The sequence below is a fragment of the Cetorhinus maximus genome, chromosome 21, assembly GCF_964194155.1.
Source record: "Cetorhinus maximus chromosome 21, sCetMax3.hap1.1, whole genome shotgun sequence".
NCBI classification, from domain to species: Eukaryota; Metazoa; Chordata; class Chondrichthyes; order Lamniformes; family Cetorhinidae; genus Cetorhinus; species Cetorhinus maximus.
Window position 1 is genome coordinate 95,879,073 of NC_135899.1, and position 144,179 is coordinate 96,023,251.

Below are 144,179 nucleotides of genomic sequence, written 5' to 3' on the forward strand. Positions count from 1 at the left end.
CCTCAGCCTTCCCTGTTTCAAAGAAAACTCTAACCTATCCAATCTTCCATCTCAACTAAATTCCCAGTCCAGGCAACATCCTTGTAAATCTCCTTTGTATCCTCCCTAGTGCAATAACATCTTATAGTGTGGTGATAACTGCCATGCACAGCTCCAGCTGTGGCCTAACAAGTGTATTATTCAGTTGGAGCATAACATCACAGTTCTTACATTCTATGCCTCAGCTAATAAAGGCAAGTATCCTGTATGCCTTCTTGACTACCTTATCCAACTGTCTAGTCACCTTAACGGATCTGTGGACATGCGCTCCATGGTCCCTCTGTTCCTCTACATTCCAGAGGAACACAAGAATTAGGAGGATTAGGTCATTCAGCCCCTCGAGCCTGCTCTGCCATTCAATAAAATTATGGCTGATCTGATTGTGGCCTTAACTCCACTTTATTGTCTGCCCCCATAACCCTGGACTCCCTTGTCAATCAAAAATCTAACTCAGCTTTGAATATATTCAATGAGTCAACCTCCACAGCTCTCTGGGGAAGAGAATTTCATAGACTAATGACCCTCAGGGAGGGTCAATAGCCTATTATTTGTGTATTCCCTCGGCTTGATAGTCTTCCCCAAATGCATTATTTCTCACTTTCTGGATTGAGCTCCTTTTGCCACTGTTACATCCACTTCAGAAACCCACTGATATCTTCTGATATATACTGCAGTCTAAAGCTTTTTTCATCATAATCAACCATACAATTTTGTATCATTTACAAACTTCTTAATCATACCCCCATGTTCAAATCCAAATTATTGATATATATCACAACAAAGGGATCCAAGTGCAAAGAGTCAAAATCAGAGCACTGTTAAAGTATATGATGTAGTTACATTTCTAAAAGAACAAATTAAATTTGACAAGAATTAAATTGTGGATGTGAAGGGTCATTAAAATCTGGTTTAAAAAATATTACACGCATACACTTTATATTTGGTCACCTGGTGTCAAAACAAATGCAGTTTTTGTGAAAAACGCCCTCACTATTTGGTTTTATTTCAGGAATATTGATATTATGGGGGCAGGAAACTACAGTGTAAAGAATTATCTGCCCTGGGAAGGACATATAAAAGGAATATTTAGAACAGGGCAACATTTACAAATGGAATATTAGAACTCCTAGCTTTTCTAGTCAGTATCTGAAAAAGGAATACACTGTATACAGTTAACGCATTTTCTTCAACAAATTGACACATCAGCAGCCCAATTTTCAAAATATTGTGCGATTTACTTGGATTCTTCAGCATCAACAAATATAATTAGGGCAAAAATGTATCACCAGTAAGTGCCCTTCCAACTCTCATACTTTAGAGGTTTAAAGGAAACTATATTAATCTGTAGTCAGTTGTGATTAATGCACTTCAGAATCAGATTCAGCTATCTCAATTATGTCACAAAAAACCTTACATTGCTTTTTTTTAGGTTGAACAATCTTGTACAGGGAGTATCTCAAAACTTTGAGCTACCATAAGCAGTTTTATGTAACTTCCTTCCTTTTGTTGCCAAAAGCAAGGTGAGGCCATATCAAATTGGGGCAGTTTTGCTTCAATGTTCTAATGATGTGGGTATGGTTTTGTAATGATTCTGGTACACTGGACTAGCAACTCAGCGATGCACAGGTCAAATCCCACCAAGCAAAGTCATTAAAAGTGAATTCAATAAGTCTGGTCATTTGTGATCAACCAAAGGAAAAAAAATGACCACTTAAATTAACCAGTTCACTTAACCACCCTTCCATTCACTCCCAAATAGCTTGTCACCTTTACCAGGGACCTGAATGTGACTCTAATCCAAACTATGTGGTTGATTCCATGCTCTGAATTAGCCAAGCAAGCCCACTCATTGGTTATAATCATCATGTTTAAGGCACATCAGCAGTTCAAAGCAACTAGGGCAGCCAATAAATGAAACCATGTCAACATTGCCCATATGCTGAGAACACAAAATTCAAATTAAAGTGAATGAAAATGCAAAATTTGAATGTCAGGTCAATAACCCTATTGTTGGAGATGTCTCTCTTCTGCAGCAGAGGAGACAATTCACTTTAAGGTCAAGTTAGTTACATGTTCTGCCTGTTTTTTCTATACATTTGTTGAGTGAACAAAAATCTAAGCCAAACTCTGTCACACACCTAGATGCTCAGAAACATTTTCCAAAGATTACTTCAAAAAATCAAAACCATAAATTCTACATTACAGTGCACAGGTTTTTTTTGTTGTCAAGACACTTGTTATTACAGCTGAATATCAGGCAACATCTGAACACTGGGTTTTGGTGTCTCGTGAAAAAGCTCATCAATTAGCAAACGTAGCCAATTCAAAGAGATGCAGTATGACATACGATGGAATGCTACTTAGGTATTCTTGATTTCTACTCTTTTTGGAAGGAACTTCTCAGATAATCAGTACTGCATTTAGCTCATGAAAGGATGATGGGTTGATGAGCCAATGGGTCAAAAAAAAACCTTTTTTCCATACTGTTATACAGTGCAAAGAAACTGGGATGTGCATAATCTAAACACATTATATTCAAGCATCTATTTCACCTTAAGCAAAGTGCATTAGAAACCCATGCCAACATTAGGGGAAAAGTGCTTTGATTATGCATTTATTAATTTATCATAGTCTGAAGCGAAATGGGAGGAGATTAGCACTTATGACCTTAAACTGTTCATCAACAAAAATATTGAAAATAAAGATGTTCAGCATTACTTTTTGGTTCCTGTGAAGATGAAATATTCCAGTTTTATGGCCTGATTTAATGGTATATACACACACTCTGCAGTGATTTCCTCTGCTAGATAATGCACAGGCATAATGTGCTAATGATAGTGATTGGAATGATAGAAAACATCAGTTTTAATGTCACCACCACATTAGCCAAAGTTAGGGTAATCATAACAGTCAAGAAAGTGGATTGTTCAATTGTAATACATGCACAAGGTACAAAACAACTGTGTGATGTATATATATATAAAAATATATACACACAAAAACAGTACCTTACTAAGGATGTAATAAGCATCATGCATTCTTATATTACAATGTTGTGATTGATTCTGATGAAATATAAATTGAATACATGCATAAATATCAGAAAATCTTGGCACTGCAGTCCATTCCATCCACCTCCCGATTTTATAATGTATTACTAAGTCAGTATTTCTTGAATTGCTGTTTCTTACTGAATTTGCTTTTTCATATCATAGCTTCCCATTCACATTATTTTAATTAATTTCCACCATACTTTGAGATGTTTTGTAACATTTTGAACTTATGTTGATATTTGGTGCCGGTCTACAGGCCAAATTGGTAAATACCAAGTACCTTCTTTTTCTCTGTCACTGAAATCCATACTGACCATTAAACTGCATCTTAGAAGCAAGATCTTGAAATGTCCTGAAGGAGTTGGTCTGAAGAAGTAGGTCTTCTCCTTTTCAATCTTTATTTTCCCTAAAGTTTTGGTTTCATTTACCCTTATAAAGGGGAACCTAAAAATGGACATGATTTTCAATGCATTTGTTTCAAAAATGCATTTGAGCAACCATGCTGAATCAAAGTGTTAAAAAGTTGTAATAGCACTACTGTGCTCATCACTAAACTCACAGCTAATTGTTGGGGATCTGCTTTAGAGTATTTTTTACATAGCAGTATTGTCACTGTGGTAGCAGCGACACATTGTTACTCAGCAACCTGTGTCAGTTAAACATCCGCAATTTTGCAGATTAAAACATACTGGCAAAGTTTTATCCTCCCCTTCCCCAGGAAAAGGACAAGTGCACACTGAGAAACACAGGGAAATGGGAAGATTAATTAGTAGCATTTATCACTAAGTGCAAAGTAGTCATTACCCACTGGGAGAAGTTAATTTATATTTGGACAGTAAAGTGAAGGCTCTGGCATCTTCTTTGAGACTCCCTCGAATTTGTGATTTTAAACTGCATCAATCCACAAAGTGTTAAAGGTTGGGACGATATGAAAGTCTCTCAACTCCACAAAATTTACTGACAAATGCATACCCTGAAATTCAACAGCAAATAATCCAACAGTGCAGGTGTGGGAAAGAGGGCTGCCCAAAGACAATTTCAAAAATAATCTCTAAACATTCAGAAATACAGGCTTCAAAAGTTACAGCATTTCTTCAATATAATGAGACAACTCTCATCTTTTGTGGTGTAATAGATCTTGCATCACAATGCTACACAGTTAAGTTACTAGCACTTTGGATGCCAAGTATTATGAAAGGTTTTCTTTGGTAGCCAATATTGTGGTTAATAGGGAAAACCAACTACCTATACTATAGATGAAGGAGGTCCTCAAAAAAGAAACCGTAAAAATCGAGACTTCAGAACAAAGTGAAAATGGCATGTGACAAAGTGCTTGTGACATTTTTATTCAATGCTCACAGGTTTATGAGCATTTGTAGGGCACAAAGGGTATCACCAATCAAGGTCTTTCAAAAAATCAATGTCATAAACACCATATACAATGGTAACAGTCAGTTATAAACTTGGCAGAAAAAAAATCTATATTAAAAGATTCAGCGTGAGATTTTACGTGAGCAATATCTTCAGACAGATGGTCGTAATTTATTTTGTTTGGTCCTTCATCTAAGCAGGATGTTGTATGAAGGAAGTGTATGGAAAGAAGCTTATATGAATGTGGGAAAAAGGACAAATAGAAAGTTTGTTTTTAAAAATAAGTTTGATTTGATTATGCAGCCATTTTAATTCAGCATATGAAGTGGGATTAACAGAGAACATTCCCTCAAACAAAAACAGAAAATGCTGGAAAAACTCAGGTCTAACAGCATCCGTGGAGAGAAAAAAAAGTTAACGTTTCGAGGTTCTTCTTCAGGGCTAAAGAGAAGTAAAAATGTAATGAAGTTTATACTGTTTAAAGGGGTTGGAGTAAGTGAAGCTAGATAGAAGGCCAGTGATAGGTGAAGGCAAAGGAGAGTTGCCAGAGATGTCATGGACAAAAGGGTGTTAATGATATTGGTACTGACTGAAGGTGGTGCTGATGGTGGCATTGATGTCAGAAAGCAGAATGTGATAATAGCAGGACATTCTGCTTTCTGACCTTAATGCCACCATCAGCACCTCCTTTAGCCAGTACCACTATCATTAGCACCCTTTGTCTTTTTGTCCATGACATCTCTGGCAATCTCTCCTTTGCCACCACCTATCACTGGCCTTCTATCTAGCTTCACTTACTCCAACCCCTTTAAACAGTATAAATTTCATTACATTTTTACTTCTCCTTAGGTCTGAAGAGTCGTCATACGGACTCGAAACGTTAACTGTTTTTTTCTCTCCACAGATGCTGTTAGACCTGCTGAGTTTTTCCAGCATTTTCTGTTTTTGTTTCAGATTTCCAGCATCCACAGGATTTTACTTTTAACATTCCCTCAAAGGCTTTTTGACAGTGATATACACAAGTTTACCAGCAATCTAACATTTGAATGACATTGGCCTTCGCATAAAGTATCTTTCTACAGACATGCCCTAAATTATTTATTCTTCAACTTTTTTAGCCTCCCCACTCAAAAATAAATTTTGTAACAGTAGAAACTTGATCTGCTGCAACATTGATGAAAAGCTGTTAAAACACAATGAAGCTGTTGGTGAGTGAGTGGAAAGGCAGATTCAATTTGTACTTTTCCTACTCCCCCTCCACTCTGCCAAGTTTCTTATCTCAACCACTTCATTACTGGAAGGGGAAGACAGATTTTGCCCTGCCACTGTGGCACACCTTCTAACAACTGACTGAATAGCAACACAGTTGAAGCGCGAGCAAGTTACCAGTTAGCTCAACTGTAGGAGGTACACAGGTTAATAAAATCAAGGGAACTGAAGACCAAATGATAAAAAAGTAACAATCAAGTACCTACAGAAATGGGCAAAAAATCATAAATATTGGCTTAAAGAATGTATAAATATACTTCTGAAACTTTCCCAGAAAAATCAAAGACACTTAGTCTGAATTGCCCCTTTTAGGTTATTTTCTTTCATATGGGATCTAATCTTTTCTGAAAGCTTCCTTATTTAATCACAACAACTTTCTTTGCGTATTGCTGAAAAAAAGCACAATGTGCAGGGTACAGACTGTAACCAAGCAGCCTGTGCTTGCAAAACTCAAAACAGTGTCCAACATTAGATGTGATTCCGTGATTGGATAACATTTGCTAAATTATCCTCAATGTGCTAAAAATTATACTGACGACCAATTTAAGATTGTCAGTTGGGCTCGCAATGTGGCGCATCTGCTTGTACTGGAAGCTACACATATTAATGCACAGGGCCCTGTTCTTTGCAGACAGAAAGAACATGTGCACACATTGTGCCTGTTTCAGCCAAACAAAATAAGTGACAACCATTTGCTGACTCATTCCTCAGGGCAATGCCTTGACCAATCAGGTCAAACTGCCTGGTTTAAACTTCAAACAATGCTTGGCAGTTCAATGTCAGTCACCATCAGTGGTGCATTCTCCATGGCAATACCACTGGCCAACCAATCAATACTCCCTTCACATACAGTATAAATACCTTATATTGGTATTCTTGCAAGTGTCCTGATGAGTGCAAGACAAAAAGCTTAGACATGTCTCTTTTTTCAGCAATACTCAAGTTCTGTACTACCAAATGACAACTTTCTTTGCATGCAAGGAATACAAACACATACTACTCATACTTAGAATCCTCATTTATCTAGTAAAATAGAAATTCTGACAATGTCATCAAGCCTTAGAGGGAACTTATTTATCAATTCACTAATGACTAATACTTTCATCCAAAATTTAGTTATCTTAAGCTTTATGAGCCTTAGTTCCTTCAGTTGGTATGTGGCATTTTGGATTACAGCAACATTCAGGTGTACCCTTCTGTTCACACACTCCCAATATGTGCAATAAACTACTCCAAGGAGCTGTTTGATGGTAATAATTCAGACTGAATGCTAGAGGCTTCAATGTGAGATTCCACACGATTGTCTGTAAACATGGGCGACTGTATCTCCTCAGTCACACAGGCACAAACTTCAGTCGAGAGTACAGTCTCTTGGGTAAGGCAATCAGCCTTTGCAGAAACATTGGCAGCGGGATCTTTGCTTTGATTATCTTGTGAAATTTTATTTAAGGATTGTGTATCTTCTTCCTCGCTGTTGCCATATTGTTGGGCTGATTGAACACTCAGGTCGTGAACTTTTTTGTTCAGATCATTCCTTTCAGTCTGAAGAGCACGACACAATTTCTCCAAGCGCTGAATCTTTACCTGAAGATTTTCAAATTCTTTGTCACGGAGGGTTTTCTAGGTTTAATATGAAAAAAGTTAAGTAAATCCACTGTGTTGCTGTGTAAAAAAAGAAAATCAATTTGCACAAGAGGACAGGTTTGCTACTTCTAGCCAGTAAAAGACTTATTCTCACGGAACTCAAATATACTTTATCCCCCACAAACAGGAAAATCTAGAGAAACAACAGCAAACTATTGTATTGTCTACAGGTTAGACTGTCCCACTGTTTTAGGGTCAAGGTCCTACAATGCAACCCAAAAGTGAGGTTTTATACCCAGGGCTCCTCATCATGGGGATGGTAGCAGATATAATGATATAGAATCCAGAGGCAGGGACTAATGTTCCAGAAACACGAATTCAAATCCCAGCACTGCAGCTGGCAGAATTTACATCCAATAAACCTGGAATGAAAAGTTGGTTACAGTAATGGTGACCATGAAATAACAGACTGTCGTAAAAACTCAACTGGTTCACTAATGCACTCTGCCACCCTCAAGACCCACAGCAACTGTCCTCTTGAAAATGACTTAAGTTATTCAGTTGTATCAAACCATTACAGGAAAATCAAAGATGATTAATTCTGGATGGACTAGCCTGCATCGACCTAGACACCGGATAGGACAAAGGCACACCCTGCCCTCTCCTCACTAGTATCTGGGGACTTGTGCAAAAAAAAATGGGAGAGCTGTCACACAGGCTAGTAAAGCAACAGCTTGATATATGTATGCTTATCAAATCATTCATTATAGTCAACATTCCAAACACCTCCATCATCATCCTTGGCTATGTCCTGTCCCATCAACAGGATAGACCAAGCAGAGAGGCTGGCAGTGGATACAACTGGGAGGGAATGGACCCGGGAGTCCTTAACACTGACACTGGACCCCATGAAGTCTTATGGCATATGGTCAAACATGGGCAAGGAAACCTCTTGCTGATTAACACCTACTGCACCCCAATCAGATGATTAATCAGTACTCCTCCATATTGAACACACTGAAAAAAGTACTAAGGGTAAGAAGGGCACAAAATGTACTCTGGTGGGGACTTGACTATCCAAGAGTGTCTCGGTGGCACCACTACAGGCCGAGGTGACTGAGTCCTGAAGAACATTTGTGCCAGAATGGACCAGCAGCAGGTGATGAGAGAACCCGAGGAAAAAACCTACTAAACCTCATCCTCACCAATCTAACTGCCGCAGATCTATCTGTCCATGACAGAACTGGTAGAAGTAACAACTGCACAGTCCTTGTGAAGATGAAGTCCTGTCTTCACATCGAGCATACCTCTATCGTGTTCTGTGGCACTACCATACTGCTAAATGGGACAGATTCAGAAAAGATCTAGCAACTCAAAACTGGGCATCCAAGAGGCACTGTGGGCCATCAGCAACAACAGATTTGTATTCAACCAGACACTGAACCGGACTAGCCATATAAATACTGTGGCTACAAGGGCAGGTCAAAGGCTAGGAATCGTGAGACGAGTAACTCACCTCCTGACTCCCCAAAGCCTGTCCACCATCTACAAGGCACAAGTCAGGAGTGTGATGGAATGCTCCCCACTTGCCTGGATGAGTGCAGCTCCCACAGTGCTCAAGAAGCTTGACACTGTCCAGGACAAAGCAGCCCGCTTGACTGGCACCACATCCACAAACATTCACTCACACCACCACCGAAACACAGTAGTAGCAGTGTGTACCATCTACAAGATGCACTGTAGGAATTCCCCACGGCTCCTTTGACAGCACCTACCAAATCCACGACCACTACCATCTAGAAGGACGAGGGCAGCAGATAGATGGGAATTCCACCACCTGGAGATTCCCCTCCAAGTTACTCACCATCCTGACTTGGAAATATATCGCCATTTCTTCACTGCTGCTAGGTCAAGATCCTGGAACTCCTTTCCTAACAGCACTGTGGGTGTACCTACACCATCTGGACTGCAGCGGTTTAAGAAGGCAGCTCACCACCACCTTCTCAAGGGCAACTAGGGATGGGCAATATATGCTGGCCCAGCCAACAAAGCCCACATCCTATGAATGAATTTAAAAACCACAACCTGCAACCTCATGGCCTGGCATATCCCTTACTCTACCATTACTATCTAGCCAGGGGACCAACCTGGGTTCAAAGATGAATGTAGCAGATCATATTAGGGGCAGCACTTGATATACCTAAAAAATGAGGTGCCAACCTGGTGAAACTACAACACAAGGCTACAATGCTAAACAACAAAAAAAGCATGCTATAGACAGGGCTAAGCGATCACATAACCAAAGGATCAGATAAATGCTCTGCAGTCCTGTCACATCCAGTTGTAAATGGTGGAGTATAATTAAAGAACTAACCGAAGGAGAAGGCTCCATAAATATCCCCATCTGCAATGATGGGGGAGTCTAGCGTATCAGTGCAAGTGACATCAAACAATGACTCTATTGGTGCCGCTTCATGCTCTTATTACGAAAGCCAACTTACCTTCTAATCAAGAGCAGAGGTTGGGAACTCCAAGTCTTAACAGACCACAGAGTTTCTGTGCATTCGCGGAGCAGGAGCAGGTTGTGCTTGTGCAATTCAGCATTTTAGGTTATTTGGGCTGAGGACAGGCCCAGCGTGATTGTGCAAAAAGGGAAAAAACTGTGCCAAAGCCTGGATCATGTGACTGGGAGCAGAGCACCATTACAGATAGAAGTACCAGGCAGGGGTCAGGGAGAGGTTCCTAAAGAAGAGTTCCAGGGACAGGAAGAGATCCCAATTAAGTTAGAAAGAGAGTAGAGGAAGAGGCTCCAAACAGGAAAAGGGCTGCGATTAGCAGACTTGAAGTCCTAAAGATCCAAGAAGGCAGCAGAAGGTTGATGACTCCATGCTGTGGGCCGTTGGGGTGAAGGTGCTCCTTTGAAGCAGTAGTATTCTGCTCGGCGCAGCCAAAGAGCTGAAGCTGTGCTTGAGAGTTGGTCCATGAGTGCAGACTCAGGAATCCAGGTAAACTGAATCTTAGGAGACAAGACTGAAACCCCACAAGGTGGAGCGACTTGTGGAGAGAATTCCAAGGTGAAGTTGCCAAAGGTGAAGACTGGAATCCCTCATAGGACAGACAGAGTTTCAATAAAATTGGTTGACTCAGCGTTTAGTGACATCTGGGTGGATTGTTGAGAAATCAGTGGACTCTGATTTGATCACACCTGCCATTTATTGCGCAGTGTGGTGTGTTTGACCACAGTCTGCATGTTAATTCTCCTGTGCCTCATATTAACCCTGAATATTAGAATATAAGATTGTAATATTGTAAATTGTTTTACCTTTCTGACCTTGTATAGTAAAGTTTATTTTCGTTTGTTTAAAACCTCTGTGGCTTTATTCTCTTAGTAAGTGTATTCTCAAACTTTGTCTACCTTAAACAAAATATTATTGGTCCCGAACTGGATCTTACCAAAAAGATGGGACTATGGTCTAGGATCATAACACTCTTGTGTGGAACTGGAAAAAAATCAATAATTTTGCTTCCAATTTCCACTCCTCTCTCAACTTCACATGGTCCATCTCTGATACTCCCCTTCACTTCTTGGACTTCTATGTCTCCATTTCTGGAGATAGTCTATCTACCAATATTCATTACAAGCCCACTGATTCCCACCAGCTGCCCTGACTACATTTATCCTAATTTTCCACCCCACCAGCCTTGCATTCAAAGGATCATCTTCTGCCAACTGTAGCATGATGCCACCACCAAACACATCACCTTCTCAACAAAAATAAAAATACCTGGAAAAACTCAGCAGGTCTGGCAGCATCTACAGAGAGGAACACAGTTAACGTTTTGAATCCGTATGACTCTTCAATAGAACTAAGTAAAAATAGAGAAGAGGTGAAATATAAGCTGGTTTAAGTGGGGGGGTGGGGGGGGGTGGTGGAAATACATTTAAAAATAATTGAAATAGGTGGGATAAGAAAAATCTATATAAATTATTGAAAAAAAGGGGGGGATTGGAAAGGGGGTGGGGATGGAGGAGAGAGTTCATGATCTAAAATTGTTGAACTCAATATTCAATCCGGAAGGCTGTAAAGTGCCTAGTCAGAAGATGAGGTGCTGTTCCTCCAGTTTGCGTTGAGCTTCACTGGAACAATGCAGCAGGCCAAGGACGGACATGTGGGCATGAGAGCAGGGTGGAGTTTTGAAATGGCAAGAGACAGGGAGGCCTGGGTCATGTCTGCGGACCAAATATTGGATTCAACAATTTTAGATCATGAACTCTGTCCTCCATCCCCACCCCTCTTTTTTTACAATAATTTATATAGATTTTTCTTTTCCCACCTATTTCCATTATTTTTAAATGTATTTCCATCCATTGTTTTATCACTACCTTTTAGCCTATTTTGATCCCTTCCCTTCACCCCACCCCCACTAGGGCTATCTGTACCTTGCTTGTCCTGCTTTCTACCCTTAATTAGCACATTCCTTAGATAATATCACCATCTTCAACATCTCTTTGTCCTTTTGTCTATGACATCTTTTGGTTATCTCCACCTATCACTGGCCCTCTATCCAGCTCTACCTGTCCCATCCCCCCTAAACCAGCTTATATTTCACCTCTTTTCTATTTTTACTTAGTTCTGTTGAAGAGTCATACGGACTTGAAACGTTAACTGTGTTCCTCTCTGCAGATGCTGCCAGACCTGCTGAGTTTTTCCAGGTATTTTTATTTTTGTTTTGGACTTCCAGCATCCGCAGATTTTTGCTTTTATTTTTGCTTACATCATCTTCTCCCCTCCCCTGTCAGCATTCTGAAGGGGCTGCTCCCTTTGTGACACCCTGGCCCACTTCTCAATCATCCCTACACCTCATCCTCTTCCCACAGCACCTACCCATGTAATCGCAGGAGATGCATCACCTGCCCCTTTACCTCCTTCTTGTCCAAGGCCCCAAACACTCCTTTCAGGTGAAGCAGCAATTTGCTTGTACTTCCTTCAATGTGGTCTACTGTATTCGCTGCTCCCAATGTGGTCTTCTCTACATTGGGGAGACTAAATGCAGACTGGGTGACTGCTTTGCAAACACCTTCACTCAATCTGCAAGCATGATCCTGGCCTTTCGGTTGCTTGCCATTTCAATTGGCCATCCTGCTCTCATGCCCACATGTCTGTCCTTGGCCTGCTACAACGTTCCAGTGAAGCCCAACACAAACTGGAGGAACAGCAACTCATCTTCCGATTAGGCACTTTACAGCCTTTCACACCTAACATTGAGTTCAACAACTTCAGGCCACGAACTCTGTCCTCCACTTTGAATTTTTTTCTCTAGTGCCAGCCTGTATCTTGTTCTCATATTCTTGCTTTCAGACAGTGATCTTTATTCTGCTATTAACACCAACGCTTTGTATCTTCTATACTATTACCACTCCCTTTGCCTTGTATCCCATGACATCTTTGTCATTTAATCCCCCTCTAACCCTTCCCTGACCTTCCCTTTTGCTCTATATGCCCCTCCCCCTTTTTCAACAGCATAAAAACCCATCACATTCTCACCTCTCTCCAGTTCAGAAGTCATATTGGGCTCAAAACGTTAACTCTCTCTCTCCACAGATGCTGCCAGACCTGCTGAGTTTTTCCACCACCTTTAGTTTTTAGTACAAAAGACCATCTTTAGCCCGAAGTGTCAAATGGGTAATCCATCTCGGCCTTCTCCTAACATACCCATCATCATTTTTGCCAGTCTTCAGACAATTCAATTTACTCCATGTGATATCAAGAAAGGGCTGCAAGCACTGGAGGGGGGAAAGATGCTGGGGCCTGACAACATCCTGAATGTAGTACTGAAGACTTGTGCTCTGGAACCAGCCATGCCTTTATCCAAGCTGTTCCAGTACAGCTATAATGCTAGTATCTATGGCATGGGGAAAATTACCTAGTTATGCCCTGTCCACAAAAAGGATGAATCCAATCCGTTTAATTACTGCTCCATTAGTATAACTTCCACTCATCAGCAAAGTAATGGAAGGTGTCATCAACAATGCTATCAAACGGCACTTTCAAAGCAATAAGCTCTTCACCGATGCCCAGTTTGGGTCTGTCAGCTCCTGACCTCATTGAAGCCTTGATCCAAACATGAACAAAAGAGCTGCACTCCCAAGGTGAGGTGAGAGTGACTGCCCTTGACATCAAGGCAGCATTTAACTGAGTGTGGCATCAAAGAGCCCTACCAAAACTGGAGTCAATGGGAATCAGGGAAAGCTCCACAGGTTGGTTTCGTACCTCAACAAAGGAAAATGGTTGTGATTGTTGGAGGTCAAACATCTCAGTCCCGTGACATCACTGCAGGAGTTCCTCAGGGTAGTGTCCTAGGCCCTGTCATCTTCACCTGCTTCATCAATGGCCTTCCCTCTGTCATAAAATCAGAAGTGGGGAGTGCACGTTGTTGGCTGCACAGTGTTCAGTATCATTTGCAATGCCTCAAAAACTGAAGCAGTCAGTGCCTGCATGCAGGAAGACAACATTCAGGCTTTGGCTGATAAGCGAGAAGTAAAAGCCATGCCATACAAGTGCCAGGCAATGATCACCTTTAATAAGAGAGAATCTGAACATCTCCCCCTGCCATTCAATGGCATTACCATCGCTGAATACCCCACGATCAACATGATGGGTGTCACCACCGATCAGAAACTCAACTGGACCAGTCATACAAATGCTGTGGCTACAAGAGCAGGTCAGAGGTTGGGAATTCTGTGGCGAGTAACTCATCTGACTCCCCAAAGCCTGTCCACCATCTACAAGGCACAAGTCAGGAGTGTGATGGAATACTCACCATTTGCCTGGATGAGTGCGGCTCCAACAACACTCAAGAAGCATCCAGGACAAAGCAGCCTGCTTGATTGGCACCAATATTCACTACTTTAAACGTTCACTCCTTCCACCACCAACACAGTGGCATTAGTGTGTACCATCTAAAAGATGCACTGCAGCAACGCAGCAAGGTTTCCATGACAGCACCTCCCAAACCTGCAGCCTCCACCACCTAGAAGGACAAGGGCAGCAGATGCTTGGGAGCACCACCACCTGCAAGTTCCCTTCCAGGTCACACAACGTTCTGACTTGCAACTGTATCACCGTTTCCTCTGGAAATGGAATGTAGCAGTTCAAGAAGCAGTTCATCACCACCTTCTCAAGGACAGTTACGGATGGGCAATGGATGCAACTCTTACCAGAGATGTCCACATCCCGACATTTAATTTTTAAAAAACTCTAAAAAAGTAGTCTTGTCTCAAGACATTTTGTCAATTGTCGTAGAGTATTGGAAGATGTTGTTGTATTGAGAAAACCAACATCACTTATGAAATAAAGCATGACCTAGAAACTCGCAGCAAACAATGTTAAGAATCCAATTCATCAAGGCACAGAGGAAAAAAAAGTGGTCAAGTATTCAGCCAAAAAAATACAACATGAAACAGAAAAACAATGGAAACTAGAGAAGAGATTAAAACAGAAAAATTCTCAACATTAAATCCAGATAATTGCCATACAATTTTCTTGCAATTAATGTACAGAATTGAACAAGGAGATCCTACAAAACGTTAAAATCAATTAAAATAACATCCTTCCAATGTGTTTCTAGTCAGCTAGCTCTCAACTGGTAGAACTCGAAATCGAATCAGAAGATTGTGGCTTTAAGTCCCACTCCAGAGAGTTGAGCACAAAACATACAGTGGCACTCCAGTGCAATGCTGAAAGATTGTTGCATGTCAGAGCTGCCATCTTTTAGATGAGATGTTAAAGCGAGGCCCCATCTGTACTCTCAGGTGGGTGTTAAAGATCTCAATACATTATTCCGAATAAATGGGAGTCCTCCTGGTATCCTGGCCAATTTATTTACCCTCAACTAATATAACACAACATCCGTACGGAAACACTTCAGAAGCAGCAATTCTGAAATTAAAAACAGAAAACACTGGAAATACTCAGGTGGTCTGGCAACACTTGTGGAGAGATAAACAGAGGTACCCCCAAGATCTACTATGGACCCCTCGGGAGCCCCAAAGCAAGGGCTCCGCAGGGACTGCCCGGGAAGTTTGATCTTCTGATGGGCAATTCCCCTGCATTCGGAACATTGAATAAGTCTCCAACTCTGAGTTAGCATCGGAGACTTTGGAGGGTTCTGACTTACTTACCTGGATAGTTACCCAGAAAACATTAGACACGAAAAAGCTATATCTAACTCCTGGGTAAATATACAGCTGAACCTCCCAACTGCTGGGTAACTACACTTAGAAACACAGAATAGGAGTAGGTCATTCGGTCCCTCAAGCTTGCTCCCCCATTTAATAGGGTCATGGCTGATCCTCTATCTCAATGCCATACTCCAGCTCTCTCCCCATGCTCCTTGACACCTTGAGTGTCCAGAAATCTATCTATTCTTCAATATATTCAGTGACTTGGCCTCCACAGCATTCTGAGGTAGAGAATTCCACAGGTTCACCACCCTGAGTGAAGAAGTTTCTCCTCATCTCAGTCCTAAACGGCCTACCACATATCCTGAGACTGTGACCCCTTGTTCTAGGCCCCCCCAACCAGAGGAAACATCATCCCTACATCCAGTCTGTCCATCCCTGTCAGAATTTTATATGTTTTAATGAGATCCCCTCTTCATTCTTCTAAACTCCAATGAATACAGGCCTAGTCGGCCCAATCTCTCCTCATAACGACAATCCTGCCACCTCAGGAATCAGTCTGGTGAACCTTCGCTGCACTCCCTCTATGGCAAGTATATCCTTTCTTAGGTAAGGAGACCAAAACTACTCCAAGTGTGGTCTCACCAAGGCCCTGTACAGCTGCAGTAAGACATCCTTGGTCCTGTGCTCAAGTCCTCTCACAATGAAGGCCAACATACCATTTTGGTATACTTGCTGCATCTGCATACTTGCTTTCAGTGATTGGTGTACAAGGACACCCAGGTTGCTTTGTACATCAATATTTCCCAATCTACCACCATTTAAATAATACTCCACCATTCTGTTTTTCCTACCAAAGTGGATAGCTTCACACTTATACTGTATCTGCCACATATTTGCTCACTCTCTCAACTTGTTTAAATCACTTTGAAGCCTCTTAACATCCTCCTCACCACTCACATTCCCACCAAGTTTCTATCGTCAGCAAACTTGGAAAACTACAACTGAGTTTCCCAACTCCTGGGTAACTATATACCTAACCCCCCTCAACTCCCCACTGACCCCCCCATCCCCCTCCCCTACTCCCCACTGACCCCACCATCCCCCTCCCCGACTCCCCACCCATCCCCAACTTGACCACCTCAACCCTCTGGCACCCCCCACCGCCCCCCCCCCCCCACTCGACCTCCCTCCTCCCGATCCGAACCCCCTTGCAATCCACCAACACCACCCTCACCGACCTTCCAACTCCCTCCTGACCTGACCTCACCACCCTAGCCATTGTATCCAGCTGGCACCCTTCCCACCTTTGCCCACTTACCTCATTCACTAGCACACTGAAAAGCTATTTAAATGCCCCAAAGCTTTTCAGTGTGTCAGCGAGTGAAGACTTACCAAAATATGGCACCTAAAACGGGCCTGGCTTGCTTCCAACAACGATCCTGCGCAACAACAGACGACTCTGAGAACAGGTACACGCGCATTTCTGAAGAGGCCCAGTTCGGAAGTCTGGGCCAGAAATGCAGAGCCCCGGTGCAGAGTAAAAAATACGAGTGGAGTGGCAATCTGGCAGTGACTGCCTGCCTCCAGAAGCTTCAGCCCAACGTTTCAGCTCTGATGAAGGGTTAACAACTTTAAATGTTAACTCTGTTTCTCTATTCATAGATGCAGGTGACCTGTTGAGTATGTCTAAACTTCTCCGTATTTATTACTACAACGTTTCTGGTCATCATCATATTGCTGTTTGTGGGACCTTGCTGTATGCAAGCTGGCTACTATATGACAGAGACTACACCTCAAAAGGACCCCACGGATTCTGGAAGGCACTGAGGTTGTGAAAGGTGCAACACAAAATGCAAATTTTTGTCTTTTAGCTCTCAACTGAATGAAATGGCACAAAGAAAAATTAAAAATCTTGTTGAGAAGTGGGAGGGGAGAGACAGAGGGAAAAGTAAGAGACAAGGACATTTAAAGGGAAAAAAATAAAGTAGTATTGTCATTGTAGTGTAAAATTAAGGGCAGTATTGTGCAGTGTAGTGTGCCGATGCCACCAGGCACAGGAATAAGATGACACACATTCATTCAACACAAAGTAACAGATATTTTATCAGTCTTTAATAGATTAAACTGGGTACTAACTATATTGTTCAAGAGGGAATAGGTCATGGGAGGGTATTTAAGACCTGTTGCTTGCAATTCCTGCACCATGTGAAAACTTCAGAACACTTCATGCGACTTGGGTGGCCAGTATATAGGAAGTATCACCAGCTGGTCCAGCTCAAGCTCAGGATTTCCAAGCATAAGGGGCAGTTGGAGTCACTGCGGAGCATCAGGGTGATGATTGGAAAAAGCAAAGATTTAAAAAGGGAGGGAGACAGAAATCAGGAAATTATAGGCCAGTTAGCCTAAAATCTGTCATAGGGAAGATCGTAGAAGCTATTATTAAAGATGTTGTAGTTAGAAAAGCTCGAGGCAATCAGGCAGAGTCAACATGGTTTTGTAAAAGGGAAATCATGTTTAACCAATTTATTGGAGTTCTCTAAAGGAGTCAGATGTGTGGATAAAGGGGAACCTGTAGATGTACTATACTTAGATTTCCAGAAGGGATTTGATAAAGTGCCACATCAAAGTTTATTGCAGGAAATAAAAGCTCATGGTGTAGGGGTAACATATTGGCATGGATAGAAGATTGGTTAGTGAACAGGAAGCAAGGAGTTGGCATAAATGGTCTTTTTCTGGTTGGCAGGATGTGACGAGTGGTGTGCCACAGGGATCAGTGCTGGGGCCTCAACTTTTTACAATTTATATAAATGACTTGGATGAAAGGACCGAAGTGGTGGTTAAATTTACTGATAACAAAAAGATAGAAGGAAAGTAAATTGTGAAGAGGACATAAGGAGGCTACAAGGTGACATAAAAAGGTTAAGTGAGTGGGCAAAGATCTGGCAAATGCAGTACAATGTGGGCAAATGTGAAATCCTTCATTTTGGCAGGAAGAATAAAAAAGCTTATTATCTAAATGACAGATTGATGAGCTGAGATTCAGTGGGATCTGGGTGTCCTAGTAAATGAATCACAAAAGGTTAGTATGCAGGTACAGCAGGTAATTAGGAAAGCTAATAGAATGTTATCATTTATTGTGAGGGCAATTGATTAAACAAGTAGGCAGATTATGCTTCAGTTGTTCAGGGCACTGGTGAGACCACACCTGGAGTAGTGTGTACAATATTGCTCTCCTTATTTAAAGAAAGATGTAAATGCGTTAGCAGTTCAGAGAAAGTTTACTAGACTAATAGCAGGAATGGGCAGGTTCCCACTGGAGTTTAGAAGAGTAAGAGGCAATTTAATAGAATCCTTTAAGATCATGAGGAGTCTTGACAGGGTGGATGTGGAAAGGATGTTTCCTTTTGTGGGAGAATCTAGAACTTGGGGTCACTGTTTAAAAATAAGGGGTCGCTCATTTAAGGCAGAGATGAGGAGAAATTTTTTTCTCTCAGATGGTTGAGGGTCTTTGGCCCATTCTTCCTCAAAAGGTGGTGGAAGCAGTCTTTTTTCAGAAATATTTTTAAGGCAGAGCTAGGCAGTTTCTTGATTAACAAGGGAGTGAAAGGTTATCAGGGGTAGGCAGGAATGTGGGTTGAGGTTATATTCAGATCAGCCATAATCTTACCGAATGGCAGAGCAGGCTCGAGGGGCTGAGTAGCCTACTCCTGCTCCTGCTCCTAATTCTTACGTTCGGATCTACATATGTACATATGAGAAATTCCTGGATTGTACATTCCAGGAGGTGGTCACCCTACAGGTAGTAGTGAGTGGTCAGGATAGATGAGTAGAAGATGCAGGAGCCTGCTGGAGTGTTTTTTTTAATATTCATTCAAGGTGCGTTGGTGTTGCTGGCTGGGCCATCATTTACTGCCCGTACCTAATTGCCTTTGAAAAGGTGGTGGTGAGCTGCCTTCTTGAACCGCTGCAGTCCATGTGGTGTAGGTACACCCACAGTGCTGTTAGGGAGGGAGTGCCAGAATTTTGACCCAGTGACAGTGAAGGAACGGTGATATATTTCCAAGTCAGGATGGTGAGTGACTTGGAGGGGAAATTGCAGGCGGTGGTGTTCAATGCGTCTGCTGCTCTTGTCTTTCTAGGTGGTAGTGGTTGTGGGTCAGGGTTTTTTCCCCTCAGGGGTCTAGATAGGGTAGACAAGAAAGGCCTGTTTCCCCTAGCTGAGGGGTCAATTACCAGGGGGTTATAGATTTAAGGTGATTGGTAGAAGGATTAGAGGGGACATGAGGAAAAACCTTTCCACCCAAAGAGTGGTGGGTGTCTGGAATTCACTGCCTAAATTGGTGATTGAGGCTGAAATGTTTAACTCATTTAAAAGGTACCTGGATCTGCATCTGAAGCGCTGTAACCTGCAAGGCTACGGACCAAGTGCTGGAAAGTGGGATTAAAATGAGCGGCTGCTTTCATTTTTCTTTTTATGGCTGGCGCAGATACAATGGGCTGAATGGCCTCTTTCTGCACAGTAACATCTCTATGGTTTTATGGTTTGGAAGGTGCTGTCTGAGGAGTCTTAGTGAGTTCCTGCAGTGCATCTTGTAAATGATACACACTGCTGCTACTGTGCATCAGTGGTGGAAGGAGTGAATGTTTGTGAATGGGGTGCCAATCAAGTGGGCTGGATGGAATCGAGCTTTTTGAGCGTTTTTGGAGCTGCACTCATCCAGGAAATTGGGGAGTATTCCATCACACTCCTGACTTGTGCCTTGTAGATGGTGGACAGGTTTTGGGAGACGAGGTCAAGTTCCCAGCCCCTGACTTGCTCTTGTAGCTACAGTGTTAATTTTGCAAAACATTGATCAATTTCTGGTCAATGATAACCCTAGGATGTTGATGTGTGTGCCATTCTCAAACAGGTACTCAGTACTGGAGACTGCTGGGATTGAGACTACCCTGAAAGAATGCAGTCCGGTTCATGACACCAATGGGTAAGGGATTGCACAGGAGGGAACAAAGTGTAGAAATGCAGTTGCTATAGGAGATTACGTAGTCAGGGGAACAAAAAGGCATTTCTGTAGCCATCATTGTCAAACCTGGTATGTTGCCTCCCTGGTGCCAGGGTAAAGGACATCATGGAGAATATTCTGCAAGGGGAAGGAAGTGAGCCAGAAGCTGTGGTGCAGGTCAATGCCAACAACAGCGAGAGAGAGCGAGAGAGAGCGAGAGAGAGCGAGAGAGAGCGAGAGAGAGCGAGAGAGAGAGCGAGAGAGAGAGCGAGAGAGAGAGCGAGAGAGAGAGCGAGAGAGAGAGCGAGAGAGAGAGCGAGAGAGAGAGCGAGAGAGAGAGCGAGAGAGAGAGCGAGAGAGAGAGCGAGAGAGAGAGCGAGAGAGAGAGCGAGAGAGAGAGCGAGAGAGAGCCCGAGAGAGAGACCGAGAGAGAGACCGAGAGAGAGACCGAGAGAGACCGAGAGAGACCGAGAGAGACCGAGAGAGACCGAGAGAAAACAGATATTGAAATCCAACAGTCAGATTTTCAGGAGTTAGGGAGGAAGTTAAAAAGTAAGTCCTCAAGATTAGTAACCTCTAGTTCACTCCTCTGCACAAGTAAGGTAGAAATAGGAATATAGCAAGGACCAACGTTTGTCTTGAGGCACGGTGTAAGAGGGAGGGCATTGGAACCAGTTCTGCGACAGGAGGCACCTATTCAAAAGGGACGGGTTGGACCTCAACAGGATAGGGACCAATGTCCTCGCAGGGAGGTTCACTAGTGTGGCTGAGGAGGCTTTAAACTAAATTGGTAGGGGGGTGGCTCCAGCATGTAGGAGTAGAAAAGAGGAATAAAGTGCATTAGAGTGCTGAGGAGTCTTAGAGAAGGGAGTAGTACCATATTAGTTAGGAGCAGACTAAGAAAGTCTATGGGGAATGCAAACACAGGGTTACGATGCATGTATATAAATGCATGATGTGTGGTGAATAAGGTTGAGAGGGCGCAGAAGAGATTTACCAGAATGGTTCCAGGGATGAGGGATTTTAGCTACAAAGTTAGTTTCGAGAAGCTGGGGCAAAGGAGATTGAGGAGAGATTTGATAGAGGTGTAGAAACATAGAATCTAGGAGCAGGAGTCGGCTATTCGAGCCTGCTCCGCCATTCATTATGATCATGGCTGATCATCCAATTCAATAGCCTGCTCCCGCTTTCTCCCCATATCCCTTGATTCCCCTTTGCCCCAAAAGCTATATCTAATTTTGGCCTCAACTACTTTGTGGTAGCAAATTCCACAGGCTCACCACTCTCTGGGTGAAGAAATTTCTCCTCCTCTCAGTCCTAAATACTCTACCCCGTATCCTCAGACTGTGACCCCTGGTTCTGGACTCCCCCTCCATCGGCAGCATCCTTCCTGCATCTACCCTGTCTAGTCCTGTTAGAATTTTATAGGTTTCTATGAGATCCCCCATATTCTTCTGAACTCCAGCGAACATAACCCTAACCGACTCAATCTTTCCTCATATGTAAGTCCCGCCATCCCAGGAATCAGTCGGGTAAACCTTTGCTGCACTCCCTCTACAGCAAGAGCATCCTTCCTAGATAAGGAGACCAAAACTGCACACAATATTCCAGGTGTGGTCTCACCAAGGCCCTGTATAATTGAAGCAAGACATCCCTGTTCCTGTACTCGAATCCTCTGGCTATGAAGGCCAACATACCATTTGCCTTCTTTACCGCCTGCTGCACCTGCATGCTTACCTTCAGCGACTGGTGTACAAGGACACCCAGGTCTCGTTGCACATTCCCCTCTCTCACTTTATAGCCATTCAGATAATAATCTGTCTGTTTTTGCTACCAAAGTGGATAACCTCATTTACCCACATTATACTGCATCTTGCATGCATTTGCCCACCATCTCAGCTTTTCCAAATCACACTTAATTATCTCTGCATCTTCCTCACAGCTCACCCTCCCACCTAGTTTTGTGTCATCAGTAAATTTGGAGATATTACATTTAGTTCCCTCATTTAAATCATTTATATTGTGAATAGCTGGGGTCCCAGCACCGATCCCTGCGGTACCCCATTAGTCACTGCCTGCCATTCAGAAAAAGACCCGTTTATTCCTACTCTTTGCTTCCTGACTGCCAACCCGTTTTCTATCCATCTCAATACACTACCCCCAATCCCATGTGTTTTAATTTTATACTAATCTCTTATGTGGGACTTTGTCGAAAGCCTTCTGAAAGTCCAAATAAACCACATCCACTGGCTCCCCCTAATCAACCCTACTACTTACATTCTTGAAAAATTCCAATAATTTGCCAAGCACGATTTCCCTTTCGTAAATCCATGCTGACTCTGTCCGATTCTGCCACTGTTTTCCAAGTGCTCAGCTATTAAATCTTTTACAATGGACTCTAGGATTTTCCCCACTACCGACGTCAGGCTGACTGGTCTATAATCCCCTGTTTTCTCTCTACCTCCCTTTTTAAATAGTGGGGTTACATTAGCTACCCTCCAATCTGTAGGAACTGATCCAGAGTCTATAGAATCTCAGAAGATGACTACCAATGCATCCACTACTTCTAGGGCCACTTTCTTAAGTACTCTGGGATGTAGATTATCAGTCCCTGGGGAATTATCGGCCTTCAATCCCATCAATTTCCCCAACACCATTTCCCTGTTAATACTGATTTATTTCAGTTCCTCCCTCTCACTAAACCCTGTACAAGAGTACGACAGGTTTGGATAAGGTAGACAAGGAAAAACTGGTTGTGTTAGATAGTACAAGGTCTTGGGGAAGGTGGGGACAGATTTAAGGTTTTGTGAAAGAAATGCAGGGGGAAATGTGAAGAAGAACTTTTTAATACAGCAAGTGGTAATGACCAGGAAACACTCTGCCCGCGAGGCTGGTAGAAGCGATCAATGATAAAAGAAATTGGATGGGCACTTGAAGGAAATAAACTGCAGGGGTATGGGGATTGGGACTGACTGGATTGCTCCACAGAGGCATGGCATGGACTCAAAGGGCCAAATGGCATCCTCCTGTGCCATAAATGACTGACAGTCTGGCTTGTTTCAAGTCTGGTTCCCACAAATGAAAAGGCAGCATCTATTAGTTTGTCTGTAGAATTCGAGTTAATAAGTGATAGTGAATAGCAAACTTAAAAAAAAAACCAAGAATTTACACAAAGTGAATTAACCAGGAGATTAGGTATAAATCTCTTTTGAATCAAGCTGGAACTGTCAAGCTCAAACTGGAAATAACAAACGACCTACCTCCTCTGCCATATCCAGCAGTGCTTTATTACTGCTTTCCCATCTGGTACGATACATATTGGTCTCTTTTTCCAGCTTTTTGATCTTTTTTGTCATCTTATCATAGTAAACCAGAAAAAAGAAGTTTTATAAATGAGAATGCCCACAATTCAATATTTGAAATACTGCATATTAAAATATGTAGCGTTAAGCCGCAAGTGGTGATTTCATGCAAAGCCAAATGCCAAAACATTACAATATCTTGCTCTAACTGGGAGGAGTTATTGTCTTACATGTTTGGTACTACATTGTAGTAATCATAGTAATAAGGGGATAATTTCATCAACAATCACCACCTTGTGTTGCAATTTCTTTTCTTTATGTTAACATGGTGTAAGTAGTTATAAATGCAGACTTAATTGAAAATGTGATGACAAAATTGCTGAAATGACTGAATGCCGAGTTTTTACATTTTCAAGACCATCTCTGTAGTCCGAAAGCAATATTTTAGTGTGAGCTCCCAAAACAATTGAGTGGGTAAATGTAACAAATGGCAGAGTGTGACGAACTGAAAGATTCCGACATTCAAATCAAGTCTGTGCCCAGTCAATGGATCTTAGTTGGGGTGCGATTGGAGGTATTACAATTCATCCAAGTGCTCTCAGGCCAGGAAGAATTGCAAAAACAGTGTTAGTATTTGCATTCTCAAAAAGCGAAGGTCAACAACAACAACTATATAAAGTGCTTTTAACGTAATGAAAAGTCCATAAGTGCTTCTGCGTAATGTAAGTGTTCAGAATTATAAGGAGTTTTGAAAAAGCAAATAACAAAACCAAATCCAATAGTTGGTGATCTAGTAACTAGAAGGTAAAAGATTTTTAAAAATGCAGGCTGTTATATTTTCAGAAAGGACTGGAAAAATAGCACAGACAAGATAGGTCAAATGGCTCGTTATAATATGAAATGTCTAATATACTACAGGCAACTTCAAGGAAGCAAATATTACCTTTTCCATCTCTTGTCTGAAGGTTGTAAAAACTTCGTTACTTTTTGAAAGCGTAGTTTGGAATTCTTCAAACTTCCCAGTGTATAGTGCCAGCTGATTAAAATACATAGCCATGAAAAAAAATTGTATAAACAGTCATTCAAATCAGGTTGCACCATCCCAAGTAGAATTAGTTCTCAGATCCCTCCTCTTTGCATGTGAATATTGAGAATGTCTCAGCATTTCCTCAACAGTAATTTCAATTTATATAAATCTTTCTAAAAACAAACACTCTTAGACATGCACATTTAAAATGCACTGTGCCCAATAACACCTGAAAGAATGGATACAATGGTTTACTCTACTGCAGGTGGTGAGTGGGTGGTTGGAAGAAGTGTGGTGCAAAGAAGAAAGGACAGGAAGAAATTTGGAGAAATGCACCTCATTGGTGCCAGAATAGTTATAGTTTTTTTTTAAAACATTGGCAGGGTGAGGAGGTGTCCAGGTGTGTAGATGAGGGTAGTGCAGTTGATGTAGTTTATATGGATTTCAGCAAAGCCTTTGACAAGGTCCCACATGGGAGACTTATAAAGAAGGCAAATGCACATGGGATACAGGGTAATTTGATAAGGTGGATTCAAAATTGGCTTAGTTGTAGGAGACAGAGGGTGATGACAGAAGGATGCTTTAGTGACTGGAAGCCAGTGTCCAGTGGCTAACCACAAGGATCTGTGCTGGGTCCCCTATTATTTGTCATTTATATAAACGACATAGATGACTATGTGGGGTATAGGATTAGTAAGTTTGCGGATGACACAAACTTTGGCCGGGTGGTTAACAGTGAGGTTGAGTGTCTTGGGCTACAGGAAGATGTAGACGGGATAGTCAAACGGGCAGATAAGTGGCAGATGGAGTTTAACCCTGAAAAGTGCAAGGTGATACACTTTGGAAGGAGTAATTTGACAAGGAAGTATTCAATGAACGGCATGACACTAGGATGTTCTGAGGAACAAAGGGACCTTGGCGTGTGCGTCCATAGGTCTCTGAAGGCAGAGGGGCATGTTAGTGAGGTGGTGAAAAAGGCATATGCGACACTTGCCTTTATCAATCGAGGCATAGATTACAAAAGTGGGGAGGTCATGTTGGAGTTGTATAGAACCTTGGTGAGGCCACAGCCGGAGTAGTGTGTGCAGTTCTGGTCGCCACATTATAGGAAGGATGTGATTGCACTGGAGGGGGTGCAGAGGAGATTCACCAGGATGTTGCCTGAGATGAAACATTTAAGTTATGAAGAGAGGTTGGATAGACTTGGGTTGTTTTCATTGGAGCAGAGAAGACTGAGGTGCATCCTGATCGAGGTGTACAAGATTATGAGGGGCATGGACAGGGTGGATAGGTAGCAGCTGTTCCCCTTAGTTGAAGGGTCAGTCACGAGGGGACATAAGTTCAAGGTGAGGAGCAGGAGGTTTAGGAGGGGATGTGAGGAAAAATTTTTTTACCCAGAGGGTGGTGACGGTCTGGAATGCGCCGCCTGGGAGGGTGGTGAGGCGGGTTGCCTCACATCCTTTAAAAAGTACCTGGATGAGCACTTGGCACATCATAACATTCAAGGCTATGGGCCAAGTGTTGGTAAATGGGATTAGGGAGGTAGGTCAGATGTTTCTCACATGTCGGTGCAGACTCGATGGGCCGAAGGGCCTCTTCTGCACTGTGAGATTCTGTGACTGAGTGTACCTGCACAGAAGCAGAGACCTATGAGTATCACTGTTTTCATTTGAAGGTTGGATCAAGTACCAGTAGGAGAACATTTAGGAAACAATGATCACATTATCATACGGCTTATGTTAGATATGGAAAACAACTAGGGACAATCTAGAGTAAGACTACTTAATTGGAGGAGGGTCATTTTCAGTGTGGTGGGAATGGAATAGGCACAGGTAAATTGAAATTAGTGTTTGGCAGGCACAACTGTAGAGGCAGCCCATTGTACCACTAAAGAGGAGATAGTTTGGGTCCAGTCAAGTTACGTACAATCATTCCCATGAGGGGGAAAGGTAGAACAACCAAAGCCAGAGCTCCCTGGATGAAAAAAAGAGACAGAAAGTAAGATGAAGTAGAAAATGGGGGCATATGACAGATGTCACAAATGAGAACCAGGCCAAATATAGAAAGTTCATAAGGGAAGAAAAAGGAAATAAGGAGGCAAAGGGAGAGTGAGAGAGTCTGGCAGCTAACATAAGAAAGCATTCAGAAGTCTTCTATAATTATAGCAAAAACATAGTGAGAGGAGTGGGACTGATTAGGGACCAAAAAGGGGATCTAGCATGGAGGCAAAAAGCATGGCTGAGGTACTAAATAAGTACCTTGTACCTGTCTTTACCAAGGAAGATGATGCTATCAAAGTCTTAGCAAGAAACAAGATATTTGAGGCACAGGATTGGCTAAAAGTTAATAAAAAGATGGTATTAAAAAGACTAGTTGTACTTAAAGTTGATAAATCATCAGGGCTGGATGGGATGCATCCAAGGATACTGAGAGAAACAAGGATGAAAATTGTGGATGCATTGGCCATATTCTTCCAATCTTTCTTAGATACAGGGGTGGTTCCAGAGGGCTGAGGAGCTTCAAATGTTACACATTTATTCAAAAAAGGCAGTTTTGATACACCCAGCAGCCACAGGCACCAGTTAGTTTGGGCTCTGTAATGGGAAAGTTTTTAGAAATAATAATCTGGGGCAAAATTAGTCACTTGGAAAAGGGTGAATTAATTAAGAAAAACCAGCACAGATTTTTTAAAGGCAAATTGTGCTTCACTAATGTGATTTAGTTTTTTGACGAGGTAACAGATGGTTGATGAGGGTAAGGCGTTTGGTGTAATGTACATGGACTCCCAAAAGGTATTTGGGAAATTGTTACATAATAGGCTTGCCAGCACAGTGGAAGCCTATGAAATAAAAGGGAAACTGGCAGCATGGATTTGAAGTTGGTTGAGGAGCACCTTCTGCAGCAAATGGACAGACTCTCTTATGCCTATAAAGAATTTGGTTTGACTATCAGCATCAGGAAGACAAATCTCTGTCCAGGCCATTGCCATACTATCAATCAGCATTAACAATGTGATGCTGGAGGTTTTTAATAGCTTCACATATCTAGGCTCCATCATCACCAGCAATCTGTCACTTGTGTTGCAATCAACATGTACACTTCAAAAGCTGCAACTGTTATGTCCAAGCTGAGAGTGAGTGCATACAACAATAGCAACCCGACTGAGAATAAAGCCATTACTCTCATTCACCCTGGGCATTCCCCTTCGTCCAGCCCTCATAATCTGCTCTCTTAAGTCCAAGGGACGCAGACTTGAAAAGATATGGTGGACAACTGGTTTAACCATCCATTCCCAAATCTGGTTGCACCACTTGACGCACTATTGGGTCCTGCTCGTCTGCTAAAACTGATTATTCCAGGATCATCCTGAAATTCAAAGATAACTCCCAGTTCTTTTCTCTATTGCAATACATTTCTTAAATCGCTCTGCCCTCCAAGAAATGCATGGAGCTGTTGGACTTCTTTGTCACTAACATTGAGACAATCCAATCAGCTGCCTCTGTTGCTTGACATACTTCCACTAGCCCACCTGGCCAAACTTCCTTTATTGTTACCCCCTGCCCTAGCCCTGAACATGTATCTTTCTCTAGTTTTGCTCCCATCTCCCTTCTTCTATTATGATCAAGCCATCTCCGAACTCATCTTGTCCATGAGATTGACCTCCTGTTCCCTTGATCCTATTCCAACTAAACCTCTGTTCACCCAACTTCCCCTCCTGGCTCCCATGTTAGCCAATATTGTGGATGCTTCTCTCTTCAAGGGGATATAGATAGGTTGAGTGAGTAGGTAAAACCTTGGCAGATGGAGTTTAATGTAGGAAAGTGAGAGGTCATGCACTTTGGTAGGAAGAATCAAAAGGCAGACTATTATTTAAATGCAGAGACTCTCCAAAAAAGTGCAGCACAGAGGGATCTGGGTGTTCTTGTGCATGAAACATAAAAAGTTAGCATGCAGGTGCAGCAAGTAATTAAGGCAAATGGAATTTTAGCCTGTATTGCTAGTACTGTATTTAAAAATAGGGAAGCCTTGTTACAACTGTACAGGGTGTTGGTGAGGCCACACCTGGAGTGTTGTGTGCAGTTTTGGTTCCCGTATTTAAGAAAGGATATACTGGCATTGGAGGTAGTTCAAAAGAGATTCACTAGGCTGATTCCTGGGATGAAGAGGTTGACTTATCAAGAATGGCTAAACAGGTTAGGCCTTTATTCATTAGAGTTTAGAAGAATGAGGGGTGATCTTATTGAAATGTACAAGATTCTGAGGGGGCTTGACAGGGTAGATGTTGAGAAGGTGTTTCCACTAGTGGGGGAATCTCAAACTAGGGGACATAGTTACAGAATAAGGAGGCACTCATTTAAAACTGAGATGAAAAGGAATTTCATCTCTCAGAGGGTAGTGAATGTCTGGAATTCTCTAGCCCTGAGAGTTGTGGAGGCTAGATCACTGAAAGTATTCAAAGAGGAGGTAGATAGATTTTTGAAATATCAGGGATTTGAGGGTTATGAGGAGCTGGCACGAAAGAGGAGTTGAGGCCTGGGGCGGATCAGCCATGATCTTATTGAATGGTGGGGCAGGCTTGAGGGGCCGAATGGCCTACTCCTGCTCCTATTTCTTATGTTCTTCAGGTGTTGTTCCTCTCTCCTTTAAAACTGCTATCACCTCTCCTCAAAAAAACTCTTGACACCACTGTCCCTGCAACCCCCCTTTCATCTTCAAAGACCTTGAACATGCTGTCACCTCCCAAAATTGTTCCCATCTTTCCTGGAACTCCATGTTGAATCCCTCTAATCAGGCTTCCATCCCTACCTCAGTACCAAAACAGCATTTATCAAAGTCACGAACGGCATTCTATGTGACTGCGGCCTTTTTAAACACGGTTGAACACATCATTCTTCTCCAACGCCTCTCCACTGTCTTGGAACTGAGTGGGACTGCTCTCACATTCTTATCTATCTGATCGTAGCCAGAGAATCACTTGCAATGACTTCTCTTGCTGCTCCCGCACCGATATCTCTGCAGTGCCTCAAGGATCACTCCTTGGCCCCCTGCTATTTCTCATCTACAGGCTGCCCCTCGGCAACATCATCCAAAGACACAGCCTTAGCTTTCACATGTAAACTGACGACACCCATCAGAAATTTATTGCAATTAAATATTGTAAAGGCTGAAGCCATTGTTTTCAGTCCCCTCTTCAACCTCTGCTCCCAAGCTACCAATTCCATGCCTTTGCCTGGCAACAGTCTGAGATTAAGCCAGCCTGTTTTCAACTTTGCTGTCACACTTGATCCTGAGATGAGCTTCCAATCTCATATTTGCGCGACCCCTAAGACCGCCAGATTCCACCTCCATAACATCGCTCGACTTCATACTGTCTTAGCTCATTTGCTACTGAAACCCTCATTCAAGCCTTCTTTATCTCTAGACTTGAATAGTCCCATGTACACCTATCTGCACTCTCACATTCTACGCCATGTAAACTTGAGGTCATCCAACACTCTGATGCCCATGTCTTAACCCATAGCAAGTCCTGTTCCCCTATAAGCCCTGTGCTTGTTGACTTGCATTGGCTCTCAGTCAAGCGTGCTTGTTGACTTGCATTGGCTCTCAGTCAAGCAAAGTCTTGCTTTTCAAATTCTCATCCTTGTTTCAAATCCCTCCCAAGCCCTGCCACTCCCGATCTCTGTAATCTCCTCCAACCCAACAACCTTTCAAGATCTCTGTATTCCTCTAATTCTGGTTTCTTGTGCATTCCTAATCATAAACTGCTCCAACATAGGTGGCTATTCCTTTCAGTTGCCTAAACCCCAAGCTCTGGCATTCTTTCCCTACACCTCCCCACCTCACTTTACTCCTTTAAGACACTCCTTAAAGCATATCTCTTTGACCAAGGTCATCTGATGGAATCTCTTATGAGGCTCAGTATCATACTTTACCTTATAATGCTTGCGTGAAGTGCCTTGGGATGTTTAATTACGTTAAAGGCATTATATAAATATAAGTTATTGCTGTTGTTGAGAACACCAAATTGCAAGCCTACCAAGCCTGTATCCTCAGTTCACTCCTCTACAGTAATGAGACCTGGTCATAGTTATGCTAGACAGGAGAAAAGGCTGAACAATACCACCTTTGCTATCTCAAACTTATTCGCGGTGTCTCTTGCCAGGACAAGGTCACCAACTCGGAGGTCCTGGACGCACCAATTCCATCAACACACACTCAGTACTAAGCTAACGACACCTCTGCTGGCTTGGCCACATTCATCGGATGGGTTATGGCAATATACAGAAAGGCCTTCAGTATGGCGAACTGGCCAATGGGTCACAACCTTTTGGACACCACACGTCCAGTACAGTCCTGTAAGCAAGGTATGAAGATGACAGGCATCAAATCAAACAACTGGGAGATGACTGCTGACAGCTGTGACCTCTGAATATTGATTGCTTGGAGGTGCATTGCAGGCGGTGGGGAGAAATGGAATGCAGGCCAAGAGGAGGGCCCAGGGAAAATATAAGCCACCTGCACTTTCTTAGCCAAATGTCTTCATTTGCAGCAAATGTGACAGATGCTGCCAGGCCAAAGTGAGGCTCCTGAGCCACACTTGGCGATGTTTAACACACAGTTGGCTACCAAGGCGCAAACCATCATCTCATGAGACAGAAGGCTGCCAAAGAGGTTTGATGGCCTAGATTATGGGGCACAATTTCAAAATTTTCAGATGACACAAAACTTGGAGGTATTGGGAGTTGTGAGGAGGATAGTGATGGATTTCAAAAGAACATAGATAAGCCATTGAAATGGATGGACACAGAAGCTGAAATTTAATGCAAAGAAGTATGAAGTGATGCATTTTGGTAGGAAAAATGAGGAGGCAAAAGGATACGACCTTGAGGGGAGTGCTGGAACAGAAAGGGGCCTGGGATATAGGTGCACATTGAAGATGGCAGGGCAAGTTGAGAAGGCGATTAAAGGAACCAATTACAGGATCCTGGACTTTTTAAATAGTGGGGTACGGTACGAAGGCATGGAACTATGGTGAGCCTTTATAAAACACTAGTACAGCCTCAACTGGAGTATTCTGTCCAAGCCTGAGCACTACACTTTAGGAATATGAAGGCTTTGGAGGGGGTGCAGAAAAGATCTATGAGAATGGTTCCAAGAATGGGGAACTTGGAGATGCTGGGATTGTTCTCCTCGAAGAGAAGGTTGAGAGGAGATCTGATAGAGGTCTTCAAAATCATAAGGGGTTTAAACAGAGTAGATAGGTAGAAACTGCTCCCATTGGTGGAAGGTTCAAGAACCAGAGGACAGATTGAAAGTGAATGGAAAAGAAACAACCACAACAGGTGGAAAAACCTTTACACGGGCTGTTTAAGATCTGGAATACACTGCCTGAGCGTGTGGTGGAGGCAGATTCAATCGTGGCTTTCAAAAGTGAATAGGATCAGCAGCTAAAGAGAAAAAATTGCAGGCTTACAGGGAAAAGGCAGGGGAGTGGAGCTAGCTGGGCTGCTCTTGCATGGAGCTGGTAAGGACATGATGGGCCCAATGGCCTCCTCCTGTGCTGCAACCATCTTATAATTCTATAGTAGAATGGAGGCCTGCATTTTGTTATAATGCAAGGACAACTCTCAATTAGCTCAAAAAATTGGGTCCTGGGCAGTGTAGTCAAAGAGCACCCCACCCATACCTAGTTCTGCATTTTTCTGCATCCCACCCAAGTTCTGAAGACATCAAGTTATTGAACAACTACATTGCATCAGAGAGCTGCTCCCTTAATACAATCAATTAAAGTTTGCAACCTTGCACATCTGATCTTACATTTTTGCCCTTTCACTTGGGACTTATCTTCCTTCTGCTTTTGTCTATCACAGCATCCACAATAACAGACCAGGACGGTGACTTCATTCTTAAAACAAATAATTTGAATGGCTACAAAATATTACATTATCCATCTTGCTTTATATTGTCAGATACTTTAATTTATTTGAGCTCCACTGGGGGAGTGATTTTTGAACTGGATCTAGGAAGGAGAGGACTTTAAATGCGGTAGGAAGGCACAGAGGAAGGAGAAAGGGGGAAAACGGAAGGATTGGGTTAACTAATATAATAGGGGTTAACTAATATAATAGGTGAGACGTGGTGTAATGGTGATTGTTAATAATTATAATTTACAACACCAAGTGTCATTTTGCTCTATAATTAACCTTAAGCTGAATCCAAAATTGCATTTTATAATTGCCACATTTCAATTACATGAAGTTTAATCGTCATATTGGGACTAGCTTATTTATTACAAAAAGATGACAATTTTAAAAAATTCATTCATGGAATGTGGGCATCGCTGGCTAGACCAGCATTTTTGCCCATCCCTAACTGCCCTTGAGAAGGTGGTGGAAACAGGTCACTGCCATCAATTTGAGCAGCAAAAATCTAGTGATGGGTATTCCTTCCTTTCTCAATCTCAAGTCAAGCAACCGTGATCTAATATCACGTTAATAATTAAGCTGCACAATGGCTTGAAACATTAACCGTTTCCCTCGCCACAGGTGCTGCCTGACCTGAGTATTTCCAGCACTTCTGTTTTATATCAAACTTTCACTTTAATATAGCTTTAGAGCCATAGAAAAGTTGCGCTGCAGAAAGGGGCCATTCAGCCCATCATGTCTGCGCCAGCTCATAAAAAGAGAAAAAAGCTAGCTGCTCATTTTCAATCCCACTTTCCAGCCTTGCAGGTTACAGCACTTCAGGTGCAAATCCAGGTATATAAATGAATTGAGTGTTTCAGCCTCAACCACCAATTTAGGCAGTGAATTCCAGATGCCCACCATCCTCTGAGTGAAAAAGCTTTTCCTCATGTTCTCTCCAATCCTTCTACCAATCACCTTAAATCTATGCCCCTTGGTAACTGGCCCCTCAGCTAAGGGAAATGGGTCTTTCCCATCTATCCTATCTAGGCCCTTCAATTTTATACACCTCAATTAGATTACCCCTCTGCCTCCTCTTAAGGAAAACAACCCTATCTTTTTCAATCTTTCTTCATAGCTGCAATTTTCAAGCCCTGGCAACATTCTTGTAAATCTCCTCTGCACTCTCTCTAGAGCAATTATGTCCCTCCTGTAATGTGATGACCAGAACTGTACCTGCTTCTACTTGTATGGACCAAAGTGTGATGTCACAAGAAAACAGGTAGGTGATTGGTGGGTATCTCTTCCGTGTCTCTTTTGATTGGCCAAGTGATTTTAAATCAGGAGACGTTATTTACAGCTGAAGAGTACAGTTAAGAAATTCACTTTTAAAATATTTAACATCCAAATAATTAATTAAATAGAGGTGGCTGGGCAGGCGATATGTTGCGGCTGTAGTGTGTGGCAGCTGGTGGATGCCAGTGCGATCCACGGTGACCACATGTGCAGCAAGTGTTGGCTGATCGAGGAACTGCGGCTCAAGAGTTTATGAGCTGGAGTCCAAGCTGTGGACACTGCGACACATCAGGGAGGGGGAAGAGTTACCTGGACACAGTGTTTCAGGAGGCACACCACTTAGGTTAATTACATCAAATTTGGTCCGTGGTCAGGGACATGAGGGTGTGACTGTGAGTGCGGCAGGTATGGGGATCCAGGATTTAGCTTTGGAGGAGGCTCAGTCAGTGCCCTTGTCCAATGGGTATGAGGTTCTTGCTCCCGGTGTGGACGAGGGCACAGACTGCAGGGAGGATGTGCGAACTGACCACAGCACCATGGTGCAGGGCGCTATTCAAGTGGGGAGAGAAAAGAGAAATTTAGTAGTAATAGGGGATAACATAGTTAGGGGAATAGATACTGTTCCCTGCAGCAAAGACAAAGTCCCGAAGGTTGTGCTGCCTACCTAGTGCCAAAGTTCTGGGTTGGAGAGGAACTTGGAGTGGGAGGGGAAGGATCCCGTTGTCCTGGTCGAAGTAGGTACCAACGACATAGGTAGGACATGGAAAGACGTTCTGCTGAAATACTACGAGTAGCTCGGGGCTAAATTAAAAACCAGAGCCACAAAGGTAATAATCTCCGGATTACTACTTGAGCCAAGTGCAAATTGGCTTGGATAAATAACATGATAGGGGTAAATGCATGGCTCAAAGATTGGTGTGGAAGAAATGGGTTCCAATTCATGGGACACTAGCATCAGGGAAAGAGAGAGCTGTTCCATTGGGACAGGCTTCATTTGAACCATGCTGGAACCAGTATCCTAGTGAATCGTTAACTAGTATTGCAGATAGGGCTTTAAACTAATTAGTTGGGGGGAGGGTTCAATTGAAGGGAAGTTTAGAAAACTAAAAAGAAACGAGAGAGCAGAGGTGCAGGGTAGTGAAGAGGCAAAAATTAAAGTGTGACAGGAAGGGGCAGAAAATATAAGCAGAAGAGTGCAGCAGAAATCAGAACCAGAATGAGTAATAATGGTAAAAAGGCTCTTTATCTGAATGCGCTCAGCATTTGTAACAAGATAGACGAGTTGACGGCACAAATATAAATAAATGGATATGACTTGATAACTATTACGGAGACATGGTTGCAAGATGACCAAGACTGGGAACTCAATATTCAAGGGTATTCGACGTTCTGGAAAAATAGGCAAAAAGGAAAAGGAGGCGGGATAGCTTTGTTAATAAAGGAAGGTATCAGTGTGGTGATGAGTAGTGATATAGGTACAATAGATTCTGATGTGGAATCAGTTTGGGTGAAAATAAGGAATAGCAAGGGGAAGAAGTCACGGGTGCGAGTTGCCTATAGGCCCCCGAAGAGTTGCCTCACTGTATAACAAAGTATAATTCGGGAAATTATGGAGACGTGTAAAAAGGACGCTGCAATTGTCATGGGTAATTTTAATCTGCATAGTGACCGGACAAATCAGATTGGCAGAGTAACATGGAAGCTAAATTTGTAGAGTGCGTCAGGGATTGTTTCATAGAGCAATACATTGCAAAACCTACCCAGGAACAGGTTATTTTAGATCTAGTAATGTGTAATGAGGTGGAATTAATAAGAGAGCTTGTAAGGATCCTCTAGGGGGATGCGATCACAACATGGTAGAATTTCAAATTCAGTTTGAGAGCGAGCAACTCAGATCTCAAACCAGTGTCCTTAACTTAAATAAGGGCAATTACAGAAGTATGAAGAAAGAGTTGTCTAAAGCAAGCTGGGAAAATAGACTAAGGGGAAGATCACTGGATGAGCAGTGGCAGACATTTAAGCAGATATTTCATAACACTCAGCAAAAAATTTTCCCAGTCAAAAAGAAGTATTCGATGAGAAGGATGAACCACCTGTGGTTAACAAAGGTGGTCAAGGAGAGTATCCAATCAAAAACTAAGTTACACAGAGTGACGAAAGCTAGTAGTAGACCTGAGGATTGGTAATTTTTTTTTTTTAGGAACTAGCAGCGGATGACTAAGAAGCTAATAAAATGGGAGAAAATTGATTATGAAAGTAAATTGGCAAGAAATATAAAAACAAACAGTAAGAGCTTCTACAGGTATATAAAAAGAGTAGCTAAAGTGAGTGTGGGACCCTTGGAGGATGCGACTGGAGAATTGATAACGGGGAACAGGGAGATGGCAGGTGATTTAAACAATATTTTGCATCGGTCTTCACGATGGAGGACACTATAAACATCCCAAAGATATCAAATAAGCAAGGAGCTCATGGGAGGAATGATCTTGTAACAGTCTCTCACAAAGGACAAAGTATTTGAGAAACTAATGGGACAGGACCTGATGGCCTGCATCCAAGGGTTTTAAAGGAAATGGCTGCAGAGATAGCGGACGCATTGGTCGAAATATTCCAGAACTCACTGGATTCCAGGAGGGTCCCAGCGGATGGGAAAACTGCTAATGTGACGCCCCTGTTCAAGAAGGGAGGGAGACAAAAAACAAGAAACTATAGGCTAATCAGCCTAACATCTGTCATTGGGAAAATGCTAGAGTCCATTATTAAGCAAGAAATAGCAGGACATTTAGAAAAGCTTAACGCAATCAAACAGAGTCAACATGGTTTTGTGAAAGGGAAATCATGTTTGACAAATCTGCTGGAGTTCTTTGTGGATATAACAGGCAGAGTGGATAAAGGGGAACTGGTAGATGTAGTGTATTTGGATTTCCAGAAGGCATTCGATAAGGTGCCACATAAAAGGTTATTGCACAAGATTGGAGCTCACGGCTTTGGGGGTAATGTATTAGCATGGATTGAGAATTGGTTAACACACAGAAGACAGAGTGGGGATAAATGGGTCTTTTCAGGTTGGAAAGACCTAACTAGTGGAATGCCACAAGTATCAGTCCTAGGGTCCCAATTATTTACTAACTATATTAATGACTTGGAGGAGGGGGCAGGGTGTAATGTATCCAAATTTGCTGACGATACAAAAATAAATGGGAGAGCATGTTGTGATGAGGACATAAGGAATCTACAAGGGGATACAGACAGGTTGAGTGAGTGGGCAAAAACTTGGCAGATGGAGTTTAATGTAGGGAAGTGTGAGGTCATGCACTTTGGTAGGAAGAATCAAAAAGCAGACAATTATTTAAATGGAGAGAGACTCCGAGAAAGTGCACCTCAGAGAGACCTGGGTATTCTTGTGCATGAAACACAAATTACCATGCAGGTACAGCAAATAATTAAGGCGGCAAATGGAATTTTGGCCTATTGCTATGGGGCTGGAGTTTAAAAATAGGGAAGTCTTGTTACAACTGTACAGGGTGTTGGTGAGGCCGTACCTGGAGTACTGTGTACAGTTTTGGTCCCCGTATTTAAGAAAGGAGAGACTGGCATTGGAGGCGGTTCAAAAGAGATTCACTAGGCTGATTCCTGGGATGAAGGGGTTGACTTATCAAGAACGGCTAAAAAGATTAGGCCTTTATGCATTAGAGTTTAGAAGAAGGGTGATCTTATTGAAACCTACAAGATTCCGAGGGGTCTTGACAGGGTAGATGTTGAGATGATGTTTCCACTAGTGGGGGAATCTCAAGCTAGGGGACAGAGTTACAAAATAAGGGGACACTCATTTAAAACTGAGATGCGAAGGAATGTCTTGTCTCAGAGGGTAGTGAGTGTCTGGAATTCTCTACCTCAGAGTTGTGGAGGCTAGATCATTGAAAGTATTTAAAGAGGAGGTAGATAGATTTTTGAAATATCAGGGAGTTGAGGGCTATGAGGAGCTGGCACGAAAGAGTTGAGGCCTGGGGCAGATCAGCCATGATCTTATTAAATGGTGGGGCAGGCTTGAGGGGCCGAATGGCCTACTCCTGCTCCTATTTCTTATGTTCTTATGTCCACAAAGTTTCAGCTGTGGCCTAACCAACGTATTATGCTGTTCCAGTATTACATCCCTGCTTTTGCATTCAATACATCGGCTAATAAAGGAAAGCATTCCATATGCTTTCTTTTCCACCTGGTCCACCTGTCCTGCCACCTTTAGGGACCTGTGGACATGCACTCCAAGGTCTCTCACTTCCTTAACCTCTCTCAATAACTTCCCATTTATTGAGTATTCCCTTGCTTAATTTGCCCTCCCCAAATGCATTACCTCACACTTCTCTGGATTGAATTCCATTTGCCACTTTTCTGCCCACTCAACCAAACCATTGATATCATTCCGGAGCAACAGCTATCCTCTTCACCATCAACTACAAGGCAGTATAAGCCCCAAAAAAAACTTGTTCTCTTCTCTTTGAACAAAATAAAAAAAAATTTCTTCCATACCAGGTTCCATTCCTTGACCAAAAAGATAGGCTGTTCACCTGTCCTCAACCCCTACCAGCACTCCTCTGAATACACAAACGCAAGAAATAGCAGGAGTAGACCATACGGCCCAGCGAGTCTGCTCCACCATTCAATACAATCATGGCTGACCTTGGGCTTCAACTCCACTTTCCCACCCTTTCCCCATACCCCTTGATTCTCTGAGACACCAAAAATATGTCCATTCCACATTTAAATGTATGCAACGATGGAGCATCCACAACTTTCTGGGGTACAGAATTCCAAAGGTTCAGAATCCTTTGAGTGAAGTAATTTCTCCTCATCTCAGTCCTAAATGATTGGCCCCTTATCCTGAGTGTGCCCCCCGGTGTTTTAGATTCCCCAATCAGCGGAAACAATCTCTTAGCGTCTATCCTATCAAGTCCCTTCAGAATCTTGAATGTTTCAATGAGATTCCCCTCTCATTCTTTTAAACTCCAGAGAATATAAGCCCAATTTATTCAGCCCATCATAGGACAACCCCCTCATCCCAGGGACCAATTTAGTGAACCTTCGCTGTACCGCCTCCAATGCAAGTATATCCTTCCTTAAATATGGAGACCAAAACTGCACACAGCACTCCTAAGTCATACGGACTCGAAACGTTAACTATGTTCCTCTCCGCAGATGCTGTCAGACCTGCTGAGTTTTTGCAGGTATTTTTGTTTTTTGCACAGTATTCCTAATGTGGTCTCACCAAAGCTCTGTACAATGGCAGTAAGACTTTTTTATTCCTGTACTCCAATTGTTTTGTAATAAAAGCCAACATGCCAATTGTCTTCCTAATTGTTTGCTATACCTGTATGCTAACTTTCTGTGTTCCTTATACGAGCATGCCCAAGTCTCTTTTCAACATCAACATTGGCAAGTTTCACACCTTTTAAAAAATATTCTGCCTTTTTATTCTTATGATAAAAATGAATAACTTCACACTTCCCCACATTATACTCCCAAATGCCATCTCTACAAGCAAACAGCAGGAAGATAAAACCAATAGGTGTTAAACACAGATTTCAATTTTCCTATTGCTCCATTACCAATTCAGGCAACCTGAATTTAGCAACTTAGCACAGTATTGTGAAAGCACTAACCCACACTGCATGATTCCATGGTGTACCAAAAATGTTACATCAACCAAGTTACTCACCTCTACTGTGGTGAAAACCAACCATTTCGGGGTTGAGTTTGGGCATTGTGGTCTATTTTTTCCAATCAAGTCATCAATTCAAGACACATTTGTCTTGTGCACAAAATGGTGAAGCAAGTGTCAAAAGTGTGTTTTGAGACTTATGCATCAATTAACAACTAACCAATATGCGGAATACTGACAAAATGCAGTGGGCATATTGTTTTCCATCAGTGCTATAACGGTTGGATGACCAGTTCAGTGGTCCTGTGTGTGGTGCATGGAGTTCTTAACACTTCATAATTATCAGCTGATGGTTCAGAATATATGTTTGGAACTGTGCACATGATCATACTTCTACAACTGTTAATTTTTATCTTTTACATCAGACTTTTACTCATTTGATACAATGGGAGAATTTAATATTTTCTCTGCAGTTTCCCTAGCTTCTGAGTGTGAAAAAACCATATTTAGTCACGTTAAGAAAACTTCACAAGGACCATACCTGCTGTTTCAGATGAACTTCCTGCTGTTTCATGAGCTCACACATCCTCTGGCTTTCCACCGTCTCCTTTAACAACTGAAATCCAGACAAGAGAATAAATCGAAATTAATATCCACATGAACCTTTGATGTTCTCCAGTAAAACCCTTATCATATTCTGGGTTTTTGCATTTGATATAGTTCCCATTTTTGCTCCCTCATGTCCAAGGTATGTAGACTTGAGTGCACACAACATATTCATCACCAAATCTGGTTGGGGTACAAACACTATTGTCCTCCCTTTCTTTTCCCCAAACGGGCTAATACTCCAGGATCTTCAGTGGTAAAAATAACCCTATCTCCTTAAACCCCACTTTCTCACAATACTATGCTTGAATCTCTCCAATCAAGTTTTTGCCTTTGCCACTGCACTGAAACAGTCTGGAACAAAATCTTAAATGACATCTTCTTTGACTGAGTGTCCTGCATTTTCCCGCTCTATCCTCCTTGCAGCCTTGCTGTCAACCATACCAACCTTCTACAAAGCAGCTCCGCTTTTGTCCAATACAGGACTGTTCTCACTTGGTTCCATTCTTACCTTCTTTTTCCAGATGTTACTTCTGGAGTCCCTCAAATATCTAACCTTGGCCCCCCCTCCTCATCTAGATGTTGCCCCCACCATGCCACAAACTCCCCATGTCTCTGATGCTGGTCTTGTTTGCAAATCACCCTCCCTTCACTGCAAGAAGTGGTGTCTGAAACAGTTTCTGCCCCTCGCTCTAGAATTCTCTCTCTAAACCTTTCCAGTTCTAAAGATTCTCCTTTAAACCCTTTTGACCAAGCTTTCAGCCACCCTTTGAAATGTTTTGTTCTGTAGTTTGGTGAGTGGCTTTGTCTGATCACGCCTTGGAATGTTCCCCTACTTTAAAGATGCTGGATAATTGCACAATGTTGCTGAATTAGCATATTCAACCATGGAGTGGAGAATTACAGACTGTGTTAGGGGAGGAGGAAGGCAGGATAAAGATGATCAAACAATTTAAGAACTCACATATTCTTTTTCTTTCTGGTGCCTCTCCTCTGCATCTTTCAGCAACTCCTGTGCTTGCTGGAGTTTGGCATCAATGAGTTGTTGCTGCAGGTCTTTGTGTTTAAATACCTTGTCAATATGCTGTGAACAGGTTGTTTTTTTTCATTAAACATTGAAACCATAGAGATATTAAATCAACTGACAAATTTGCAATATTGCTGAAAAAAAGCGTAATGCTATTAAAGCTTTTCGTCTTGCACTCATCAGGATAGCTCACAAAAAAATTCCAACAGTAACGGGGAACAACAATTTATACTGTATGAAAAGAGTGCTGATTGGTTGAGAAGTGGACTCTGATTGGTGGAGGGGTTGCCATGGAGAATGCAGCATGGAACAGTTAACTGCCCAGCTTTGTTCAAATTCAAACCAGATAGGTAGACTCTGGTCAAGGCATTGCCCCAGGGAATGAACCAGGGGATGACCTTCCCTAAGCTTTTGTTAGTTGAAAATGGCGCAACGTGTGGACATTTTCCTTCTGTCAGCAAAGTACAGGTCCCTGTGTGTCTCAGAATTACACTAAAAAAACGATTTAAGATAGTCAGTCGAGCATGCAGTGTGGTTCACTTCTGCATGCTAGGAGCCACAGGTATTCTCACACAGGGCCCTGTCCTTTGCAAACAGAAGGAACATGTCTACACATTGCGCCTTTTTCAACTGAACAAAAGCTTAGGAACATTTCCAAAGCAATGCCTTGAAAAAACAAAAAAGGAGGGGGAAAATCGGAAAGGGGGTGGGGATGGAGGAGAGAGTTCACGATCTAAAATTTCCCTGTGCTCGATAACTGGCTGTTCTGACTACCTGACCCTTACTCCGCAAGGCTAGCCTTAAAGCAACAATCCCACCCCCTTTCATTCCTTCTTTTACATTCCTTATTTACACAAATTACTTTATACAGGCGAATAGAAAACAATATCAAAAATCTTAGAAATAATTACTCTGGCACAGTGTAATGAATTCAAATTATACACTGATATACATAGGTCCAGTAATCACAAATCAAGTCGTAGAGGGGCTTGCTGTTCCAGGTAGAGCGAAGTAATTCTATAGTCTGAGGCTCTCTTACAGGATCGACACCAACAGGAACTCCAATAACAGGTACCTCTTTTGGCACAAGCAAATTTGATTCAACAGGGACATCAGTTATGTCTATAACAGGTTGATCAGATACTTTGGTGCTTAAGGGTTCAATAACATTCCTTGGTGGCAACATTTCCCTGCTCCTCAGGTGATCCATGTGTTTACGAACGATCCGGACTTCCATGTCTCGGGATGAAAGGGGTTCGGTCTCACAGACAATAATTCCTGGGATCCAACTTGGACTGCTACTAAAGTTTCTTACATATATGGCTTCATCCACTATAAACTTCTGGGCTCTACTATCCAAATTGTGGCTTGTTTTCTGATTACCTTGGTTCTTCTCTACCCTCCCTGACAAAATTTGGAAATATGAGGCTGTCTCGTTCAGAGACAACGCTTCATAAGCGGTTCTGCTGGTGGAACTCCCGTTATTGCATGTGGAATCGTGCGGTAGCTTAGGGGGAAGCATTAGATTTTGGTTTCCAAGGTTCCTCCCGACAATTTTGTTTAGTCCTGACTTGAAAGTTTGGATGGCTGTCTGGGCTAGTCTGTTTGATGCAACGGGGTAAGGTGCCGTTCAGACGTGTTTAGTGCCACTTAGATTGGTGAAGTTCTGAAATTCAGCACTTATAAATACGGCCCCATTGTTTGATACAATGACTTTGGACAATCCGACAGTCAAAAAGCATTGGTGTAACCTTTCGATGGTAGCATGTGTCGTAGGTGATTTCACTTCACAATTCTCCATCCATTTTGACTGATTTGTAAATTATGAGCAAAAACATTGTCCCTCGGAAATGCAGCCACGCAGTCTCTCTGGATCGGCACCCATGGTCGGCCAGGCCATTCCCAAGGGTGTAGTGGGGCTGCAGCTGGCAACTTTTGTTACAGTTGGCACTGTTGACAGTGCTTGACTAACTTCGATACCTAGCATCTATACCAGCTCACCACACACAACTCCTAGCTAGCATTTTCATTTTAGAAATGCCAGGATGAGTGTAGGAGCAGTTCCCTAGCTGGTACAGGAATGACTACTCTTGCTCCCCAGAGCATAATGCCATCCTGGCAGCTCATATTTGCAGGTAAAAAATGGTTTCCTCGGAGGCAGACTTATTTAACTATCCTGTAAGTATCTGGAGTCTCACTTTGGATAGAAGCTGATCTCGATTGGTCCAGTCCCTAATCTACTTGGCGCACACAGACGATGTGTCTAAAAATTTCAATGCAAGGACAATTTCTTGGGGTACAGGAGTACACAAGATGCTTTCTTGCAGGGGTAGGAGGCTAAGGGCGCCCGAGTTAACCATGTGTATCCCAGGTCGGTGCTTGAAAGTGTATTTGTAGGGGGACAGAATTAATGCCCATTGCTGAATTCAGGCTGAGGCTATCGGCGGGATAGCCTTGTCTTCTTTGAAAAAGCCCAGAAGCAGTTTATGATTGGAGGCGATAGTAAGTGCCCTGCCATGTAAGCACGGGTGGAATTTTTAAACTCAGATGATGATTGACAGTCCTTCCTTCTCAATCTGCGAGTAACCTTTCTCGGCCACTGAGAGGGTTCTTGATACATAACCTAATGGCCTCTCAGAGCCGTCGTCCATTTCATGGGACAATACAGCACCAATGCCACATGGAGAGGCGTCGCAGGTCAATATCAATTCTTTAGATGGGTCTAAGGGCACTAACAAGGTTGAGGAGTGAAGCAGTTGTTTTACTCTGTTGAAGGCTGCCTCCTGTGGAGCCTTCCAGGACCAATGATATTTCTTCAGTAGTATGTGTAAGGGGGCCAGTAGAGTCAATAAGCTGGGTAAAAATCACCCATAGTAGTTTACCATCCCCAAAAATGATTTGAGTTCGGTGATATTTGTGGGGTAAGGTGCCTCCTTTAACACCTTAACCTCGTCTTCCACAGGATGTAATCCTTGTGCGTCTACACGATGCCCCAGATAGGTAACCTTGGTGGCTTGGAAAGTGCATTTCTCATTTTTTTAGACAGACTCCAGTTTCCAGAAATCTTTTTAATACTTCCTCTAAATTTGCCAATCAAGGTATACTACAACCCGTGGTAATCCCTGTAGCAAACTCTCCATTGTCCTTTGAAATATTGCACATGCCAAGGACACACCAAAAGGTAGGCATCTATACTGGAATAGGCCTTTGGCCTGTGTGTGTGTTTATTGTGACATACCCCTGGGATGTGTTATCTAACTCGACTTGCTGGTACACGTGGCTCATATCTAATTTGGCATAGGATTGACCTCTTGCCAGTTTTGTGTACAAGTCTTCAATTCTTGGAATTGGATTTTATCCAACCGATTAACTGTTAGCTTATAACCGCCGCAAATGTGGACAGGCTTATCCGGTTTCAGTACGGGGACGATAGGTGCTGCCCATTCCGAAAATTGAACCAGCTGTATGATGTCTAGTTCCTCCAACCTGTTTAACTCAGCTTCCACTTTTTCCCTTAAGGCATACGATACTGGTCTTGCCTTAAAAAAAATTGGGGAGTTGCCGCTGGATCAACATAAGTCTTGGGCCTGCAAGCCTTTTATTTTTCCTAATTTGTTGCAAAAGACGCTGTTGTATTTTTTAAAAAACCATTCTAGCAGTCCTCCTGCCCGCACTTGAAAAATCTCGCACCAATTTAACTTGATTTCTTTTAGATAACCACGGCCCAGAAGGCTTGGTCCTTCCCTAGTCACTATTATTACTGGGAGCTGGGCTGACTGCTGCTCGTAGCTCACAGGTACCATGGCAGTGCCTCTTCCTTCTATGGCTTCTCCCGTGTAAGTCTTCAACCGGGTAGAAGTTCTCTCCAGGCTTAAGGGTGGGGGACTTTCTCTCAGGTACTGAGATGTGCGCTCACCCATCACTGTGGCTGATGTCCCTGTATCCACCTCTATAACTAAAGGCTTCCCGATTACGTGGAGTGTGACAGTGATAGGGTCTGCCTTGACTGCTTTAAGATTAAAAAGAGAGTGAATGTCAGAATCAGTTATTTCAGGCTCTTTCACTTTATGTACTAATATCTTTGCTGGCTGGTTACTTGGCCGTCTGGACTTAGCTCTGCACGGATTCATCAAGTGTCCTCTTTTACGACAGTATAGCACTTGGCCTCCTTAAATCTACATGTTTCAGGTGTGTGGTTACCCCCACATTGGTAACATTTCAATTTCAGGGTCGCTGTCCGATCGTCTCTGGCATATTTTTTTGATTTCTGCGTGATTGGGGATGATTTCTGCTTCGCGGCTGCTTCTGCGGTTTTGGTGCCATACCTGGCTGCAGGTTCCCAGCTTAACTGGTAAACGGCGCCATTTTGCATGCTCTGTAGCTCCTGTGAATCTTTTTCAGCACTTGCCATGGCCAGCGCTATCTCCATTGCTCGTTTAAAATTTATATTGACTTCTGTCAGCAACTGATGAATGGCGTTGTTGCGCATGTCACAAACTAACCGATCCCATATCATGTCAATCAAGGTCAATCCGAAATCACAACACTCTGACAATTGCTTCAACTTAGCAATATAAGTCGCGATCGAGTCGCCTGGGGCCTTCACCCCCGTATTAAATTTGAAACTTTGCATAATGACTGATGGTTTGGGCTGAAAATGGCCCTTCACTAAATCCACGAGCTCACTGAATGATTTGGAGTCAGGTCCGCTTGGAGTTGTGAGACTGCGAATAAGTTGTGGGTTTGACTCCAACAGATGTTCAAGAGAATTGCTTTCCCTCCTCCCCTATTTCACTGGCCTGGAAATAAAACCTGAGGTGCTCAATGCAATGAGCCCAGTCCTCCGTGTACAAGTCAAATGGGTCAACCCTCCCAAGAGAGGCATCCTGGTGAGTATACAGATGTTTCCTTCTTTAAAAAAAGATACTCTCAGTTGCAGGGTGACAGGCAACGCCCGCACCATTTTTCCTCATCACCGGGTGTAGAGATGTATTACCGAGAGGCTTCTATAGTTGAACAACAAATTTTATTTACAGAGCTGCTGGTTTAGCTGCAGGCCTCTAGCAAGGTTACAATACACACTCTAGACTAGGAAAACTCCGCCCCTTATAAATTTCCCCGGGCTCGGTGATGATTGGCTGTTTGTGACCCTTAATCAGTAAGGCTGGCCTTAAAGCAACAATCACCACATCAGAAACATAGGATTGGACTATCTGGATCTGCAAACAATGTAGAATGAACAATTGTTTCTTGGCATTCAATGCTTAAACTCCCAGGTAAGGAATGGCACAGATCATGCACAAGGCAAGGTTTGTTGATCCCAATAATGGCTTAGCAACATATCGCAGTTAATTCCTTTAACTTCAATTATTGAGATGTAACATTGCTAAGTATTAAAATCACATCTGAACAATTAAAGTTACATGCTGATGCTCACTTTATATTGTACTTTCCAGCAGTTGAGGCTTTTATGGTAAGATTTATAGTTCCAGTATTGTTCACTTTCCTTACCTCCTCTCTCAGTTCATACTGCTCTATCAATTTCTTCAGTTTCTCTGCCAGTTCCATGTTCTCCTGGCGCAGTTTGGAATTCCGTTCATTATGTTGTTCCATTTGTGCCTGGATATCATTTAGAGTTACCTGGAAGTGAGAGGTGATCTCTTTACGCTTCTCTTCTTCATCTCTTCCTCGTTGAACACCTTCTTCCTGTGGGAAGATTTCCCAGCTTTGATTAGAATTCTAATATTTCACTTTTCCAGTTAGTGATATAACATGTATGTAATAGTATGGTCGGTTTTACTCAATGCACATTTCATGTTCTATGACATACAGACAGCAAAGTCCAGTCAATGACCCAAGGGCTAAAAGAATTGTTTCTAATATGGAGAACTTCCAATCTCATCTGGACTATCAGAAACAAACTTCATGCAGAGAGAGAAATTTTTCATAGACCTCAGGTAAATATAAGAGCAATTCACCAAAAACATCACTGCTACACAATTAAGTTTGCAGAACACCACTAATTTAGATATAAGCAGAATGGCTCCTGAATCTTTCCCTTGTGGAATTTAAATGACAAAAAGGGGCAGGGGAGCCCAGCTTTGAAGGGGGAATAGGGTAGGGGTAGAGATAGTAAACATAATTAGGATTATCATTGCTGCCACACTTTCCCTGTCATCACTCTCCCATGCCAAAGGAAGGTAAAGTAATAGAAATTTTGTTTTTTTTTAAAAAGGTGATAAGGATGTTGTTGACCTAAACACAACTTCATTTTGGCTAAGGGTAAAGGAATTGAAATCATAAACTTGAATACAATCACTGCCCAAACAACTCCATAATTTGTTTGAAGGAAAACAGTAATGTTGCATCTGTCCAAGAATGAACCGATCACTAACAGGTTTGAAATTTAAGCCATCAAGACTTGAAATCAATACTGGCTAAACTCTGAAGGGAACATTTTGCCATTGAAGTAGATAACCTACTGCAGTAACCATGAGATACGCTGTAACAATATCAGTCTTTCCTAAAACAATCTCTAAAACATTTATTGCACTTACCTTTTATACATTAAATACAAAAGACCTCAAGACAGCATTTGTTTTGCTTTTAAAAGTGGTACTCCACCTCACAATGTCATGGGGCAAATGTCAGAATACCATCAGCCTCAACCTATCATAAAACTATGTCCACTGAAAATGTGAAAGGCATATAAATCCATTATGTACATGTAACCAACCCTTATCTTAGAGCTAACCTTTCTCTTCTGCTCTGCAAAATTTCCATCATTTTTTATTTTTGTTTTTCAAGACACTGTTTACCACTTATTTAGCTAATTCTGTTTTGTTATTCTCATTTAATTTTACTAATCTGACTGGCATGAGGACAGAGGAAAAGAAAGAGAAAACTGATATATTTGTAAATTTTACAAATGATAGTTGAAATACTGTGCAAGGAAACAGAGATGCTAGCTAAAAATAGGTGCTCGACCTAGATTTTAGCATCAATATTGGATTTCCAAGTGGAGGAAACGGTTGAGTAACAACAACCATGATATTATAAGATGCAACTTGATCAGTCATATCAATGCTGCTGAAAATTTAATACCAATGTGATTCCAGTGCTAAATTTGCAAAGATTGGAAGGTTACTGGGGTGGGGTGTGGTGGGAGGGTTCCTGCTAAACAGGAATAATAGCAACATTGACAAAAAAATTGAATCCTTTTAAAATCATTCTTACGTGGAAAGAAGCCGTTTCTTCCATGGGGTTAAAAGGTAAAAGCACTATTAATGAATCTGGAATCAAAAGTTAGTCTCAATAATAGCGACCATGAAACTATCGGTTGCAGTAAAAGCCCACTAAATCCTACCTTTAGGTAAGAAAATCTGCCATCCTTACCTGGTCTGGTCTACATGTGACTTCAGGCCCACAGCTACGTTGCTGGCTCTTAACTGCCCTTTGAAATGGCCTAGCAAGCTACTCAGTTGTGCCAAACCACTACAGAAAAGTCAAAAAGGAATAAGGCGGATGGACCATCAGGTACCAGCCTATGCACCTGAAACAACAGCAGAACACCCAGCCCTGTCTCTTGCAATGTCCTCCTTACTAACAACTGGGGGCTTGCGCTAAAATCGGGAGAGACAGAATCATACTCATCAAATTAAATCTCTCAGCCAATACCCCACATACTACCATCATCCCTGGTTATGTTCTGTCCCACAGGCAGGACAGATCCACAAGAGGTGGTGGCACAGTGATAGACACTCGCGTGGTAGTTGCCCGGGGAGTCCTCAACATTGACTCCGTACCCCATGAAGTCTCAAGGCACCAGGTCAAACATAGGCAAGGAAACCTCCTGCTGGTTACCACATACAACGACCCCCGCCTCTGCTGACGAGTCAGTGCTCCTCTATGTTGAACACCACTATGAAGAAGAACTGAGCATGGCAAGGGCGCAGAATGTACTGAGTGGGGGGCTTCAATGTCCATCACCAAGAGGGGCTCGGTAGCTCGAGTACTGACTGAGCTGGCCAACTCCAAAAGGGCACAACTGCTAGGCTGGGTCCGCAGCAGGTGGTGAGGGAACCAAAAAAGGAAAAACCTACTTGAGCTCTGCATAGTCCTTGCAAAGATAAAGTCCTATCTTCACTGAGGATACATTCCATCATGTTGTGTGGCACTAACACTGTGCTAAATGGGACAGATTCAGGACAGATCTAGGAACACAAGGCTAGGCATCCATGAGACACTGTGGGCCATCAGCAGCAGCAGAATTGTACTCAACCACAATCTGTAACCTCATGGCCCAGCATATCCCCCACTCTACCATTATCATCAAACCAGGGAATCAAACCTTGTTCAATGAAGAGTGCAGGAGGGCATGCCAGGAGAAATGCCAGGCATACCTAAAAATGAGGCGTCAACCTGGTGAAGACACAACACAGGACTACTTGCATGGCGAACAGCAGAAGCAGCATGCGATAGACGGAGCTAAGCAAGCTCACAACCAACGGATCAGATCTTAGCACTGCACTCACAACTGGATGTGGCACGACTGATGGTGGATGATTAAACTAATTCAAAGGAGGCGGCTCCACAAATAAGTCCCACCTTGATGGTGGGGGAGCCCAGCACGTCAGCGCAAAAGATAAGGCAGAAGCATTTGCAACCATCTTCAGCCAGAAAATGATCCACCTCAACCTCCTCCAGAAATCCCCAGCATCAAAAATGCCAATTTGATTCACTCCACGCGATATCAAGAAATGACTGAAGGGATTGGATACTGCAAAGGTTATGGACCCTGACAACTTTCTAGTGATAGTACTGAAGACTTGTGCTCCAGAACCAGCTGCACTCCTAGCCAAACTGTTCCAGGCTGGCATGCACCTGACAATGTGGAAAATTGCCCAGGTATGTTCGGACAACAAAAAGGAGACAAATGCAACCCAGCCAATTACTGCCCTATCAGTCTACTCTCAGTCATCAGCAAAATGTTGGAAGGTGTTGTCCATAGTGTTATTAAGCAGCACTTACACAGCAACAACCTGCTCACTGATGCTCAGTTTTGGTTTTGCCAGGACTACATGGCTCCTGGCCTCATGCTGCCTTGGTCAAAACATGGACAAAAGACCTGAACTCAAGGGGCAAGGGAAGAGTGAATGCCGTTGAAATCAAGGCAGCATTTAACTGAGTGTGGCATCAATGAGCCCCAGCAAAATTAATGCCAATGGGGATAAGGTGATAAATTCTCCACTGTTTGGAGTTGTACCTAACACAGAGGAAGATGATTGTGGTTGGAGGTCAATCATCTCAGTTCCAGGACATCACTGCAAGAGTTCCTCGGGTTAGTGTCCTAAGCCCAACTATCTTCAGCTGTTTCATCAATTACCTTCCCTTCATCAAAAGGTCAAAAGTGCGGTGTTCGCTAATGATTGCACAACATTCAGCATCATACACGACTCCTCAGATACTGAAGCAGTCCATGTCCAAATGCAGCAAGACCTGGACAATATCCAGGTTTGGGCCAACAAGTGGCAAGCAACATTCGTGCCACATAAGTGCCAGGCAATGACCATCTCCAACAAGAGAGAATCTAACCATCGTTCCATGACTTTCAATGGCATTATCATCGCTGAATCCTCCTCTATCAACATTCTGGGGGTTACCATTTACCAGAAGCTGAACTGGACTAGTCATATAAATACTGTGGCTACAAGAGCAGGTCAGAGGCTGGAAATCCTGCGGCAAGTAACCCACCTCCTGACTCCCCAAAGCTTATCCACCATCTACAAGGCGCAAGTCAGGAGTGTGATCGAATACTCCCCACTTGCCTGGATGAGTGCAGCTCCAACAACACTCAAGAAGCTTGACACACAAAGCAGCCCACTCAATTAGCACCCCATCCACAAACATTCACTCCCTCCAGCACCAACACACAATGGCAGCAGTATGCACCATCTACAAGATGCACTGCAGCAACTTGCCAAGCCACCATCAATAGCACCTTCCAGACCATTACCATGTAGAAGGACAAGGGCAGCAGATGCATACACCACCGCCTGCAAGTTCCCCTCCAAGCCACACACCATTCTGACTTGGAAATTTATTGGCGTTCGTTCGCTGTTGCTAGATCAAATTCCTGGAGCTCCCTTCCTAACAGCGGTGTGTGTGTACATACCAGCACCAGATGGACTGCAGTGGTTCAAGAAGGCGGTTCACCATCACCTTCTCAAGGGCAATTCGGCATAGGCAACAAACTGTGACCTTGCTAGCGACACCCAAATCCCATGAAAGAATAAATAAAACAAAATGGCTAACTAATCATGTCCTTAGACAAATCTAATTAAACTTTAATATTTAATAGTGGAGTCCAGAGTAATCAAGGAGTGTTGCGCATCAACATAAAATGGTTACAGAGCAGGAGGCTGCCATTCAGCCCATTGTGAATGGGCTGCTCCCCTGAAGGAGCAATTCACCTAGTGTCACTCCACTGTCCTTCCCCCATAGTCCAGCAACTTTTTGCATAATAATGACCTTCAGGCAGTGCTTTCATTAATGTGAATGCCAATGTGAAGAGTTTCTCCCTACCTACTCTGTCCAGGCCCCTCATGGTTTTGAATGCCTCTATCAAATCTCCTTTGAACCTTCTCCTCCAAAGAGAACAATCCCAACTTCTCCAATTTATCTTCATAACTGAATTTCCTCATCCTTACGACTATTCTTGTGAATCATTTCCATTTATGTTCTAGATTAAGACATTGGAGGAACCATCACCAAATTTAGTTTTGACTCATATTTGAGAACCTTTTGATGAAAGGATGAAGACGCATCAAATTGCAAAGGGAAAATGAAGCCAAATTTATCAGAAATTATTTTTGGACAAGTGTAGAAGAGGCACCTGGGGCTGACAATTTCAGACATGCATATACCATTGATTGCAAAGCTAGGGGTTATAGCAACTGGAGTCATTGAAGATCCATGACCAGTGCTGTGAGGCTTTTGTGAAAGCAAATTGGACATTAGGAAGAATAACTAGGACTGAATATAAAAAAAGTAAATAATTTCCTTGTATAAAGCCCTAGTCTGCTTTCATAGAGGTCTACAGCACAGAAAAAGGCCCTTCGACCCACCGAGTCTGCACCAGACAAACAAGTACCTAACTATTCTAATCTCATTTTCCAGCATCCGGCCCATAGCCTTGTATGCCATGGCATCCCAAGTGCACATCCAAATACTTCTTAAATGTTTTGAGGGTATCTGCCTCTACCACCCTTTCAGGCAGAGAGTTCCAGATTCCCACCACCCTCTGGGTGAAAAAAATTCTTCCTCACATACCCTCTAAACCTCCTGCCCGTTACTTTAAATCTATGCCTCCTGGTTACTGATCCCTCTACCAAGGTGAAAAGTTCCTTCCTGTCTACCCTATCTATGCCCCTCATAATTTTATACACCTCAATCATGTCCCCCTTCAATCTCCTCTGCTCCAAGGAAAATAACCCCAGTCTATCCAATCTCTCCTCATAACTAAAACTCTCCAGCCCAGGCAACATCCTGGTAAATCTCCACTGCACTCTCTCTAGTACAATCACATCCTTCCTATAATGCGGATTCCAGAACTGCACGCAATACCCTGGCTGTGGCCTAACCAACGTTTTATACAGTTCCAGCATAACCTCCCTGCACTTATATTCTATGCCTCGGCTAATAAAAGCAAGTATCCCATATGCCTTCTTAACCACCTTGTCTACCTGTCCCGCTACCTGAAGGGACCGGTGGACATGCACACAAGGTCCCTCTGATCCTTGGTACCTCCCAGGGTCCGACCATTCATCGTGTATTCCCGTGCCTTGTTTGTCCTGCCCAAGTGCATCACCTCACACTTATCCGGATTAAATTCCATTTGCCACTGATTAGCCCATCTGACCAGCCTGTCTATATCCTCCTGTAATCTAAGGCTATCCTCCTCACTATTTACAACCCCACCAATTTTTGTGTCATCCGCGAACTTACTGATCAACCCTCCTACATTCAAGTCTAAATCATTTATGTACATCATAAACAGCAAGGGACTCAACACCAATCCCTGTGAAGCCCCATTGGAGATAGGCATCCAGTCACAAAAACACCCCTCACCACCACCCTCTGCTTCCTGCCACTCAGCCAATTCTGGATCCAATTTGCCAAATTGCCTTGGATCCCATGCGGGACCTTATCAAAAGCCTTGGTGAAGTCCAAGTAGACTACGTCAAATGCATTGCCCTCATCTACACACATCTAGGTTTGGTTCTTTTATGTGGTGGGAAGATCCAAGGGCCCGAGAAAGGTTCAGAGGAGAGTAATTTGAACAATATTTAGTTTAAAGACCCTCAGCTATCAGGAAAAGCAAAGAGAGTTAAGATTTTTTTTTAGAATGGCACAGACTTTGAAGCTGCTTGAATGAGGTCTTCAAGGCAATGGAGGGGGCTAGACTCAGTCTGCATAATTAGGTTATAAGCCACAGGGTTCAAAATATATGGGGTGGCAGGCCAATTTTCCCACAAAAGCCCAAGAAAATTCAATCATGTGGACGACCAATGAGATAAAAGTGGAAGTGACAGAATCTGTGAGGAGCTGCTCCGCCAATCGCAGGCTGTTTCTCTCCCGCGCTCACTGCTGATAGAAACAATTGCATCTCACTAGTGAGCCTATCAGCAACGAGTGCAAGAGAGAAACAGCCTGTGATTGGCGGAGCAGCAGGAAAGTGAGTGGCAGCAATTAAGCCCAAGCACCAGAGAGGCAACGGTGCAAGGGTCAGAGGGGCCACAAGGGTGAGAGAACAGTTTTAAACATGTCAACAAAGGAATATTCAGCTAACTGGGAGCCAAGAAAACTTTAAGTCACTAAGGCAACAAATTCCTTGCGAATGAAAGTCCCTAGCTTAAGGCTGCACAAGTTCAAGGACTACAGTATGAGGCAAAAAACAGAAATATAGAATCAAAGAAAATAGGAGCAGGAGTAGGTCATCCGACCCCTCGAGCCTGCTCTGCCATTCAAGATAATCATGGCTGATCCACTATCTCAATGCCATACTCCTGCGCTCTCCCAATACCCCTTGACATCTTTAGAGTCTAGAAATCAATTTCCTTCTTAAATTTGTTCAGTGACTTGGCCTCCACAGACTTCTGCGGTAGAGAATTCCACAGGTTTACCACCCGGAGTGAAGAAGTTTCTCCTCATCTCAGTCCGAAATAGCCTACCACATATCCTGAGACTGTGACCCCTTGTTCTAGATCCCCAGCTAGAAGAAACATCATCCCTGCATCCAGTCTGTCCATCCCTGTCAGAATTTTATACGTTTCAATGAGATCCTCTCATTCTTCTAAACTCAAGTGAATACAGACCTAGTCGACCCAACTTCTCCTCATATGATAATCCTGCCACCCCAGGAATCAGTCTGGTGAACCTTCACTGCACTCCCTCTATGGCAAGTATATCTTTTATTTAGGTAAGGAGACCAAAACTGCACACACTACTACAGATGTGGTCTCACCAAGGGCCAGTATAGCTGCAGTAAAACATCCTTGCTCCTGTACTCAAGTACTCTCGCAATGAAGGCCAACATATCATTTGCCTTCTTAATTGCTTGCTGCACCTGCATGCTTTCTTTCAGTGACTGGTGTACAAGACACCCAGGTCGCTTTGCACATCAACATTTCCCAATCTATCACCATTTAAATAATACTCTGCCATTCTGTTTTTCCTACCAAATTGGATAACTTCACGCTTATCCACATTATACTGCATCTGCCATGTATATGCACACTCACTCAACCTGTCTAAATCACCTTGAAGCCTCTTAACATGCTCCTCACCATTCACATTCCCACCTAGTTTTGTGTCATCAGCAAACTTGGAAATATTACATTTTGTTCCCTCATCCAAATCATTGATACATATTGTGAATAGCTGGGGCCCAAGCACCGATCCCTGCGGTATCCCACTAGTCACTACCTGCCACTCCGAAAAAGACCTATTTATTCCTCCGTTTCCATGCCAATACATTACCCCAATTCCATGTCCTTTAATTTTACACACTAACCTCGTTTGTGGGACTTCATCAAAAGTTTTCTGAAAATCCAAATACACCACATTCACTGGTTCTCCCTTATCTATTCTGCCACATCCTCAAAATACGCCAGTAAGTTTGTCAACCATGATTTACCTTTCATAAATGTAGTAGGTTCTATTGCAATGATCACTTTTAACTGGATAACTTAATTCTGAACAGTTTTATTTCATAAAAGAGATTCATGTGTCATCACATACTGTGAATTACTTGAAGTGCAGTGACTGTGTTAAGAGACTAACATGCAACTATTCTGCAAAAACCAAGATCACAAACAGTAACGAATGACTTGCATACTTTAGTGCTTTTTGTGACCTTAAGACATCATAAAGTGCTTTATGTTAATTAAATACTTTAAAGTGTAGTCACTCTGTTGTAATAAAGGAAATGTAATTAGGTAAATAATCAATTAATTTAGGGGAGCCTAGGACTAGGGAACATAATCTAAAAATTAGAACCAGATCTTGCAGGATTGAAATTTGTAATGCTTCAATGTACAAAGGGAAGTAGTTTGGAACTTTCTTCCGCAAAACCAATTGATACTAGATCAATTACTAAATTAAATTGAAGATTGAGCTTGGAGATGCACCAAAAATGCCTGATTAAAATCTTCCAGCTTTGCACACATGCGACGAAAACACATTAGCTGTGATCAACCCAGTCTGCAGAAGGTGTGTTTAGGGTGATCGCTTTCTGTATGTACAAGTCTGTCAGTTAGTTTGAAAAAACACTTCTGTTGCTAACTTATGCCTGTTGTTTTCTTGTGCCAATTTAAATATTGTTGTGTCTAGGAAACTAATGCTTTCCCTGAGTGTTATGTTTTGAGGCTTAATCAAAGGGTGCTGATTATTGAGGATATTGATTAATTCTTCTAATTCTGCTTCTGTGCGAGTCCAATTAGCCCATATGTCAACACAAATACAGAAGTTAATGTGACTGCAACACCTAATAAAGGACATAGTGAAAACCAAAAAGTAGTCCCTGAAGAAAATCTCAAGAGCGCTTGAAAAAAAAATATTTTGACCCCTACTAAGTTATAAAAACAGGGGAAACAAGGGTGAGTATCAGGTCAAATTATAAAAGCAGCCTGCTTGATTGGCACCCCATCCACAAAGATTCACTTCCTCCACCACTGAAGCACAGTAGCAGCAGTGCGTACATCTACAAGATGCACTGCAGGAACTCACAAAGCCGCCTCAGACAACACCTTCCAAACCCACGACCTCTACCATCTAGAAGGACAAGGGCAGCAGGCACATGAGAACACCGCCATCTGGAAGTCCCCCTCCAAGTCACTCACCATGACTTGGAAATATATCGTCGTTCTTTCACTGTAACTGGGTCAAAACCCTGGAACTCTCTCCCTAACAGCACTGTGGGTGTACCTACACCACATAGACTGCAGCGGTTCAAGGTGGCAGCTCACCACCACCCTCTCAAGGGCAATTAGGGATGGGCAATAAATGCTGGCCCAGCCAGCAACGCCCACATCCCATGAATGTATTTTAAAAAAAGTGTTAAGACAGATGCGAGGCAGTACTTCTTTTCACAGAGATCAAACCTTGGAGCAAGATGACAGTAATATGTTGAAGGTGAATTCAATACAAGCATTCAAAAGGGAACTGGGTAAGTTCCAGCGAGCAAAAAGCATCTCAAGCTATGGAAATAGACTGGTTAATACAGAACAATGGTACTAGTCACTGTGTTATCTGGAACTTGCTTAATTTTTGCATGGATCAGAGCAGAATTTCAGAGACATTTTCCCCCTAAATTGGTTGAAGATTATCTCCTCTTGTTTTTTTGCTCTTCCTTTGAGATTTTCTGCAGGAAGATGGGATTGATTGGGTTTACTTTTTAAAAAAATTCTCCTTTGTTCTTTCATTGGATGTGGCTGTTTCTGTTAAGGCTGGCATTTGTTGCCCGTCCCTAATTGCCCCTGAATTGAGTAGCTTGCCAGGCCATTTCAGGGGGCAATTAAGAGTCAACCACATTGCTGTGGGCCTGGAGTCATGTGTAGGCCAGACTGGGTAAGGACAGCAGATTTCCCTCCCTAAAGGACATCAGTGAAACATTTGGGTTTTTATGACAATCGATGATAGGTTCATGGTTACCATTATTTAGACTAGTTTTATATTCCAGATTTATTAACTGAGTTCATATTCCACCAGCTGTCGTGGTTGGATCTGAACACATATCCCCAGGGCGTTAGCCTGGGTCTCTGGGTTACTAGCCCAGCGGCATTACCACTACGCCACTGTCTCCACAAACTTGATAGTAGATGGTCTTTTGTCCTTTTTCCATATGTCCTAATCAACTATGCCACACAGTTCCATCCCCACACACTTCGAATTTGTACAGTTACAGATTTGTCTAGTTTTGCATCTGTAAGTTAAGCAAAAAATCAACTACAAGGCTTTATCCACAGGACCTATATGTGAAGTATCTGTAATGGCAGCTAACTGATATCATCTGTACACTAATCTATAGTTACCAGTGATCACTTTACCTTGAGTGTTCGATTGTGGCGTTGCAGCTCACGGCACAAACTTTCTAATTTGCTGCGTGCCAGAATGGCTTTGCTGTGCTCATTGCGGAGGTGATCCTTTTCTTGTATGATTTGAGTTTGTTTCTTCTGTAGCAGTCTCATTTGCTTTTGAGTATTTCTATGCTCTTCGAGCTGCAGAAAGATCAGTTATGTCATTCAGGTAGGTCAAAGCTTTTGATCACCTCAATGGATAGTGACTAATTTTGCACAGCTTAACTTCTGTCAAAATAAGAACCATTTTGCTGAGCATGTGGAATTTCAGCTTTACACACCATAACCCAACATGATCAGGACCAGTGCGGCAATGTTTTACTAAACTAAAGATCATGTAATGCAGTACAGCTGTTATAAATGTGAGGTTTTGTAAGAGGGTCATGATTTAAACTCTCTTTAATTTAAGATAAAAGGGGGTAATGAAGAGTTACGTGATCTGCTATGAACTCATCCTGACAACAAACCTCTGTGGCTTGGTTACCATTGAAACTTTTTGTGAGGGGGGTCAAGCTGTGTGCTGTTGAAATGCACATTGCTAGGTTTAAAACCTCAAAAGTAGATGCTCTTGTTATTGCAGACTTTCTGACTCAGTGGCTCTGAACAGAAACACAGAGGGGGAATCCAGGAGAGAAAGGCAAAGGCAACAACAGCTGTGGGCAGTAGGGAAAAGGCTGCTCTGTGATAACTATCCAGCAGAATGCTGATGGCAGCTGGTCCACTAGTCGAGGAGAGGGAACCACCAGGAATTTAAGAACTCCTGGCATAGTCAGGTGGAAGGAATCATCTGGGTGAGCCGTGCTGTTGGAGGGTAGTTTAGGATTTCTTGGGAGACTGAGGGAAACGTTTTACACTAGACGCTGAACACTTCGGCTTAGCGGAATGAGAAGTAAGCCTGCTGGAAGCTGGGAGTGACTTTGTATTGTTTCCTGAAAAGACAGTTAGATTCTCTTTTGTTGGAGATGCTCATTCGCTGTCAATTGTGTGGCATGAATGTTACTTATCAGCCTGAGCCTGAATGATGTCAAGGTGTTGCTGCATTTGGACATGGACTGCTTCAGTATCTGAGGGGTCACGAATGGTGAACATTGTGCAATCATCCATGAAGATTCGCATTTCTAGCCTCAGGATGGAGGAAAGGTCATTGATGATGCAGCTGAAGGTGGTAGGGCCTAGAACATTACCCAGAGGAACTCCTGTGATGTCCCGGGGCTGAGATGATTGATCTCCGACGACCACAACCGTTGTCCTTTGTGCTAGATATCACTCCAATCAGTGGAGAGTTTCAACCCCTCCCATTCCCATTGGCTCTAGTTTTTCTCGGGCTCCTTGATGCCACACTTGGTCAAATGCTGCTTTGATGTCAAGAGTAGTCACTCTTACCTCACCTCTGGAGTTCAGTTCTTTTGTCCATGTCTGGACCAAGGCTGTAATGAGGTCAGGAACTGAGTAGCCCTGGCGGAACCCAAAGCAATACGTTGAAGAACCAACTAGGGATCCGGCTATTTTAGATTTAGTATTATGTAATGAGAAAGGGCTAATTAATAACCTTGCTGTAAAGAAGCTTTTAGGAAATAGTGACCATAATATGATAGAATTTTACATTAAGTTTGAAAGTGATATAGTTCATTCTGAAATGAAGGTTTTAAATCTGAACAAAGGAAACCATGAAGATATGAGGGGCAAGTTGGCTATGGTGGATGAGGAAAATATACTAAAAATTTTGACAGCAGACAGGCAATGGCTAGTATTTAAACTAAATTTAACAAATATACATTCAACTAAGGCACAAAAACCCAATAGGAAAGGTGAATCAACCATGGCTAACAAGAGAAGATTGCATTAGACCAAAGGAAGTGGCTTATTAGGTTGCCAGAAAACGTGGTAAGCTTGTGGATTGGAAGCAATTTAGAATCTAGCATAGGAGGACCAAGAAACTGATAAAGGGGAGAGAGAAAATGAATGCAAGCTAGTGAGAAACAAAGGCAGACTATAAAACCTTCTCTAGTTATGTGAAAAGGGAAAGGTTAGTAAGGGCAAATGTGGATCCATTACAGGCAGGGACAGGAGAATTTATAATGGAGAGCAGGGAAATGGCAGAGAAACTAAACAACGACTTTGTTTCTGTCTTCACAGATGAAGATACAGAAAATCTCCCAGAAATACTAGGGAACCAAGGGGCTTGTGGAAATGAGGAGCTCAAAGAAATGAGAATTAATAAAGAGGTAGCACTCAAAACAATCAATTGGATTGAAGATTGATAAATCCCCTGGACCTGATGAGCTACATCCCAGAGTATTGGAGGTAGCTATGGAGATAGTGGATGCATTGGTGGCTATCTTTCAAAATTCTAGAAATTCTGGAAAGGTTCCTGGAAATTGGAAAGTAGCAAATGTAACCCCACTATTTAAGAAGGGAGGGAGAGAAAAAACTGAGATCTACTGACCTGTTAGTTTGACCTCAGTATAGGGAAAACGTTAGAAACTATTATAAAAGGATGTGATAACTATACACCTGGACCAAGGCTGTAATGAGGTCAGGAGCTGAGTAGCCCTGGCGGAATCCAAAGCAATACGTTGAAGAACCAACTAGGGATCCGGCAATTTTAGATTTAGTATTATGTAATGAGAAAGGGCTAATTAATAACCAGAGTCAACATGCATTTATGAAAGGGGAGTCATGTTGGACAAACCTGTTGAGTTTTTTTGAGGATGTTACTTTTAGCATAGATAAAGGAGAGCTAGTGGAGGTGGTGTATTTGGATTTTCAGAAGGCTTTTGATAAGGTCACATACAGGAGGTTAGTAAACAAAATTAGAACACATAGGATTGAGGATAATATATTGGATTGAGAATTGGGTAACAGAGAGTAGGAATAAATGGGTCATTCTCAGGATGGCAGGCTATGACTAGTGGGGTACTATAAGGATCAGTGTTGAGGCCACAACTGTTCACTATCTATATCAATGATTTGGGCATGGGGACAAAATGTAATATTTCCAAATTTACTGATGACACAAAACTAGGTGGGAATGTAAGTTGTGAGGAGGATGCAAGGAGTATTCAAGGGGACTTGGACAGGCTAAGTGAATGGGCAAGAACATGGCAGATGGAATGTGTGAATAAGTGTGAAGTTATCCACTTTGGTAGCTAAAATACACAAAGGCAGAGGATTTCTTAAATGGTGAGAAATTGGGAAGTGTTGATGTCCAAAAGGGACCTGGATGTCCTTGTTCATGAGTCACTAAAAGTTAGTATGCCAGTGCAGCAAGCAATTAGGAAGGCAAATGGTATGTTAGCCTTCATCACAAGGGGATTTGAGTACAGGAGTAAAGATGTCTTGCAGCAATTGTATAGAGCCTTTATGAGATCGCATCTGAGTATTGTGCACAGTTTTGGCCTCCTTATCCAAGGAAGGATATACTTGTCATAGAGGGCGTGCACCGGAGGTTCACCAGACTAATCCCTGGGATGGCAGGGCTGCCCTTTGGGGAATGATTGTGGAGACTGGACCTGCATTCGCTAGAATTTCAAAAGAGAGGTGATCTCATTGAAACTTACAAAATTCTTCCAGTGCTCGACAGGGAAGATGTAGATAGGATTTTTCCCCTGGCTGATGAGTCTAGAACCAGGAGACAGAGTCTCAGAATAAGGGACAGGCCATTTAGGACAGAGATGAGGAGGAATTTCTTCACTCAGAGGGTGGTGAATCTTTGGAATTCTCTACCCCAGAGGGCTGTAGAAACTCAATCATTGAACACGTTCAAGACAGAAAGCAATGGATTTCTGGATGACATCAAGGGGTATGGGGATAGCGCAGGAAAGTGGCATTGACAGAGGAGCCAAGGCCAGATTGAATGCTGGAGCATGCTTGACAGGCCAAATGGCCTATTCATGCTCCTATGTTCCGAAACTGAGTGCCAGTGAGCAGGTTATTGCTACGTAAGTGTTGTCTGACAGCACTGTCGACAACTCCTTCCACTACTTTGCTGATGATAGAGAGTAAACTGATGGGGTGGTAATTAGCTGGGTTTGATTTGACCTGCTTTTTTTGGACAAGACATATCTGGACAATTTTCCATATTGCCGATAGACGCCAGATAAGATGAGTTTCTATGAAGCAATAACTTCACAATTAAGGGAAGGTCAACAAAGCAAAGGTGCACTTTTCTCAAGTAATACATATTGGGGGCTAGAAATTTAATGTACACAAAATATTCATTAGTTTTATCAGAATTCAAATGTTTGTTAACCGCCTTTAAAGGTATGCTTTTAAAATTTTGAAATGCAGAACAGAATTTAAGTTTCAGATTAGATAGAAACCTTGCATAAAGCTCATAACTTTTAAGCCTTTTTAACTGACCATGTCTGCATACTTCTTGCAAAGTGCAGCAAGCTTCTCCTCTGGGGTGCTCAAAGTATTCAGTGTCTGCATCAACAATGTAATTTCCTTTCCTGCAAAAAAACACAGACTAGAAGTGTAACACATTTTTCAGGAGCGAATCAATGCAAGACCATACTTTCAAATGTCATCTTTTTCCCTCCCTCATTGTGGTCTCCGTAATATATCGGTTATCAATAGTCTCTTCAGAAGGCTGTGTTAATGCTACTCATAAGCTGTATGGCCATACACCCTATTCATATTTTATCCTTTTGATTGCTACGTAAAATGTCTGCACACCAGATAAAATACAAACTACATTTTCTTTAGTAATTAAAACATAACTGACCAATTGGGAGCAATTTTTCAATATATCGGCACAAAATGCTAAACAGCAAGAGCTAGGACACACCGCTTAACGTGAGAAAAATTGAAAATGAGAAACCTGAAATAAAAGAAACTGCTGTAAACAGTCTGCAGAGATACTGAAAGATTATTTGCACATAAATCTGACTTACTGCAAGAATTCATGTTTTCCCTCAGAAGTATATTAAAAAATGCTTGTATTTAAATCAAAGACATCCTTCCAGAGCCACTTAAAACTGTCCACAAACTGCTTGAGAAACAGGAGTCGAACTTATTATTCCAGTGTATTATTCAATATTTGATACAGTGAAGCAAAGCAGCACAGAGAGTTTGCAGAAATATATTAAAATATTACAAGTTACTACAAAATTTCACAAATTTAGTTTCATTTCATGTATAACAGAATGTGCAAACTAATCGGAATTTGAAACAGTTTTGTTCTGATTCAGTAATAGGCAATTTAACATTTCATTTCAGTAATGATTATAAAAAAAGGTCAAAGTCTGAAGCAACATTGCAGGAAAACTTTTTCAAAATAAAGTTTGTTATTAAAATAAATTAATCTGTTTACTAACTTGTGGCAGCTGAACAATAGAGATTAGTGTAATCTGAGCTTTACTCCTATGACTGTTAAATATTTATAAATCAAACTGAACTGGTATTTTTCTTTTTAATGAGTATCCCACACAAAATTTAATGTCATAGAGATGGGAAAAAGGAAGAAATAACATTTTTCTTCTGCCACTACATTTGCTGCAACTTTCCTATTCTTCACTGCATTAAGTGATATTTTCATATGTCCAACCAATCAAATTGATGCCTTTAGTGGTGGGCTGTACAAGTAATGCAAAACTGTGTCTACCTTTGTGCTTTGATTTGTGCCTTGTAGTAGTTGATTCCACTAAACCACCAAACTCATTCCCTTCTTTGTCCCTTATCCATATTCAAACCCAAAAAATATAAGAAACAGGAGCAAGGAGGCCATTCAGCCCCTTAAGTCTGCTCCACCATTCGAGATTTTGGCTTACTTTTAAGTCCACATGCCCCACGTTCAAAAAATCGATCAATTTCAGCCTTGAATATACTCAACAACTAAGAGAAAGCTTTACAATTGTAACAGTCAACTGTTATTGCGCTATGTGTTAGCTGTAACTTGATTGTGATTTGGTTCCACCTGCTTCCTGCTCAGTATCATTTTAATAGATGATATGTGAAAACGCATGTTCAAAAATCACAAGACTTGGGAGAATTTAAAAACTATCGCGAGTCCACAATCACAAAAGGAGCGAGTAAAAATAAAATGTTTTTAAATCAAAAGATCTATCTGCTTAATGAAACAGAACATCTGACACCTTCCTTGAAGCTTTGCAAATACCAAAATATTTCACTCTGGAATAGGATAGCACACCTCAAATGTTGAATCAATCCACTTAGGAGCTCTGTCAGGGTCAGGCACGATATTGTCACAATTGGCCCGACAAGCATTCAGGCAGTAAGGGAGGTGGAACATTCAGCTTCAAGACTCACCACTGCCATATCAAGATGGGTGGGAGCTGGCAAAGGAAAAAAGAGGCACTGCATGCATGTGTCATTTTTAGTTTAAAAGAAATGAAGTTTGACGAAGTGCTAATGCGTGCGACAGAGTGTAACCTTCGCAAAATGGTTCGTTTAAAAGGAAGCTTTGTTTCTCTTCACCCTCCCTCTGTGCAGTCACTAAACTGACAACTGTTGCAAAGGCAGTCAGAAATGGATTTCGATATGGGTGGAGGACAAAGTGTAATCACAAGGAGAAGATAATCAGTGAAATTGTGCAGGAATCAGCGCTTCAGTCCCTTGTTATCATTTACTTTAATGGCCTTATGCAAACCAATACTAAGCGTTAAGTTTGGAGAGGACGCTAAAATAAGAAATGCAGTTGAGTTTAAATTGCAGGAAAAGATTTAGGTTTGATATACAATCCAGCAGACAAATAACAAATCAATTACCAAGAAAGGAAATAATTTGTCACCTCCAGGTCTGACTATACCAACTGTCTCCTGGCTGACTTCCCATCCACCCTCTCCAACTTCATTCAAAACTCTGCTGCCTGAATCCTGCCCCACTTAAACCCACTGATTCATTAGTCCTGCACTTGCTAAATGCCACAAGCTGAAAACTCTCAACCCCATGTTTCAATGTCTTCAGGGCCTTATCCCTCCCAACTCTGTAACGTTCTCCAGCTCTACAGCCTTCAGAGAATGCTGCATTCTGCTGACTCTAGCTTCCTGTGCACCCCACCATTGGCAGCCATGTCTTTGATCAACTGGATCCCAGCCTCAGGACTTCACAGATACTGAAGCAGTCCACATTCATATGCACCAAGACCTGGACAGCATTCAGGCTGTAAAGTCCAGCGCTTTCACCAAAATTTTTTGCCATCCTTCTTAATATCACATTGATTGCTTAGTATCCACCTTTATCCAACTCTGAAGCATTTTGAGACATTATTCTGGTTGAAGGTACTTTATATAATGTATTTTGCTTTGCTGTGATTGCATATTGGGGAAAGAATGAGCAACACAATACACAAGGAAGGGAACAGGGAGACTCTAAGTGCAAAGTCTGATCTCTGTTATCACATAAATGTGAAGAAGCAATTAAAACATTATTAGAGGCAGGTTGGAGAGGATGAGTGCAAGAGGGAGGACAGAGAGGAGCAGGGGGAAGATGAGAAAGGAGGAACTTGCATTTATATGGGGTACTTCACAATCTCAGTTTCCCAAAGTGCTTTATAGCCAAAGAAATGTTGAAATGGAGGAAACGTGGTTGCCAATTTGCACACAGCAAGCTCCCATGAAGAACAATGTAATAACGACCAGATAATCTGCTTGTGATGTTGATTGAGGGGTAAATATTGGCTCAGGATGTTGGAGCTAACTCCCTGCTCTTCCTTCAGAATAGTACCATGGATCTTTTCCTTGCACCTGAGAGAGCAGACAGGGCAGTTTAACATCTCATGCAAAAGAGAGCACCTTTGACCTTGCAGCTCTGTCTCATTACAGCTCTGGGGTGTCAGCCTGGATTTGTGTTCAATTCTCTGCAGTGGGACTTGATCCCACAACCTTCCAACTCAGACGAGAGTTCTACCTACTGAACCACGGCTGACAATCAATGAGAGGCCAATTGGTCTTACCTCAGCCGTACTATTTTCTCATCCATGTCTCAGGGAAATGGTGCAGAGTTGTGAAATGTTAATTTCACAAAAGGTACTAATACAACTGCAAGTATGAGGTATCATTTGCAGGCCATTTGATTTTAAGCTAAAATGTAGATTTGACTGGGTGAAGTAGTTGAAAAAATAATTATCTGAAGACCTTTCTAAAGATTTAATCAATGGTTTTCCTAGTGAAAAAAGTGCTTGAAGTAATACAGGCCAAAAAGTCCAAGGATTAATTCTTTATTTGTGTCAGTTTTGTGACAGTAATTTTAATTTGTGTCAAGTCAAGAGTCTTTGGAACTCTCTTCCTCAAAAGGTGAAGGAAGCAGAGTCTTTGAATATTTTAAAGGCAGAGGTGAATAGATTCTTAATAAGCAAGGGGTGAAAGGTTATAGGGGGTAGGCAGGACTGTGGAGTTCAGGTTACAATCAGATCAGCTGTGATCTTATTGAATGGCAGAGCAGGCTCGAGGGGCCGAGTGGCCTACTCCTGCTCCTTGTTCATATGTTTGTATTTTGCAGAATTTGGGGTCCCACAATTGGTACTAGTACCTTTAAAGGGAGCTAGATTTTGTGACTATCTATTGCCCCAGAAAAGTATCTCAAAAATGTTCCACTTAGTGAGAATACTTGTAAACTTTCAGTAATTATGTAACCTAGTATGTTTATTCAACACTGAAGTACTAGAATTTGCCCGTGATCAATTTTGTTGTAGTAGCAACAGATTGAGCTACCCCCTGGCATGTGCTGTATATTTAAAGTTGTAATCTATTGAGTTTAGATGGAATTTGTAATATGAGCTTTGTTTGCTGTTTAGCCACAGAGCACAGCAGCAAATGTCTGTTATGGTGGATTTTTAAGAAATTGAACAAATTCTACATTAGTCCTTGAAGTATTAACTTAAAGATTATCAGTTTAAATTTACATTTATATAGAAATTATTTACTAGTTATATTAGCTATAATTTAACTTTAAAGTTATAGTTACTGTTGATTAATTAAATATCAAAATAAGACAGATAGAACACGTAAACACCAAGTTAGATTTACTTGTCTGAACATATTCAAAGCAACAAGTTGATTTTGGAATGATCCTCATTTTGCTTCCCACTGAATGTTAATATTTCAGCTCCCTACAGAATTCCCAAGCCAATCCAGCAATTACAGGTTAAGCAGGAAGCACATGCATCTAATGGGGGGCAGTGTTTCAGATTGGCTCGGAACCAATTCAACACCAAGTGGTCACTGAAAACCACAGCCATCAAAGAGCGCCAAGGCAGTCGTGACCTTCCCTCCAGCCCCCATAATTTCCCTAGCATTACCCTTTCATTTGCATATTTGTTTGGTCATGGAACCAGAAATTATAGCATAGATGGAAGTCTATTGGTCTTCTGGCTTGTCTCAGTACAAGCTCTTCAATGGTGCCACCTACTCCAATCTTATTTCCCGGTCCTTTAATTGTATCATTCAACATTTTCAGCATTATTTAAGAACAGCTTTAACTGCATCACTAAGAAAGCTATAAAATGTGTTAAACTAATTCCAGAAAAAAAATGTTAAAATAAAATCACAATGTGAGCTAAAAGACTAAGGTGTTTAGTGTGAAAGAAGTTAAGCTTACCTAAAGCTTTGGCTTTCTTCTTTTCTGGTGCTTTTTTCTGATCCTTGTTGTTTGGAACATCTCCATTTTCTTTCACATCTTCTACACGAGCCTCTGCCTTCACAACCTTTTCTATCTCTTCATTCATTCCCCCACATTCAATCTCTCGCACACCATTTCTCAAAGGCTCACTGTTAACACATTTCTCTGTTTCTTCCATTTCAGGAGATTCCTCAGGCTGCACAACAGAACTATGCTCAGCCAGGTTGCAGCAATACGTGTTCAATATGTCTTCAAGCTGTCTGCTGAGCTCATCTGAGACATCAGCTGTTGAAGATTCAGGCTGTAGGGTATCCAAGCCATCGACAGTAGAAGTCTCTTGAACAGCTAATGATTCCTCACTGCTATCTCCTGCAGTTGGTCCATTCAGTGTGTCTTCACTGATACTTATATTATCATGGTTTTGAGCAAACCCATTCTGATCATCAGATTTTTTGCAGATTTGATAATTGGTTTCAGGACCAGTAGACTGAGCAACACCCATACATTCCTCTCTCCCAGCAGGGTCTGCCCTCTCTGCTGCTACACCGCCAACCATTGTAGTCTCATGACCATCAGCAGGTGGATTGAACTTACTTTCAGAATCTTGATTCTTCATCGCTTACGTTTTACTTAATAAAAGCCTGCACAGAAACAAAAGGAAAGGTTGTAGAGTTGTCGAATTCAAATACTTAAAAAATTACAAATGAATTCAAATATTCCAGTCAGCCATTTATGGTAACAGTTGAGAAGTAACTTTGTTTGGAGAAATAAATAGTTTGGACATGAATATTCATTCCAGAGTTACCCTGTGTTAAGTAATAATTCTGTACTTGCAAAAATTTGATGGAACTTGCTGCCTATGAGGGTGATGGAAGTGAAGATGATCAACGATTTCAAAAGGAAACTGGCTGGGCACTTCAGGGGAATAAGCTTGCAGGGCCATGGGGATCGAGCGGGGGAATAAGTGATCTGAGGAAACTTGCCATCGTCTTTTCAAAGCCTACACTAATGGATGTGACGTACATGGACTTTCCGAAAACCTTTGAGAAGTTACAATACAGAAGTCATTACAAAATAGCATAAGATGTGGAACTAGGGGGAAGGTAGCAAAATGGATTAAAAATTGATTGATAGGAGTTAAGGGCAATTTTTCAGAGGGATGGAAGTCCCACGGGGTCTATTTATTCTGCACAAATACATGAATATAGGGCGAGAGAAAATGTTGGCCAGATTTTCAGACAAAACTAAAATGAGAGGTATAGCAAGAAACCGAGTACCGAAGAAAGTTGCCAAGGGAATCAGCATCAATCTCAGAGGTAAAAGAAAGCATTCTGAGATTTTAAAAGAATATTTTAAACAAATCATTCCCATAAGTCATCAGCAGCCACCAAGGGGAAAGAAGCTCCAACTCCGACCAATATGATGTATTGCCACACGATGACATCACATCCAGCTCAGTGCTGCAAATCAGAAGTGAGATCCCGGAGGAAGCAGGTTCCTGTAGAGATTCCACGTGGGGGTAAATGGTGAGCTCCTCCTTATGTGGAGGAGCTATCCTGGAGACATGAGGATCTCCTGGAGCACATAGTCACTAAGTGAGATCAGATCAGCAGTCTGGAACAGTTGACATCCCCCCTCCACCAAAGTCCACAAGTCCATCTTCAGCCCAAAGTCAGTAGGTGACTTGTCTCGCTTTTTCAGGCAAAAGGCTAGGTAATTGCATGTAATAGGGGTCTTCCCATCCCAGGGGGTACATTGTTCCAAGTGACCCAAGGAGTCTGGCAGAGGACAAGCCCTCCGTGCTGACCTTGGACCTGCACAAGGGTGCTCAGAGAGGGCTGAGGAGTGCTGCTAAATTGGCACAGAGGGGGACAAATCCACCAGCCCATCCCAGGAGGACACCACTTGCTTTTGCATTTGGGAAAAATAAAACAGGCAGAGCAAACATTCACCAGGAAGTATATATCTTTTTACCTTTTCCACATACATTTAAAAAATTGAAAATATCAAAGAAGATAATGGTTCACTGTTTGCATTAGACTTTAAATTCACTGTTAAATAATTTCTCCTGCATATTGTCCTAAAGTGTCACACACACAACTCGCACGTGTCACTTCAGCCAACGTCTCCTGGAATATGTACAGCCAGAGTTGCCAAAGTACAGTACAGATTCACTGGTATGCTGCCTGGAATCAGCAAATACAAATATAGAACATTACAGGATAACTCCATAGAGCTGTGTAAAGTTATGAAACAATTGGACACAGTAGGTTGAAAAAAAGTTTTGAAAGACATCAGATTTTTCCATATCCCACTTAACGCAAATGTTAAAAAATGACAAACTGAATCTTAAATGACAATCATTCTAAATCTGTGGACTGAGCCATGAGTATTTTTTATTCCTTCACGTGATGTGGGCTTCGCTGGCTGCGCCAGCATTTATTGCCCATCCCTACTTGCCCTTGAGAAGTTGGTGGTGAGCTGCCTTCTTGAACCCCTGCAGTCCATGTGGTGTAGGTACATCCACAGTGCTGTTAGGGAGGGAGTTCCAGGATTTTGACCCAGCGACAGTGAAGGAACAGTGATATATTTCCAAGTCAGGATGGTGAGTGACTTGGAGGGAAACTTCCAGGTGGTGGTGTTCCCATCTATCTGCTGCCCATGTCCTACTAGATGGTAATAGTTATGGGTTTCAAGGTGTTGCCTACGGAGCCTTGGTGAATTCCTGCAGTGTATCTTGTAGATGGTACACGCTGCTGCTATTGTGCGTCAGTGGTGGAGGGAGTGAATATTTGTGGATGTGGTGCCAATCAAGCGGGTTGCTTTGTCCTGGACAACGTCAAGCTTCTTCAGTGTTGTGGGAGCTGCACTCATCCAGGCAAGTGGGGAGTATTCCATCACACTCCTAACTTGCGCCTTGTAGATAGTGGACAGGCTTTGGGGAGTCAGAAGGTGGGCTACTCAACACACAATTCCTAGCCTCTGACCTGCTCTTGTAGCCACAGTATTTATATGGCTAAACCAGTTCCGTTTCTGGTCAATAGTAACCCCCAGGATGTTGGTAGTGCGGGATTTAGTAATGGTAATGCCATTGAACGTCAAGGCGTGATGGTTGGGTTCTCTCTTGTTGGAGGTGGCCAATGCCTGACAGTTGTGTGGCGTAAATGTTACTTGGCACTTGTCAGCCCAAGCCTGGATATTGTCCAGGTCTTGCTACATTTGGGCATGGACTGCTTCAGTATCTGAGGAGTCACGAATGGTGCTGAACATTGTGCAATCATCAGCGAACATCCCCAATTCTGACCTTACGATGGAAGGAAGTCATTGATGAAGCAGCTGAAGATGGTTGGGCCAAGGACACTGCCCCGAGGAACTCCTGCAGTGATGTCCTGGAGCTGAGATGACTGACCTCCAACAGCCACAGCCATCTTCCTTTGTGCAAGGTATGACTCTAATCAGCGGAGAGTTTTCCCCTGATTCCCAATGACTCCAGTTTTGCTCGGGCTCCTTGATACCACACTCAGTCATACACTGCCTTGATGTCAAGGGCAGTCACTCTCACCTCACCTTGGGAGTTCAGCTCTTATGTCCATGTTTGAACCAAGGCTGTAATGAGGTCAGGAGCCGAGTGCCCCTGGCAGAACCAAACTGGGCGTCAGTGAGTAGGTTATTGCTAAGCAAGTGCTGCTGATAGCATTGTTGATGACCCATTCCATTACTTTACCGATGATGGAGAGTAGACTGATGGGGCGGTAATTGGCTGGGTTGAATTTGTCCTGCTTTTTGTGTACAGCACATAACTGGGCAATTTTTCACATAGCCGGGTAGATGCCAGTGTTGTAGCTGTACTGGATCAGCTTGGCTAGGGGAGAGGCAAGTTCTGGAGCACAAGTCTTCAGTACTATTACCAAGATATTGTCAGGGCCCATAGTCTTCGCAGTATCCAGTGCCTTCAGCTGTTTCTTGAGAACATGTGGAATGAATTGAATTGGCTGAAGACTGGCATCTGTGATGCTGGGGACCTCTGGAGGAGGTCGAGATGGATAATCCACTCGGCACTTCTGGCTGAAGATTGTTGCGAATGCTACAGCCTTATCTTTTGCACTGATGTGCTGGGCTCCCCCATCATGAGGATCGGGATATGTGTGGAGCCTCCTCCTCCAGTGAGTTGTTTAATTGTCCACCACCATTCATGACTGGATGTGGTAGGACTGCAGAGCTTAGATCTGATCCGTTGGTTGTGGGATCACTTAGCTCTATCACTTGCTGCTTATGCTGTTTGTCCCACAATTAGCCCTGTGTTATAGCTGCACCAAGTTGACACCTCATTTTTAGGTATGCCTGGTGCTGCTCCTGGCATGCCTTCCTGCACTCTTCATTGAACCAGGGTTGAGACCTGGCTTGATGCAATAGTAGAGTGGGGGATATGCTGGGCCATGAGGTTACAGGTTGTGTTCGAGTACAATTCTGCTGCTGCTGATGGCCCACAACGCCTCATGGATACCCAGTAGAGTTGCTAGATCTGTTCGAAATGTATCCCATTTAGTACGGTGGTAGTGCCACACATGATGGAGGCGTGAAGGCGAGACTTTGTCTCCACAACGACAGTGCAGTGGTTACTCTTACTGATACTGCCATGGACAGATGCATCTGCGGGGGACAGGTTGGTGAGGACGAGGTCAAGTGTGTTTTTCCCTCTTGTTGGTTCCCTCACCACCTGCCACAGACCCAGTCTAGCAGCTATGTCATTTAGGACTCAGCCAGTCCACTCTTGGGGGTGATGGACATTGAAGTCCCCCACCTAGAGTACATTCTGTGTCCTTGCCACCTTCAGTACTTCCTCCAAGTGGTGTTCAACATGAAGGAGCATTGATTCATCAGTTGTGGTAATCAGTTTCCTTGCCCATGTTTGACCTGATGCCATGAGACCTCATGGGGTCTGAAGTCGATGTTGAGGACTCCCAGGGCAACTCCCTCCTGACTGTATACACTGTATACTGCTGGTGGGACAGGACATACCCAGGGATGGTTATGGTGGTGTCAGGGGCATTCCAGGCTGTTGCTTGACTAGTCTGTGACACAGCTCTCCCAACTAGCCCATCTCCCAGATGGTAGTAAGGAGAACTTTGCAGGGTTGAGTTTGCCGTTGTCGTTTCCGGTGCCTAGGTCCATCCGGTTTCATTCCTTTTTTGTGTCTTTAGCGGTTTGTTACAACTGAGTGTCTTGCTCCATTTAAGAGTCTACCACATTGCTGCAGCAATTAGTGAACCAGATGGGTTTTTACATGGTCATCGTTAAACTTGTAATTCCAGACTTTTATTGAATTCAAATTCCACCATCTGCTGTGGGATTCGAACCTGGGTCCCCGGAGGATTACCCTGTGTCTCTGGATTACTAGTTCAGCAACAATACCACTATGCCATCGCCTCCCCTTAATGTTTCAATCCAGAAATAATTTACTGTACATACTCATGTAAAAGTTGACTTATTGAGCCTAAACTTTTTGGCAAAAAACAGGGAGACAACTTATACATGAGTAATTATGTTGAGAAGTTGAAATCCAGGCATGTTCTTGGATATGACGATGCACTTTGGGGTTTTCACTTTACTGATGTTTTGTGCCTGGGCCAACAGAGCGTGAGGCCCAATTGATGCCGGCTGATGCGGGGGGTGGGGGGTGGAGATAGGCGGCAGCGGCCACCGGGGCCAGAGGCGGCAAGAGAGAGTTAGCCTGCAGGGGAGGAAGTGACCAGGGGAGTCAATGGGAGGAAGAGAATCAGCCTGCAGCGGAGACGCCAAGGTGCTGGTAAGCAGGAAGAGTTAGGGTTTTTTGGGCTAAAAGTCAGGAATTGACTTATACACAAGATTGACTAATACGTGAATATATATGATAAATATTCATAAGCAATGTAACCCCAATCTTAACCAAAATTAATGTATTTTGCGGCAATAAAGCAAGCATACTGCTCTTGGAATTGTATGCCAACATAAGCCACCTCCTTCGGAAGACAGATTAAGAGATAAATAAAATAATCGTTTAAAAATTCAGGCAGTAGATAACAACTTTTCAAGATTTGCTTTTGCAGTTCAGGACACTTTCAGAACCTCTTCTCCCCTCCCTATAAGTTATCACTCCCAGCAATCCAGTAATCCATATACTTGTACACCTGTGCAAACACTGAGGAGACAGAAATATAGGAAAAGAAAACCTCAAAGACATTCTGAAAATCCTACTGGGATCTATAAACTCCAAAACCTGAACTGAATATTAAAGGAAATCCCAATCAGAATTAAGTTTTGAAACGACATTTTATCAAACACAAAGATAAAAACAAAAAGCTAAAAGCTACTGCGGATGCTGGAAATCCAAAACAAAATAAAAACAGAATTACCTGGAAAAACTCAGCAAGTCTGGCAGCATCGGCGGAGAAGAAATCAGTCAACGTTTCGAGCCCTCATGGCCCTTCGGCAGAACTGCAGCATAGTTTCAACAAGGTCTTGCGGAGAAATATAAATTGGTTTAAGGTGGGTGGGGGCGGGGGGGCGGGAAGAGACACATTGAGGGTGTGGTGTGAGCAGATAATCAAAAGATGTCACAGACAAAAGGGTCAAAGAGGTGTTGAAGGTGGTGGTCTTTGTCTGAGAAAAGTGCTAATTAAGAATGGAAAACAGGATATTTAAAGTACAGCTCTAGTGGGGGTGGGGTGGAAAGACTAAAGGTTTTAGTTTTAGATTTAAAAATAATGGAAATAGGTGGGGAAAGAAGAATCTATATAAATTATTGAAAAAAAAGCGGGTGGGGGGGGAAAAAGAAATGGGGTGGGGATGGGGGGAGGGGGAGTTTAAGATCTAAAGTTGTTGAATTCAATATTCAGCCCAGAGGGCTGTAAAGTGCCTAGTCGGAAGATGAGGTGCTGTTCCTCCAGTTTGCGTTGGGCTTCACTGGAACAATGCAGCAAGCCAAGGACAGACATGTTGGCAAGAGAACAGGGTGGAGTGTTAAAATGGCAAGCGACAGGGAGGTTTGGGTCATTCTTGCGGACAGACCGCAGGTGTTCCGCAAAACGGTCGCCCAGTTTGCGTTTGGTCTCTCCAATGTAGAGGAGACCGCATTGGGAGCAACGAATGCAGTAGACTAAGTTAGGGGAAATGCAAGTGAAATGCTGCTTCACTTGAAAGGAGTGTTTGGGCCCTTGGACGGTGAGGAGAGAGGAAGTGAAGGGGCAGGTGTTGCATCTTCTGCGTGGGCATGGGGAGGTGCCATAAGTGGGGGTTGAGGAGTAGGGGGTGATGGAGGAGTGGACCAGGGTGTCCCGGAGGGAACGATCCCTACGGAATGCCGTCAAGGGGGGTGAAGGGAAGATGTGTTTGGTGGTGGCATCATGCTGGAGTTGGCGGAAATGGCGGAGGATGATCCTTTGAATGCGGAGGCTGGTGGGGTGATAAGTGAGGACAAGGGGGACCCTATCATGTTTCTGGGAAGGAGGAGAAGGCGTGAGGGAGGATGCGCGGGATATGGGCCGGACACGGTTGAGGGCCCTGTCAACGACCGTGGATGGAAAACTTCGGTTAAGGAAGAAGGAGGACATGTCAGAGGAGCTGTTTTTGAAGGTAGCGTCATCAGAACAGATGCGACGGAGGCGAAGGAACTGAGAGAATGGGATGGAGTCTTTACAGGAAGCGGGGTGTGAGGAGCTGTAGTCGAGGTAGCTGTGGGAGTCGGTAGGCTTGTAATGGATATTGGTGGACAGTCTATCATCAGAAATTGAGACAGAGAGGTCAAGGAAGGGAAGAGAAGTGTCAGAGATGGACCATGTGAAGATGATGGAGGGGTGGAGATTGGAAGCAAAATTAATAAATTTTTCCACCTCCCTCACGCCTTCTCCTCCTTCCCAGAAACATGATAGGGTCCCCCTTGTCCTCACTTATCACCCCACCAGCCTCCGCATTCAAAGGATCATCCTCCGCCATTTCCGCCAACTCCAGCATGATGCCACCACCAAACACATCTTCCCTTCACCCCCCTTGACGGCATTCCGTAGGGATCGTTCCCTCCGGGACACCCTAGTCCACTCCTCCATCACCCCCTACTCCTCAACCCCCACTTATGGCACCTCCTCATGCCCACGCAGAAGATGCAACACCTGCCCCTTCACTTCCTCTCTCCTCACCGTCCAAGGGCCCAAACACTCCTTTCAAGTGAAGCAGCATTTCACTTGCATTTCCCCTAACTTAGTCTACTGCATTCGTTGCTCCCAATGCGGTCTCCTCTACATTGGAGAGACCAAACGCAAACTGGGCGACCGTTTTGCGGAACACCTGCGGTCTGTCCGCAAGAAAGACCCAAACCTCCCTGTCGCTTGCCATTTTAACACTCCACCCTGTTCTCTTGCCAACATGTCTGTCCTTGGCTTGCTGCATTGTTCCAGTGAAGCCCAACGCAAACTGGAGGAACAGCACCTCATCTTCCGACTAGGCACTTTACAGCCCTCTGGGCTGAATATTGAATTCAACAACTTTAGATCTTAAACTCCCCCTCCCCCCATCCCCACCCCGTTTCTTTTTCCCCCCCCACCCGCTTTTTTTTCAATAATTTATATAGATTCTTCTTTCCCCACCTATTTCCATTATTTTTAAATCTAAAACTAAAACCTTTAGTCTTTCCACCCCACCCCCACTAGAGCTGTACTTTAAATATCCTGTTTTCCATTCTTAATTAGCACTTTTCTCAGACAAAGACCACCACCTTCAACACCTCTTTGACCCTTTTGTCTGTGACATCTTTTGATTATCTGCTCACACCACACCCTCAATGTGTCTCTTCCCGCCCCCCCCGCCCCCACCCACCTTAAACCAATTTATATTTCTCCCTTGTTGAAACTATGCTGCAGTTCTGCCGAAGGGCCATGAGGGCTCGAAACGTTGACTGATTTCTTCTCCGCCGATGCTGCCAGACTTGCTGAGTTTTTCCAGGTAATTCTGTTTTTATTTTATCAAACACCTTGGTGTAATAGACAATGGAACTTAGCAAAATTATCTTAACCAAATTGGCAATCAATGATAATTATTGGAATAAAGATTGAAATTATTCAGCTACTCATCATACGTAATGATACCTGTAGACAGACTGGATGCAGGGATGATGTTTCCTCTGGCTGGGGGGTCTAGAATAAAGGGTCACAGTCTAAGGATACAGGGTAGGCCATTTAGGACTGAGATGAGGAGAAACTTCTCCAGTCAGAGGGTGGTGAACCTGTGGAATTCTCTACCACAGAGGCTTGGAGGCCAAATCACTGAATATATTTAAGGAGGAAATAGATTTCCAGACTCTAAAAGCGTCAAGGAGTATGGAGCTGAGATAGAGAATGAGCCATGATCGTATTGAATGGTGGAGCAGGCTCGAAGGGCCGAATGACCTACTCCTGCTTCTATTTTCTATGTCTGATGTTCCTAAAGGAGACAGTGACAAACTAAAAGCAAAATAGTGTGAATGCTGGTGATCTGAAAAAAAAACAAAGTGCTGGAAAAATTCAGCAGGTCTGGCAGCATCTGTGGAGAGGGAAACAGGGTTAACATTTCAAGTCCAATATGGACAAGTTATAAACAACCTGCTGGAAAACAACACATTAATCACATATGACATGACATGTTTTGGAGTGATCCAGGAAATCTTCATCTTGCTGCTGGCCGAAGGGGTAACAGAGAAAAGCTGATGGAGATAACACTGGTAAACTGCAAATTGCAAAGATTTTAACCTTAAACCTCAGCAACATTGACCAGTTAATAAAGAACTCAGGGTCAGGCTGATCTGTACAAACAAACCCCGAGCTCTGGGGATATTAATTAATCATCGAGCTTTCAGGGGGGGAGAAACTCTCACATTCTGGCGACGCCATCGCAGAACAAACATGAATTGAGTTTGATCGGCAACCGGCCCAAAACCGGCCAAACCCGGCCCGACCCAAAACCCGACCCGGCCCAAAACCCGACCCGGCCCAAAACCCGACCCGGCCCAAAACCCGACCCAACCCGACCCGGCCCAAAACCCGACCCGGTCCAAAACCCGACCAAACCCGGCCCGGCCCAAAACCCAACCCGGCACAAAACCCGACCCAACCCGACCCGGCCCAAAACCCGACCCAACCCGACCCGGCCCAAAACCCGACCAAACCCGGCCCGGCCCAAAACCGGCCAAACCCAAAACCCGGCCCGGCCCAAAACCGGCCAAACCCAAAACCCGACCCAACCCGGCCCGGCCCAAAACCCGACCAAACCCGGCCCGGCCCAAAACCCGACCCGGCCCAAAACCGGCCAAACCCGGCCCGACCCAAAACCCGACCCGGCCCAAAACCCGACCCGGCCCAAAACCCGACCCGGCCCAAAACCCGACCCGGCCCAAAACCCGACCAAACCCGGCCCGGCCCAAAACCCGACCCGGCCCAAAACCCGACCCGGCCCAAAACCCGGCCCGGCCCAAAACCCGGCCCGGCCCAAAACCCGACCCGGCCCAAAACCCGACCAAACCCGGCCCGGCCCAAAACCCGACCCGGCCCAAAACCGGCCAAACCCGACCCGGCCCAAAACCCGACCCGGCCCAAAACCGGCCAAACCCGGCCCGGCCCAAAACCCGGCCCGGCCCAAAACCCGACCAAACCCGACCCGGCCCAAAACCGGCCAAACCCGACCCGGCCCAAAACCCGACCCGGCCCAAAATCCGACCAAACCCGGTACAAATCCGGCCCGCGATCCAGGCCCAATAACCCGAGCCGAGTCGGACAACCAAACTGCCGAGGCCGCCGGGCACTCACCCGGGCAGCAGCCACACGGAACACCGCCGATTGCTGTTGTTTCTACCCAGACTCCAGCGACGCGGCCACTCGGTCCCTCTGCTCCTTCCTCGCCCAAAATTCCAACTCCTCTCCCACATTAACCGGAAATGCCTTTACGTCACCCAGTCAGCAGCCTGACGGTCACAATCACAAACTGAACAACCAATCAGCATTGAAGAGAAATGAGGGCTTCCGCTTTGGGACGGATGTTTGCCGCGATTAATTGTGGGTACTGTAGTTCCCCTGAGCCCTCCCAGAATGCTCAGCGAAGAGTGGGCGGGACTCCAGACCATGGGATGTGAGCATCACTGGCTAGGCCAGCATTTATTGCCCATCCCTAACTACCCTCAAGAAAGTGGTGGTAAGCCACCCTCTGAAGTGCTGCTTGGGATCAAGGCAGCATTTAACCAAGTGTGGCATCAAGGAACTCTGGCAAAATTGAAATCAATGGGAATCAGAGAAAAGTCAAACCTAGCACAAAAGACAGGTCATGGAATAAAAGGGACAGTAGCAACGTGGATACAAAATTGGCTGAGGGATAGGAAGCAGAGGGTAATGGTGAATGGATATTTTTCAGGCCGGAGGAAGGTCTGTGGTGGAGTTCCCCAGGGGTCAGTATAGAGACCCTTGCTTTTCCTGATATATGTTAATGATCTAGATATTGGTGTGCAGAGGACAATTTCAAAGTTTGTGGATGATAGGAAACTTGGAAGTATTGTAAACTGTGAGGAGGCAGTACAGAACTTCAAAAGGACATAGACAAGTTGGTGGAGTGGACAGACAGGTGGCAGATGAAGTTCAATGCAAAGAAGTGTGAGGTGGTGCATTTTGGTAGGAAGAACATGGAGAGGCAATATAAAATAAAGGGTACAATTCTTAAGGATGTGCAGGAGCGGAGAAACATGGGTGGTTATGTGCATAGATCATTGAAGGTGGCAGTACAGGCAGAGAGTGCAGTTAATAAAGCATACAGAATCCTGGGCTTTATTAATAGGGACGTATAGTACAAGAGCAGGAAGGTTATGATGAGCTTATATGGATGGAGTATTGTATACAGTTCTGGGTGCCACACTATAGGAAGGATGTGAACACATTGGAGAGAATGCAGAATAGGTTTACAAGAATGGTTTCAGGGATAAGAAATTTGAGTTACAAAGATAGATTGGAGGTTGGGACTATTCTCATTGGAGAGAAGGCAGCTAAAAGGAGATTTGATAGAGGTGTTCAAAATCATGAGAGGGCTGGATAGAGTAGATAGGGAGAAACTGTTCCCACTCATAAAAGGATCAGAAACTAGAGGGCACAGATTTAAAGTGATTTGGAAAGGAAGCAAATGTGATGTGAGAAAAAACTTTTTCAAACAGTGAGTAGTTAGGATCTGGAATGCACTGCCTGGAAGTGTGGTGGAGACAGGTTCAATCGAAGCATTCAAGAGAGCATTAGACGATTATTTAAATAGAAACAATGTACAGGGTTACAGGGAAAAGGCAAAAGAATGGCACTGAGTTAAAATGCTCATTCAGAGATCCAGTGCAGACACGATGGGCCAAATGTCCTCCTTCTGCATCGTAACAATTGTGTGATTCTGTGGTTGCTGGAGGCCAATCATCTCAGTCCCAGGACATCACTGCAGGAATTCCTCAGGGCAGTGTCCAAAGCACAACCATCTTCAGCTGCTTCATCAATGACCTTCCCTCCACCATAAAGTCAGAAGTGGGGATTTTCACCGGTCATTGCACTGTGTTCAGCACCATTCACAACTTATCAGATACTGAAGTAGTCCATGCCAATATGCAACAAGACTTGGACAACATTCAGGCTTGAGCGGATAAGTGGTAAGTAACATTCACACGAAATAAGTGCCATGCAATGACCATCTCCAACAAGAGAAAATCTAACCATCTCCCCTTGACATTCAATGGCATCACTGAATCCCCCGCTGTCAACATCCTGAAGGTTACCATTGACCAGATACTGAACTAGACCAGCAATATAAATACTGTGGCAACTAGTAGAGGCTGGGAACTCTGAAAAAAGTAACTCACCACCTGACACTGCAATGCCTGTCCACCATTTACAAGGCACCAGTCAGGAGTGTGATGGAATACTCCCCACTTGCCTGAATGAGTGCAGCTCCAACAACACTCAAGAAGCCTGACACCATCCACGACAAAGCATCCTGCTTGATTCACTCCTCATCCACAGCCTTAAGCATTCATTCTCTCCACCAACGATGCACAGTGGCAGCAGTGTGAACAATATACAAGATGTACTGCAGCAACTCACCTAGTTTCCCTCAACACCTTCCAAATCCACGACCTCTACCACCTAGAAGGACATGAACAGCAGGCGCTTCAGAAGACCACCGTCTACAAGTTCCCCTCCAAGCCACACACCATCCTGACTTGGAACTGTGACCTTCACTGTCGTTGGGTCAAAATGCTGGAACTCTCCCTCCCCAACAGCACTGTAGGCGTACCTACACATGGACTGCAGTGGTTCAAGAAGACAGCTCACCACCGCCTTCTCAAGGGTAATTAGGGATAGGTAACAAATGCTAGCCTAGCCAGTGATGCCCACATCCCATGAAGGAATAAAAAAAATTCCATGTGGTGTAGTTACACCTATAAATTTCATTAATCCCACCTCCCTGCTCTTTCCCCATAACCCTGCAAATTTCTTTAGTTCCAGGCCTGCAAATCTCAGTTGGTAGCACTCTCGTCTGAGTCACATGTGTCTGAGTCTCATGCCAGGGCCTGAGCATGAAAATCAAGGCTGACACTCTGGTGCAGTCCTGAGAGAGTGCTGCACTTTTTGAGGTGGTGTTTTCTAGATGAGATATTAAACCAAGGCTCCATCTGCCTGCTTGGGTGAATGTAAAAGATCCTTTAGCATTATTTCAAAGAAGAGAAGGAGAGTTTCCCTGTTCTGGCCAATATTTATCCCTCAACCAACATGGCTAAAACAGATTACTTGGGTTTATCATCACACTGCTCTTTATGGGAGTTTGTTGTGTGCCAACTGGGTGCCACATTACCTACATTTCAACAGTAACCATGCCTCAAAAAGTACTTCATTGGCTGTAAAATGTTTTGAGACATCTGGTGATTGTGAAAAACGTTATATAAATGGAAGTTTTTCTTTTTTACCCCAAATTTCCCTCGTTCCAATATCCTGCTCTCTTCCCCATAACCCTGCAAATATTTCTCCTTATGCTATTTCATTTTATTCTGTATAAAATCTTACTAACCTGCAAGCTCCTGTCCTCCTGACCAACACGACGTTTCTTCTGAATCTTGGGTTTCAGTTTCCTTTAACTCTTGTGACATCAGCCACCAATTGCTGAATTTTCCGTTTAAGCCACAGGGGGAACTAAGGAGTTCTCAAAAAGGTCAAATCACTGCCCCGATTATGTTTGCGTTTTTGTATTTCAGGATCAAGTAATTACAACCTTTTAATTTTACATTTGGCAATGGGAAAGTGTATGTGCTGGCTAATTTCCACAAAGATTTAAACGTTAATGTGGAGCGTAAGAACAGTCGATTCTGGAGAATGTGATATATTGGTTAAAACAATCATCAAATTCGAACTTACCTTTCCATCTGCCAATTCAATTTGAAGCCTCTCGACAAATGAAGCTCCCAACACGTCCAGCATCAAAGCTCTGGAGCAGAGGCGGAACCCTGAAGGAGTTGATTGTTCCCCTGCCCTTTCATCCACCCTCTTTCCTTGTAGGTGTATATCTATCTAAAAATTCAGATAATTGTAACACATCCTCAAAGTACAACTGGGATCCCTGCTGCATTGTAACTTGCACATCCATCCCCTCACCTAAGAAGAGTATAATGAGCAACCGCAAATGCACTTGCAGATCTACGACAGATTTATGAAGTATATGTCGTTTCGTTCATAATACAGAATCCATGGTTACGCACCTTATACATATTAGTTGAGCTACATTACTCATAGTTCTGTTCCAAAGAAGCCTACATGACAGCTTGCCATAAAGGCTAGTATCTGCATTCTACTTAATACTTATTCCGCGGCCCTTGCACTCTTTCAGGACGAATGGGAGATAGGTATTAATATATTAAGTTTCAGCGAGGTGTACCACGAAGGGGTGGGGTGAGGGCAGGAGTGAGGCTTGATTTTTGATATAACAGAGCTAGCCAATTGTTATCAGAAATTTGAGCAAACGCAACAGCACAATTTTGCAACTTAGAACGTTAAACCACTTATTCATTGGACAAATAGGAACAGGATGCGGCCTTTTGACACCTCAGTCTGTTCCACCATTGAGATCATGGCTGATAAACGACCCAACTCCACATGGCTGCCTTTGTCCCATATCACTTACATTTTATTAAAAATATTAGCAATCACAGATTTAAAATTAATAATTGATCTACAGATGCAACAAGTGACTAGGAAGGCAAAAGGAATATTGGCATTTATTGCAAAGGGAATGGAATATAAAAGTAGGGAAATTTTCCTGCAGCTGTACAGGATATTGGTGACACTCATATCTGAAATACTGTGTACAATTTTAGTCTCCTTATTTGAAAAAAAGATACAATTGCCTTAATAGTAGAGAAGGTTCACTTGACTCATTCCTGGGATGAAGGGCTTATCCAATAAAGGTTGAACAGGTTGAACTATACCCATTGGAGTTCAGAAGAATGAAGTGATCTTATTGAAACATATAAAATCCTGAATGGACTTGATAGAGTACATACCAGGAGGATGTTTCCACCAGTGGGAGAGACTAGAACTTTGGGACACAGTTTAATAAGAGGCTTCCCTTTTAAGACAGATGTGGAGAATTTCCTTTCTCTGAGGGTGATTAGTATGTGGAATTCTCTTCCCCAGAGAGCCATGAAGGTAGTGTCATTGAATTTATTCAAGGCAAAGTTAGATAGATTTTTGATAGACAAGGGAGTCGAGAATTACATGGGGCAGATGGCAAAGTGGAGTTAAGACCACAACCAGATCAGCCATGATCTTACTGAATGGCAGAATAGGCTTGAAGGGCCCAATGGTTCCTGCTCCATGTTCCTATCTAGCATCAATTGTCATTTGTGGAAGAGATTTTCAAACCTAAACTATTCACTATTTATTAATGACTTAGACGGAACAGAAGTAACATTCCCAAGTTCATTGATGACACCAAGAATAGCAATGTAAGCAATATAGATGGAAGCATAAAACTAAAAAGAGACATTAATGGGTTGAGCAAGTGGGCAAATGGATTTCAAGTGGGAGGTCATCCACTTCGGACCTAAAAAAGGATGGAATAGAATGCTTTATAAATGGTGTAAAGCTAGAAACTGGGGAAGTTCAGAGAGACTCTGGTCCAGTTACATAGACAATTAAAATGTCATGAACAGATACAGAAAATAATCCAAAATGACTAATGGCCCTTATATCTAGAGGACTATAATACAGGAGGGTAGAAGTCATGCTACAGCTATACAAAGCCCTGGTTAGATGACCCACCTGGGGTACTGCAAGCAGTTTTGGGTAACAAACTTTAGGAAGGATATATTAACCTTGCAGGGAGTGGCGTGTAGATTTAGCAAAATGATACCCTAACCCTGTGTGTGTAGAAACATTTCATATTTTCACTCTTGAAAGGGCTAGCTCTATTTCTTAGACTATGCCCTTAGCTCTGGACCTGCCAAACATTAGAATTAGTTTCTTTCTATCCCATCTGTTCCTCTTAATATCTTAAAAATGTTGTCACCTAAATTTCCTAAATTCCAGCAAATACAACCCTAGCTTGCACAATCTCACTTTGTAATTTAACTCTTGGAATCCAGGTATCATTCTTTTTTGATTATTTTCTGTGCCTGTTCATGACATTTTAATTATCTATATAGCTGGACCAGAGTCTCTCTGAACTTCCCCAGTTTCTAGCTTTTCACCATTTATAAAGCATTCTATTCCATCCTTTTTTAGGTCCAAACTGGATGACCTCCCATTTGCTTACATTGAAATCCATTTGTCAGTCTTGCCCACTCGCTTAACCTATTCATGTCTCTTTTTAGTTTTATGCTTCCATCGACATTGCTTACTTTGCTGTCTATTCTTGGTGTCATCAGTGAACTTGAGAATGTGACTTCTGTCCCATCTAAGTCGTTAATAAATACAGTGAATAGTTGAGGCCCCAACAGATACTTGCCAGACAGCACCAGTCACATCCTGCCAATTAAAGTACCTAAGATAAAAGCAAAAAACTGCAGATGCTGCAAATCCAAAACAAAAACAGAAACAGAAATACCTGGAAAAATTCAGCAGGTCTGGCAGCATCGGCGGAGAAGAGTACAGTTGATGTTTCGAGTCCTCATGACCCTTCAACAGAACTAAGTAAAAATATGAGGGGGGTGAAATATAAGCTGGTATAAAGGGGGGGAGGGGAGGGGGGTGGTGGTGGGGAGGGAAGGGGGTGGGGGGGTGGTTGTTGGGACAAGCAGCCAGTAATAGGTGGAGATAACCAAAAGATGTCACAGACAAAAGAACAAAGTGATGTTGAAAGTGGTGATATTATCTAAAGGAATGTGCTAATTAAGAGTGGATAGCAGGAAAAGCAAGGTACAGATAGCTCTAGTGGGGGGTAGGGTGAAATAAGACTAAAAGGGCATAAAAGGTATAGATAAATGATGGGTGAAATACATTTAAAAATAATGGATATAGATGGGGAAAGAAAAATCTATATAAATTATTGGAAAAAACAAAAGGGAGGGGGAAGAAACAGAAAGGGGCTGGGGATGGAGGAGGGAGTTCAAGATCTAAAGTTGTTGAACTCAATATTCAGTCCGGAAGGCTGTAAAGTGCCTAGTCGGAAGATGAGGTGCTGTTCCTCCAGTTTGCGTTGGGCTTCACTGGAACAATGCAGCAAGCCAAGGACAAACATGTGGGCAAGAGAGCAGGGTGAAGTGTTAAAATGGCAAGCGACAGGGAGGTCTGGGTGATGCTTGCGCACAGACCGAAGGTGTTCTGCAAAGCGGTCACCCAGTCTGCGTTTGGTCTCTCCAATGTAGAGGAAACCGCATTGGGAGCAACGAATGCAGTAGACTAAGTTGAGGGAAGTGCAAGTGAAATGCTGCTTCACTTGAAAGGAGTGTTTGGGCCCTTGGACGGTGAGGAGAGAGGAAGTGAAGGGGCAGGTGTTGCATATCTTGCGTTTGCATGGGGAGGTGCCGTAGGAGGGGGTTGAGGAGTAGGGGGTGATGGAGAGTGGACCAGGGTGTCACGGAGGGAATGATCCCTATGGAATGCCGCCACAGGGGGTGAAGGGAAGATGTGTTTGGTGGTGGCATCATGCTGGAGTTGGCAGAAATGGCGGAGGATGATCCTTTGAATTCGGAGGCTGGTGGGGTAATAAGTGAGGACAAGGGGGATTTTTCTTTTCCCACCTATTTCCATTATTTTTAAATGTATTCCACCCATCAATTATCTATACCTTTTATGCCCTTTTAGTCTTATTTCACCCCAGCCTCACTAGAGCTATCTGTACCTTGCTTGTCCTGCTGTCCACTCTTAATTAGCACATTCTTTTAGATAATATGACCACCTTCAATACCTCTTTGTTCTTTTGTCTGTGACATCTTTTGGCTATCTCCACCTATTACTGGCTGCTTGTCCCAACAACCACCACCCCCCACCCCACCCAACCTCTCTCCCACCCCCCCCTCCCTCCCCTTAAACCAGCTTATATTTCACCCCTCTCCTATTTTTACTTAGTTCTGTTAAAGGGTCATGAGGACTTGAAATGTCAACTGTACTCTTCTCCGCCGATGCTGCCAGACCTGCTGAGTTTTTCCAGGTATTTCTGTTTCTGTTTTTGTTTCGGATTTCCAGCCTCCGCAGTTTTTTGTTTTTATCTCTGTGTTTAATTGACTGCCACTTCTCTTCAAGAAATGCCTACCTTGAAGAAGTTTTGTGCTACTCTCCGTCAGGATTTTCGAATCTTTCTTTTGCCTTGTTCTCATTGCTTTCCATTTCTCTCCTGGTGTTTGACAAGGTGGTTACTAAAACCCACTTTCACAGCCATATTTCCTTTCTTAGTGACTGTCTCCATTTCCGACTCACCCCATGTGGATTTCAACTGAAATTCCATCCCTCTTGTTTCGAACCCACCCAGGATTACAGGTATCTTCGGGACATACAATGCTCCTCGGACTGCTGTTCCCGTCGCATTCTGAGATCCACACTCAGTGCCATGCGCCGCCATATGTACACACTCGACCTCTCCCTCCAGCAGCACCGCCGCACCCTTTTTCAAAGCTGTGCGTGCCCCCAGTATCATTTTATTCTTCGTCTCATCCAACGCCTCAACAAGAAACTTTTTCCCTTTCTCTCAAGTGCTAAGGAACGCAAGCTCCAACAACTCATCAACATCAACACCCATCCAGGACCCTCCACCCCTGCCTGTCCCTCTGTCCCCACCCCATCTTCCAATCCCAGCCCTGGCCGGGTATTCACTATACCCCCTGACCTTCCCCTCTCCAATGCTGAACGTTCAGTGCACAGCAAAGGACTTAGTTTCATATCCTTATGCCCTCATCTCAATGAATTTCGGGCTCGGCACGATGCTGAACTCTTCTTCCACCGCCTTCGTCTCCGTGCTCACTTCTTTGGGCAGGAGTCCTCTCCCCGTTCAACAGATCCTTTTACCCACCTCCAATATTCTCCCTCCACCTGGACCCCTCCCTCTGGATTCTTACCTTCTCTTGATCTTTTCATTGAGAACTGTCGGCGTGACATTAGTCGTCTCAATTTCTCTGCTCCTCTCACCCATTCTAACTTGTCTCTCTCTGAACTTACTGCACTCCGTTCTCTCAGGTCCAACCCTAACATTGTCATCAAACCCACTGACAAGGGAGGTGCTGTTGTTGTCTGGCGCACTGACCTCTACCTCACGGAAGCTGAGCGTCAACTCGCAGACACATCCTCCTACCTCTCCCTGGACCATGACCCCACCACTGAACATCAAGCCATTGTTTCCAGGACTGTCACTGACCTCATCTCCTCTGGAGATCTTCCTCCCACAGCTTCCAACTTGATAGTCACCCAACCTCGGACGGCCCGCTTCTACCTCCTACCCAAAATCCACAAACAGGACTGTCCCGGCAGACCGATCGTATCAGCCTGTTCCTGCCCCACGGAACTCATTTCTCGCTATCTTGACTCCCTTCTCTCTCCCCTTGTCCAGTCCCTTCTCACCTACATCCGTGATTCCTCTGACACCTTACATCACATCAACAATTTCCAGTTCCCTGGCCCCAACCGCCTCCTCTTCACCATGGACGTCCAATCCCTCTACACCTCCATCCCCCACCGGGATGGTCTGAGGGCTCTCTACTTCTTCCTCGAACAGAGGCCCGAACAATCCCCATCCACCACTACTCTCCTCCGTCTGGCTGAACTTGTTCTCACACTGAACAATTTCTCCTTTAACTCCTCTCACTTCCTCCAAATAAAAGGTGTGGCTATGTATGGGTGCCCGCATGGGCCCCAGCTATGCCTGTCTCTTTATGGGGTATGTGGAACATTCCTTGTTCCAGTCCTACTCCGGCCCCCTCCCACAACTCTTTCTCCGGTACATCGATGATTACTTCGGTGCTGCTTCATGCTCTCGTGGGGATCTGGAAAAATTTATTAATTTTGCTTCCAATTTCCATCCCTCCATCATTTTCACATGGTCCATCTCTGACACTTCCCTTCCCTTTCTTGACCTCTCTATCTCAATTTCTGGTGATAGACTGTCCACCAATATCCATTACAAGCCTACTGACTCCCACAGCTACCTCGACTACAGCTCCTCACACCCCGCTTCCTGTGAGGACTCCATCCCATTCTCTCAGTTCCTTCGTCTCCGTCGCATCTGTTCTGATGATGCTACCTTCAAAAACAGTTCCTCTGACATGTCCTGCTTCCTTAACCGAGGTTTTTCACCCACGGTAGTCGACAGGGCCCTCAACCGTGTCCGGCCCATCTCCTCACGCCTTCTCCTCCCTCCCAGAAACATGATAGGGTCCCCCTTGTCCTCACTTATCACCCCACCAGCCTCCGCATTCAAAGGATCATCCTCCGCCATTTCAGCCAACTCCAACATGATGCCACCACCAAACACATCTTCTCTTCACCCCCCCCCCGGTGGCATTCCGCAGGGTTCATTCCCTCCAGGACACCCTAGTCCACTCCTCCATCACCCCCTATACCTCAAACCCCTCCTACGGCACCTCCCCATGCGAACGCAAGATATGCAACACCTGCTCCTTCACTTCCTCTCTCCTAACCGTCCAAGGGCCAAAACACTCCTTTCAAGTGAAGCAGCATTTCACTTGCACTTCCCTCAACTTAGTCTACTGCATTCGTTGCTCCCAATGCGGTTTCCTCTACATTGGAGAGACCAAACGCAGACTGGGTGACCGTTTGCAGAACACTTTCGGTCTGTCCGCAAGTATCACCCAGACCTCCCTGTCGCATGCCATTTTAACACACCACCCTGCTCTCTTGCCCACATCAAAAACAAAAACAGAATTACCTGGAAAAACTCAGCAGATCTGGCAGCATCGGTGGAGAAGAAAAGAGTCGACGTTTCGGGTCACATGACCCTTCAACAGAACTTTTCATCTCCACCAATGCTGCCAGACCTGCTGAGTTTTTCCAGGTAATTCTGTTTTTGTTTTGGATTTCCAGCATCCGTAGTAGTTTTTTGTTTTTATCTCTTGCCCATATGTCTGTCTTTGGCTTGCTGCATTGTTCCAGTGAAGCTCAATGCAAACTGGAGGAACAGCACCTCATCTTCCGACTCGGCACTTTACAGCCTTCCGGACTGAATATTGAGTTCAACAATTTTAGATCTTGAACTCCCTCCTCCATCCCCACCCCCTTTCCGTTTCTTCCCCCTCCTTTTTGTTTTTTCCAATAATTTATATAGATTTTTCTTTTCACACCTATTTCCATTATTTTTAAATGTATTCCACCCATCATTTATCTATACCTTTTATGCCCTTTTAGTCTTATTTCACCCCAACCCCACTAGAGCTATCTGTACCTTGCTTGTCCTGCTGTCCACTCTTAATTAGCACATTCTTTTAGATATCACCACCTTCAACACCTCTTTGTTCTTTTCTCTGTGACATCTTTTGGTTATCTCCATCTATTACTGGCTGCTTGTCCCAACAGCCAACCCCCCCCTCCCCCCTTAAACCAGCTTATATTTCATCCCTCTCCTATTTTTACTTAGTTCTGTTAAAGGGTCATGAGGACTCGAAACGTCAACTGTACTCTTCTCCGCCGATGCTGCCAGACTTGAGTTTTTCCAAGTATTTCTGTTTCAATTAAAGTACCTGTTCATTATTCCTATCTCCTAACCACAACAATTTGTCTTCAATTTCAGGAACTTCAACTTTACCTAAGTCGCTTAAGAGGGACTTTATCAAATGCTTCTGGAAGTCCATATAAATGCCATAGACATTTCCCCGTCTGATATTTCAGTCAAAAATTTCAATCGCCGTTGTCAGGCATGACCTACCCTTCATAAATCCACTGGTTCTCTCTGATCAGCTGAAAATTTAAGGTATTCCGTAACCCATGTGACCTCTCAGGTGGATGTAAAAGATCCCATTGCATTATTTCAAACAACAGGGGAGTTATCCCATGATGTGCAGGTCTTTGTTAATCCTTCAATGAACATCACTAAAAACATTATCTCGTCATGATCACATTCCTGTTTGTGGGGACTTACTGTGCAAATATGTTGCCATGTTTCCAACAGTGACTACACTTCAAACAACACTTCATTGGTACTAAAGCACTTTGCGACATCCAATGGTCATGAAAGCCACTATATAAATGCAAGTCTTAATTATTGCCAGCAATTGTTTACATACTGCATCTCATTACTGCTCACCTTTCTTTTGAAAGTACTGCTAAGCTCTTCCCCAAAAACCTCATCCTTGGACAATCAAAATACCACCCCAATTCTCTCGCTCCCTGATGAGGCTGAACCAAACTGTTCGTAACCTTGGTGTCATATTTGAGGTGAGTTTCTGACCACATCACTAAGACTGCTTATTTCCACCTTAGTAGCACTGCCTGCCTCAACTCATCTGCTGCTGAAACCTTCATTTACGTCTTTGCTATTTCCAGGCTTGATTATTCCAATACACTTCTGGCGAGCCTCCCACATCTCCCTCCTGTAAACTTGTGGTAATCCAAAACTCCGCTGCCAGTGTTCTAACTTGCACCAAGTCCCATTCACCCATCACTCCACTGCTTGCTGAGCTCAATTGGCTACCAGTTAAGCAAAGCCTGTAATTTAAATTTATCGTCACTTTGGATCCCTCCATACCCTTGCCCCTCCCCATCTCTAATCACCTCTAGCCTTATAAAACCCTTCAAACTTTTGCGATCTTCCATCATTGCTGCCAAACCTTCTGCTGACAAGACCTTAAGCTCTGGGCCGGGATTTTACGGCCCCCTGGTGGATGCAGCGAGCCATTTAAATCTTCATTCAATTCAGTGGGATCATAATATTCCAACGGGCAGGAGGGGGCCGTAATTCCTTCCCCAAATGTCTCTGGCTCTTTCCTCCTTTGAGATGTTTCTTAAAAACCAACCTCATCTGCCATAATATTTCACTGTGTAGCTGTCAAATTTTGATTCATAACACTCCTATAAGGCACCTTGGAACTGTTTTTATGTTTATAGGTGCTGTATAAACACAAGCCTTTGTTTTTCATTAAAATCCATGAATGTGTCATCACAGTTTGCTTACCTCAAATTATATGAATTAGAGGAAACCCTACCAAACATTTTACATTGAAAAAAACTTAGTTCATTTTAATGGAACTCAAACTTTTCCCTCAAATAAGCTACCTGTCTATAAGTTTCTTAGCTGCACTTCAAAGCACATCATTCCCTCTCCTTAAAATCTGATCCTCACTCCATTATCCTCAAATAGTGCTTCATTTTGATACCCTCAACTCTCTCCAAGTATTGGAGCAAGTTAAAACCACCTAACTTTGTTCTCACGCTTTCAAGTGCCTTCAGTGCATTTTCATCTTGCCCACAAAGCCATAACTGTCGTGACAAATCAACCTCCAGGGGAATGAGAAGAGGTGGGTGAGTGGGGTTGGAGAACCACACAATGGAACTGGTAAGATTATATTGTTTTGGTGTAAAACAATTGTTATCCCTTTAGAAACCTTTTGGCTGCCTTACTGATCATAGGCATGGCTCAGATCAATTGAATCTATCCATACTCGAGTCAGATTTTTGGGGTAAAATGGTACCACTTGATGCAATTCACAAATAACAGCCCACAAATGGCTCTCCAAGTTTACTAGCAATCTTTGCAGCACTGGGTTACAACTCCCTATAGAAAAGTGAAGCTAGATTTCGCTTTAATTTTATTACCACATTGTCATTACAGGCAGAGTAAATTTAAATGACGCACTTACTTTGGTGAGATGTGATTTGAATCATTTTGTTTACAAAACTATGCTTTGCATATAACATTCTGTAAAGCTAAATATTATCAGTAGGTAACACACAAAATGTAGATTTGCAACAAGATTTATTTCATACTTGTACATTTACAGTGTTTTAAACAAAGGAACAGAGTTTGTAATTGCTTTTGTTATGTTTGTGTGTCATGTTCTGTTTGTGCTGCCTGCATCCGTCATCTTACACATTCATACAGTTATCTGTCAAGTCCGTCGGCTGTCAAAAGCATTATGGGTGGTGACAGGACAACCCAAAATTAAAGAAAGGGGAAAAAAATGATTTTATTGATGTTTTGAGGAACAGCAATTTGGACACAGACTTTAAATCTGCAAACATCTGTAGAAGAGCAAGTAAAAAAAATCTGTCATATAATATAGCACGTATGAAAATAAATAAAATGCATTTTTGGTTATGCATTTTCTTTTAACTATATGTTCAAGAAAAAAAATCTTGTAAAATTTTAATCCTCCTACATTTGTTTGCAAAAGAACAAATGAAAAACTGTGGCCATGGGCATACACAGTCGGATTTTCTAGTCAGTGGTCAATTCTATATTCCAACCCCATCACCCACACCCCAACCCCTCGCCTGCACCACCCTCCCACCCCACCACCTAATCAATGAATTAGATTAGTGCATATAATACTAATGATTGCCACTGTTAACATCACTTAAATAATGTGGTTGTGGCAGTTAAGGAGGAAAAAAAAGCAGCATCTTTGCACGTAGCCACAAAAAATGTGCACATTCAAGTAAAATAAAATTGTTAAAGACTGAGAAGATAAACACAAATCTTCATGGACTCATGGTTGGGCTGGCACTTGTGTGAATAAAGAACAGGAGTGCATTGTAATTTTGCTTTCTTGTTTTGTAAAAAGTCTGATGCTGTGACTTTGCAAAGGAAGGCTACAAGTGGAGTAAAGTAAGCAAAAACTTTATCCAAATTACAAGTTTAAAATACAGAAGTTAGGTCTCAAAAGGTGTAGCAGCTTTAGTACTTTTTGCTTGTAAATGGACTGTTGCTGGCATGTACTTGCTATACAGCAGGGTTAATCCAGCAACAGTATTTTAAATTATAACAGCTCCAATTAATACAAATTGAAACTCTCTCCCGGCCAAATTGCACATATTTTTCAGTATTATACATCAAAATTTCAGTAGAAAACTGTACAAAAATTCCCTGGACAAAAAAGATGCTTTATAGACATTTAGAAATATTTAAGGATGGGGACCTTGATCAGAAGGCCTCAAGCTTAAAAGTTTGCATAGTTGGCAAATGGAAGTGCTCGAAATTTTAATGGCAATATAGCAAAAGCATGAAATTATATTAGTACCAATTTATTGGTTTGTGTGTGTGGAAATTATGTACCATACCCTGGAGGAAAATTATTTGCTGTAACGTCCACTCTAAAATATCTAATGGTTAACAGCTGCCACAAATGTAGGTTAGTGAAGGGCACAGAACCAAACTCCCTGAAAGGTTTTCTCGTCATGCTGCTTATTGGAAGCAAAAGGATATAGGATATTTCAAAATACATATGAAATATACTCTAGGCCCTCTTCAATTTCACTAGTGCAAATATATACAGCATTGACATCAGATATGTTAGTAAATAATTTGCCAGAAAAAGGTAAGTTCAGCATTACAAAAACTAATTTTCTCCCAATTCTGGTTCAATAGCTTACTACTGAAATTGCAGCCTAAAGTGCATTGCATAGGTAAAAGCCATTTATTCCCTTCAACAGATTTTATTAAAGCTCCAAACATAGCACAATGTTTTAAATGTTAGGACAACCTATTCTTCGATAATGAAGCTTGGGAAAACTGTTCAGATGAATCTTCAATATCCATTACAAACTTTCTTCCTAAGACAAATTTTAAGTAGTTACGATAACATTTTGGGTACGGAAATTAATACCAAATCATCTTCAAGCCAGTCTGTTTGATCTTATAGTTAAGTTTATGCCACTTAAAAGATTAGAAATAGTAACTACTGGTCTAGCTATTCTTACAAAAGAAAATTGAGACTTATTGGGTAAACAATTCTCCCCACCCCACAAAAGATCCATCTAGCCTTTTCAAAAACTATTCCATTAACTTCCCTAAAATTCAGTCTTGTTTTCAGCAGTGTCCTACTATAATGAAAGGAACGTTATACAATATTTTCTCAGTTTATGTGGACCAAAATCTTTTAAATATTAGCAGTAGTGAAAGGCATTTCTGCTGCTAAGATTATAGTGTATCACTTCACAGAATCTCACAAATGTTTTGTGAAATTCCAATGATGCAGTAGATCAGGACGAGTTCGTTAATTTCGGTTCCTTAACATTTACAGATTCATGTAGAAGTGCTGCAATAGAACACAAGGAATTTGTTTTTAAAAAAATCCAATTCTTTATACCAGCTTATGAATTTTTTCTTCTTTTCCCAAGTTTCTTTGCTCTGCCACAATTTCCACCAGAGAGTAAATCAAGAAAACGTTTCATTCTAGCTGAAGATGCAAAATGCAGTTTTAATAATTCTAACCAAGAGAAAACCACTCAGCTGGCCTGGATGCAAAGAGAGCTCCAATTTAAAAAAATATGCAAAGCATGCAGGAACCTGAAAATTAAGTAAACAATATACCTATTTAGCAAATATGTTTAAAGATGCAAAATGAGGACTGCTAATTAAAAAACAATATGCAAACCATTTAAAGTTGGGCACCAAAAATCTCCTTTTTTGTCATACTAATTATGCTACAAAAATCTTACAGTATGAGGGAAAGTACGACTTTTGAAAGTCTGGTTCTGAGCCCATTCCTACTATTTAGAATAAGCATACACTAGAAAGATAGAAACTTAGTCTTCGTTGAAGCAACGGAAAAGTGTACAATTTAAACTCTCCATCACATCTTCAGTCAGTCAGTGTCGCACTGGTCTGTTAGGGACATGCAAAAGTAAAACCAAGCTGAACTGGAGCTGGCCAGATTAAAAGTTGTGGCTATATTGTATGTTCAATTTAAAACTGAAAGCCATCACTTTTTGGAACTTATGATCATCATCCAACTCGACATATCGATGCCCAACTGCTCTCTCATAAGATTCTCTCATAAGATTCCATTCATGTCCTTGAAGCTAGGAGCTCCTTGCTCTATCTCCTCCTTGTACAATAAATTATGTTAAAATATTACCTGCTCTCATTTACATGAATTGGCAAGAATATTTCAGCACATTTACTTTTATAACGTGAATGCCAAAACGGTTTCAACTAGAGTGGAGCAAAGTTGGGCCACATGGATTTCCAAGTTCAGAGTGAGGAGAAAAAACGATCACTGAGAATAGCCTAGCTCAGTTCATAGTGGTTCTACTTCACAGATCTCTAATGTTTGTCGTGTGATCCGTCTGTAGACAGCCGCCCGCTCCCGACCCTCAGCAAAGCTAATCTCAGTGGCAGAGGTAGAGAAAAAGGTCTTCTTCAACATTAAATAATTAAGATTCACAGTTTGTCTAATGAATGCAGTCTCCTTGTTCAAAATATAACCCCACTCTTTAAAAGAATTGTATGCCAGAATTCATTGTGGAAGCCATTTCCTCTAAAATTGTAGATGTAAAAGTGTGTAGAAGTTATGATGGTATGTATGTAAAAATGTGTGCAAATAATGTCAAATCCGTTAGAATGTAGACAAACTATTCCCTTGCCAAAACACGAGGTTATCAGTAAAATTTTAAAAGTGCTCATAGCAAAATTTGTTTCCTTTTTCTAATAAAGTTGGCTTGAATCTGTACACTTGCTTCAAGTTTGTTCAGTTTTATTTTTATCCCTACAGTAAGTTTAAGTTTCCTTTTTCCCTGTAATTTTCACATCCTAAAGGGTGAAGCAATAGCAAAGTAAGATGGAGTACACCTTTAATTTGTAATGTGATTTCAGATTCTATTTACCGAGTCATTTTGCAACTAAATGCAGTTTAGGTAGATGTCTTTATTCTTATTTTAGAGCGAATACTTCCATCTTATTACCACTTAAAAACCAATTCAAAATAAATGGAATCTAAATCTAGCTGCTGGACAGTTTGGTTTAACCATTGCTCATCGCCTAACTGTCCAACAATGCACTGCATGCAGAGGTAATTTCCTGTTGTTTCAGGGAGGTGGTAAATGTAAACATTAGGGAAATTCTTCATCCAAATTGAATCTGATCTCCCAGATAAACAAGGTACAAATTGGGATTAATTACAATTACTACAATTGGTTTCTGAAGAGAAACATGGAGTTTGGATGTCCAAGAGGCAGCTGCTGAGGAAACTTAAGCAAGTTTACAGATAGAAAATAGCTATCCATTGTGCTATAAAACTTGGCAGGTCAGCAACTATAGTTGCAATGATTTTGCTCCATCTGCTTGGCAAGGGACAAATACATTTTTCATTATTTTAAAGTAACACATGAAATAAGTAATGACTGACGTTTACAGATTTGCATTCTACAGCTTCCAATTTACACATTAAACACTCTCAAATTTTTAGACAGGTCAAATCTGTATTTTTTTAAATACATGATCAGCAGCTGCTATGATGCAATACCTGGGAAGGCCAGACACTAGAATTTTCATTAACACAGCACACAGCTTACAATTTTTCCCCAAATCAGCTTACATCAAGCTGTCTCCTACTTTTCCCAGCTATTACCAAAAATTCTAACCGCCTCTCCCTTTCTAAAGAGGAAAATAATAGAAATCAAATCTGAATGTCTAAATTAAGCCATAATCAAACAAACCTGACTAAGTTTTTCAACATTTAGCAATTCTACAAGTAGCAAATATACATTTAATCTCCTCAAAATAAGGAATGTACCAATTCTGAATGCTCTCTTGCTTCCAAAATACACTGCTCTGAAATTTCTAATTTGAATATTGGCTCCACCCTTGATTAACGTTAACTGCAACCAAGCAACTGATTATTTCATTAGAGCTGCAAGTTCATTGAATTCAGAATTAGTACAAGTCTGCACTTGCTCATTATAAAACCTGCTGGAACTTCTAGGACTAAATCTTTGAAAACAGATACATTTTTCTATATGTTCAGTGAAATATTTGAAGCACTCGCACCCCCACTCACCCCAGAACCCTCAAAAAAATCCACATAAAAATCCATCCAAAAGACAATTCTTTCCAACACCTGTATATTTTACCATTTAATTGTTCAAATGGTAAGTTTACCTGAATAAGGTATAGCAGTCATTCATAAATGGCAATATGCCTAGAGCGCTGCCTCAGTTATCTACATAAGCAATCTTTTTAAGGATTTTAGTTACATCAATTGACTGCTAACTCAAACTTTCCACCTTAAAATTTGTCACTGCTGTGGAAAAATAAATTGCAAGCATTTCTTGAATATTTCAATCTATCAGAATTAAGTTTCTCTAGCTTTATTTCTGGGAGAATTGCCTTTTACAGATGCACCATGGTGCACAAACTGAAAAAAATATTGTGTTCCAATGCAACATTAATCAAACATAAAGGGAAAGTGCAACAGTTACCCTACAACTCTACCACTCAAAATTAAAAGAACACAACTTTTTGTACTAAATGAATTTTTCCTTCAGGAAAAAAATGTTTGAAAAGAAGTTTCCTGTCACTCTTTTCAACTAAACGTGCATGGTTGGATGGGTCAGTGAGGATGGGGTATGGTGTTTGTTTGTTATTTCTTGCACACTTTACAATTGGAAGCCCTCCATAGGGGCCTCCTGCTGCTGAAAGAGGAATTGCTGTGCAGTTTCATCCGCTTGTGGAGCAATACTACTGTCCTCTTCCTCCACGCCAAAGTAATGCTCAATGAGATCAAAGGCCTTCTGATAGATTTCCTGATTCTCATGGCTCTGCAAAAATTCAATTTTATCGAGACCTGTGATGATGGGATGGGACAAAATTATTTTAGATCTCTTATAAATATTGTTTGAATTTTACAAAACAATCAATTTTTTTTAGCACTTTTCCTACCATAAGCTTCTTCAATAAGGCTACAGTATGGATTAATCCCAGTTCCATTCTGTTTGGCATCCTGCTCTCCAAGCCTTAAAATATTTTCCAGCCCATTTAGGGCAACTTGAACTATTTTTGAGTCCATTACGGTCAGTAGGTCACACAATGGCTTAATACAACCCAAGTTTACAAGATACCTTTAAAAAAAAAAGATAGATATGCAAAGAAATTCCGCAGTATAATTAACAGAAAATTTCTATAGATGTTATGGTGGTGGACCATACATTGGGGCCTCCAGCATTATATTCACATTGTATAATCACTTCATTCCAAAGCAAGTCTGGTTGGGAGTTGACATCTCATTGTCAAAATTCATCAAGCATTTATTAATTTTAGTGTTCTATTTCAAATTAAATTAAGTGCCTAAATTGAGAGAAAAATCAACTGAATTCATAATCAATCCTGATATGTTTTGCTTTGCAATTCTACTTCCTCCACACTCTAAACTGTTTAGCTTTAGGTGTCTTTCACTCATCCTTTAACAGAGATTGTTAAAATGAATTATCCTCCTCTAACACCTCTTTTATGCATGAAAGGAAATAGTCTGATTATAGATAGTGAAATCAGCAGCAAAATCAGGCAAAGGTCATATTCTGTTTGGCCAAGAAGGGCTCCTAAGGAACCTTAAGACCTTCATTCCAGTAAAATGAGCTTAAGCAATATATTGTGACTTCTTCAAATATGAAGTTGCCACACTGGTGGCCATCACGTTACACAAAGATGTCAATGGTAACTTATAGCCACAATGCTAACCAACATAGTCACAACATGGAGCTGATAAATTTTTGTTCCAGTTTTTTCTCTCCAGCTTGATTGCTGAAATATGGCACTACCGGAATTGGCCACCATCCAGAAACTTGCACATGTGCCATTGTTCATACTGGATATCTGAAATTAAATGTGGATTGTCTATTCTACAATAGGGACACAAATAGGATGATCAAGGTTTACATGAAAAGTCACCAATGCCAATTTTTAAAGGATTGCTAGCACCTGTGTAATGTGCCTTGGAATTTCTCGCTTGAAGGAAGAGTGAAGATGAAAAGATGGAGGGGGAAGGAATAAAAATGGATGAAAATGAAACATAGAACACTGAATTACCATTTTCCCCCCTTTAACATTGATACTTTTTCTCATACTTTTGAAGGAACCGATTTCAGCAAATCTTTCTCTGGCATTCTAGTGCATCCTGGCACACATAGTAGGCCATTCGACCCTTCAAGCCTGCTCCGTCATTCAATGAGATCATGGCTGATCAGACTGTAATCTCAACTCCATGTTCCCGCTTAGCCCAAATAACTTTCATCCCCCTACTTATCAAGAATCTATCTGCCACTGCTTTAAAAAATATGCAAAGACTCTGCTTCCACTTCCTTTTGAGGAAGAGTTCCAAAGACTCTCAATTCTCAGAGAAAAAAATTCTCCTAATCTCTGTCCTAAATGGGTGACCCTTATTTTTAAACAGTGGCCTCTAGTACTAGATTCTCCCACAAGAGGAAACATCCTCTGCACATCGACATTGTCAAGACCCCTCAGGATCTTATTTGTTTCAATCAAGTCGCCTCTTACTCTTCTAAACTCCAGTGGATACAAGTCTAACCTTTCCTCAAAGGACACCTGCCATTCCACGTATGAGTCTAGTAAACCTTCTTCAACGTATTTAGACCCCTCTTTAAATAAGGAGACTAATACTGTACACAGCATGAAAAGGCTCCATAAACCATTAATTGCTGAATCTTGTCTTTCACAAATGTTTACTGCATTCATGCCCTGTTGTGCACTTTCAATAATATGACTTCAACATAAGTTATTCCCCATTCTATTTCAAAACTCTTCATAGTTTTGTAACACTTTACTAGGCGTTCACTGTTCCATTAAAAATAAACCTTAATAAATGTTCTCTTCATTACTATAGTTTCTCATGCATAGCATCATTCTGGTAAATCTACACTATACCCAAAGCTACAGCACAGAGTGCTCTACCTACAGCCTAACTAATGTTTTGTACAAATTAATTACTTTATGCCCCAACTTTTAAAATCCAAAACGCTACTAGCCTTCATGGTTCTATCTTTCCTGCACTCAATTAGAAGGAATGATGCTTTTGAAGTGTTCCTTGTTCATCCACACCCTTTCCACTGAGTATATATACTGCCATTCCTGTTTACTCCTCCCAAAATGTGATTGTGTGAGGTAATACATCAAGTCCTGACCAGCGTTCGACCTCAAACATTTTTTTCAAAAGCTGGTATTTTATTTCATTGTTATTTGTGTGACCTTGCTGTGTTTATACAGGTACATGCAGTTCATTAACTAATGTCCTTTAGAAAAAGAAATCTGCTATTCTTACACAATTTGGCATACCCATTAAATACTCTAGCCCTACCCTGCACGTCTAAGCACATATCACCATCCCATGTCACTAAAAGGAACAATCCCACCTCTTACTACCTGCATGCCAATGGACGATTTTCGAGTTCCTTTTTACGTCAATTGTCATTCCATTTTCATATTCTCCCTTTGGCAGTCTTATTTTCCTCTTCACATCAACTTTGGCCTAGTTCTCACTTGAAGAATTCACCTGACATGTATCTTTTACCCTTTTATTTGTTTCATTGTATTCTCTATTTCCCTCATCATCCAGAGGCCTGCCTTTGGTTACCCTACCTTTCACCCTTATTGGAATGGACCTAGTCTATACCTGAAACATCTCCTCCTTAAAGGTCACTCTTATCGAAGTCACAAATAACATCCTATGTGACCACAACAAAGGTAAACTTTCCCACCTCATCCTTCTTGACCCCTCGTGCAGCCTTTGACCAAGCTAACTACTCCATCTTCTTCCAATGCCTATCCAGTGTTGGTCAGCAGGATGGGAATGCTCTCAACCATTATTACCTATTTAATCATAACCAGAATATCACTTGCAATGGCTTTTCTTCCTGCCCCCAAACCGTTTACTCTGCTGTCCCCAAGAATCTATCCACGGCTACCTTCTATTTCTCATCTATACACTGTCCCTCAGCGATATCATCTGAAAACACAGTTAGTTTTCGTATGTATGCTGACAGTTCCATCTCAACCACCATCTCTCTCGACTTCTCCACTGTTGCTAAATTATCAGACTGCTTTTATCCAACACTCAGTACTGGATGTGCAGAAATTTTGTCCAATTAAACCATTATTTTCCATCCCATTCCATACTCTGCTCTCCAGCTACGCAACTCCATTGCTTTACCTGGCAAATTCTGAGATTACATAAGTCTGTTCACAGCCTTGGTATCACATTTGACCCCGAGCTAGTTTCCAACTTCTTATTCACACCATCACCGAGACTGCCTATTTCCACCTTTGTAACAAAGCCTGACTTAGCCCACTGGGGGAGGCGGTTGCATAGTGGCACTGGACTAGTATTCCAGAGACCCGAGTTCGAATCCCACCATGGCAGATGAAGAAATTTGAATTCAATAAAAATCTGGAATTACAAGTCTGATGATGACCCCCAAAACCATTGCCAATTGTTGTTAAAAACCCATCTGGTTTACTAATGCCCTTTAGGGAAGGAAACCTTCCAACCTGACTTGGTCTGGTCTACACGTGACTCGAGACCCACAGCAATGAGGTTGACTCTTAAATGCCTTCTGAACCTGGACAATTAGGGATGGGCAATAATTGCTGGCCTAGCCAGTGACACCCACATCCAAATGAATAACAAAATCTCAGCTCATCTGCTGCTGAAACCCTCCTTCATGCCTCGGCTACCTCCAACTCACTATTCCAATGCATTCTTGGCTGGTCTCCCACATTCTACCCTCTGTAAGCTTGAGATCATCTAAAACTCTGTTTTACTCGTGCCAGGTCCCATTCACCTATCACCCCTGCGCTCACTGACCTTTGTTCCTCGTCAAGCATATTTGATTTTGAAATTCTCACCGTTCTTTTCAAATCCTTCAATGGCCTTGGCCCTCTCTATCTCTAATCTCCTCCAGACCCGCACTCCTCTAATTCTGGCCTCTGTACATTCCCAATTATAACTGCTCCGCCATTGATGGCAATACCTTGAGTTGCTTTTGCCCCAAATTCTGGCATTCTCTCCCTACACCTCTTCCACCTCTTTACCCTGCTTTCCTCCTCAAAAGACACTCTTTAAAACCTACCTCTTTGAACAAGCTTTTGGTCATGTGACCTAATATCACCGATGTGACTCGGTGTCATTTTGTTTTATAATGTTCCAGTGAAGCACCTTGAGATGTTTTATTATGTTAAAGACACTATGTAAATTCCTGTTGTATTGTCCTGATACAGTTTGTTTGGTCAGTCTTTTCCATTTTACCCTTTTGTTGCAGTTGGCATTGTTGACGGTGCTTGATTAACTTCTCGATATCTGCATCTATACCAGGCCACCACATGTAACTCCTGGCCAGCATTTTCATTTTAGAAATGCCAAGATGGGCACTGTGTAGTTCAGTTAGGACCAGTTCCCTGCCTGATACAGGAACAACTCCTCTTGCTCCTCAGAGTATGATGCCATCCTGACAACTCCATTTGTATTTGCGGGTAAAATATGGTTTCATTTCCTCAGAGATTGACTCATTTAACCATCCTGTAAGTATCTGGTCTCTCACTTTGGACAGAAGCTGATCTAGATTGGTCCAGTTCCTGATCTGCTTCGTGCAGACGGGCGATATGTCTAAAAAATTCATTGCAAGGACGATTTCCTGGGGAACAGGAGTACATGAGATGCTTTCTTGAAAGGGTAGGCGGCTATGGGCGTCCGCATTTGCTATGTGTATCCCAGGTCGGTGCTTGAAAGTGTATTCGTAGGCAGACAGAATTAATGCCCATCGCTGAATTCTTTGAGGCCATCGGCGGGATAGCCTTGTCTTCTTTGAAAAGGCCCAAAAGCGGTTTATGATCGGAGACAAAGCGCCTGCCATATATGTACTGGCGGAATTTCTTTTTTAAACTTGGAAGACTACTGACAGTATCTTCCTTCTCGATCTGCGAATGACCTTTCTCGGCCACTGAGAGGGTTCTTGATATGTAACCTATTGGCCTCTCAGAGCTGGCACCATTTCATGGGACTATACAGCACCAATACCATATGGAGGGGTATAGCAGGTCAATATCAATTCTTTAGATGGGTCGAAGTGCATTAAAAAGGTTGAGGATTGTAGCAGTTGTTTTACTCTGTTGAAGGCTGCCTCCTGTGGAGTCTTCCAGGACTAACGATGGTATTTCTTCAGTAGTATGTGCAAGGGGGCCAGCACAGTCAATAAGCTGGATAAAAATCACCCATAGTAGTTTACCATCCCTAAAAACGATTTGAGTTCGGTGATATTTGCGGAGGAAGTAGTTTCCTTTATCGCCTTAACCTCATCTTCCACAGGGTGTAATCCTTGTGCGTCTACACGATGCCCCAGATAGGTAACCTCGGTGGCTTGGAAAGTGCATTTCTCATTTTTTAGGCAGACTCTGGTTTCCAGAAATCTTTTTAATACCTCCTCTAAATTTTCTAAATGCTCGGCCTCTGTTGATCCAGCTATGCGGATATCGTCAAGGTATACTGCAACCCGTGGTAATCCCTGTGGCAAACCCTCCATTGTCCTTTGAAATATTGCACATGCCAAAGACACACCAAAAGGCAGGGGCCTATACTGGAATAGGCCTTTGGCCTGTGTGTGTGTTTATTGTGACATACCCCTGGGATGTGTTATCTAACTCGACTTGCTGGTACACGTGGCTCATATCTAATTTGGTGTAGGATTGACCTCTTGCCAGTTTTGCATACAAGTCTTCAATTCTTGGAATTGGATTTTATCCAACTTGTTGGCCCAATTAACTGTTAGCTTATAACCGCTGCAAATGCGGACAGGCTTATCCGGTTTCAGTACGGGGATGATAGGTGCTGCCCATTCCGAAAATTGAACCGGCTGTATGATGCCTAGCTCCTTCAACCTGTTTAACTTCCACTTTTTCTCTTAAGGCATACGATACTGGTCTTGCCTTAAAAGAAAATCGGGGAGTTGCCTCTGGATCAACATAAATCTTGGGCCTGCAAGCCTTTTATTTTTCCTAGAACAAAAAATACCTGGAAAAACTCAGCAAGTCTGACAGCATCTGCAGAGAGGGATACAGTTGACGTTTCGAGCCCGTATGACCCTTCATCAGAACAATTCATGAGAATAATTTTTCCTAATTTGTTGCAAAAGACGCTGTTGTATTTTTTTTAAAAACCATTCTAGCAGTCCTCCTGCCCGCACTTGAAAAATCTCGCACCAATTTAACTTGATTTCTTTTAGATAACCACGGCCCAGAAGGCTTGGTCCTTCCCTAGTCTCTATTATTACTGGGAGCTGGGCTGACTGCTGCCCGTAGCTCACAGGTACCATGGCAGTGCCTCTTCCTTCTATGGCTTCTCCCGTGTAAGTCTTCAACTGGGTAGAAGTTCTCTCCAGGCTTAAGGGTGGGGGACTTTCTCTCAGGTACTGAGATGTGCGCTCACCCATCACTGTGGCTGATGTCCCTGTATCCACCTCCATAACTAAAGGCTTCCCGATTACGTGGAGTGTGACAGTGATAGGGTCTGCCTTGACTGCTTTAAGATTAAAAAGAGAGTGAATGTCAGAATCAGTTATTTCAGGCTCTTTCACATTATGTACTAATATCTTTGCTGGCTGGTTACTTGGCTGTCTGGACTTAGCTCTGCACGGATTTATCAAGTGTCCTCTTTTATGACAGTATAGCACTTGGCCTCCTTAAATCTACTTGTTTCAGGTGTGTGGTTACCCCCACATTGGTAACATTTCAATTTCAGGGTCGCTGTCCGATCGTCTCTGGCATATTTTTTTGATTTCTGCGTGATTGGGGATGATTTCTGCTTCGCGGTTGCTTCTGCGGTTTTGGTGCCATACCTGGCTGCAGGTTCCCACTCTAGCTGGTAAATGGCGCCATTTTGCAAGCTCTGTAGCTCCTGCAAATCTTTTTCAACACTTTCCATGGCCAGCGCTATCTCCATTGCTCGTTTAAAATTGATATCGACCTGCCAGCCATCGACGCTGCGTTGTTGCGCATGCCACAAACTAACCGATCCCATATCATGTCATTCAAGGTCACTCCGAAATCACAACACACTGACAATTGCTTCAACTTAGCAATATAAGTCGCGATCGAGTCGCCTGGGGCCTTCACCCCCGTATTAAATTTGAATCTTTGCACAATGACTGATGGTTTGGGCTGAAAATGGCCCTTCACTAAATCCACGAGCTCACTGAATGATTTGGAGTCATGCGCACTTGGGGCTGGGATTGTGAATAAGGTTGTGTGTTTCACTCCCACAGATGCTCAAGATAATTGCTTTGCGCTTTGCCTGCTCCCCTATTGCATTGGCCTGGAAATAAAACCCGGGGTGCTCGATGTATTGAGTCCAATCCTCCGTGTATAAGTCAAATAGATCGATGCTCCCCAAGAGGGGCATCCTGGTGAGTATATATTTATTCCCTTCTTCAAAACGAGATACTCACAGTTGTAGGGTGAGGGGCAGCGCCAGGATCATTTATCCTCATCACCAGGTGTAGAGATGTATTACCGAGGGGCTTCTTTGGTTGAAAAACAAATTTTATTTACAGAGCTGCTGGATAAGCTGCAGGCCTCCAGCAAGGCTACAATACATACCCTAGACTAGGAAAACTCCGTCCCTTATAAGTTTCCCCACACTTGGTGTTGATTGGCTGTTCTGATTGCTTGATCCTTACTCAGTAAGGCTGGCCTTAAAGCAACAATCACCACAAAGGCACTCAAAAGTTTATGGAGGGGGGACAGGCAGGAAAGTGGAGTCAAGGCCATAGCCAGATCACCATGACCTTACTGATTGGCAGAGCAGGCTCAAGGGGCCAAGTGGTCTACTCCTACTCTTATTTACGTTCTTATGTAACTGAACCTTATGCTTCAAAAACCTGAAGTCTTGCCTCAAGCAAAACATCATTCCTTCTGATCTTACTATTTCTACTCACTACCATGCGGCACTGGGAGTAATTGAGACACTATTACTGAAGTTCTACTTTTTAAACTTTTTCTCCAGCACCTGAAATCTTCAACAACATCCAGGGACTTATGCCAAAATTGACAAAGCTGTCCCACAGACTAGTCAAGGAACAAGCTGACAGTCATACTCACAACAGCATCACACCTTTGTGCAGTAGATGTCACCATTTCTAATCTGTCTGACACAGAGTCACTGAGCCAGAGTGCAAGTTGGAGACACTCTGACACATAAAGGAGGGAAGTTGTATCTGGATAGTTTGGTCCAGGCCTCAGGCATACCTCATAGGAAAGTGTGGTATCCAAATGGGAAATAAAGACACTTAAAAGGACAGCTGGAATTCTGACTTTAGCACCATGGAGCAGGATTTTTTTTTATATATTAGTTTACATGATGTGGGTGTCGTTGGCTAGACTGACATTTATTTCTCATCCCTAATTGCCCTTGCGAAAGTGGTGGTGAGCTGCCTTCTTGAACCACTGTAGTCCCTGTGGTGTAGGTACACCCACAGTGCTGTTAGGGAGGGAGTTCCAGGCTTTTGACCCAGCAACAGTGAAGGAACGTCGATATATTTCCAAGTCAGGATGGTGAGTGACTTGGAGGGGAACTTCCAGGTGGTGGTGTTCCCATGTATCTGCTGCCCTTGTCCTTCTAGATGGTAGCAGTCGTGGGTTTGGAGGTGCTGAAGTGCATCTTGTAGATGGTACACACTGCTACCACTGTGCGTTGGTGGTGGAGGGAGTGAATATTTGTGGAAGGGGTGCCGAGCAAGTGGGTTGCTCTGTCCTGGATGGTATCAAGCTCCTTCAGTGTTGGAGCTGTGTTCATCCAGGCAAGCGGAGAGTATTCCATCACACTCCTGACTTGTACCTTGTAGATGGTGGACAGGCTTTGGGGAGTTAGGAGGTGAGTTACTCGCCGCAGGATTCCTAACCTTTGACCTGTTCTTGTAGCCACGTATTTAAATGGCTAGTCCAGTTCAGTTTCTGGTCAATGGTAACCCCCTCTGCCCCAGGATGTTGATAGTGGGGGATTCAATGATGGCAATGCCATTTAACGTCAAGGGGCGATGATTAGATTCTCACTTGTTGGATGTCCAAGTGGATAGGAGGAGGTGGTAACTAAGCAGAAAGGTGTTTGCACAGAACAGACACAAAGTAGAGTGCAAAAGTTGGTCATTTTTAAAATTTTATTCTTTCATGGGTTGAAGGCGCTCCTGGCAAGGCCAGCATTTGTTACCCATCTCTAATTACCCTTGAACCGAGTGGCTTGATAGGCCATTTCAAAAGACAGTTAAGAGTCAACCACATTGTCACATGTAGGCCAGCAGACTTCCTTCCTTGAAGAGCATGAGTGAACCAGATGGGCTTTTACAACAATTGACAATGGTTTCGTGGTCACTATTACTGAGACTAGCTTTTAATTGCAGATTTTATTAATTGAATTTAAATTCCACCAGCTGTCATGGTGGGATCTGAACCAGTGTCCCCTCAGCATTAGCCTGGGCCTCTTGATTACTGGTCCAGTGACATCACCACTATGCCACTATCTCCCCTATAAATTTACAGAGTACGAATTTGGTGCAGAGGGCAAAGGAGGTGTTTCTTTTGCCTCCATTATTTTTAGTAGTTCGTTTTAAGCTTGAGGCAAAAGGTATTTAATTTTTTTGCCCAGTATTTTAATGCAAGTTAAGGAAAACCTTGTAAACTAAAAAGTAGATTTAAATAATCTAGACTAAGATATGGCACAGCAGGTTAAATGACTCTGCTACAGTATGTGGGAGTTTTCGGACATCTGCAGTAGATGCCATAATACCAAATCTATCCAGATCAGAGTCACTGAGCTGGAGTGCAATTTGGAGGCACTCCAAAGAGGGGTTTACGGGGGGGGAGGGGTGGTTAGCTGCAGTATTGGGACAGTTGCTACAGCTTTCAGTTGCACTTTGTAGAGGGGTGCAAGTTCAGAATTGAGTTGGTTGGAGTGCAGAGTAAGGGGAACCCAGGTGAGATAGAGAATGGGGATTCACAGAAATTGATCCTATTCAACAGGTACAACATACTTGCTATTTGTGAGAATAAGGATAAAACGTATTGGAAGGACAGCTGGAATGTGCACTATGGCACCTTGGAGCAGTAGGCTGTCCAAACGAGGAAGCAGGAGGAGAGTATGGGAACATTAGTGTGGTGGTTGCAGGGAATTCTATAATTAGGCGGTTAGATAGCATCCTTTGTACCAATGGTTAAAAGTCCCAAGTGCTATGTTGCCTATCTGGTGTCAGGTTAAGGGATCTCTTGAAAGGATGTTGGAAAGGGATGATGAGGATCCAGTCCTTGTGATCCATGTGAAAGAGCTGGCAAGAGATCCTGTTTGGAGAGTATTAAGAGCCAGGAACTAAACTGAAGAACAGGACCCCAAGGGTTATAATCTCTGGATTACTTGACCCAGATGGAAATTGGCAAAGGGATAAGCAGATTAGGGAGGTGAACATGTGGCTGAACGTGCAGCGTGGGAAAGAGGAATTCCATTTCTTTGGACACTGGCACCAGTACTAAGACAGGAAGGAACTGTACCATTGGGACTGGCTCCACCTGAACCAGGAAGGTACTTGGGTCCAATCTGAAAGGATGAATAGAGTAGTCACGAGGATTTTAAGCTAGTAAATGGAGGGCGGTGGGGTGGGGTGCAGTGAGAGGGAAGGCACAGGGCTTTGCGCACTACAAACAGAAAAAAATGACTGCACGGATGGAGGTCATTTGTCCCAACATCATGCTGGCCAAAAAAATAATTATCGAGCTTAATTTCAGCTTCCAGCTCTTGGTCCATAGTCCTGTAGGTTACTGCACCTCAAGTGCACATCCAAATGCTTTTTAAAAGCAATCAGGGTTTCTGCCCCTATCACCCTTTCAAGTAGTGAGTTCAAGACCCCACCAACCTCAGTGAAAAGATTACTCCTCGACTCCCATCTAATCCTTCCACCAATTACTTTAAATCTATGCCCCAGTTATTGACCCCTCTGCTAACAGAAGTGGGTCCTTCTTATTTATTACATTAGGGTCCCTCAATTAAATCTTCCCTCAGCCTTCTCTGTTCCAAAGAAAACAAACCCAGCCTACTCATTCTTTGTTCATAAAATTCTCCATTCCTGGCCACATCCTCATAAATCTCCTTGTACCCTCCCTAGTGTGATCACATCCTATTGGTAATGCTGTGACCAGAACTGTACACAGTTCTCTGTGGTCTAAATAGTGTTCTCACAGCCAATGAATGAAAATAGCCCTTACGCATTCTTAACCACCTTATTTACCTTTATGGATCTCTGGACACCACTCCAAGGACCCTCTGTTCCTCTACACTTCTCAGTATCCTACCACTTATTGTTTATTCCCCTGTCTTGTTTGCCCTCAACAGATGCATTACATTATACTTCTCCAGACTTAACTTCATTTGCCACTTCTTGACCCACCTAACCAATCTTGTAGTCTACAACCATCTAGAAGGACAAGGGCAGCAGATACATGGGAACACGACCACTTGAAAGTTCTCACGTCATTCACCATCCTCACTTGGAAATATATCACCATTCCTTCACTGTCGCTGGGTCAAAATCCTGGAGCTCCCTTTCTAACAGCACTGTGAGTGTACCTACGCCAAATGGACTGCAGCAGTTCAAGAAGGCAGTTCACCACCACCTTCTCAAGGGCAGCTAGGGATGGGCAATAAATGCTGGCCCAGCCAGCGAAGCCCACATCCCCTGAATGAACAAAACTTTCTCACTATCAGCCACACAGTCAATTTTCATATTATCTGCAAGCTTAATCATGTCCCCTACATTCATGTCCAAATTATTGATTTATACCATGAAAAGCATGGGACCCAGTATTAAGCCCTGTGGAGCCCCACTGAAAACAGCCTTACCGTCACAAAAACACCTTACCATTACCCTTTGCTTCCTGCCACCAAGTCAATTTTAACATAGAAACTAGGAGTAGGCCATTCGGCCCTTCGAGCCTGCTCTGCCATTCAATATGATCATGGCTGATCCTCTAGCTCAACGCCATATTTGTGCTTTCTCTCCATACCCATTGATGCCCCTAATATCCAAAAAATTATCAATTTCTTCCTTGAATATACTCAGTGACCCGGCCTCCACAGCCTCCTGTGGTAGAGAATTCCACAGGTTGACCACCCCCTCAGTGAAGAAATTTTTTCTCATTTCAGTCCTAAATGGCCTGCCCCATATCCTGAGACTGTGGCCCCTGGTTCTAGACTCCCCAACCAGGGTTTACATCCTCCCTGCATCCAGTCTGTCTAGTCCTGTTAGAATTTTATACGTTTCAATCAGATACCCTCTCATTCTTCTAAACTCTAGTGAATACAGGCCCAGTTGAACCAATCTCTCCTCATACCAGTCCTGTCATCCCCAGTGTCAGCCCAGAGAACCTTCACTGCACTCCCTCTATGATAAGTATATCTTTTCTTAGACAGGGAGACCAAAACTGTACGCAATACTCCAGATGTGGTCTCACCAAGGCCTTGTATAGCTGCAGTAAGACATCCCTACTTGTGAACTCAAATCCTCTTGCAATGAAGGCCAACATACCATTTGTCTTCCTAATTGCTTGCTGCACTTGCCTGTTTACTTTCATTGACTGGTGTACAAGGGCACTCAGATCTCTTTGGGTTTCCCAATATATCACCATTTAATGGACCCAGGAAGGACCCAACTTGCTACTTTCCCAGGGATCACATGAGCTTTTAATTTTCTGAGCTGTCTGTCATTGTAGGACTTTGTTAAAAGCCTTATTAAACCCCATGCAGACTACATCAAACATGCTACTACAGGTAGGTTAGGGTGTGCGGCCCAATTGAGCAGTCTTTATACTCTGGGCATCTGTATAAAGAACAAATTGAATGAACCGCAGGTGCAAATTGGGTATGACATGGTAGCCATTACTGAGACTTAGTGCAACTTAGCACTTGAGTGCAACTTAGAATAGTGCTGGGAGTTAGGCGAATAAGGGAGTTAGGGGAGGAAGGGTAAGAGGTGGTCCTTTGCTTTTGGTCACTGGGGAGGCAGTGGCATAGTGGTATTGTCACTGGACTATTAATCCAGAGACCCAGTAAAATGGTCTGAGGACTAGGGTTCGAATCTCACCATTGCAGCTGGTGGAATTTGAATTTGAATTCAATATCTGGAATTAAAAGTCTTGACGATGACCATGAAACCATTGTCGATTGTTGTAAAAACCCAACTGGTTCACTAATGTCTTTTAGGGAAGGAAATCTGCTGTCCTGACCTGGTCTCGCTTACACGTGATTCCAGATCCTCAATCAAGTGGTTGACTCTTAAAATGCCCTCTGAACAAGGGCAATTGGGATGGGCAATAAATGCTGGCCTAGCCAGCGATGCCCACATCCCATGAACGAATATTAAAAAAAGAATTTGATAACGCAAGAGGAGGGGTGGCCTTAAAGAGCGAGGGGAACCAGGCCCAAGACCAGGTGGCCTTGGTAAGTAGGGGTGAGTATTTCTACTGTCCGGTCTTTAAGCTAAAAATTGCTCTTTAGTTTAGATTAACTAGTGTTTAAAGTATAAGTAGTAAGGTCCCTAGTACATATTTAACTTTCCTCAAACTAGAGGAGGTAAAAGTAAAGGGAGTAATTTAAGGGTAAGTCACGGCAGGGAAGCTTGGCCAAGTGGAATGCTCCTCCTGTGCGATGTGGGAAGTCAGGGGCACTTCCAGTGTCCAGGGCAATGATGAGTGTAGGGGGTGTTTCCAGCTGCAGCTACTCGAAATCCATGTTTCGAGCAGGGGCTGCGGCTGGAATTATTGTGGAGTATTTGCAAGGCTGAGATCTTCATGGATAGCAAGTACAGTGAGGTGGTCATGCTGCAGGTAAAGAGTGCACAGGCAGAAAGGGAATATGTGACTGCCACACAGAGTAAAAGCACTAGATAGTGCAGGAGTCCTCTGGGTCCATCTCCCTCTCTAACAGATTTGCCATTTTGGATACTGCTGGGGTAGATGGCTTCTCAGGGGAATGCAGCAAGAGTCAAGTCCGTGGCACCACGAGTGGCTCAGCTACCCGGAAGCAGTGGTGGGGTTGAAAAAAAAAGTGCAGGAGAGCAATAGCGATAGGGGATTCTATTGTATGGGGAGCACAGACAGACATTTCTGCAGCTGCAGACGTGACACCAGGATGGTATGCTGCTTCTATGGTGCCAAGGTCAAGGATGTCACTGAGCGGCTACAGGGCATTCTGAAGGGGAGGGTGAACAACCAGAGGTCACAGTCCACATCAGTACCAATGACATAGGTAAAAAGAGGGATGAGGTCCTGAAAGCAGAATTTAGGGAGCTAGGAAATAAATTAAAAAGCAGGACCTCAAAGGTTGCAATCTTGGGATGACTCCCAGTGCTACTGCTAGCGAGATCAGGAACAGGAGAATAGGCCAGACATATGTGTGGCTGGAGAGATGGCATAGGAGGGCGGCATCTAGATTCCTGAGGCATTGGGACCGATTCTCGGTAAGATGGGACCTGTACAAGCTGGACAGGTTGCACACCAGTAGGACCGGGACCAATATCCTTGTAGGGGTATTTGCTAACACTATGGGAGAGAGTTTAAACTAGAATAGCAGGGGTTGGGAACCTGAGCAGGGAGACACAAGAGAGGGAAACAAAGATAGAAATGAAAGACAGAAAAGTCGAAAGCAAAAGTGGAAGGCAGAGGAAACGTGGGGAAGAATTTTCTGTATGTCGGGCGGGCCGGTCAGAAGTTGCCGCCCGCAGCCGCCATTTTACGTGGGTGGCCCGCTGCCGCACGCTGACACCAAAATTCTGGCCAAAGGCTATCAGCAAGTAGGGCCATAGTATAAAAAAAGATGTGTAAAAATGTTAAAAAGACAAGTTTAAAGGCACTGTATCTGAATACACGGAGCATTTGCAATAAGGTAGATGAATTAACAGCGCTAATAGATGTTAACAGATATGATATGATTGTGATTATGGTGGCATGGCTGAAGGGGGACCAAGGTTGGGAACTGAATATCCAAGGGTATTTGATATTTAGGGAGGACAGGCAAAAAGGAAAAAGTGGTGGGGTTGACTTGTTAGTTTAGGATGAAATCAGTGCAGTAGTGAGAAAGGACATTGGTGCAGAAAATCTAAATGTAGAATCAGTCTGGGTGGAGCTAAGAAGCAACAAGGGGCAAAAAACATTAATGGGAGTTGTCTATAGGCTGCCAAACTATAGTGGTAAGGTAGGGGACAGCATTAAACAAGAAATTAGAGATGCATTTAACAAGGGTGACACAGTATTCATGGGGGACTTTGTATATCGACACGAGCAAACCAAATTAGCAATAATACTGTGATGGATGAATTCCTGGAGTGTGTACGAGATGGTTTTTAGTACTTCGAGGAACCAACTAGGGAACAGGCTTTCTTAGATTTGATATTGTGCAATGAGAAGGGGTTAATAATCTTGTTGTGTGGGGTCCTTCAGGGAACAATGACCTTAACATGTTAGAATTCTTCATTAGGATGGAAAGTGAAGTAGTTCAATCTGAAACTTGGGTCCTAAATCTTAACAAAGCAAACTATGAAGGTATGAGGCATGAGTTGGCTAGATTGGGGAACTTCATTAAAAGGCATGATGGTGGATAGGCAATGGCAAATATTTAAGGAATGAATGCATGCATTGCAACAGTTATACATTCCCTTCTGGAGCAAAAACAGGAAAAGCGGCCCAACGATGACTAACAAAAGAAATTAAGAATAGTATTTGATCCAAAGAGGAGTCATACAAAGTTGCTACAAAAAGTAGCAAGCCTGAGGATTGGGAGCAGTTTAGAATTCAGCAAAAAAGAGGACCAAGAGATTTATTAAGAGGGGAAGAATAGAATATGAGAGTAGATTTACAAGGAACATAAAAGTAGACTGTAAAAGTTTCGAACAGTATGTAAAAAGAAAAAGATTAGTGAAGCCAAATGAAGGTCCCTTAATCTGAAATGGGAGAATTTATAATAGAGAACAAGGAAATGGCAGAGCCAATAAACAGCTACTTTAGTTCTGTTTTCACAAAGGAAGACACAAATAACTTCCCAGAAATGCTAGGGAACCAAGGGCCTAGTGAGAAGGAGGAATTGAACAAAATTAGTGTTACTAAAAAATTAGTGAAGAAATTAATGGAGCTGAAAGCCGATAAATCCCCAGGGCCTGAATCTACATCCCAGGGTACTAAAGGAGGTGGCCATGAAAATAATGGATGAGTTGGCTGTCATCTTCCAAAATTCTGCAGATTCTGGAACAGTCCCGACAGATTAGAAGGTGGCAAATATAACCAGACTATTTAAAAAAGGAGGGAGAAAACAGGGAATTACAGACCAGTTAGCCTAACATCAGTAATAGGGAAAATACTAGAGCCTATTATAAAGGATGTGGTAACAGGACACTTAGAAAATATCAATGGGATTAGACAAAGTCAACAGGGATTTATGAAAGGGAAATTATGTTTGACAAGCCTACTGGAGTTTTTTTTGAGGACATAACTAGCAGAATAGATAATGGAAAACCAGTGGATATGGAGTATTTGGATTTTCAAAAAGCTTTTGATAAAGTTCCACATAAATGGTTGGTGTGCATAATTAAAGCACATAGGATTGGGGGTAATATACTGGCATGGATTGAGAATTGGTTAGCAGACTGGAAAGAGGGAGTCGGAATAAACGGGACTTTTTCGGAGCGGCAGGCAGTGATTAGTGGGGTACAGTAGGGGTCAATGCTTGGGCCCTGGCTATTCACAATATATATCAATAATTTGGATGAGGGAACCAAATGTACTATTTCCAAGTTTGCTGATGACACAAAACTAGGTGGGAATGAGAGTGGTGAGGAAGATGTTAAGAGGCTTCAAGGTGACTTAGACAAGTTGAATGAGTGGGCAAATACATAACAGATGCAGTATAATGTGGATAAGTGTGAAGTTATCCACTTTGGTAGGAAAAACAGAATGGCAGAGTATTATTTAAATGGTGATATATTGGGAAATGTTGATGTACAAGGGACCTGGGTGCCCTTGCACACCAAGTCACTGACAGTAAGCATGCAGGCACAGCAAGCAGTTAGGCAAATGGTATGTTGGCCTTCATTGCAAGATGATTTGAGTACAGGAGCAAGGATGTCTTACTGAGACCACACCTGGAGTAGTGTGTGCAATTTTGGTCTCCTTACCTAAGAAGGGACATACTTGTCATAGAGGGAATGCAGCAAAGGTTCACCTGATTGATTCCTGGGATGGATTGTTGTACGAGGGGAGAATGGGTCGACTAAGGTATTCAATTTAGTAGAATAAGAGATCTTTTTTTTTATTCATTGGATGTGGGCGTCGCTGGCTAGGCCAGCATTTAAAAGTAGGCCAGATCAGGTAAGGACGGCAGATTTCCTTCCCTAAAGAACTTTCGTTTTTACGACAATTGGCAATGGTTTCACCATCTGGCGGGATTTGAACCCGGGTCCCCAGAGCATTACCCAGGGTCTCTGGAACACCAGTGAGTGAAAATACCACTATGTCACCGCCCCTGTATAGCAGCTGAGTGGTAGCTTGTATAAATCCAGAGACTAGAAAAGCATGTGGCAAAGGAAGAGTGGTTTTAACGGGGGAATTAACTTCCATATAGATTGGGACAAGCAGGCTAGCAGTTCAGAAAGGTAGCGTATTCCTTGAGCGTGTCTGGGATAGCTTTCTGAAACAATATGTCCTAGAACTGACAAGAGGTCAGGTCAAATTAGATTTATCACTGAGCCAGGTTTAGGAAACAGCCTGTGTTTGAACATTTATCTAATAGTGATCACAATTTGATCAAGTTAAATGTAGTGTTTGGAAGGAAGAATTGTAAAATAGCAAGCATTCTAAATTTAGGTTAAGGCTGATTTCAATGCCAAGGGACAGAGACTGTCCACAGTGAGCTGCGCAAATCTGTTAATGGGTAGAAAGACAGATGATCAATAGGAGAGCACAGATTCATAGAAAGTTTACAGCACAGAAAGAGGCTACTTGGCCCATTGCGTCTGCGCCTAGGTGTTCAAAAATATTTTAATATGATACAGAAAAAGTTTATACTCCTAAAGTACAGGAGCTCTAATTGCCAAAAAAAGCCATGGATCACTAGAGGTAAGAGACAACATAAAACGCAAAGAAAAAACATACAAAAAATCACAGATCCCTTTAATGGGAAAAATAAAAAAAGCAAAGGGCAACAGAACAAATAGCAAAACTACCAAATGGGAGCTTGTAAAGAAACTGTCAAAGGATATCAAAAAGTTTGACAATTTATTAGGAAAAAAGTGATCAGAAACAATGAGGAAAAGAGGAGGCACAAATAAAATGTTTATGTCACTCACTTAATCTGCTCTGGCGTTCCTCCAGAAGTTGCATTTGTGATGCCCCATGCTGCCTCTTTCCTTGTCCGAAATTCTGCTTTCTGAAGAAGGTCAATCAGCACTGGAAAGATGTTTGCATCTATTACAGCCTTAAAACAAAAAAAAAGTTTTAAAAAGTGAACAAAAGAGACTTGCATTTATAATACATCTTTCATGACCACAGGACATCCCAAAGCACTTTACATCCAATGAAACACTTTTGAAGTGTAGACACTGTTTCAATTATGGAAATACAGCAGCAATTTACACACAGAAAGCTCCCACAAACAGCAATGTGACAATGACCAGATAATCTGCGTTTGGTAATGTTGGTTGAGATGTAAATATTGGCCAGGACAATGGGGATAGCTTCCCTGCTCTTCTTCAAAATAGTGCCATGGGATCTGTTATGTCCACCTGGCGGAGGGGGGGGGCGGTATGTGTGTGCTGCTGATGTGGCCGACAGGACCTCGTTTTAATGTCTCACCAAAAAGACAGCAGCAATTGTGATACTCCGGCATTCCCTCAGTTCTGGAAGGATTTATACAAGGAGTGCCATCCTTGATTTTGGTGCTCAAAGTCCTGGAGTGGGACTTGAACTACAAATGGACAACTGAAAGATGAGGGTCTTACCAGCTGAGCCATAGCTGACACCACAAAGTTACCATCTGTAGATTTGAAAAAGTGTACATTAAAGAAAAGTCCCTATCCCCATCAATGTCAACTCTGGAAAAGGAAAACAGCACTTTAACTAGAACTTTGCAGCACGGTAGAGGCAGTGGCATAGTGATATTGTCATTGGACTAGTAATCCAGAAACCCAGGGTAATGCTCAAATCGATAGCAGATGGTGGAATTTGAATTAAAATCTCTGGAATTAAAAGTCTAATGATGACCATGAAACCATTGTTGTGAAATCCCATCTGGTTCACCATGCCCTTTAGGGAAGGGAATCTGATGTCCTTACCTGGTCTGTGGTTGACTCTTAAATGTCCCCTGAGATGGCCTAGCAAGCCACTCAGTTGTATGAAACCGCTAAAAAGTCTATAAGGAATGAAATCGGATGGACCATCCAGCATCTGCCATGGCACCAGAAACGACAATGGCAAACTGAACCCTGTTGACCCTGCAAAGTCCTCCTCACTAACATCTGGGGGCTTGTGCCAAAGTTGGGAGAGCTATCCCACAGACTAGTCAAGCAACAGCCTGACATAATCATACCCACAGAATCATACCTTACAGATTAATGTCCCAAACACCATCATCATCATCACGCCACTTGGAGGAAGCACTGAAGGTGGCAGGCGTGCAGAATGTACTCTAGGTGGGAGACCTCAGTGTCCATTGCCGCTACTGACCAAGCTGGCCTAAAGGACACAGCTGCTAGACTGGGTCTGTGACAGGTGGTGAGGGAACCAACAAAGAGGGAAAAACATACTTGACCTCATCCTCACCAATCTGTCTGTCACAGGTGCATCTGTCCATGACAGAATTGGTAGGAGTGACCACCACACAGTCATTGTGGAGGCGAAGTCCCACCTTCACACTGAGGATGCCCTCCACCATGTTGTGTGGCACTATCACCATGCAAATTGGGATGGATTTTGAACAGATCTAGCAACACAAGACTGGTTATACATGAGGCGCTGTGGGCCATCAGCAGCAGTGTTCCATGCAACAACAATCTGTAACCTCATGGCCCAACATATCACTCATTCTATCATTACCATCAAGCCAGGGGATCAACCATGAGTGCAGGAGGGTATGCCAAGTGCAGCACCAGGCATACCTAAAAATGAGGTGCTGTTAGGAACTGGAGATAGTTTAAGTTAGTTATATTTGTATTTGTGGGTGTTAGTAATGAGTTTCAGCTTTAAATTTAATTTGTACTTCTGTTTGTGTGTGTTAAGGAAGAGGGAACTTGAGTTTTGGTTTCACTTCAAAATACTCCTGCACCCTAATGAGGTTTTATGACTTCTGAAGGGAAGTTAAAACAAACACAAGGTAGAAAAACTGTGCTGTTGCTCAGCAACAGGGCCACAGAATCACAGAATTGTTACAGTGCAGGAGGCCGCCATTTGGCCCATCGTTTCTGCACCAGTTCTCTTAGTGCCAATCTCCTGCCTTTACCCAGTAACCCTGCACTTTATTTCTATTTAAATAATCATCTAATGCCCTTCTTGAATGCCTCAATCGAACCTGCCTCCACCACACTTCCAGGCAGTGCATTCCAAACCCTAACTACTCGCTTGTGAAAAAGGTTTTTCTCACCTCACATTTGCTTCTTTTGCAAAACACTTTAAAACTGTGCCCTTTGGTTCTCGATCCGTTAATGAGCAGGAACAGTTTCTCCCTATCTATTCTGTCCAGACCCCTCATGATTTTGAAAACTTCTATCAAGTCTCCTCTTAGCCTTCTCCTCTCCAAGGAAAACAGTCCCAAATTCTTCAATCTTCCCTCATAACTGAAGTGTCTCATCCCTGGAACCATTCTCGTAAACCTCTTCTGCACTCTCTCCAATGTGTTCACATCCTTTCTATAGTGTGGTACCCAGAACTGTACACAATACCACAGCTGAGGTCTAACCAGTGTCTTATATAACCTCGTCATAACCTTCCTGCTCTTATCCTCTATGTCCCTATTAATTAAACCGAGGATACTGAATGCTTTAGAAACAGCTCTCTCTACCTGCCCTGCCACCTTTAATGACTTATGTACATACACCCAGGTCTCTCTGCTCCTGCACACCTGCTAGAATATTATGTCCCAATACTGACCCCTGGGGAACTCCACTACAAACCTTCTTCCAGCCCGAAAAGTACCCATTAACCATTACTCTCTGTTTCCTATCCCTCAGCCAATTTTGTATCCATGTTGCTACTGTCCCTTTTATTCCATGACTTATAAATTTCCTCAAGTCTGTTGTGTGCACTGTATCGGACACCTTTTGGAAGTCCATATACACATCAACAGCCTTTCCCTCATCAACCATCTCTGTTACTTCTTCAAAAAACTCCAGCAAGTTAGTTAGACACGATTTTCCTTTAACAAATTCGTGCTGACTCTTCCGAATCAATCCACATTTTTCCATGTAACTATTAATTCTATACCAAATAATTCTTTCTAGGAGTTTCCCTACCACTGAAGTTAAACTGACTGGTCTGTAATTGCAGGGCAGGTCTTTACAACCTTATTTGAACAAGGGCGTAATGTTTGCAATTCTCCAGTCCTCCAGCACCTCCCTGAATCCAGGGAACATTGAAAGATTATTGCCAGTGCCTCTGCAATTTCCACTCTCACTTCCTTCAATATTCTTGGATGCATCTCATCCAGTCCTGGTGCCTTATCAACTTTTAAGTACCGACAGCTTAACCTATACCTCATCAATTTTAAACCCTTTGGTGACTTGATTTCCTCCTCTGTCACCATGGCCTGGGCAGCATCTACCTCGTAGGTAAAGACAGGTGCAAAGCATTCATTTAACACATCATCCATGCCTCCTGCCTCTATGTGTAAATCCCCTTCTTGGTCCCTAATCGGCCCTACTCCTCCTTTTACCACCTTTTTACTATTGATGTGCTTATAGAATACTTTGGGACTTCCTTTTATGTTAGCTGTCAGTCTTTTTTCATAATCCCTCTTTGCTTCTTGCATTGGCTTTTTCACAACCCTTCTGAATCTTCTGTATTTCAATTCTCAATTGTACTTGCTACCTGATACCAGAGAGAGAGAGAGACTACAGAGGCAGAGAAAAACAGAAAAGTGGTTTCAGTTCAGCTGAAAGGAGTTGCCAGCAGAAGCAGTATAGGAGAGGGACAGACAGCAAGTCCCAAACTAAAGGAGCAGCCAAAACCAGGGAGTGGAACAGGAGGAAGGTCCTAAGAAGGCCTTCTAGTTAAAGGAAGGACAGGAGTCTGGGAAAGTGAAGTTAAGAGTGAGAAGCAGGGGAAGGCTCCATGCTTAAAGGAAGAAAGCTGCAGGACGCAGACTTAAAAGCAAAATGGGCTTGCGAGAAGCCACAAGATCCAAGGAGACAGCCAAAGGTCTGTAGCTCTTTACTATGGGCATGTGAATCAGTGGCATTCTGTTGGCACAGCTGAGTATCTGAGAGAGAGTGTGTGGAAGACAAAGCTTGAATGCACGTGGTGATCCAAAGGAGAGGAATACCGGAGAGTTCAAAACCCTGGGGGTGGACCCTTGTGGAAAGTGTCCGAGAAAAAGCATCATTTGGAAGAAGATTCCAAAGCTGGTTCTTCAAGAGTGCAGATGGAAACCCTCATGTGAAAGACAGAGTTCAGTGAGACCGGTTGGCTCACGGTGCGACAAGCGTCTGGAGGGAGTTAATGAGGGATTCATAGCATTTGTTTAGGGTGGCATCTGCCACTTGGTTTCAGAGTGTGGTGTGCCTGACCACAGGTCGACTGTGTACTTACTGTGAACATGAGAGTATAAGGTAGCTTTTGTAACTTGTGTTATCCTTACGAATCTGTATATATCTGTAAAGGTATAGTTGTGGGTTAAGGAATATTGTAATATAGTTAATCTTTTCTTGTTTAATAAAAGTTTTATTCTTTTGTTAAAAGTTCATCAGCTGACTCCTGAGACTCTGTTCAGTAGCTGTCCTCCACGTTTCTAAACAAAACAATAAAAGTTTGGATCTATCAAGACAGGTTCCACGCTGGGATCTGACTTGTCCAGTAGTATCAGCTGGGACCACTTATCTGGGGGTAGGAGAAGCAGTGGACCTGCGAGGAAGCAACTGGGAGCAGGCGAGTATGAATTGGGACCGAGGCTTGGGGCCTACACTTACCTGGGAGTTAGAGAGGTGGCGGACCTGCGAGAAAGCTAGCCAGAGTGGGAGAGTATAAACTGGGACAGAGGCTTGAGGCCTACGCCACTTACGTAGGAGTCGGAGAGGCCCACCAGTCAGCTGCTCCTAACTGGCTGAGTTCGAAAGGAGAGTGTGAGAAAAAACAAACAGTAACATCTCAGGAAAACCGCAAGTTCGTTGGCTGGTAAGAAGCTGCTGTCAGGCACTGTCTCTAAATTGCCGTAAATTAGAAAAGCGCATAACTTTTAAAGTAGTAGCTATCGATTTAAGTGAGAAACGTCAAGAATAAGGGAAAGTCAGAGCCAGTATAATAAAGTAATGTAAATAAACCAAAGTAAAATAAAGTTAAGACATGGCAGGGCAGCTTGGTTAAGTGGAATGTGTGTCCTATAATATGTGGGAAGTCATGGATGCTTCCAGAGCGCTAGACAACCACATGTGTAGGAAGTGCTGCCAGCTGCAGAACCTCAAGCTCCGAGTTTCAGAGCTTGAGCAGCGGCTGGAGTCACTGTGGCATCCATGAGGCTGAGCGCTATGTGGACAGCACGTTCAGAGAGGTGCTTACACCACAGTTTAGGAACCTGGAGGCAGAAAGGGAACGGGCGGCCACCAAGCAGTCCAAGAGAACTGAGCAGGTAGTGCAGGAGACACTTGGGGTCCCACTCACAAATCAGTTTTCTGTTTTGGAAGCTGGTGAGGGCACTGGTTTATCAGAGGAGCGCAGTCAGATCCAAGTTTGTGGTACCATGAGCGGCTCAGCTATACAGGAGGGGAGGAAGAAGAAGGGAAGAGCTATATTTATTGGGGATTCATCAGTTAGGGTTACAGGCAGGCATTCCTACGGCCGTAGACTTGATTCTAGGATTGTACGTCGCTTCCCTGCTGCCAGGATCAAGGATGTCATCAAGTGGTTGCAGGACATTCTTCTGGGAGAGGGTGGTCAGCCAGAGGTCATGGTCCATATTGGTACCAATGACTTTGGTCGGAAGGCGGATGTGGTCCTGCGTTCACAATTTAGGGAGCTAGGTCAAAAATTATCAAGCAGGACCTCAAATGTCGTAATCTCTGGACTACTCCCAGTGTCATGTGCAAGTTGAGTACAGAAATGGGAGGAGAAGGCAGATGAATGCGTGGCTGGAAAGATGGTGCAGGAGGGAGGGCTTTAGATTCCAAGGACACTGGGGCTGGCTCTGGGGAAGGTGGCACCTGTACAAGCCGGTCGGGTTCCACCTGAACACAGCCGGGATTGAGTTCCTTGCTAGTGCTGTTGGGGGGGGTGGCTTTCAACTAACTCAATAGGGGTGTGGGAACCAGGGGAGAATATTAGAGAGGAATACCAGGGGTGCACAAAATACTGGGAGAGACAGATAGAGAATAGTAAGTTAATAGGTGGAATCGGAGTAAGGGAGAAAGTCATGAAGTCTAAATCAGGGTTACTGTGCATGTATGTGAAGGCATGAGTATAGAAAATAAGATTGGGGAGTTACAAGCACAGATTGCCATGTGGAAATATGATGTTGTGGTAATAAGAGAGACCTGGCTCAAAGAAGGGCAGAACTGGGTGTTAAATATTCCTGGATATAAGGTGTTCAGAAAAGAAAGGAAAGGAAGAAAAGGAGGAGGGGTGGCGGTATTGGTCAAGGAGAATATTTCAGTGCTGGAGAAAGATGATGTCCCAATGTCATGAAGCTATTAATGTATATATTATTGAAAAATATTTTTCTTTTAAAATAGAGGTTTAGTCTGTGGGTGTGTCTTAATTGGATTAAAGCCAGCTAGTCTGGGTGCTTTGATGTGTACTAGTTTTGATATGTAAGAGAGATAGCATGTATTTGCATTTTTTGAATAGGACAGTCAAGAAGTGGGGTGAAAAATGATACCTATCTAGCAGATACCAAGCCACATGTTTATATTACTAATAAAATTGGCACTATGAAAGCGGTTTTATTGTTAGAGAGGTTTAGTTCAGAGGTTGTTCATACAATGAGATTTAAAATTCAATCAGTAGTGGTAGGTATAACTTCAGCAGTTTTCGGGTGTGCAGGGCAGAGGCAATGTGAGATCAAAAGGCAGCTGTAAGCCTCCAACTGGATCCACAGGAACCAAAGTGAAAAGAACTTCATTTTGAATTTGTAAGGTGAAAATGCTTTGCCTGGTGTTTGGTTAAGTCTATGGGTTGCTGTTGCCTTAGTGGAGATTAGTTTGGGAATTTGTTAAAAGTTATGATAGTAGTAATTTGTAGCCATGTGTACATATATTTTAGCCTGTAAAAATTAATAAAATGTTTCATTTAGTTTAATGTAAAACCTTGAGAACTGGGGGTCTGATTCCTGAACTTAGAGTCACATCTCAAACATAACACTTAAAATTATAGGTTATGATAGGTTTAAAGTTTCCCTCTGGGATTTTTAAATAACTCAGCTGCAATTGGCATAAAACCCAGATTCTAACGTTTTCCCTATGACAGATGTTAGGTTAACTGGCCTATAGTTTCCTGCTTTCTGTGTCCCTCCCTTTTTGAATAAAGGAGTTATATTCGCTATTTTCCAATCTAACGGAACCTTCTCTGAATCTGGGGAATTTTGGAAAATTAAAACCAGTGCATCAACTAGTTTCCTCCTCTGTCACCATGGCCTCAGTAGCATTTGCTTCCCTGGTAAGGACAGATACAAATTATTCATTTCACACCTCAACTATGCCCCCTGCCTCCATGTGTAAATCCGAGAGCTGAAGGGCAGAATCAATTTGGCTAGAGCTAAGGAACAAAAGGGTACAATTCCATTGCTCTGTGTAGCCTATAGACCACCAACTAGTGGGAAGGATGTAGAGGAACAAATCTGCAGGAAAATTACAGAGAGATGCAAGCATTATAGGGTTGTTATAATGGGTGGCTTTAATTACCCGAATGTAGACTGGGACAGTGGTAGTGTGAAGGGCAGAGAGGGACAAAAGTTCCTAGATTGTGTTTAGGGGAATATTCTACAGCAGTATGTGTCCAGTCCAACAAGAAAGGATGTACTGTTGGACCTGGTTCTTAGAAATGAGGTGGGCCAAGTAGATCAAGTGTCAGTGGGGGAACATTTAGTCAACGGTGATCATTGTATCAAAAGGTTTAGGATGACCGTGAAAAAGGACAATGGAAAATTCAGAGTAAGAATAATTAACTGGGGGAGAGCTGGCTTCAATGGGGCAAGAACTGAGCGGGGCCAGTTGACTGGAACCAAAGGTTGGCAGGAAAAACTGTATGGGCCGAAGGGCCTCTTCTGCACTGTGAGATTCTGTGATTCAAAGAAATGGCTTGGGCACAGTCAAGGTATATTCTCTCAAAAGGGAAAAGTCGGGCAAATAAATCCAGAGTGAAAAAGGAGATAGAAATTAAGATAAGGGATGAGTGTGCTTATGACAAGTGTCAGGTAGAAAATACAACTGACAACCAAGCGGAATACAGAAGGTTCAGAGGGGAGGTGAAAAAGCAAATAAGAGAAGCAAAGAGGGATTATGAGAAAAGACTTGCAGCCAACATAAAGGGGAATCCCAAAGTCTTCTATCAGCACACAAATAGAAAGAGGGTGATAAAAGGAGGAGTAGGGCCAATTAGGGACCAAAAAGGGGATTTACACATGAGGCAGGGGGCATAGCTAAGGTGTGAAATGAATAATTTGCATCTGTCTTGACCAAGGCAGCAGATGCTTCCGAGGTCATGGCGACAGAGGAAGAAACTAATTGATGCACTGGTTTTAATTTTCCAAAATTCCCCAGATTCGGGGAAGGTTCCATAAGATTGGAGAATCGTGATTATAACTCCTTTATTCAAAAAGGGAGGGACACAGAAAGCAGCAAAGAATAGACCAGTTAGCCTAACATCTGTCATAGGGAAAATGTTAGAAGCTATTATTAAAGATGTTATAGCAGGGCACTTAGAAAAATTCAAGGCAATCAGGTAGAGTCAACATGGTTTTGTAAAAGGGGAATCACCTTTAATCAATTTATTGGAGTTCTTTGAAGGAGTCACATGTGCTGTGGATAAAGGGGAACCAGTGGATGTACTGTACTCAGATTTCCAGTAGGCATTTGATAAAGTGCCACATCAAAGGTTATTGCAGAAAATAAAAGCTCGTAGTGTAGGTGGTAACATATTGGCACAGATAGATGATTAGTTAGCTAACAGGAAGCAGAGAGTTGGCATACATGGGTCTTTTTTGAGTGGTGTGCCAAAGGGATCAGTGCTGGGGCCTCAACTTTTTACAATTTATATAAATGACTTGGATGAAAGGACCGAAGGAATGGTGGCTAAATTCACTGATGACACAAAGATGGGTGGGAAACTAAATTGTGAAAAGAATATAAGGAGGCTACAAAGTGACAGATAGGTTAAGTGAGTGGGCAAAGACCTGGCAAATGGAGTATAATGTGGGCAAATGTGAAATTGTTCATTTTGGCAGGAAGAATAAAAAGGAAGCATATTATCTAAATGGTGAGAGATTGCAGAGCTCAGATTCAGAGGGATCCGGGTGTCCTAGTGCATGAATCACAAAAGGTTAGTATGCAGGTACAGCAGGTAATTAGGAAAACTGATAAAATGTTATCATTTATTGTGACGGGAATTGATTATAAAAGTAGGCAGATTATGCTTCAGTTGTACAGGGCATTGGTGGGAGCACATCTGGAGTACTGTGTACAGAACTGGTCTCCTTATTTGAAGGAAGATATAAATTTGTTAGAAGCAGTTCAGAGAAGGTTTACTAGACGAATACCAGGAATGGGCAGGTTGTCTTACGAGGAAAGGCTGGACAGGTTAGGCTTGTATTCACTGGAATTTAGAAGGGTAAGGGCAACATATAAGATCGTGAGGGGTCTTGACAGGGTGGATGTGGAGAGGATGTTTCCTCTTATGGGAGAATACAGAACTAGGGGTCATGGTTTAAAAATAAGAGGTCATTCGTTTAAGACAGAGCTGAGGTGAATTTTTTTCTGTCAGAGGGTAGAGTGCCTTTGGAACTCTCTTCCTCAAAAGACAGTGGAAGCAGAGTCTTTGAATATTTTTAAGGCAGAGCTAGATAGATTCTTGATTAACAAGGGGGTGAAAGGTTATCGGTGTGAGGCAGGAATGTGGGGTTGAGGTCACATTCAGATAGGCCATGATCTTATTGAATGGCGGAGCAGGCTTGAGGGGCCAAGTGACCTACTTCTACTCCTAATTTGTATGTTTGTGAACTCTGTCATTAGAAGGGTTCAAAATTGATCAGGAAGAAGTGTTGGATAAACTGTCGGTACTTAAAGTTGACAAGACACTGGAAATGGATGAGATGCATCCAAGGGTATTGAAGGAAGTAAGTGGAAATTGCAGGGGCACTGGCCATAATCTTTCAGTCTTCCCTAGACTCAGGGGAGGTGCCAGAGGACTAGAGTATTGCAGACATTATGCCCTTGTTCAGAAAAGTTTGTAAGGAATAGCCCAGCAATTACAGAGTCAGTTGGACTTCAGTGGCGGGGAAGCTTCTAGAAACAATTATTCAGGATAGAACTAGTAGTCACATGGAAAAATGTGGGTTGATTAAGAAGAGCCAGCAATGATCTCTAAAGGGGAAGTTGTGTTTCACTAACTTGTTGGAGCTTTTTGAAGTTAACAGAGAGGGTTGATGAGGGTAATGGTGTTGATGTGGCGTACATGGACTTTCAAAAGGTATTCGATACAGTGCCACACAACAGATTTGAGAAAAGTTATAGCTCATGGAATAAAAGGGACAGTAGCAACATGGATACAAAATTGGCTCAAGTAATAGGAAACATAGGGTGAACAGAGGTCAGTGGATACTTTTCGTGCTAGTGGAAGGTCTGGGGCTCCCCAGGGGTCGGTATTGGGACTCTTGTTTTTCCTGATATATATCAATGATCTAGATCTTGGTGTGCAGAGGACAATTTCAAAGTTTGCGGATGATAGGAAACTTTGAAGCATTTTAAACCGTGAACAGGACAGTATAGAACTTCAAAAGGGCATAGACAAGTTACTGGAGTGGGCAGATAGGTGGCAGATGAAGTTCAACGTGAAGAGGAGAGAGTAACGCAAGTCTGACAGCATCTGCGGAGAGGAATACAGTTAACGTTTCGAGTCCGTATGATTCTTCATCAGATGAAGAGGAGTCATACAGACTCAAAACGTTAACTGTATTCCTCTCTGCAGATGCTGTCAGACCTGCTGAGTTTTTCCAGCTGTTTTTGTTTCAGATTTCCAGCATCCGCAGTATTTTGCTTTTATCTTATATGAGAGTAATGCACTTTGGTAGGAAGAACATGGAGGGACAATATAAAATAATGGGTACAATTATTAAGGGGGTGCAGAAGCAGAGGGGCCTGGGTGTCTATGAGGGTAGATAGGGTGTAACTGTTCCCGCTCATAAAAGGATCGAGAATGAGAGGGCACAGATTTAAAGTGATTTGCAAAAGAAGCAAATGTGATGTGAGAAAAAACTTTTTCCACACAGCGAGTGGTTCGGGTCTGGAATGCACTGCTTGGAAGTGTGGTGGAGGCAGGTTCAACTGAGGTATTCAAGAGGGCATTAGATGATTATTTGAACAGAAACAACGTGCAAGAGTATGGGGAAAGGGCAGTAGAATAGCAGTAAGTCATGATATTCATTTGGAGAGCCAGTGGAGACATAATGGGCTGAATGGCCTCCTTCTGCATCGTAACAATTCTGTGATCATAACAGTGTCAATCTGGTGAAGCTACAACACTGGACTGATAGCATGCCAAACAACATAAGCAGCAAGTGATAGAGAGGGCCAAGTGATCCCACAACTAATGGATCAGATCTAAGCTCTGCAGTCCTGCCACATCCAGTCATGAATTGTGGAGGACAATTAGACAACTCACTGGAGGAGGTGGCTTCTGAGGATTGATTGGAAAGTTTGGGACTGTTCTCCTTGGAGAGAAGAAGGCTGAGAAGAGATTTGATAGAGATGTTCAAAACCATGAGGGGGCTGGACAGAATAGATAGGGAGAAGCTGTTCCCACTCGTAAAAGGATCAAGAACAAGAAGGCACAGATTTAAAGTGACTTGCACAAGAAACAAGCGTGACGTGAGAAAATTTTTTTTCACACAATGAGTGGTTCAGGACTGGAATGCACCGCCTGGAAGTGTGGTGGAGGCAGGCTCAATCGAGGCTTTCAAGAGGGCATTAGATAATTATTTGAATAGAAACAATGTGCAAGGGTACAGGGAAAAGGCAGGGCAATGGCACTCGGTCACAATGCTCATTTGGAGAGGTGCAGGCATGATGGGCCGAATGGTCTCCTTCTGTGCCCGTTAAGATTCTGTGATTCACAAAATCCCCACCATCAACGATGGTGGAGCACAGCCTATTACTGCAAAAGACAAGGCTCAAGCATTCGCAACCATCTTCAGCCAGAAATGCTGAGTGGATGATCCATCTCGGCCTCCTATGGAGGTCCCCCAACATCACAGATGCCAGTCTTCAGCCAATTCGATTCACTCCACATGATATTAAGAAACAGTTGAAGGCACTGGACACTGCAAAGGCTTTGGGCCCTAGCAATATTCCAGCAATAGTTGAAGACTTGTGCTCCAGAATTTACCATGCCACTAGCCAAGCTGTTTCAGTACAGCTACAACACTGGCATCGACCCGGCAATGCGGACAATTGCCCAGGTATGCCCCGTACACAAAAAAAGGACAAATCCAACGTGGCCATTTACAGCGCCATCAATCTACCCTCGAACATGAGTGAAGCAATGGAAGGTGTCATCAACAGTGCTATCAAACAGCATTTGCTTAGCAATAACCTGCTCAATGGCACTCAGTTTGGGTTCTGCCAGGGCCATTCAGCTCCTGACCTCATTACAGCCTTGGTTCAAACATGGAAAAAAGAGCTGAACTCCAGAGGTGAGGTGAGAGTGACTGCCCTGGACATCAAGGCAGCATTTGACCGAGGTGGCATCAAGGAGCCCTAGCAAAACTGGAGTAAATGGGAATCAGGGGGAAATCTGTCCGCTAGTTGGAGTCATACCTAGCACAAAGGAAGATGGTTGTGGTTGTTGGAGGTCAATCATCTCAGCTCCAGGACATCACTGCAGAAGTTCCTCAGGGTAGTGTCCTAGACCCAAACATCTTCAGCTGGTTCATCAATCACCTTCATTCCATCATAAGGTCAGAAATGGGGATGTTCGCTGATGATTGCACAATGTTCAGCACCATTTGCAACTCCTCAGATACTGAAGCAGTCCATGCCCAGATGCAGCGAGACCTGGATAATATCCAGGCTTGGGCTGATCAGTGACAAGTAACATTTACAACACACAATGCCAGACAATGACCATCTCCAACAGGAGGGAATTTAATCATCGGCCCATGACATTCAATGTCTTTACCATTGTTGAATCCCCCCCACTATCAACATCCTTTGGGTTACCATTGACCAGAAACTGAACTGGACTAGCCATATAAATACAGTGGCTATAAGAGCAGGTCGAAGGCTAGGAATCCTACAGCGAGTAACTCACCTCCTCTCCTGACTCCCCAAAGCCTGCCCACCATCTACAACCACAAGTCAGGAGTGTGATGGAACACTCTCCAGTGCCTGGCTGAGTGCATCTCCAACAACACTGAAGAAGCTTGACACTATCCAGGACAAAGCAGCCTGCTTGATTGGCACCCTATCCACAAACATTCACTACTTCCACCAACAAACAGTGGCAGCAGTGTACACCATTTACAGGATGCACTGCAGGGACTCAACAAGGCTCCACTGACAGCACTTTCCAAACACATGACCATTACCATCTAGAAGGACAAGGGCAACAGACAAATGGGAACACCAACACCTCGAAGTTCCCCTCCAAGTTGCTTAACATCTTGACTTGGAAATATATTGCCGTTCCTTCACTGTCGCTGGGTCAAAATCCTGGAACTCCCTCCCTAACAGCACTGTGGATGCAACCACACCACATGGGCTGCAGCAGTTCAAGGCGGCTGCTCACCACCACCTTCTCAAGGGCAATTAGGGATGGGTAATAAATGCTGGCCTAGCAAGCGATGCCCACATCACATGAACGAGTATTAAAAAAAGCATAAAACTCAGAAGGAAGTTAGTATCAAATGCAGTGGATTCTTCTGAATGGCTAGAAAGTGGCTGAACTCTACAATATGACACATTTAATGTCTTTTCAGCTTTTTGGGGAACTACAGACTACATGACATTGTTTGCATATTTTTGAGAAATACTTCAGGTACCTCCTTTAAGAAAAGTTAAGATAGGATCTTTGAAACATCTGATTAGAATTTAAAATCCACTGAAAATAAATCTGTGAATAAATCATAACATTCAAATCCTATCACTTGGCAAAATGTCACAACGCGGTTATGAACAATTAAGCAAATTTAAATTAACTCGGTCAAACAGATGTTGAACACAATTATGCAAAGTCACTAATTTCAAGTGAAAGCTACTTTCCTCTACCTGAATTTGTGCTCTATTTCCAGCTGTAATGTTTGAAATGGTCCAACAGGCCTCCTTCCTTATGGATTCTTTTGGACTACTTAATAAATGTAGAAGACATGGCAAGGCCGAACAATTTAATATGACCTGCACAGAACAAAAATTAAGCCTCTAAACAAAATTTTTCAATTGAGTTCACTACATTTACATTAAATTATTTGGCTAAATAAATTCTCAAATAATCAATCTCTACATTAAAGAGGAAAAAGTTTCTGCAAGCTAAAACTTAGATGGGATAACTTCATTTAAATGTCTTCTGATTTTAGAGAGTTTCTGTTATACTAACTAAACCTGAAAAACTTCAAATTATTTTAAACTACAGCCAATAGAGACAATAACGGATTTACTACTGAAAAGAGGACCCAGAGCCAGTAGCCCCCATATAGAAGAGAGTGAAAAGAGGACCCTCCAACTTAGACAGTCCCTTTGTTTAGAACATACAAATTCAGACATTCTGAGTGCGACCAGCACTGAGTGTACGACCTCAATGGAGTGAGTGTATTTGGTGAGCTAAGGAAGTTTGGTGAGGAGGGTAGGGAGGTGCTCCTTTGCTTTTTCTAACTTTTTCACCCTGTAAGAACTGGTTCTTGCCCTGCTACAGGGGAAGTAGTTAGCTGTTTGGCGAATTTCTGGTAAGTGGTCAAAGTTTATTCTATTCCTAAGGTTTAAAATCGTACAGGAATTGGTGATCAGATTAATAAATAAATAATTGAATACAATAATTAAGTAATTAATGAAAGCACATAAATATGGTAGGGCAGGTGTCATGGCTGCAGCATATGGGAGCTCCAGGATACCAATATTATCCAGGGCAAACACGTCTACAGTAAGTGTCTGCAGCTTGAGGAGCTTCAGCTCAGAGTCATTGAGCTGCAGGCTGAACTGCAGACACTGCGACACATCAAGGTAGGGGAAAGTTACCTGAACACTTTGTACCAGGAGACGGTCACACCCTTTAGGATAGGATCTTCTGATATGAAAGGTGGTCAGGGACAGGAGGTTGTGACTAGCTGAGGCAGATAAGGGGACCCTGAGGGCAGGAGTGTCCGCTGCTGCAATTGTCCAACAGGTTTGAGGTTCTTTCAGCTTGTTTGAATGAGATTGGATGCTGCAGGGTGGATTAGCTGACTGACCATGGCACCGGAAGCCAATCAAGTGGCGGGGGGGGGGGGGGGGAGGGGGGGAGTATAGTGAGGGGTATTGACACTGTTCTCTGTAGCAAGGACTGAGAGTCCACACAGCTATGATGCCTGCCCGGTGCCAGGGTTCGGGACATTTGCTCAGAGCTGGAGATGAACTTGCAGTGGGAGAGGGAGGATCCACTGGTTGTGGTCCATGTAGGTACCAATGACATAAACAGGATGAGGAAGGAGGCTCTGCATAGTCAGCATAAGGAGGTAGGAACCAAATTAAGAAGCAGAACCTCAAAGTTAATCATTTCTGGATTATTACCTGAGCCACATGCAAATTGGCTTGGACAAATAAGATTAGAGAAATGAATGCATGGCTCAAAGACTGGTGTGGGAGAGGTGAATTCAGGTTTGTGGTGCAGTGGCACCAGTATTGACGAAAGTGGGATTTGTACCTTTGGGACGGTCTACGCCTGATCCATGCTGAGGCTGGTGTCCTCATGAGTCACATAACTAGGGAAGTAGAGAGGGTTTTAAACTGAATAGTAGGGGCAAGGGATCAAATCTGAGAAGATGTGGTAAACCAAGGAGTAGAGCCAAGGCAAGGGAGGCAGGTATTAATATGGGAAATGATAAACAGACCATGACAGGAAAGGACAGAGAGTACAAATCTAGGAATAAATCAGCAGATAAGACTAGGCACTACAAAAATAATAAAAGGACAAAACTAAAAGCTCTGTATCTAAGTGCACGAAGCATTCGAAACAAAACAGATGAACTGTTTGCGCAAATAGAAATATATAACTGTGCTCTGATAGCCATTACAGAGACATGGCTACAGGATGACAGATTCGGTCATGAATATTGAAGGGTATGTGTCATTTAGTTAGGAAAAGGTAGTGGGGTGGCTCTGTTAATTAATGATGGTGTTAGCACATTAGAGAGGGTGACCTAAGTTCAGGAAACCAGGATGTAGAAGCAGTTTGGGCTGAGGTGCAAAATGGTAAAGGCAAGAAATCACTTGTAACTATACAGTAGGGCAAGAAATAATCGGAGCTTGTCAGAAAGGTACAGCAATAATCATGGGGGATTTTAATCTACATATAGACTGGAAAAATCAGATGGGAAAAGGTAGTGTAGAATGTTTTTGTGATAGTTTCTGAGAGCAGCACGTTCTGGAGCCAACCAGAGAGCAGGTTATCCTAGGCCTGGTTTGAGCAACGAGATCGGTTTAATTGATGACCTCATAGTGAAGGTACCCCTAGGTAGCATCGGTCATATGATGATTAAATTTTACATTCATTTTGAGGGAGAAACGAGTCCAAGACTAGTACTTTAAAACATAAATAAAGGTAATTATGAGGGCATGAAAGCAGAGCCAGCAAATGAGGTTAAGGGATAGGTCAACAGAGGTTTAGTAGCAGACATTTAAAGGGGTATTTCAGCATACCCAAAATAGGTACATTCCAATGAGAAAGCAAAGTTCTACGGCCCACCATCCGTGGCTAACTAAAAAATTTTAAGACCATATCAAACTAAAAGAAAGAGCATATAATTGCGCAAAGACAGGTGGGCAGATCAGAAGATTGGAAATAATATAAGGAACAGCAAAGAATGACCATAAGACATAGGAGCAGAAATTAGGCCATTCGGCCCATTGAGTCTGCTCTGCCATTCAATCATGGCTGATAAGTTTCTCAATCCCATTCTCCCGCCTTCTCCCCGTAACCTTTGATCCCCTTACCAATCAAGAACCTATCTATCTAGGTCTTAAATACACTCAATGACTTGGCCTCCACAGCCTTCTGTGGCAATGAATTCCATAGATTCACCACTCTCTGGCTAAAGAAGTTTCTCCTCATCTCTGTTCTAAAAGGTCTTCCCTTTACTCTGAGGCTGTGCCCTCGGGTTCTAGTCTCTCCTACTAATGGAAACATCTTCCCCACGTCCACTCTATCCAGGCCTTTCAGTATTCTGTAAGTTTCAATCAGATCCCCCCTCATCCTTCTAAACTCCATCGAGTATAGACCCAGAGTCCTCAAACGTTCCTCATATGTTAAGCCTTTCATTCCTGGGATCATTCTCGTGAACCTCCTCTGGACCCTCTCCAGGGCCAGCACATCCTTCCTGAGATATGGATCCAATAGTCATTGAGATACAATGACAATAGGATTAATAAGGAGGGGAAAATTAGAGTACGAGAGAAAGCTAGCAAGTAATATAAAGACGGATAGTAAGAGTTTCTACAGATATTTAAATAAGAAAATGGTTAACAAAGTGAGTATTGGTCCTACAGAAAGTGCATCTGGGGAATTGATAATGGAAAGTAGGGAGATAGCAGATTAATTAAACAGATATTTTGCTTCAGTATTCACTATAGAGGACACAAGTAACATTCTGGAAATAGCTGTAAATCAGGAAATGGAAGGGAGGAACTCGGGAAAATTACAATGACCAGGGAAGTGGTATTGAGCAAATTGTTGGGGCTGCGGGCTAACAAATCCCCAGGACCGGATGGACTTCACCCTAAGGTCTTCAAAGAAGATAGCTGATACATTGATCTTAATTTTCCAAAATTACCTAGATTTGGGCAAGATTCCATTAGATTGGAAAATAGGAAATGTAACTCCTTTATTCAAAAAGGGAGGGACACAGAAAGCAGGAAACTACAGGCCAGTTAGCTTAACATCTGTCACAGGGAAAATGTTAGAAGCTATTATTAAAGATGTTATAACAGGGCACTTAGGAAAAGTCAAGGCAATCAGGCAGAGTCAACATGGTTTTGTAAAAGGGAAATCATGTCTAACTAATTTATTGGAGTTCCTTGAAGGAGTCACATGTGCTGTGGATAAAGGGGAACTGGTGGATGTGCTGTACTTAGATTTCCAGAAGGCATTTGATAAAGTGCCACATCAAAGGTTATTGTGGAAATAAAAGCTCATGGTGTAGGGGTTAACATATTGACTTGGATAGAAGATTGGCTAGCTAACAAGAAGCAGAGAGTTGGCATAAAAGGGTCTTTTTCTGGTTAGCAGCATGTGATGAGTGGTATGTCACAGGGATCAGTGCTGAGGCCTCAACTTTTTACAATTTATATAAATGATTTGGTTCAAGGGATCGAAGGAATGGTGGCTAAGTTTGCTGATGACACAAAGATAGGTAGGAAAGTAAATTGTGAAGAGGACATAAGGAGGCTACAAAGGTAAGTTAAGTGAGTTGGCAAAGATCTGGCAAATGGAGCATCATGTGGGCGAATGTGAAATTGTCCATTTTGGCAGGAAGAATAAAAAAGCTTATTATTTAAATGGTGAGAGATTGCAGAGCTCTGAGAATCAGAGGGATCTGGGTGTCCTAGTACATGAATCACAAAAGGCTAGTATGTACAGCAAGTAATTAGGAACGCTAATAGAATGTGATCATTTATTGTGAGGGGAATTGATTACAAAAGTAGGCAGGTTAAGCTTCAGTTGTACAGGCACTGTTGAGACTACATCTGGTCTGCACTGGAGTGCTGCTTTGGGCTGCAGCAGAGTGCTTAAGTTGGAGTTTGGTGACTGAGGGAATTTAAGGGTTAATTTCTTTCTAAAGTCTAGTCTTTCTTTAATTTAGTAACTAACTAAAAGTTGCTGTTTGGGTTGGAAGGTGGTGAGTTTTAGGCCATCTTTAAAACAGGGCTTATTACAGGCTCTACTTGCACTACAACCAGTTAATTAGATAACTGGCTTAAACAGGTTTTCAGAGGCTAGATTCAGAGAGTATAAAAACAGGCCATCTTACAGTGCTGACTTTGTCTGCACTGAAATGCTGCTTTGGGCTGCAGTAGAGTGCTTAAGTTGGAGTTTGGTGACTGAGGGAGTTCAGTGAGAGGGGAACGAGGTGATCCTTTGAGTACCGAGAGTACAGTCGGATAAGTATTTACTACTTTTATCACTTATAGTTTTTAAGGTCTTATTTTGTGGTTCATCTTTTGTAAGGGCTATATTCTGTAATGACGAGGAGCAGGGAAGAAGGGCCCTAGAGTAATTGATATTATTTGATATTAAGTATCTTCAAAAAGATTTAATTTAATTTAAAGGGGTAAGTCATGGCAGGAGAGCTCAAAGCCATGGTGTGCTCCTCCTGCTCTATGTGGGAAGCTGGGAACATTTCCAATGCCCGGGGCCAGCATATGTGCGAGAAGTGTCTCTAGCTGCAACTCCTGGAAGCCCGGGATTTGGAGCTGGAGTGACGGCTGGGGGCACTGTGGAGCATCTGCGAGGCGGAGAGTATCATGGATAGCATGTATAGAGAGGTGGTCACACCGCAGGCTAAGAGTCCACAGGTCAAAAGGGAATGAGTGACCACCAGGCAGAGCAAGAGGACTAGGCAGGCAGTGTAGGAATCTCCTGTGGCTATTCCCCTGCAAAGCAGATATACCGCTTTGGATACTGTTGAGGGGAATGGCCTCTCAGGGGAAAGGAGCAACAGCCAAATTCATTACACCACAGTTGGCTCTGCTGCACAGAGGAGAAGTAAAAAGTGTGGGAATACAATAGTTATAGGGGATTCAATTGTAAGGGGAATAGATAGGCATTTCTGTGGCTGCAAATAAGACTCCAGGATGGTATGTTGCCTTCCTGGTGCTAGGGTCAAGGATGCCTCAGAGCGGCTACAGGACATTCTGAAGGGGGAGGGTGAACAGCCAGTGGTCGTGGTTCACATTGGTACAAACGACATAGGTTAAAAAAGGGATGGAGGTCCTAAAAGCAGAATACAGGGAGTTAGGAAGTAAGCTGAAAAGTAGGATCTCAAGATTACTCCCAGCGCCACGTGCTAGTCAGAGTAGAAATAGCAGGCTATATGGATGAATACGTGGCTGAAGCGATGGTGTGAGGGGGAGGGTTTCATATTCCTGGGACATTGGGACTGGTTCGGGGGGAGTTGGGACCATACAAGCTGGACGGGTTACATCTGGGCAGGACCGGGACTGATGTCCTAGGGGGAATATTTGCAAGAGTGGTTGGGGAGGGTTTAAACCAAAGTGGCAGGGGGATGGGAACCTATGCAAGGAGTCAGAGGAGGGGGAATCAAGGATAAGAACAAAAGACAGAAAGGGGAATAAGAAAAGTGATAGGTGAAAAGAGAAATCAAGGGCAAGAATCAAACAGGGCCTCAGTGAAAAATAGTGGGAACAGGACAAGTAATGTTAAAAAGACAAACCTTAATTAAGGCTTTGTGCCTTAACGCAAAGAGCATTTGCAATAAAGTGGGTGAATTAACCGCGCAAATATATGTAAACAGGTATAATATAGTCGGGATCACAGAGACATGGCTGCAGGGTGACCAGGGATGGGAACTGAACATCCAGGGGTATTCAGTATTTAGGGAGGACAGACAAAAATGAAAAGGCGGTGGAGTTGCATTGCTGGTTAAAGAGGAAATTAATGCCATAGTGAGGAAAGATATTAGCTCCGGCGATGCTAAATCTGTACGGGTAGAGCTGAGAAACACTAAGGGGCAAAAAACATTAGTGGGGGTTGTATATAGACTCCCAAATTGTAGTGGTGATGTTGGGAATGGCATTAAACAGGAAATTAGAGACACATGCAATAAAGGAACATCTGTAATTATGGGTGACTTTAATCTGCATGTAGATTGGGCAAATCAAATTAGTAACAATACCGTAGAGGAGGAATTCCTGGAGTATATACGGGACGGTTTTCTGGACCAATACGTTGAGGAACCAACTAGAGAACAGGCCATCCGAGACTAGGTATTGTGTAATGAGAAAGGAATAACTGGCAACCTAGTTGTGCAAGGCCCCTTGGGGATGAGTGACCACAATATGATAGAAATCTTCATCAAGATGGAGAGTGACCTAGTTGATTCTGAGACTAGGGTCCTGAATCTTAATAAAGGAAGCCATGATGGTATGAGGCGTGACTTGGCTATGATGGATTGGGAAACGTTACTTAAAAGGGATGACGGTGGATAGGCAATGGCAAACATTCAAAGAGCGCATGGGTGAACTGCAACAATTGTTTATTCCTGCCTGGCACAAAAGTAAAACAGGAAAGGTGGCCAAACCATGGCTTACAAGGGAAATTAGAGATAGTATTAGATCCAAGGAAGAGGCATACAAATTGGCCAGAAAAAAACCAACAGGCCTGAGGATTGGGAGCAGTTTAGAATTCAGCAAAGGAGGACCAAAGGATTGATTAAGGGGAAAATAGAGTACGAGAGTAAGCTTGCGGGGAACATAAAAAACTGACTGTAAAAGTTTCTATAGATATGTGAAGAGAAAAGGATTGATGAAGACAAACGTAGGTCCCTTACAGTCAGAAACAAGGGAATTCATAATGGGGAACAAAGAAATGGCTGAACAACTAAATACATACATTGGTTCTGTCTTCACAAAGGAAGACACAAATAACGTACCAGAAATGTTGGGGAACAGAGGGTTTAGTGTGAGGAGGGGAACTGAAAGAAATCAGTATTACTAGGGAAATGGTGTTGGGGAAATTGATGGGATTGAAGGCCGATAAATCCCCAGGGCCTGATAATCTACATCCCAGAGTACTTAAGGAAGTGGCCCTAGAAATAGTGGATGCATTGAATGTCATCTTCCGAGATTCTATAGACTCTGGAACAGTTCCTACAGATTGAAGGGTAACTAATGTAACCCCACTATTTAAAAAGGGAGGTAGAGAGAAAACAGGGGATTATAGACCAGTCAGCCTGACGTCGATAGTGGGGGAAATTCTAGAGTCCATTATGAAAGATTTAATAGCTGAGCACTTGGAAAACAGTGGCAGAATCGGACAGAGTCAGCATGGATTTACGAGAGGGAAATCATGCTTGACAAATCTACTGGAATTTTTCCAGGATGTAACTAGTAGAGTTGATAAGGGGGAACCAGTGGATGTGGTTTATTTGGATTTTCAGAAGGCTTTCGACCAAGTCCCACATAAGAGATTAGCGTGTAAAATTAAAACGCATGGCACTGGGGGTAGTGTATTGAGATGGATAGAAAACTGGTTGGCAGACAGGAAACAAAGAGTAGGAATAAACGGGTCTTTTTCCGAATGGCAGGCAGTGACTAGTGGGATACCGCAGAGATTGGTGCTGGGACCCCAGATATTCACAATATATATTAACGATTTAGATGAGGGAACTAAATGTAATATCTCCAAATTTGTAGATGACACAATGCTGGGTGGAAGGGTGAGCTGTATATTGGCCTTCATAGCGAGACGATTCGAGTACAGGAGCAGGGATGTCTTGCTGCAATTATACAGGGCCTTGGTGAGACCACACCTCGAATATTGTGTGCAGTTTTGATCTCTTTATCTGAGGAAGAATGTTCTTGCTATAGAGGGAGTGCAGCGAAGGTTTATCAGGCTGATTCCCGGGATGGCGGGACTAACATAATGAGGAGATTGAGTCAATTAGGATTATATTCGCTGGAGTTCAGAAGAATATGGGGGGATCTCATAGAAACCTATAAAATTCTAACAGGACTAGACAGTGTAGATGCAGGAAGGATGTTCCCGATGGCGAGGGAGTCCAGAACCAGGGGTCACAGTCTGAGGATACAGGGTAGACCATTTAGGACTGAGACGAGGAGACATTTCTTCACCCAGAGAGAGTGGTGAGCCTGTGGAATTCGTTACCACAGAAAGTAGTTTTGTATGTAAAACATTGTATGTTTTCAAGAGGGAGTTAGATATAGCTCTTGGGGTGAAAGGGATCAAAGGATATGGGGAGAAAGCGGGAGCAGGCTATTGAGTTGGATGATCAGCCATGATCATAATGAATGGCGGAGCAGGCTCAAAGGGCTGAATGGCCTACTCCTACTTTCTATGTATTGTGTACAGTACTGAATTCCTTATTTAAAGAAAGGTATAAATGCATTAGAAGCAGTTCAGAGAAGGTACACTAGACTAATACCAGGAATTGGCGGGTTGTCTTGAAGAAAGGTTACACATGTTGGGTTTGTGTCCTCTGGAATTTAGAAGAATAAGAGGTGACTTAATTGAAACCTTTAAGATCCTGAGGGGTCTTGACAGGGTGGATGTGAAGAAGATGTTTCCTCTTGTGGGAGAACCTGGGACAAGGGGATCACTGTTTAAAAATAAGGGGTCGCTCATTTAAGAGATGAGGAGGATCTTTTCTCTGAGGGTCGTGAGTCTTTGGAACTCTCTTCCTCAAAAGATGGTGGAAGCAGGGTCTTTGAATATTTTTATGGCAGAGCTAGATAGATTCTTGATTAACAAGGGGGTGAAAGGTTATCGGGGGTAGGCAGAAAATGTGGGGTTGAGGTTACAATCAGATCAGCCATGATCTTATTGAATGGCGGAGCAAGCTCGAGGGGCCGAATAGCCTACTCCTGCTCCTAATTCATATGTTAGCATGTATGTTCGACTCCAAATGCACAAGTCAGTGATGTACTTACCTGTGTCTGAATATCATCACCTGTTACTATGTTACCTACAGCTCTCAATGCAGGTGAAGCAACTTTGTAGTCATTATGCCTATGAAGAAATTCACAAAAATGGCTGATCAGAAATTATATATTCAACATATCACATTTAATGGTATTTCTCATAAGTCACAGCAGGCAATTTTAGCATACTTTGTTCAGAAAGCCTTTATGGTTTAAAAAAAATATCTGAAAAGAGTGATCAGTACAGCACGTCAGTATTCCAACAATGCAAACAGTAGCAAGCTACAGGTCAATTCATGAGATAGGAAATTGCCAACCCCTGTACCACTGTAGATGTTGAGAGGGTAGTTGCTTCCCTATAAAGCATTCATAACCCACATCACATCAAAATTGGCAGTGGTAAAGGCATAAATGCAGGCTATCACCTCTGACATGGAATGTATGTAGAAGGGAAGATATTAATGGAATAAACACAAGAAAATGCACACAATGTACCTTTACAACCTAACATGTTATAAACAGAACTTTGTGACTTTGGTCTTTGTCTTTGGACTTGGTGATTTTGTGACTTAGTGAAAGGGCAATAAATTGGCGAACCATTGTGAACTGTGACAATTTTTTTCTCTTGTAACTTATAGTTCTGTTTGTCTATCAATTAAAATTAAAGTTTCTAATCTTTGGCTAAAACCTGAAACTTTTGAAAAGGTTTAAAACTGAGCTCTTGGCACTCAAATCCATGACCACAAAAGATATACAGATGGTGATCTCTGTGCAAACATACTTACATTAAGAGTTCCACCAATCGTCGGCAAACCCCAGAGTCGATAACAGCCTGAATTTTTTCATTGGGTCCATCTGACAGGTAAGATAATGCCCAACAAGCATCAGCAAGCAAGTCAGGATCACTGCTGAACAGTAGCCTGGACAACACAGGTAAACAGGGGGATACCTACAAATAAGAAGTAGAGACCTTTATATTTCAGCTGTTTCACGAATTAAAGAGCAGCTAAATTTAATAACTTGAAATTGCCCACCAACACGGAATAGTGTTCTGGTACAGTTACAAATCATAACAGCTGGAAAATATGGACACTACAACCGATTGGAGCTAAAGATCAAAGTGATATACATTTTACACAACTGCAAGGACCATGTAACAGAGGATATTTACCTTCTCAAAATCAGGAGATGGATTTTTGCCTCTACACAAGTTGGACAGTGCCCATACAGCATTTCTCGTCATTGAGAGTCTGTTAGATTTTGTCAATAACCTAAAGAAAAAAGGAAAATAGAAAACAACATAAAATACTACAATACTACCCAATTCAATACATAATCAGATTACAAGTAAACCGCGAACTGCAGACAAGACCATGTGTACAGTTTTAACAGGAAAAGAACATTTCAAACTTAACATAAGGTGCATTAAAAAGAACTCAGGACCATCCAGCCTTTTACGTTTTAACGCTACTATTTTAACACATACTCTTCATTTTCACCCCTTCCCCTAAAATGTTGTTAACCTTATGTCTTTGACCAAGGTTTGAGTGCGTACAACCATTAACTGTCAATAACCATTATTCTATACGCCATTAGACTAATTTTGCACTCAAACTTTCAAAAGGCAATTTATACCTCAGTTTGATAGATTCTACAATAAGATCTATTGCCCTGGAGAGGATGGATATACAACCTTTCTCCTCCTGTTTCACTGTTAATGAAATACACATTCATATAATTATGAAAATCTCTGGAAAATACAAATACTTACTGTAACAAAGGTGGAAGAATTGCACAGTGGAGGACAAAGTCCCTGCAAACTGCACTATCACCTGCAATATTTCCCAAGGCCCATACAGCCTAGAAAAAACATTTTAAACTTTAAAGCAGAGACAAATACTTCAAGTTAAATTAACTCTCATTCTGCAAAATTGTAGAAACTAAACCATTAGCCAGTTGTCCCTTCCCACACAAGATATAATGGACTAAAGGGAATGCCTAAAACTTCTTATTCCTCAAGCACAAGCTCCCTTAACACCACACTTTTGGAGAGGTGTGAAGGCTTTGGAAAGGGTGCAGAACAACTTTACTAGAATGATACCATGGATGAGAGACTTCAGTTAGGCAAAAAAACCAGAGGAGCTAGGTTTGTTATCCTTAGAGCAGAGGTTAAGGGGAGATTTAATAGAAATGTTTAAATAATCAAATTTTTGATAAGAATGAATACAGAGAAACTGTTTCTACCAGTAGGAGGATTGGTTAACAGGGAACACAGAACTAAAGTTAATTGGCAAAAGAATCAGATGAGGAGAATTAACTTGTTTTTAAAAACATAACAAGTATTGATGATCTGGATGATGAAAATAGAGTTAACTTTCAAAAGGGAATTGAATAAATAATTAAAGGAAAAAAAATGCAGGGTTTTGGGGCAGATTTCTCAAAGAGCAGGCAGAGGCAATGAGCACAACGGCCTACTTCTGTGTTGTATAATTCTATGATCTCAAAACAGTATCACAAAGGTTTTCTGGACATTGGTGGCTGAACCTTTTGTTTCCATTGAGCAAAACCAATGCAAGTTACATTAGGAATCCATCTGCAGGTAACATACCTATCAAGATGGAGTTTCCAATTAGACACATTCCTTCAACTATATAAAATACACATTCCTCCAGCAACAGGAAGATGGGTACTGAAAAAGCAAATCTTGGTCTTTGTGGTGTAAAGATTCCAAAAAGTTTGTTTTTCATTTTCTACATGCTTCATATTTTACAAAAATACCAGATAAGAGGTAAGCAGTTAAAATGAATTATGGCATCCTACCTGTTCTTGTACATCCTCAAACTCAGAGTTTAACAGCTCAATAAAAATTGGTACAGCACCAGCTTCTATTACTACTTTGGTCTGGAGAGATGTACCTGAAGCTATATTTGTCAAAGCCCACGCTGCTTCAAACTGGAAAGGAACAAAAACAAATCAATATTTGAACTAACATTTGGGTTACATTTTCTTCTGGATGGCTAAAATAAAAAGCTCTTTCAGGCTGAATTTCTGTGTTCCAGTTTCTCCCCTACAATCTACTGTGTACCAATACATTAAATAATTTGTAAAGTACAGAAATTACACAGGGTACTTACTCATAGTTGCATTATTAGCTTCACGAAATAAGCTGCACTCCACACAGTGCACATGTATTGCAATCAAAAAACTCAAAACAGAGCTTCTTTTGATTTATTATTCAAATTACTTTTCAAGTGGGCACATCTAACTCTTCCCCTTCCTCCTCCTCCACCCATCAATCCAGAAAAGGCACTTCACCTGGTCTTAATTTATTCCAGCAACCATCAAATAATCAAGACAGTTTTGTAAAATATGAATTTACAATATGTATCTATGTGCTTTTGTGGGAATGGATGTTATTTTAAAAATTTTTGGGGGAATATTGTGTTATTCTGTGAAGGCGGCTGTGTATTTGTACATGTGTATGAATGATTTGATTAAGCTAGGGAAAAGTTACTAGAAACAGGTTGTCTGAGAAGTAAGACATGAAAGTTTAGAGGCGTTAGGTGTGCATCTGAAATAAGATATTATAGTGGGTTTGAGGTACGAGTAAATAGATTGGCTCTAAAATTTGCATTTTTAGATCAGTTGAGAGTTCATTTGATTATCAAAGGGGAGTCAGAGTTGTGAAGAAACATTTTTGCGTCCTACAGGAGTTCCATGGGTAAACAGGAGAGGGCATATTACATTTTATTGACCCGAAAGCAGAGAAAAATAAAAAGTTGAAAGATTTTAAATTTGGAAGGATTTGAGTCAAAGAGGTATGAGAACAATGGAACCCGAGATGAATGGGGTAAAAAGCTATTTTAGAGTTACTGTGGAGAACTTAGTGGTTGGCTATTGACCATGTGAGGAA

At 42.7% G+C, this 144,179-nt stretch overlaps 2 protein-coding genes across 4 annotated transcripts in view; both read right to left on the minus strand.

Moving 5' to 3' along the window:
* Positions 1 to 6,807: 6,807 nt before the first annotated feature.
* Positions 6,808 to 81,673, minus strand: LOC144696158 (alpha-taxilin-like). Of its 2 annotated transcripts, none has more exons than XM_078567516.1 (10): positions 81,618 to 81,673; positions 67,518 to 68,179; positions 62,319 to 62,410; positions 57,927 to 58,097; positions 46,831 to 47,025; positions 41,257 to 41,376; positions 40,228 to 40,302; positions 24,747 to 24,839; positions 23,762 to 23,857; positions 6,808 to 7,352 (listed from the first exon to the last, which is right to left on the minus strand). In XM_078567516.1, exons 2-10 carry the CDS (start codon positions 68,152 to 68,154, stop codon positions 6,960 to 6,962), a joined length of 1,872 nt encoding a protein of 623 aa, XP_078423642.1. In that variant the 5' UTR covers positions 68,155 to 68,179; positions 81,618 to 81,673; the 3' UTR covers positions 6,808 to 6,959. The 2 variants fall into 2 exon arrangements, with proteins under 2 accessions (XP_078423642.1, XP_078423641.1); XM_078567515.1 differs by lacking the exon at positions 81,618 to 81,673 and adding an exon at positions 78,347 to 78,516.
* Positions 81,674 to 97,245: 15,572 nt separating this feature from the next.
* Positions 97,246 to 144,179, minus strand: part of LOC144696159 (importin subunit alpha-7) — a 79,860-nt gene continuing 32,926 nt past the window's right edge. Inside the window, exons 5-13 of one of the 2 annotated variants that reach the window (XM_078567518.1) lie at positions 143,087 to 143,218; positions 142,038 to 142,126; positions 141,438 to 141,537; positions 141,052 to 141,215; positions 140,276 to 140,354; positions 130,673 to 130,798; positions 116,348 to 116,475; positions 97,860 to 98,038; positions 97,246 to 97,764 (exon numbers count right to left, since the gene is read on the minus strand). In XM_078567518.1, the coding sequence (XP_078423644.1) occupies positions 97,577 to 97,764; positions 97,860 to 98,038; positions 116,348 to 116,475; positions 130,673 to 130,798; positions 140,276 to 140,354; positions 141,052 to 141,215; positions 141,438 to 141,537; positions 142,038 to 142,126; positions 143,087 to 143,218 (1,185 nt within the window). In that variant the 3' untranslated portion in view covers positions 97,246 to 97,576. The remainder of the gene's footprint in view (positions 97,765 to 97,859; positions 98,039 to 116,347; positions 116,476 to 130,672; positions 130,799 to 140,275; positions 140,355 to 141,051; positions 141,216 to 141,437; positions 141,538 to 142,037; positions 142,127 to 143,086; positions 143,219 to 144,179) is intronic. The other variant, XM_078567519.1, reaches the window with a different exon arrangement.

Coding starts and splice junctions, on each gene's coding strand:
- LOC144696158 (XM_078567516.1), bottom strand. CDS start 68,154: ATGAAGAATCAAGATTCTGAAAGTAAGTTCAATCCACCTGCTGATGGT. Junction 58,098..62,318: donor GCAAGAAGTATGCAGACATG/GTCAGTTAAAAA, acceptor ATCTTTCTGCAG/CTCGAAGAGCATAGAAATAC. Junction 40,303..41,256: donor ACCAGAAAGAAAAAGAATAT/GTGAGTTCTTAA, acceptor TCTGGATTTCAG/TTGTTAAAGGAGACGGTGGA.